We start from the raw sequence: 143,684 nt of genomic DNA, 5'->3' as shown, positions 1-143,684 counted from the left end.
TGCTGCATGCCCGGGCTGTGATCAGTCCCCTATCGATATCACATCAAGATTATGTCCAGAGAGTCACTTGAGAGCTATCTGTTAGCAAATGGCAAAGCCCCTGGCATCCCTGCCGTTTAATCATTTAGGGTGAGCTGCAGGATGAGGGCTTACCAGAGCTGTGACATCCATCTTAATAAAGTCCTTCTCCATCTCTCCTCAAGCTCAGGTCGGGGAGCCAGCAGCTCCACCCAAACCTGCAGGTCCCCAGTCACCTCAGCCTCCCACTCGCAGGTGGGCAGAGATGCAGAGGTGGAGAAAGCAATTAATCCAGACACACAAAGCCTGGTGCTCTGAGAGTTCCAGATGCACGTGGAGCTGCTGGCTGAGACAGTTGTCCTGCGGCTCGGGCGGGAATGAAGTCAGAGTCGCCGAGAGGGTCCATCCTCACTTGAGGGTCCCTGCCATGGCATGGCCTGCCCTTCTTTCAGGCTAGACTCAGGAGGGCTCTTTTGCTAAAGTTAGAACAGGAGAAGCAACAGCCACATCTGATAGGTGGTTATTCCATGGTAGGCATGAGGCTGAGGTCTAAAATGATCTCATGTAATCCTCCCCCAGATCCTGAGAGAGAAGCATCCATATCCTTGTTGTATAGACAAGGACACTGGGTCTCTGAAAAGTAAAGTAATTTGTGCAGCTAAGAGGTGATAGAATGGGGGCTCGGCCCTGGAACCCCAAATTCCTGCCCTTCACCAGCTGGTGAGCTTAAGTATTTTGCCTGTTTAGTAAGAAACTCAGAATGGATTGTCTCTAGGAGCTTCTCCTTTCTCTCTCTCCCTCTCCCGCTCCCTTCTTTCTTTCTTTCCCTTCCTCCTTCATTCATTCATTTTTGCTCAAAGGCTGCTTACTGAACCAGGCACTTGTCTAGGAGCTGAGAGCAAATATGAACTGTGCACCTTCCTGAGGAGCGTTCAGAAGCCCAGTGGCTGGCCTCCCAGGAGGAAGTGAGCCAGAGGCTCCTCCATCCCCACCCTGAAAGCCTCTATTTAGGGATTTCCTCTTTTGATGTAGGCCAAGAAAACTGGAGCCCACACCCCTCGGCAGAGCCATGGGCGCCAGCCACTGTTGCCTCTTCCTCATGGAATTCTACACATCAAGCAAATTGCTGCTTCCACTGTGTGGGTCAGAGCACCACCCCAGGCATGTGCATGGCTGATAATGGGAGGCCGTGAAGTGGGTGCCATCTTCCCCAGCAGGGTGGTGAGCCTCAGGGTCGCGTGCCTGGGGCAGGAATGGAAAAGGCCAGGCAGGGATGCCTAGACCACTTCCTCCTCCCTACCGCCGCTGCTCCACCCCCATCCTCTTTCTGAATATGTGGCTTAAGTCCAAATGACAGACTTGACGTTGGAGGGTAGCAAGCCTTGGGGGCCGCTGTATTTACTTGTAGGCAGCGGCTGGCATGTCTGTCTACTGAAACCAGCAATTTCATTGTTTCGAGAGCAAACATGTGCTGAGAAAACACACCTCCGATGGCCTCTTTCTCACGCTTCCTGCTGCCAGTTCCCCAGGCTCTTATGGCTGGCTGAGTCTTTTCTCTCCCTACACACACCAGGACAATCACCTTACATGGGCCACATACTCACCAAAAGAGGCGTCTTCAGTGTCAGGTACAAGAAGGTCCAGTGGACTCACCCCGCAAGGCAGGCAGAAGGACAGTCCTTGACCGTAATCACCCAGGTGCAGACGGTGGGTGCTTCTCCATTGCACCCAGCACAGTGCCCTGTCCTGGGAAAGGACTCCAGGAGATGCTTGTCCAACTAATGCATGAAAGATGGAGTGGATGGTTTCTCCACAGTGCCGAGGCCGTCCCTGGCCCATCCCTTCTCTTGCTACCTGCAAGGCCGTATTCTTATCTCCAAAATGGAGATAAAGGAGTACCTACCGGCCGGGTACAGTGGCTCATGACTGTAATCCCAGCACTTTGGGAGGCCTACGTGGGCAGATCACCTGAGGTCGGGAGTTCGAGACCAGCCTGACCAACATGGAGAAACCTAGTCTCTACTAAAAATACGAAGAATTAGTCAGGTGTGGTGGTACATGCCTGTAATCCCAGCTACTTGGGAGGTGGGGGCAGGAGAATCGCTTGAACCCGGGAGGCGGAGGTTGCCGTGAGGTAAGATTGAGCCATTGCACTCCAACCTGGGCAACAAGAGCAAAACTCCACCTCAAAAAAAAAAAAAAAAAAAAAAAAGGAGTACCAATCGCACAGTTTTTCCTGCAGATTAATTGAAATAATATATGATCAAGTAGCTTGCTCAAGGTAGGTAGTCACTCAGTGCACACCCTTGGGCCTCATCAACAACTTGTGGTATGTCTATACAGTGAACTTCTTTTGTTTTTTGAGATGGAGTTTCACTCTTGTTGCCCAGGCTGGAGTGCAAAGGCACGATCTCCACTCACTGCAACCTCTGCCTCCCAGGTTCAAGCAATTCTCCTGCCTCAGCCTCCTGAGTAGTTGGGTTTAGGCAGTCCAAACCCAACTTTTTTTTTTTTTCATTTTGGTTTGTTGCTTTTATTTTTAAAACATTTCTCTTTTGCTTCACACACAGAATCAGGAGAGCAGTCACCTCCCCAAGTCGGCAGGGCTTAGACAAACTGGATGAATTCTGCCACATTGTATCTTAGCGTGTGGTTGCTGTAGCCACACACTAAGTCAACAAGATGGCCCTTTTACTCACATTCAGCTCCAACACAGCAGGTGGCAAGACAGGGATATGAAGGTGCCTGCCACCATGCCTGGCTATTTTTTTTTTTTTTAGTAGAGATGAGGTTTCACCAAATTGGCCAGGCTGGTCTCGAACTTCTGACCTCAGGTGATCCATCCACCTCAGCCTCCTAAAGTGCTGGGATTACAGGTGTGAGCCACCGTGCCTGGCCCATACAGTGAACCTCTACTCAGCACCAAAATGCAACTACGGATGCACAAAACTGCCTGGATATGCCTTCAATGCAGATGACTAAGTGAAAGACTGGAATCAAAGGGCTTCCCAGTGTATATGACATGATGGCAATGGCCAAACTGTAGGGCAAGAAAACAGATCAGTGGTGGCCAGGGGCTGGGGGTGGGAGGAGGAGAGGTTGACCACAGAGGGTGCAAGGAAACCCTGTGGGGTATTGGAGCTGTTCTGTGTCTTCCCTGTATGTATGTGTGAAAACCCTCAGAGCCATTCACTTTGAGAAAGGGTGAGTTTTACTGTATTGAAATTCTATTTTAATTAAATGAAATTTAAAAAAATCTATGGACCCGAAACAATGAAAAATCCAAAAGAGTCTCTTTGGCTTTTGGAAGACGTCTGTGGTTGGCTGTGTCCTGATTTCTCTTATCCTTTTTGGCTCAGAAGGCCATGGGCAGTGTTGGCATTTCTTGCTGATAGGGAGACAGAGTCCAGGACATGGCTTGGCTCAGGTGAATACTTCTCCGGGGGAACATAGCCAAAGTGGAAAATTCACACCTGGAGACCTGAGGGTTGGCTAATGAGGGTCCGATTGTTCATGTCTGGGAAATAACTAATGGTAGCAGGATCATTGGGTTAAAAAAGCCTGCGTTTGTTAGGGGAGGGGGGTGGTGTGCAGCAGAGGACGCGGAGCTAATGTGGAGTGTGTGCTGGGGAGGGTGGTGAGTTCCTGGCCTGATAGATGGCTTCCGTCAAGTGGCAAACCCAAGGGCATAAAATTGCCTCCTGCAATAGGTCAGTTTTGGCTCTAGCAGGCGGCTAAGGTCCTGTTAGTGCCTCCATCATTAAGCAATATAGACACAGGTAATTTGCTTCACTCTTCAAATGCAAAGTTAAATGACTCATCATTATCTTATTAATGAAATCAGGGGCTGAAAATGAAGCACGACTGGCATTTCTCCACACCAGCACTTTCTGGAGGGGTCAGATGTTCATGGCCCCTGCGGTTCACTTCCTCCACACTTTCTCTGCCATTTGAAGAGTTCCTGTGTTTTCTCTCTGTCTCCCTGGGCCTCTGGGCAGGCAGTGGCATTCGGAGACTGGAGGCAGAAGCTCTGTGACTGCTGAGCCAGTGTGGCTCCTTCTGAGTCCTGGCCAGCAGGTGACTGCCTCAGCACCTGGGCTGGGCTTTGGAAAGCAGCCCTTTTTGACTCATAGGACTACTTGGATTTGGAGGCATGACATTTAGGTTTGGCTAAAGAGAATGCAGGAAGTAGAAAAGTTCCCTTTTAAAGTTTCTTTTCTTGTTAAAGAATAAGTGTGCTAATAACTTCGTTAAGCCCTATCCTAGATAGCTGTTAAACATGCCATGCTTACAGGCATATAGTACATTCTATGTCCTTGTACTTTAACCAAGATACCTGTGCCGGACGTGCTTATAGGCCTGTCTGAGCTCTCCACTGCTTTTACCTGTTTAGAAAAGTTTTAAGTTTTAGCCAATAGGGTTTTAGTTTAGACTGTGAGGTCTGACTCCAGTCAATGGAGACCAGACACAGCAATAAGAGCAACCCCAAATGTGTAAGAGATAAATTTGTCTGTTTTCCTTTGTTCATCGTACTCTTGTAGTATGACGGCTACCGAGCATACCCTTCCTGCAGTCCAGGAAGTAAATATTGCGTTGCTGAAAGATCCTTTGTCTCAGTGCTAATTTTTCTTTGCAGCACTGAGCATCTATTTCCAACAGAGAAGAGGGGCCACGTGTTGTGAGTGCCCTTTGCATGCTACACCCTGCTGCTCACTTCACGTGTGTCACGTGACCATCACGTGGACCATCTCATGGCAACCTTCCAAAACTGGCTCTAGTCCTCTCTTGACTCGATAGCTGTGCCTGTTAGGGCTTGGAAAAGGGGTGTGTTCAGTTGCAAGTAACAACATACAGCTAGAATGGACCTAAATCATCTCTTTCCTCATGCAAGAATCTGGAGGCGAGTGCTCTGGGGTGGCTCCAGCAGCATGGTGGTGCCAGGGTTCTGGTGGGCCTCTGGCAGTTTTGTCAGTCTTCCCTTTGTATTAAAAGATGGTGGCAGCAGCCTCAAGCTTCTGTCTCCACCCATCCATGTGCACAGAGAGCTGGGGGCAGCAAGTCTGACTCCTCACCTCTCTTCTCTCTCTTCTCTTACTCCCTCCCTCACTCTTTTTTTTTTTGTTTGTTTTAGAGTCTTGCTCTGTTGCCAGGCTGAAGTGCAGTGGCGTGATCTCAGCTCACTGTGACCTCCACCACCCTGGTTCAAGCGATTCTCCTGCCTCAGCCTCCCGAGTAGCTGGGATTACAGGCACATGCTACAACACCCAGCTAATTTTTAGTAGCACCGGGGTTTTGCCATGTTGGTCTTGATCTCCTTGTCATTTGCCCACTTTGGCTTCCCAAAGTTCTGGGATTACAGGTGTGAGCCACTGCACCTGGCTCCCTCACTCTTTTAAATCAGACCAGACAATACATTTCTGTAGACTTCCAACAGATTCCTTAGGTCTCATGGACCAGACTGGCCATACATCATTCCCAGCTATAAGGGGTCAGAGATGTGAGTCCCAGTCAAGTGGCAAACCCAAGGCATGAGACTTCCTCCTGCAATAGGTCAGCTTCTTTCTTTTCTTTTCTTTTTTTGAGACAGAATCTCGCTCTGTTACAGAGGCTGGGAGTACAGTGCTACAATCTCAGCTCACTGCAACCTCCGCCTCCCAGGTTCAAGCGAATCTCCTGCCTCAACCACTTGAATATCTGGGTTTCCAGGTGCCCACCACTACACCTGGCTAATTTTTGTATTAGTAGTAAAGATTGTGTTTTGCCATGTTGGCCAGGCTGGTCTTGAACTTCTGACCTCAAGTGATTCGCCCACCTCGGCCTCTCAAAGTGCTGGGATTACAGGCATGAGCCACCATGCCCAGCCAAAAGATCAGTTTCAGTTACAGCAGGAACTCGCAAGCAGGAGGGTGGTGGTGAGGAAGATCATAAGTGCTACAAAGAGTTTCAGTGCTTTGCCGGAGACCAGAAAACTAAGGGGTTGCTGACTTAGGATCTGTGTTTGCCCCCAGGACCTCTTCTCTGAACCCAGAGCCAAACTGCAGAGTTCTCCTCCAGAAAATGGGGACTGTGTGAAGAGTAAGAATCAGTGTCAAAGGCCAAAAGATACTGGGGGAGAAGGTCATGCTTGTATTTTTTGAAAAAGATGTCAGCATTCTTAGAAGCCAGTGTTCCCAATGAGCCTAACCTCGCAGAAGCCCCCAAGAAACATTAACATCTTCCTTATTTACTATGATCAGGGAATAAGGTGTTCTGGGTGAGAGACTATTTTCTGTATTAGAGGCTTTCTCCTTTCAGTGGGAACATACCTTGGGTTAACCACTTTTGAATGAGATCTTTCTATACCATGTTCTATGTCCTTCTTCTCTGTGTTAAGCTTCTGGTGTCTATCTGTCTATCTATCTATCTACCTACCTACCTACCTACCTACCTATCTACTATTTTTGAGACAGAATCTCACTCTCTGTTACCCAGGCCGGAATGCAGAGGCATGATCTCAGCTCACCACAACCTTCATCTCCCGGACGCAAGCAATCCTTCCACCTCAACCTCTCGAGTAGCTGGAACTGCCACCATGCCTGGCTAATGTTTTTGTAGAGATGGGGTTTCACTTTGGTGCCCAGGCTGGTCTCAAACTCCTGGGCTCAAACGATCTGCCCTCCTCAGCCTCCGAAAGTGCTGGGATTACAGGCCTGAGCCACTATGCCCAAGCTGCTGGCCTTTTAAATGGAGCCCATCTTCTTCCTCCTATTCTCTTCATTCCATTGGTTTGAAAGATTAAAAACAAACAAAATAAAAGAACACAAAACTAGTGGCTGGACATCATGCCTCGTGTCTGTAATCTCTGTGCTTCGGGAGGTCAAGGCAGGAGCATCCCTTGAGCCCAGGAGTCCAAGGCTTCAGGGAGCTATAATTGCACCACTGCACTCCAGTGTGGGCAACAGAGTGAGACCCTGTCTCTTAAAAAAAAACAACAAAAAACAGAAGCCAAAACATGTGAAACCTGAAACACTGCATTTTCATACTACACCAGGAACCCTGGACTGAGGGCCCTAATATCTTTTCTCTCCTCTCTAACGTAAGGAAGTTCCTAAGGATATAATCCTGTGGGCCTTCCCTCAACATCCAGAGGGTACTTCCTCTTCTATTTTTAGGTTCTGGCCTCCCTAATGGATGACGTTGCTGAAGGCCAGGTGATGTCCCCCTTATATCTGATGGAGGTTCACTGGGAACCCTAGAGCCAGCCTGCCAGCAGGCTCTGACTGCAGGTAGCACCCATTTGTCAATAGCTGGGTGCTCTTTGACTTCTGATTCCTGTTGCAGGCTCTCCTTGCTTGGTCAGCCTGACGGTTGACCATCAGCTCTGGCACTATGGGACCCACACCGGCCGGGCTAGCCTCCCATTGGCTGGACATCCTGGGAGTATGAGCATCAATTCCTCCTTGGTGTTACAACAGCAATGTGTCCTCTTGCAGAATGCCCCTTCCCTAGAAGACCCTAGATCCTTTGCTTTTCTGGTTCATGTTTCCTTTCACTCCTTCTTTCTTTCTTCTTGCTTTTGTTGAGCTTGCTTTGGTTTCTATAAGCCATGCCTGATTTGGAAGGTAAAAAGCAAGAAACAAAGCTTGTGAAACCAGAAACATTAATTTTTCACACTGTGTTACATCAGAAGGCTCAGGACTGAGGCCTGAAGGCCTTTTCTCATGTTTTTTTAGGGGATGGAGTCATTGGGCTCTCCTTAACATTCATTTCCTTTCCTATTTCCAGGGTCTGCCTTTGGGTCAGATGCAATTGCTGAGGTCCACACCGTCAGACTCATGGGGCTGTCGCTGGGCACGTGTGGCTCTAAAGGCTCAGCCGTCTCTGAGGCAGGGGTGTTTCTGAGCTTTAAGCAGTTTTGAGGAAGAAGAGGGAAGCAGATGGGACTGGTGAGAAAGTCAGAAAAGAAAGAGAAGGGAAGAGAACAAACATTTACTTAGTACCTGCTCTGCCAGGCCAGATCCTTGGCACACCTCTGAGGAAAGCATTTTTGTCCCATTTACAGGTGATAAAACAGAAGCAAAGAGAGTAAGTAATTGTCCACAGGTTGCACAGCTGGCCAGGGGTGGAGCTGGAGGATTTGAAACCACCTTCATTAACTCCAACACCCTGGCATCCATGTGGGCAACATGGCCCAATGGTCTGGGCCAGAACCAGGCAGGAGAATAGCGTTGGGTTCTCACTGTGCCTTAGCCCTCTGCTAAGCCAAGTCCAGCCTCAGTTTCCCCACATTTTCAGAACTGGCCTGAGGTCCTCCCTGAGGTTTCTAGCTGTAACTCTGGTTGGAAAGGGGTTCCTCCCTGATACACGAGAAGACCACCTGGGGATGTGGCTTCTTACTGGGAACCAGGTGCCTGGAATATTTTGGTTAGTACTACTGGCCTTGGGAATCAGGGATGGGTATGTATACAGGAGGGCTGCCTGTATGTGTAGAGAGGCACTGGCCAGAGCCCCAGGGAGTGTGGCCACTCAGGGGCCTTGCAACAGCTCATTGCTGAAGGCCCGGTGATGCCCCCATATCTGATGGAGGTCATTGGGAACCCAAGAGCCTGCCAGCAGCCTGTGACCTCTGGGACCCTCCTGATACCACCCATTTCTCCATGGCTGGGTGCTCTTTGACTTCTGATTCTTGTTGCGGGGTTGTCTTGCTTGGCGAGCCAGGTGGTTGGCCATCAGCTCCGGCATTGTGGGACCCACAGCAGCTGGGCTAGCCTCCCATCCACTGAACATCACAGGAGTACTGAGCTTCGACCCCTCCTCAGTCTTGCAACAGGTGTCCTGTATGTTTAGGACATGAAACCTTTGACTATTCCCTGCATGAAAGATTCTTCCTCTTCTCCCCTGAACGCCCCCCTATCCTTCCTCCCTGCCTCCTCTCCCCAAGAAAAGTGCGGGCTGGGCCGGGGGTGGTGGCTTATGCATGTAATCCCAGCACTTTGGGAGGCTGAGGCAGGTGGATCACGAGGTCAGGAGATCGAGACCATCCTGGATAACACGGTGAAACTGCATCTTTACTAAAAATACAAAGAATTAGCCAGGCATGGTGGCATGTGCCTATAGTCCCAGTTACTTGGGAGGCTGAAGCAGGAAAATCGCTTAAACCTGGAAGGCGGAGGCTGCAGTGAGCCAAGATGGCGCCACTGCACTTCAGCCTGAGGAACAGAGTGAGACTCCATCTCAAAAAAAAAAAAAAAAAAAAAAAAAAAGTGTGGGCTGCTTAGGGAGTGGAAGGAAGGCGTGGCTTTGTCAAACAGTCTGGCCATATTCTACCTGGTGTACCCCAGGCCTCTAAGAAGAACAGCTGGGGCTAAAACCAGCTTCTCATCCTTCTCTTTCCTCTCCCCATCTGAAAGGGAAAAGAGTGGGGACCCTAGAAGTCCCAGGGGATTCCAGTTCTTCTTAGGATGATGAGCCAACAAGTCATACAACAGCAATGGTCACATGACTCATCTCAGCCTCAGGTTTCTGTCCCACTGTGCCACCTGTGAGTCATCCCTGTGAAGCCTCCAGCTCTCCATTGAGAAGGCTTCCGGCTGCCAGCAACTCCCTCACTGAGTCATCTCATCTCACCCTGCAAGTGAGGTTTTTTTCATGACATCCTGCTTTCCACACAGACTCTCGGAGGGCCCGGAGAGCGAGCTGAGTTGGGCTGGTGCAGTTATTTTGGGTGGCTTGAGGGAGAGGGCTGAAGAGAATAATAAGAACAATAGATCACGCACAGTGGGCACCGCTCATGCGCCAGATACTGGGATCTGCATGGATAACCTCGTTTAATTTTTTTTTTTTATGAGGGAGAGTCTATTGTTTAGATCATTTTACAGATGAGGTTGCTGAGGCTGGGGGAGGCTGCGTAACCCGCCCGAGCCCCCACAGTTAGCCAGGGTGGATATGGGGTTTGAGCCTCCTTCTGGGAACCATTGGATGGCTTTTTCCACAATACCAGTTGTCTTTTAAAAACATTTTCCAACACTCAAAGCAAAAGCTCTCTGTTTTCAGGATGGAACAGTTCCCGGGGCCCTGGCACTTCCATTGGCAGCAGCAGAAGAACCAAAATAGGACATACCAAATGGATCGAATTTTGCCGGAACCTCAGTCTGCAAGGTTTTAGGGCACACCCTGGGGGAAAATCAGACCTGGTCCTGGGGGGGCTTTGCTCTCCCTCCTTGCCCTTTCTACCTTCACCCCATTTAACAAGCTGTGCCATGTTAGGGTTTGGCTCCACAGTGCCAGTTTTAAAAAGGCGTCTCACTCATAGCTATTCAGATTTCAGAAATAAATGCTCTGCACCACTGATCAAAACGCCTGGAGTCAACAGAGCCAGTGACATCTTAAGAAATGCACCCGGTACTTAAGGCTTTCATCTTAATTATACATGTTCGAATCATAGACAGATTTTCTCCTTCTGGTCCTGAATATCAGAGCTGCCAAATCCAATTGAATCATCTTCTTTTAAATGCATTTTGCAGTATGCGTTTTGCCGTTTTCCCAATTTCCATTGTAAACGAGCACCAGAATTGTGCTGAGGGCCCTTTTCTTACAGGCTGCATTATTCAACCAGCAAATGAAGAAAGGAAAGTGCTGATTGCAAAAGAATTAAAAAATGGTCCTGGGAAGCCTCTGGGTTTGACTAGGGCTGGGTGCAGCCAGGCCCAGGAAAGATCTCTGTTGGAGGTTTTGGATCCTTCTAACCCAGGCAGGGACAGAAAGAGGAAGGTGTTTCTTCTAGGAGGGCATGGCCACTCTGAATGAACTGGCTCTGAGGCTGGCTTCCACGGCTGGACAGGAAGGAGAGCCATGGACGTCTGCAGGCCCGTTGCCATTGTATCACCACTGTCATCAGCATTCGAGCCACACACTTTAAATTCTGCATCGTCCTGGTACTCACAGGAGCCACATGGAGAGGCCCCATCCAAGCATGGGGCCCCTCTGACTGCAAGACCCTGGGTGACAGTGCATTGGTCACATGATCAGGAAGCTGGCCTGGACAACAAGTGGTGGAGCATGGATACTTCAGGAGGGGTGTGTGTGTGTGTGTGTGTGTGACTCTTTCTCCCTGGCACCTTGGCAGTTGGCATTTCTTTGCATACACAAGATTACCTGGGTTACTCCCACTGGCTCAGTGCCCAGGAGATTCAGTCTTCTGGTGTGTGGAGGTGCAGTTATCTCTAGGCAACACACACACACACACACACACACACACACACACACACCCTCCCTGCCCCAGTATGGAAACTCAGAAAGGCCCCTCCCTCCCGAGCTCTGCCCAGGCCCTGGGCTCAGAGCTGCCTGATGCTCTCTGGCATTTGCACTGTGTGGGGATGAGTAGATAAAGGTGCTAATAGGAGTGCTAATTAATTGCAGCAAGCTTTATAGCGTTGCTGTTTGAATGCTGAAAGGAAAAGGCATTTATGGTTTTCTCCCTTCCACTGCTCTTCCATAGTTATTTCACTTGCTGCAGAGAATATGCAGATCACTAGTAATTATTGAATCTGACCATCATTAGCCTCTGAGCTCCAAGGAGTGTGCACAGCACATTCTTGGCTCCTGCCTCAGTCATAGAGTTCAGGGATGGATAAGAGGCAGAGGAGGGATGATGACCCGCTTTCTCAGGGCATCAGGTAAGACTTGATGTTCCCACTCTGACCTCTTGCCTTTTATTAGAAAGATCTTGCTCCTGCTTTTGTGCACATAGCTGTATATAAGACTTCCAGGGTTGGCCAGGTGTGGTGGCTCATGCCTGTAATCCCAGTACTTTGGGAGGCCGAGGTGGGTGGATCACTTGAGGCCAGGAGTTCGAGACCAGCCTGGTCAACATGGTGAAACCCCATCTCTAGTAAAAATACAAAAATTAGCTGGGTGTAGTGGCACATGCCTGTAATCCCAGCTACTAGGGAGGCTGAGGCAGGAAAATTGCTTGAACTTGGGAGGCAGTGGGCCCAGTGAGCTGAGATGGCACCATTGCACTCCAGCCTGGGATACAGAGCAAGAAACTGTCTCAAAAAAAAAAAAAAAAAAAAAAAAGACTTTCAGGGTGACTTTGTATATATATTGGAGGTGGGAAATCACCTATGAAAATGTCTATTAGATCTGCTTACGTATCTAAAGGCTTATTCTAGAGAGACTCGAGTTCTGTTTCAGGTGAGTTAATGACTGAAGGGCCTAGGGTCCAGGTGAAGAAAATCCAGGTACGCTCTTGGGGAGGAGAGAACAGGGTCAAAGCTGAGCATAGGTTGCCTTCAGATTCAGTCAGGGCTTTGCAGAAAGCAGCTGGCACATTCAAAGGCTTGACAGAAACATTTACTAAGAGGATGATTAAGAAGTCTAGGTAGGTGTAGTGACCATGTCCTAGCTTCTGCACACTTGGTGCTGTCATATCAGCCCTGTGCCCATAGGCTGCACATGTCTGAGCAACTGGATGATGCCTGAATCCCTTTTTTTTTTGAGATGGAGTCTCACTCTGCTGCCTAGGATGGAGTGCAGTGGTGTGATCTTGGCTCACTGCAGCCTCCACTTCCCAGGTTTAAGCAATTCTCCTGCTTCAGCCTCCTGAGTAGCTGGTACTACAAGTGTCCGCCACCATGTCCAATGAATTTTTCTGTATTTTTTGTAGAGACGGGGTTTCACCATGTTGGCCAGAATTATCTTGATCTCCTGACCTCGTGCTCCACTGGCCTCGGCCTCCCAAAGTGCAGGGGTTACAGGTGTGAGCCTGGCTGATGCCCAATCATCTTGCTTCAGGCTTCTGCCATCCTCTTTCCCTCCTGCACCCACTTCTTCTGGAGGAATCTTCTTGGGAGTTGATGTAGGTGAACCCATCAAATACAAACCAACCCATCCAGTGTCTGTGCCCTCAGCTCCCTCCCTTGCTGGATTCTTACACTCTGGCCACCATCTGCCTGCACAAAACACCCCAGGACCAGGTACCAGACACCTAGGAACGGCTCTGATGCCTCAGAGTCCACTGAAATTACTCACACTCCCCAATCCCGCACCTGCTCACTGTGCCTTACTCCTTCCATTCCCAAGAACCACAGTGAACACTCTTGCCCATGGTTCTTGCCTTCCTCTGTCTCAAAACCAAGCCCTTGCCTCTCCGTGTGGCCCCTGTGAGTACCATACACAGTCTTTTCAATGGCCGTTGTCTGCTGATCTGTTGACCTTGCAACACCTAAATAGTAAAACCCATTAGACAGCAGGGCTGAGGGAAACGAGGAGAAATGAGACATCCAGGGAGTAGCTGTTGTGCTGAATCCCTGTTAATACCAATGGGGATGGCACCAGGTTCAGGAGGCCAAAGAAGAGGCCCCGAGCCAGCAGATGAGACATGGGGCTTCACTGGGGGCTTACATGCAGGGGAGGGTTCAGTGGTGGTGAGCCAAACAGCTCAGGATGAATCACACAGCTCAGTGGCTGTGGACTGGGTCAGAGAACCGCCAGGGCTTACAAAAGCATGCAGCTTATGTGGCATTTTCACTTAGCACCCTCCCCCTCACCATCTCCACCTGGACACCATCATTCAACCCAAACCATGAGCTTCGATCCCCTGTATGGCCTGTGCTCCACAGACTGGCTGGGGGTTCAGATGTCTTCATAGTAAGGAGTGACTCTCAGGGTTGGGCCCTCCTGGATTCCTTAGCTCAGAACTCTGAGCATGCAATCAGGTGTGCCTGCCATACAGGGTCGTTCTCGAGGTGTGCTCAAGTTATTGCCATCGATGCATCTACTAAACAGTAGCCAGGAAGCCACTGTGTCCCTTAGGATTGCCTTGGCAAGAGGAGGGAGCCGGGTTAAAAGAGGCTGCCATAGATCTTAGCCTTGGAGCGGGGTGCCCAGCAGATGTGCCCAGAAGGAGAAGAGCAGAGACACTGAAGGGGCTTCGGTTTGAAGCCCTTTAGGGAGAGAGTCAGGGATACCGTCTCTAGCATTTCTCTCTTCCTGCCTCCTGTCACCAGTTGGGGCTGCCCGTTGGCTGGATCCAACCAGACACTGCAAGACAGTTCCTGGAGGCCCAGCAGAGTGGTGAGTGGAGGGATGACGTGCTGGGGAATAGAGAGGAAGAAATGGAACCAGGCCCGGGTGCAGTGGCTCACACCTGTAATCCCAGCACTTTGGGAGACCGAGGAGGGTGGATCACAAGTTCAGGAGTTTGAGACCAGCCTGGCCAATATGGTGAAACCCTGTCTCTACTAAAAATATAAAAATTAGCCAGGCCTGGTGGCGCCTATAATCCCAGCTATTCAGGAGGCTGAGGCGGAAGAATCGCTTGTACTGGGGAGGCAGAGGTTGCAGTGAGCCGAGATCACGCCACTGCACTCCAGCCTGTGCTACAGAGGGAGACTGTCTAAAAAAGAAAGAAAATATAGAACCATTGAGAGGACCTTTCTTGGTGAATGGACAGGTGTTTTAGAAATGGGTGGGGTGGCCCAGAAGACTCCAAGCCCTAAGGAACCTCCACCTTGGTGCCTGGGGAAGATCTACACAGGATAGGTGGGTCTCAGAGTGGGACAGACTGGCATCTCTCAAACCTGTGCTGTGGATACAGATCCCCCCAGGAGTCTCACTAAAATTCAGATTCTGACTCAGGGGCTTGCAGGGCATGAGATACAGCATTTCTTACAAGCTCCCAGGTGAAGCCGGGGCAGCCGGTCCATGGACCACACACTGAGTAGCCAGCCAGCCTAGGCTGGCCTGGGTCTCTCTTCCCCTCTGCCTACGGGGACTGAGCTTGTCACGCTGTCCCAGTCATTCGTTTCTCTTTGACCTATCCTCCCCGGCCCTTTTCCATCTGTTCATTGTTCCTGAGTGTCTTTCAAATTTATTTTTCTCCTTCCACCTCAGGTGAGGGTAGATAAAAGCGTTTCTTACCATTCATCTGGCCAGAAATCTACTTCCCTAAGATAGCCTGACATGGGATAACTTAAAACTTACAAAAACAGACAACAACAGCAAAAGGAAGTTTAATTGGTGGCAATTAACACAGACAAATTGGTTTGCCATGGCACCAATTATCAGTTCTCCCTTTTCACCCTGAATGTGCAGTTCATGTCTCTCTTTGCCAAAGAAAGACCCGGGAAGGATTTTTGAGAAGCTGGTGGTCCCCATTCAGCTTGGGTGGGCTCTGTGCTGCCTTTGCAGTCGGGGGCTGGGGTGCAGAAGGACAGGGTGGAAGAGGGAGCTGCCATCTTATGGAGCCTCTGCTTTATGCCAGGCTCTGTACTAAGGTCAGAATTTGTCACTAGTCTCACCATCAGCCTGTAATGGCACTAGTAGCCCACTTTTATGGAGGAGGAATTGAGGCTCAGCTGGGTGTCATGGCAAAGCTGGATTTCGTTTTGTGTCTGATTCTGAAACCAGTGTTCATTGTTCACTACCCTGTGTGGTTTCCACACAGGACCAAGGGCTGGGTGAGTAAGACATTCCCACTGGGCACTAGATTTGGGAGGGGATTTTTTTAAAAACTAGGTAATCAATATGTATAATATTAAAATCAAAATTCAAAGCTCCTCAATCCACAACAAAAAAAATAATGCAAATTTTAAATGAAGACAGGGTCCCATAGGGCTGGGACTAGAGTGGGAGGCGGGAGGCCAAGGGCAGGGCTGGGTCTGGTCTTTATTTAACATTTGGATATTTTGTTCATCATGGATTTTTTTTCCCCCTAAAGCCCATTCTGCATGGGTGGGAAAACTGAGTTTACCCTGTAAATGGGGGGAAAGATGTTTTCCTTGCAGGTGTGCAAAGAACTGGCCTGGCAGAGCAGGGACTAAGTGAGCATTTGTTGCTTCCTTTCCTTTCCCTGACTTCCTGTCTCTTCCCATCTGGGTTATTCTTTTTCCTCAAAGCTGCTTAAAAATGAGTTCCTGGCTGGGTGTGGTGGCTCATGCCTGTAATCCCACCACTTTGGGAGACTGAGACGGGCAGAACACCTGAGGTCGGGAGTTTGAGACCAGCCTGACCAACATGGAGAAACCCCATCACTACTAAAAATACAAGATTATCTGGATGTGGTATCCTGTACCCATAATCCCAGCTACTTGGGAGGCTGAGGCAGGAGAATTGCTTGAACCGAAGAGGTGGAGGTTTCGGTGAGCCGAGATCGTGCCACTGCACTCCAGCCTAGGCAACAGGAGCAAAACTCTGTCTCAAAAAAAAAAAAAAAAAAAAAAAAAAAACAACAACAAACAAAAAAACCTTAAGTCCCACCTGGACCTCTGGGGAGGCACTGCTTTAGCAGGGATTCCCTGGGAGTCTGACAGTGAGGAGCTTGGGAAGTTCATTTGCTGAGGAGTCAGACCTGGCAAATATGCCGAGTTTTGGGAGGCATCCCCTTAACTTCAGAGGCCAGTGCTTCACTGGCCTTGCCCTAGTTTACTCAGCTCTTCTTCAAAAGCATAGGGAAATCTTTACCCTATCCCCCTCTCACCTGCTGGCTTCCCTGGTTGAACTGCAGGGAAATGGCAGGGTGTGGGCGGGGGGTGGTCCACACTGTCATTAGAAGCTGCGGGGGTGGGGGAGGGGGCCCAGGACCCCTTGTAGTTGCCTAATGGTTTCCCATTTTGAGATCCAGTATTGCTTCCTCTGCAAATGGAGAAGCTGGAAAGCTCGGTGCCTTTCACACCTTTGAATGGTGTAATTTCTTCCAGATGTGGAGGTTGGGGTGGGGGATGCTCCCGTTGGCCCTGCTTTCCAGCTTCGTTCATAACTTAGTGGTGGGCAGGGGGCAGGGTCTGGATTTCCTGTGCTCAAGGCACTGGGTGAGAGGAAAACCCCATGGATGCTTGGCCCTCCTGGGGTCACCTGGCCTGGCTCCTTCTCCCATCCTCCCAGGTGTGCCTTTGGGAAGGGTCTCCCCCACCCACCGTGCAACCACCCCACCTGTGGCTTGGAGCAGTCCCTCACTGGACAGAACTCTGCTCCTGCTGAGTGAAAAGGAAGAAGCACTTGGCTCTCCCTCTAGGATGCATGAAGATTAATTAGGTGAGTCTGTAAAGAATTTGGAATTGAGAAGTGAGACCCATGTCTTTCTCCAGGGGCAAGATATTTCAATGGGGTGGAGAGAATTCCCTGACCTTGGCCGAGGTTCCTGGGGCTCAGCCCTGGGAGGAGACTGTCCCTCTGTCCCTACCTTGCTCTCCTCAGTCTCCCAAACCCAGGGTGATCCTTTCCCTCTGCCTCCTTTCCCAGCAAATCAATTTGGGCAGGGAAAGGAACAAGGCTATTACAGTTAACACCACTCCGCCCGAGAGTCGCTGGGTCTTCGCTATTCATCATTCCTAATTAATTAAAAAGTAATTACTTATGGATCTGACTTTCATTATTTACACCCCCCGGGCTGTGAGGATATTACTTTCCTCAGTCCCTCTGGTTCCCTAAGCTGCTCTGGTGCCAGCAATTGCAGCGGGAAGTGTGATGAGCTCCAATCACATGCAGAATCATCCCACTGAGGGGATTCAAGTCCCCGTCAGAGGCTGTGCAGGCCTGGGGGATTTGTAGCCCCTGCTGACGGCCCAGTGAGGAGGTGGAGATACCCTGGCCTGCTCCACGTGGCAGGTTAACCCGATGGAGATTGGAACCGCCTCCAAACTGTGCTGCTCATTGTGTGGCCATCAACCAGCAGCATCCAAAACATCTGGCTGCTTATTAGAAATGCAGATGCTCGATCTCCAGCCCAGATCTGCTGAATCAGAATCTGCATTTTAACAGCCTCCCCATGGCCCTGGCAGCACATTCGAGTGTGAGAAGCGCTACCCTCGTGGACAGAAGCAAAGCCAACTGATCACGGCTGCACCAACTCTCCCCGGTTCTGCATACAGCTGTGTAGGTTGTGTACTGCTCAGCCCCTGGGCCCCCACTATTCACTCTTCAGGGGCTTCCTAGCCTGCTCCCCCACCATTTAGTCCTCTTCAATGCCTTTCCTGCCTCTGACAGTTACTTGTTCAGGGTTTATTTGCTTTCTCCTGTCTGAGATTGCCTAATCTGGTCAATGAATCCAGGTTAATTACCCATGGGTGTGGGGCTGATATGTTTCCCTCCTCCTGCTCTATAACAAAGTAGGGACACAGTTACAATAAAGTTGCAATACATGTTTCCCTCTTCCTGTAGGGTAACAAAGCTGCAAATTCCTTGACTAATCTGGTCAAGGAATCCAGGCTAATTACCCATGGGTGTGGGGCTGATATGTTTCCCTGCTCATGTCCTGTAACAAAGTTGCAACATAAAAGGGTACTGGATACCCGAGGCTATGTCTAAGGCTCATGAACTGTGTGCATTTGGAGAAGTGATTTCTCTGGGCTTTCTTTCTTTTTTTTTTTTGAGACAGAGTTTCGCTCTTGTTACTTACCCAGGCTGGAGTGCAATGGCGCGATCTTGGCTCACCGCAACCTCCGCCTCCTGGGTTCAGGCAATTCTCCTGCCTCAGCCTCCCGAGTAGCCGGGATTACAAGCGTGCGCCACCACGCCCAGCTAATTTTTTTGTATTTTTAGTAGAGACGGGGTTTCACCATGTTGACCGGGATGGTCTCGATCTCTTGACCTCGTGATCCACCCTCCTCGGCCTCCCAAAGTGCTGGGATTACAGGCTTGAGCCACCGCGCCCGGCCCTCTCTGGGCTTTCTTTCCTCAGTGGGAGATGGGGATGCTCCCAGTCTTAGATTAGCTGTAAAGAATGACTGGGCACAGGGTAGACACGGTTAGTTCAGTGGTTATCATCATCAATGCCCAGCCTGAGGCTTAGCTCCAAAGTCTCTGAGAGCTGATTGGGGTACATCTGGATCTGACACACGCTGTCTAGGGAAGGTCTATTGTTTTTCTGCATTTGTGGCCAGGGTCTTCTGGATAGAGATGGGGGCCTTGGAGACCTCTCTAGGCAGGTCTAGAGTGCCATGCATTTCTCTAACAGAGAAAGAGGATTGAGGCTTGCTGAGTAATGGACTTGGGGTTTAAGATGCAGTCAGACATTCCATCTGGTTCCCCTGTCTCTGCTCCTTGGGGTGCTGAGAGGATGAAAGGTGGAGTATGCTATGAGTCTTGGCAGCCAACCTCCCTTGAGCAGGGACAGTGAACGTTTTCAGAAGGATGGTCCGAACATTGTGAGACTCATGTGGTGACACTGGCCTCACCAAGGAGGTGGCATTCACAGCCACCCAGTCATCTCTTCCCAGCTCCAGTGGATTTGTGTTTAACAGTGCATTAGAGATGAGCATAACAGGAGCTGGGGAGGGCATGGGATGGACTGGGCTTGGAGAGGAGGATGGGGGCAGGCCAGCAGGATGATAGAGGGAAGAGGGGGAAAGGAAAGACAGTCACATCTGCAGGTGAGTCTCACAGTTTGTTTGTTTATTGATTGATTGAGACAGTATTACTCTGTCACCCAGGCTGGAGTGCAGTGGCACCATTTTAGCTCACTGCAACCTCTGCCTCCCAGGTTCAAGCAATTCTCCTGCCTCAACCCCCCCGAGTAGCTGGGATTACAGGCATGCACCATCACGCCCAGCTAATTTTTGTATTTTTAGTAGAGACAGGGTTTTACCATGTTGGCTAGGCCAATCTTGAACTCCTGACCTCAGGTGATCCACCCACCTCGGCCTCCCAAGATACTGGGATTACAGGGAGGAGCCACTGCACCTGGCTGAGTCTCACAGTTTAGACCACGGACCCTGGGATGGAGCTTGGTATGCTGAGGAGGAAATCAACCTCAAAAATGCTGAGTCTGCAAACCTTGTATGGGAAGATGTGACTTCAGCCTTCCCCTTCCCCACCTGCTGCTCTCCATCTCTGATAACATTTCTCAGCCATCACTGGCATGGGCAGGTCACACCTGTGGTCACCACAGCAGCTGCTCTCCACCCACGCAGTTCTGAGGCTGGGGCCCCATCTTTCTTCCCCACAGCTTTCTAATACCTCCGTTTCTTCTGATCACACAGGACAGACGAACTATGACGGTGACTGGCATGTTGTTTTCACTGCATGGAAACATCACGCTGTCTGGGTTTGGTTTTTTTGTATTTTCTACTCCCCTTTCCTGGGGAGTCCTTCTGCCTGTTTGTTTCAGGGAACTTGCAGGGCTGAAGGTAGAAGCTGTAGAGCGCAACTCACTCCTCCTGACTCTGGGAAAGGCTCGGTTCATGGAGGACGTGGTTCAGGGTGGCTGAGTGGGAAGAGAGGGGGCTGAGGCTTTGCAGGAACAGAGATAAAAGTGGAGGAAGAAGAGATTCTCCCAGAATAGGAAGGGGATGGCCCCATGCCCGAGTTCTGCAGCTGGCTCCCCTGAGATGCTCAGGGGGTGGGGGGCGTGGAGAGTGGGTGGAGGGCAGGTACCAGGGTTCCCCCTCAACAGAGTCTAAGCCTTAACCTAGTACAGATGCTAGAAAGCTGCTGATGTCCAGGACCACTATAGACCACAAAAGGGCTCCCTAAGAGTTTCACTTTGCAGGGATGTCTCTGTCCTTCAGTGTGACCCTGGGAAGGGAGCCCCAATATTAAACAGGATTGTTTCTTGCCATCCCCATGGGATGGGGCTTGGAGTCAGATTGAATTTGACTTAAGGAAAATAAAGTCATGCACCATTTCTTGCACCCTTGAGATGCTGATTACAAATTTATTCATGGCATAGCCCCGGAGGGAGGGGAGGAAATGACTTCGTTCAATGAATGGCTTTTCATTTCCAGGCCTCTTCACTTCTTCCTTCAACATCTCCACCTTGCCCAGCCAGTGGATATGGTAAAGGGAGGTAACAAAAGTGGTGGCAGCTTCTGGCCTTGGTTGAAAGTGTTTGCATTTGGCTGTCTGTGTTGACACGTACATAGACGTGGAGGAGCTCACCCGTCACCACGAGGCACCTTCTCTAACAGTCATGCTGAGGGTGCCTGTTCTGGGCGAGAGACCTGTACACTGCTCCACGTGCTCACAGATGCATCTTCTCAGGTGCCTTCTACCAGACCTCCCATAATTCAGGAGGCAGTGAACACGGACTGGGAAAACCCAAGGGGCGGGGTCTTGTGAGGCACTTACTGACAGGCTGATGTCAGCCACACAGGATCCAGCATTTAGTGCCTGTGCTTCCCAAGTTACACGAGCGTCCTGTTCTCCACGTGAGCCCAGGAAACCCAATCTGTTACAGATTGCCTAGTGCAGAGATTGTTGAGAGCCCCTGAGGAGTAGTTCTACCTTCTAGATCAGGCCGTCCCAGCCAGTTATCACAGCTTGCCCTCTGTTCTGCTCCTTTTTTATTTTTTTTTTTGAGATGGAGTCTCGCTCTGTCATCCAGGCTGAAGTGCAGTGGTGCTATCTCAGCCAACTGCAACCTCCACCTCCTAGGTTCAAGTGATTCTCCTGCTTCAGCCTCCCAAGTAGCTGGGACTACAGGTGCGCACCACCACGCCTGGCTAATTTTTTGTATTTTTAGTAGAGACAGGGTTTCACTGTGTTAGCCAGATGGTCTTGATCTCCTGACCTTGTGATCCACCCGACTTGCCTTCCAAAATGCTGGGATTACAGGCGTGAGCTGCCGTGCCTGGCCTGCTCTGCTGCTTTGACCACCTTCTGACTTTCTGACCAGCTTCCCAGCTTCTGTCCACTGCCTCCCCAGGCAGTTCTGCCTTAAGTGCAGCAGGCGCCTGGTGTGTTGCTGGAGCTGGCTGGTACCGGTACACCAGTGCTGATGGCTGAATGGTACCGGTACACCAGTGCTGATGGCTGAATTTCAGGAATTCCTTGAGCTTGGTAGCTTCAAATTGGCTATGGTGATTGTATTGACACCATGGAAATTGGCAAATTCTGTAAACCAGAACGCTTCCTCTCCCACCTCCCGACTCCCAGAGAGCCAGTTGTCAGATATTTGGCAGCACACTCCCGGGTGTCTCCCTTTAGCTCCCTACTGAGTGGACTCCCCATGGACTTCCCGAAGGCCTGGGCAGGCAGAGGGAATCACAATCCAGAAAAGAAAACAAAGGTGTCCTGCCTACTCCCGGAATCCATGGGGTTCCCTCCTTCCTCCCTCATCTCAGCCCCAACTTTGGCTTTGATTCGACCTTATGCTCCCTGCTCCAGGAGAGTCTCAGGCAGGCCTCCGTCCTCGAGTCCAGGCCTCCAGTCCTCTGAAGTGCTCTGGGGAGAGGAAGCTTTTATACTTGAAAGCAGCCATTATTTTAAAGGGTTTCCATGGATATGCAGAGCATCTGTTCTCATATAAAACTTGCTGCCTTCTTATTTTCATTTTAATGCTGGAAGTAAGTGCCAACTTGGCAGAAACCAGGGGGGCCCATGAAGAGGGTAAGCCCCTACACAAGAGGTCAGTCTGCCCTCATTGAGAGACTCAGATTTGTGTATCTAAACACACACACACACACACACACACTAGCAACTGCAAGAAGCTCTAAAAACAAGGCTTTCTTGTCTATAAGTGTGTGTGCCTGTGAGTGTGCATATCCAGTGACAATGCTGAATTTCACCTGAGCCCCTGTTCCTGGAGAAGAGCCAAGGTTACTGGAATCCCCTCAGCCTTTGTCTGGAAACTAGCTCGGTGCAAAGACCATCCTTCTTCCCATGACTTAGATGAGACTCAGGGATGCCTCCCATGTTTACCTGTGTGTATGGCAAGGCCGGACATAGGCCTTCCAGATTCTCCATCTTGGCCTCCTAAGTGATGAGCAGAATACTGGTCCCTATTGGTCACTGGGAACCAGGTGTCTTTTAGCCAAACTTTGCTTCTGCTCCTCTCCTTCCTCCTGACTCCTGCGCTTTGGCCTGCCCTCAGCACAAAGCCCTTCCTGAGAAGAGGCTGGACTCAGGTGGAAACAGTCTCCCTGTCTCCTATCCACTCAGGCCACCTTTACATCCACTTCCCCACACCAGTTCTTTCTAGCATTGTTTTAATTTTTCTATTAAAAAAAACCCTCTTTTTTTAGATGGTATGCAAATCCTTACCCCTGGCTGTTCAGAGAGCTACTCCTATGGAGTATGCCTATGTGCGCGCACCAGAAACCTGCCTCGGGACACTGGTAGCTCTCTTGGTCAGAGCGCTTTCCCTGTTTTAGTGTCCTCTAGACTCTCATCCCTTTGCAGTAATAATCCTTTTGGATAAAGCCTTTCCTTACAAAGTCTAGATTTATTTATTTATTTATTTTTGTTTTGAGATGGAGTCTCACTCTGTCACCCAGGCTGGAGTGCAGCAGCGCGATCTCAGCTCACTGCAACTTCCACCTCCCAGGTTCAAGCAATTGTCCTACCTCAGTCTCCCGAGTAGCTGGGATTAGAGGTACTCGCCACCACGGCTGGCTCATTTTTGCTTTTTTAGTAGAGACAGCGTTTCATCATGTTGGCCAGGCTGGTCTTGAACTCCTGACCTCCAGTGTTCCACCCACCTCAGCCTCCCAAAGTACTGAGTTTACAGGCGTGAGTCACTGCGCCCAGCCAAAGTCTGGATTTGTTTTCACTCAACCCCAACCTCCACTAGAGTATCAGGTGCATGCTTGAAAAGAATGGGCCAGTCTGGCAATAAGTCTAGTCTGGCTGGGGGACAAAACTTTGGCAAAAGGAAACACAGGACCCATCAGAAGAGCCAAGGATGGGGAAGCAGGCGATGATCTTGTACGTTAGGAGGAAAGGGAGATCTGAGAATGAGGTACTGTCTTCAGGTGCAGAGAGGGCTAAGACATTCTCAGTCCTCTCTGGAAGCTTATTAAGGCCGTGAGAACCCCATGCTCACAATCATATGGTGCCTGGCTCTGGTGGGAGGAGAACTTTTCCTCTACCCACTTAGGCTTGTGTGGTGGGGGCCTGTGAATAAACAGATTAACAGAAGAAAAGACAGGCTCATGTAACATGCACATGGGAGTACTCTATAAGGAGCAGCTCTCTGAACAGCCAGGGGTAAGGATTTATATACCAGCTTAACGGGTGGGAGAGATGGGATGGCCTGAAGGTAGGATTGGGCTTCAGTGGGAAAGTGTAAAAGGCTTGGGCCATGCACAGTGGCTCACACCTGTAATCTCAGCACTTTGGGAGGCCGAGGCAGGTGGATCATGAGGTCAGGAGTTTGAGACCAGTCTGGCTAACATAGTGAAAACCCATTACTATTAAAAATACAAAAAATTAGCTGGGTGTGGTGATGTGCATCTGTAATCCCAGCTACTCGGGAGGCTGAGGCAGGAGAATTGCTTGAACCCAGGAGGTGGAGGTTGCAGTGAGCCAAGATCGCACCATTGCACTCCAGCCGGGTGACAGCATGAGACTCTGTCTAAAAAACGGAAACAAACAAACAAAAAGCTTATGTTGTGGATGGAACGTTTGTGTCCCCACTAGATTCATGCATTGGAGCCTCAACCCCCAGTGTGATGAGATTGGATATAGGGCAATTGGGGGTTCATTAGGGCAAGATGAAATCATGAGGATGGGCCCTCAGAGGGGATTAGAACCCTTGTAAGAGACACCAGAGAGCCTGTCATCTCTCCCTCTGTGCCATGTGAGGACACAGTATGGAGGCGGCTGCCTGTAAGCCAGGAAGGGGGATCTCGCCAGAACCCAAACCTGCTGATGCCCTGCTCACACACTTCCAGCCTCCAGAACTGGGAGAAATAAACGTCTGTCATTTCAGCCACCTGGTCTGTAGCATTCTGTTTTGGCATCCTGAGCTGATGGGGACAGCTCGTTTATACAGTTTTCGTGGAATGTCACAGTGTTAAAGGTCAGCTGCCTCCGTGTCTGAGACTCCCTCAGCAGGGGCAATGGCAGCTTGCTTCTAGAGAATCTCTGTTTTTGTCAGATAAGGGAAGTTCGGGAAAGGTCCCTTTCTGCAACTGCCACATCTCAACTATCTTCAGTTTAAAGGAGTCTTTCTGTGGTCCTGGTAGGCTGCTGGCCCCTCTCTCTCTGTTGTGCTTTTAGTCTTGTTACAACGTGGAGACCACTAGGCCCAGAGGCACACAGGGCCAGGGAGGCTGAGGAATCAGAGAAACCTGCTGGGGGTGGGCATGACTTGGGCTCCGCCCTTAGGAATGGGGAAGGCTCCTCTCATTGGTGCGGCATCTCTCCGAAGCCCTCACACGCTTCGTCTCCGTTCTCACAACCTGTCCTTTTGACATAGGCAGGCAGCAGCCATCCCACCAACTGGCAAGGAAGCCTCCACCCTGTAAGGCTGGATGATTGTAGCATGGACATCTGCACGACTCCTGGGAGAGTTGGGAGGAGAACCAGCTCACCCGCCATCTCTTCCAGGGTTATTTCCACCAGGATTTGGATAAGCAGAGGGAAGAGGAGTCTTCTAGGATTGGAGGCTGGGGATGAGGGTGAGCCTGTGAGGTGGCAGGGAGAAAGGACGCCACCCCAAGAGAGCAGTGCATGGGCAGGCTGGGGGGAGGTCATGAGAAGTTTACAGGTCAGGAAGAGGAGTTTGGTTTGGATGGCATGGGGAGCTGTGGCAGGGGTGTGAGTCAGGAGTGAGATGTTAAAGAGCTGCAGTGGGCTGGGTGTGGTAGCTCACACTTGTAATTCCAGCAGCACTTTGGGAGGCTGAGGTGGGTAGATCACGAGGTCAGGAGTTTGAGACCAGCCTGACCAACATGGTGAAACCTCATCTCTACTAAAAATACAAGAATTAGCTGGGCGTGGTGTTGCATCTGTTGTCCTAGCTACTCAGGAGGCTGAGGCAGGAGAATTGCTTGAACCTGGGAGGCGGAGATTGTAGTGAGCCCAGATCACGCCACTGCACTCCAGCCTGGGTGACAGAGCGAGACTCCATCTCAAAAACAACAACATCAAAAGCTGCAGTGTTCTGGGATGTAATATACCCTGAGACTCTGAGATGCAGAGACTCATCATACACTGACTGCTAGTGATTGCATACCCAGCACAACCGGGGTGTCTCAGCCCAGGGACATGAGACTCTGAAGCCTCAGCCTGCCAACCTCTTTGCCAACGTCTCCTCCCCCAGCCTTCCAAGCAGGAGAGACATCCCGCATAGTGGGTTACATATGTGTGTGGTTTTTAACTGGCCAGCATCCATTCTCCTTACTGCGATAATGGCATCCTGGTTTTCACATGCAGGGTCCACCCGCCCCTCTCAGGCCTGTGGTTCTGCTGAAGCTGCTTCCGCCCCACGCTGGGGTGGAGCCCATGGCCTAGGCTGAGCCAGTGAGAGGCTTCTACCCTCTGGGATTGGCTCAGGGACGGACACATGACCTGAGATGGACCAATCAGAGCCAACAAGTTTTCATTCTGGGCCTTTGAGTTGAGCTCTGGGGCCCACACACTTTCTCCATCTGTATTTGGGACTGAGGTTTGTGAGCTGGGGATTCTTATAGAAACAGAAAATGATGCCAGTTGAGAGAGGCAGAGCCAGGAGAGGAAGTGGAGCTGGGTCTTGAGCCCAGCTCTACTCAACACCAGTCCCACTGATCCTTGAAGGTTCAAGTATGTTGGCTTAAAAACTCCCTTTTTTGATTGTGTCACCTTGAGTAGGGTTTTTCCACATTCAAGCAGAGGAGAACCAACCACCACACTGGGTCAGCTCCTGGGTCCTCCTGGTTGTGCAGAATCTGGGGAGTAGGTGGATACAAAGTAAAACTAAGCACCCCTCCACACCCTAACAAAGCAAAACAAAAGCCAAACAAAGAAGAGAGTCAGGGGAACTAAACGGATGCACCACGGAATGTGAAACCAGAGGTAGGCGGCAGGAGAAATGAGGAGTGTGGAAATGAGAGGCACGTTTCAGGAGTTTGGCTGCAGGTGATGAACAGAATCACCTTTGATGTTCTTTGAAAGGTTCCAATAGAGATTTTAATTGAATTTCATTCATTCTGAGCTAACAAAGTGGCATTTACTTGTAACATTTCTCAAAGCATAGATGCACAGACTTTTTGCCAGGCTATAATAAGAACAACGGCTACCATTTATTGAGCACATACTGTGTGCCGGGCACCATGCTAAGTCCTTTATGTGTTTTATCTTCTTATAACAATCCTAGCAGGTGGGTACTATCATTACCCTACTTTCATATGCAAGGGTCTCAAAGTTGAGAGGATAAGTAATTTGCTAAGGTCAGACAGCTGGGAAGGGGATGGGGACGGAACATCCACCCCCAGAGGCTGAGTTATTTAATGTGATGCCTGGATGAAGGATGCCACATGTGGAAATGTCCTTTCATTTTTTTTTGAAATTTTGATTCAGGGTCTCGCTCTGACACACAGGCTGGTGTGTAGTGGCACAATCATGGCTCACTGCCACCTTCATTTCTCAGGCTTCAGCAATCTTCCCACCTCAGCATTGCAAGTAGCTGGGAACATAGCTGTGGGACCATACTTGGCTAATTAAAAAGAAACTTATTTTGGTAGAGACATGATCTCCCTATATTGCCCAGATTGGTTTCAAACTCCTGGCCTCAAGTGATCCACCTGCCTTGGTCTCTCAAAGTGTTGGGATTACAGTTGTGAGCCACCATGCCTGGCTGAGATGTGCCTTTTTACCTTACTGTAGCTCCTGGCCACCTGGGCATGGCCTGGGTGCTTATCAGAAATGCAGTCATAGGCACCACCCCAAACCTATTGAACAAGAACCTGCATTTTAACCACACCCACTGCATTTCTACACACCTAAGTGTGAGAAGTATTCCTGCAGCCAGCCCCCCATTGCCCATTTCTACACTTCCCTGCAGTCCTGACCCTCATATGAAATTTACCCCTGAGGCTGGACAGACTGCTCTTATGTCTGCAGGAGGAACTTACGGAATTCAAATCTGAGGCTCATCTAAGACCCTTATTATACCCAGAAAATGTCTTTTTGCTGGTGAGAGAGAGGACAACCACCCCATCCATCAGTAGGAAGATTCAGGCTCAGCTCATTTTAAGGGACTCTTCCTATTTTAACTGAGACAGCCAGTGACAACATTCTCCAAGCCATACTCCCTTTCACATTCTACCAGTTGGCATGCTTTCTGTTACTACATATGGAAAACTTGACTCAAAGTGTCTTAAAAAATTAAAGGGATTAATTGGTGTATGTGCAAGTCCAGAGGCAGGGTATACTTCAGGTAAGAGTTGATTCAGCAGCTCAGTGGTTTCTCAGGGAACTGTATATTTCCCTTCCATTTCCATCCTGTGCCTTCCATGGCATGGTGTTCTTCTTAGACTGCCTGGCTCCTCACCACTTGTGGGGATCCATGCTTTTTTTTTTAAATGGAATCTCCCTCTGTTACCTAAGCTAGAGTGCAGTGGTACGATCTCGGCTCTCTGCAACCTCTACCTCCTGAGTTCAAGCAATTCTCCTGCCTCAGCCTTCTGAGTAGCTGATATTATAGGCGTTTACCACCACACCTGGCTAAATTTTGTATTTTTAGTAGAGACAGTGTTTCACCATGTTGACAGGCTGGTCTTGAACTCCTGACCTCAGGTAAATGACCCACCTTGGCCTCTCAAAGTGCTGGGATTGCAGGTGTGAGCCACCACGCCCAGCCAATCCATGCTCTTTCAATTCAGGTAATATGGGATCCTGCCATCTGATTCCACCCAACCCACCGCCACTGAAGCTTCCAGCCTCTGAATTGCCCTGACATTTCCTCCACACTCTTCCACTCAGTTCTACTTCTGTGGTTTGTCTATGCTATTCCTCTCTGTTTCTCTCTCTCTCTCTCCCCCCACCGTCTCTCTCTATATATATCTCATTTTACGATTGTAAATGTGATGCTCTTTCATTGTAGAAACTTACAAATCTACAGAAAGTTTAAAGAAGAAAGTGAAAAAACTTCCTAACCCCATCACCTCAAGATATTCACTGTGGATGTGCTGGTGGACTCCTGATTGACATACCGGCTTCTCCATGCCTGGGAGCACAGGTACAGACCTGCAATGTACTGTCCTTTGATTTGCTGAGGAGGGAGGGAGCGTGGGGCAAGTGTTCGAGGAGCCCCTTGGCTGAGGTGGGAGCTGCTGCTATTTGGCGTGGGTGCCAGGATGAGGCTCTGCTGGGCTTCACACCCCTTCCTCTGGGCACTCTCCAGAGGAGAAAGTCTTTCCTTCCTGTGCAAAGTGGCTTCTGAGTGGGAGATCAAACTTTAGAGAGGACTGAAAAAGCAATTAACTTCACTCAAAGTGAAGGATATTGTTTTGTGCCACTAGATGATTTTCTTTCCCCCAGAAAAATTACACCCTCAAAATCAACATTTGATTTAGTCTTTGTTCGTTTTAAGAATGATGTGAGGATATGCCCAGACAACATGGGACTTTATAAAAAATATGACGCAGTTGAAATGATTTTAAGGCTGGATGTAATTTTACATTTGCTTTCTGGAAAGCCTGTACCAATTTACACCCTACCAGCGGTGTACAAAGAAGGCCTCGTTCTTTATAACCGTAGCAGCATTGAGAATTATAATTTAGAAAACATTCATTTGATGGTAAACATATTGCTTTCTTATGTGTTTCTTTGCTCACAGTGAAGCTATTAATAAATATTCTTCCCTGTGGTTCTTAGTCTCTTTCATTTTCTGCCTTGTTTTTCCGAAAAGATTTCTAATTCTGTCCATTTTTTCCTCATTGCTTTGTATGAGTTCTTTACATATTGTGGTTGATGTCCCTTGATTTTATACAGAGGTCCTTGGTTCTCACATTCCTACAGTCTGAGTTTCTGAAGTTGTAATGTTGCAACACAAAAATACGCATTCTTGGGCAGGATACAGTGGCTTACACCTATCATCCCAGCACTTTGTGAGGCTGAGGTGGGTGGGGGGCCAGAAGTTTGACAGCAGCCTGGCCAACATGGGGAAACCCTATTTCTACTAAAAATACAAAAATTAGTGGGGTGTGGTCATAGCTCACATCACAGCTATGATGTGAGGCTGTGCCCAGACAACATGGGACTTTATAAAAAAATATAAAGTGCAAGCCTGTGCTTGGGAGGCTGAGGCAGGAGAATTGCTTGAACCTGGGAGGCGGAGGTTGCAGTGAGCCACTGCACTCCAGCCTGGGTGACAGAGAGAGACTCCATCTTTAAAAACAAAAACAAAAACATTCATTCTTGGGCTGATCTCTCATAAACTCTGTCCATCTTCCTGCATCCCTTCAGCTTAACTCCAGCAGATTCCCCCACCCTTTATTTTCATATCTGTGGGTCTGCCTGCTCCTGTTAGCCACATGTTGCAAACGCTCTGGAGGATGATGCAATACAATTCCAAATTTTGCAAAAGATGCAGAATTTCCTGAGGTTGATCAAAGTGATTATGGAGAATCACTTGCATCATGTGCAAAGCTCCTGGCCAATGAGGCTATGGCAGAGCTCTCAGCCCGTGAACGATTACCAAGAGAAAATCTACAAGGCTGATGAAAGGACAGGCACTTCAAATGAGAGAGATTTGAAGTTTAGAGGATTAAGACAGGCCATTGGGAAAATTGATGACGCCTTCCAATAGTTTTTTTTTTTTTTTTTTTGCAAGAATGTCTTTTTGTGATTGTGCTGTGAAAGTCCAACATGAAATCAAGGCTGTTGGATCACATGGGCTCTCAGACCATCTCATCAGAAAAGGTATGTTCTCCCCAAATCAACATCTTGTTTTTTAATTTGAAGAATTAAAAAGAGTTGCATTAATAGCCTACTTTGTCAAATGTAAGTTAAAACAGACTGTGTTATAATTTGTCTTTTACTTCTAAATATAAAGTCACAATCAAACATTGATTTATTTCATCTTGGCTCACTGCAATCTCTGCCTCCTGGGTTCCAGCGATTCTCCTGCCTCAGCCTCCTAAGTAGCTGGGACAACAGGCACCTGCCGCCACACCTGGCTAATTTTTTATATTTTTAATAGAGACAGGTTTTCACCATGTTGATTTCCTGACCTCGTGATCCTTGGCTTCTCAAAGCACGAGGGTTATAGGCATAAGCCACTGTGCCTGGCCCTTTCCATCTTTTTAAGTGGATTCACTTTGTGGTCTTTCTTTTCCCCTCAATCCCAATTTTTCTTGATGAATGAGGACCTTCCATGTTTTAATTTGGATTTTTGTAACAAGGATGTGTGCCTCCCTCAGTTCCCAGTCTGAGGCACTACGGGGTCTACTGGCCCATGCCTAAAGGTGTTCCCTCCGTTGATCCTCCTTGCGTCTGGGGATCCTCTTAGAGTACGCAGGGAACCCGGGACGTGAAGAATCTCTCCTGGAAGCCAGACAATTTGTGGTGCAAAGGCTCTGAGGCCTGGCTGTGTAAGCTCCTATTAATACTGCAGCTGGACCCTGCTTGACCAGGCTCTGCAGCAAAAGCCAGTCACGGCTCCTGCTCAAACACAGAACAGCCATTGCCAGGCTTGTCGCCCCTGAATGCTTCTGCGCTGAACAGCTCCTGGATGGAGGGTGTCAAAGGGTGTCCATGCTGCAGCTCTGGGCTGACCACATGCAAGGGTGGGCTCACGGGTCCTAAACTTGGATGAGGACTTCTTTCCCTGGTTCTCTCCTTAGGACTGTGTTCCTCTCTCTCCTTAACCCTAGACCTTTAGGTCTAGAAAGAAGCTATTTCTTTTTCTCTGACATAATTTTAGCATTGTGTATTTAAAAACCTCTTCCCACTCCTCTGCCAAGGTGGGCTGCCCTAGATTCCTATACATATCCTTCCATGGGTGCTAGCTTTAGTGTCTTAAGGAAATGGGACTAAAACTTTTGAAGCTTAATCTTTAGCAGGTGTTACATTTTCAATTGGCGTATAATGCTTTGTGATGCTGAATCGTTTAATAGTTCTGCAGTTAAATCCATTCGTCTTGTTTCTTCATCATATTTCATTGCTTTTAAGCTTTGAGAGTCTTTTCAAAACTTATTTACGCTTTGATTTTTTTTTCCTTTAGTTTTAAATGAATCCGGACTGTATTTCTGTAAGCAGGGTGTGGTGCACAGAGCCAGTGAGTCATAGCCACGTAGCATCCTGTAGAACAGCCGTGTCATCTTGCTGGTACACCAATGAGCCTCTGTTCCGGTGCTCTTTTATTCTTGGTGGGTCGGCTGGGGCTCAGCTCATCCAGCCCAACCCCTGCTGAGCCTGAGTCCTGGCTGGGGCTGGAATCAGATCCTGCTCCACGAGTCTCTCATCTTCTTTGGATCAGCAGGCTACCAGACTCCGTTCTTTTCATGGGGCTGGCTCAAATCTGAGGGGGCAAGGCCAGTCCTGCGAGCTCACATTGAGCCTTTGTTTCCTTAGCATCTGTTCCTGTCCCATTGGAAGGAGCAGATTACCTGGGCAGCGTGAAGCCAGGAGTAGGGAGGTTCTCTCTGCCTGCCTTGGAGGCCAGGCCAAGGGCCACAGGGAGTGAAGGACTGAGACCAAAATTCTGTCTCCCGCACTAGTCAATTTCACCAGCATCTGCTTGGATAAGCTGCCCTTTCCCTATAAATTATGAATCTAGAAAAGCGAGAGGAAAGGATATGCCTCCAATGATCCTCAAACCCTCGTATAACAGGAAGAGAGGGCATAAGTGTATGAAACAGGACAGACAGGGGACACTAAGGCCTGAGATGGCTCAGCTGCTGGAGCTCTGGACCTTGCGGGCAATTCTCCATCTGAACAAGAGCACAGTCAGCAGATCCGAGGCCCTGCCCCTGGTCCTTCGGGCATGTAACAGGTTTACCCAGGTCACTACTTAGCCAGGTGTGGATGTATGTGGGTGTATGCATGCGTACACACGTGTGTGTGCATGTACACATAATTATGTCTGCATGTGAGTAGTGAGATTGTACCTTGCAGGTAATCATAAGAATAGTAATATCAGCCAACTGATCTTTCTGCACCCTCCCTGAGTTCTAAGCGCTGTGTGAGCCAGAACGTCAGGAGGCGTGGTGGGGGAGGCAGAGCATTGATTACTTTCCACAAAGAGGCCATTGTTCCAACCTTTTCCTTCTTGTTGATCAGCTGCTCCTCTCCTCTTCTCTTGGTTATTTAATAAAGATGGGGCAGGCAAGAGAGGATGATGTAAAATCCAATTAACTCAGCCTTCAAAAGGCATGATCTCCATGTGCTGCCAACTCCCACCTCTGTAACAGTCAGGCCTGGCTGCCTTACTGGCTTCCCAGAGGCCGGTGCTGGGGAGCAGGGCTGCTGTGAGCATCCAGACCCCAGACAGAGCATCAGAGGTGAAGGTCGCTTCCTCCCCCTCAAGGCAGGGGTAGGGGTGGAAAGAATGGGGAGTACATTGCAGTTTGTGGGCCCCAGCTGCCTGCTGCCCAGGGCTCCCCTTCTCAGCTCCTCTGTTTTAACCAATTTCTGCTCCCTAAAAGTCACCACATGTTTCTCCCAGCCTGAGAGCCTGTTCTGAGGTTTGCAGAGACAGTCCCAGGCCCTGTGCTGGCAGCCAAAACCCATCTTGGGCAGAGGTGGGAGAGGGGGCTTTGCTGCAGGCACATGTTTCTGTTCTCCAGCAGAGACAGGGGATGCAGAGACTCGGCGTGTGCAGATCGGGGGGAGTGGAGAGGGAGCCTGAGGGACTATGAGCAGGATCAATGCAGATGGTGTCAGTCGAATGCAATTTTGGTGACAGACGCTGATTTTGATAAAGCACAATGTGAGCTGTGCATGGCACATGAGTGCTTCTGATGTTTCCCGATGGCTCCCACACCCTCTGTGCTGTCTCTCCTCCCTCTTCCACCGTGGTTTCCTCTGCAAACTACCATCTCCAGTGACTTCAGCACTAGCCCCTCCTGGTCCTCCTCGCACCCACAGCTTATGATTCCCACATCTCCCCCAACCTCCCCGAGCTTTAGGTCCTCCCCTGTTCGCCTCTCCAGGCTCCTTCATTGTCATCAGAAATGTTCTACCTTTGCGATCTCACTGTGAGCCCCTCCCTCACTGCAAGTTCCTTCCTCCACCTCCAGTGATCGTAAAACAAGCCCACAGATTCTGTGGCACTCTTGCCGTGGGGAAGATACATCTGTTCACCCCCTTTCAAGCTGGTGGACTTGTGTCTGCTTCTTCTCCCAATAGATCAGGGTGGAAGTAACATGGTAGGGTTTCTGAGGCTAGGTCAGAAAAGCCAAATGACATCTGCCTGGGTTTGTTGGGACCAGGAGGGGCTAGTGCTGAAGTCACTGGAGATGGTAGTTTGCAGAGGAAACCACGGTGGAAGAGAACTAGTGAGAAGAGCTTTGGCTATGCACCTCCTGAGCAGCATCAGTGGAGACCTGGGTTGTTGAGTCATTCATTCATTCATTCCACAAATATTTAGTCCCTAGCATAAGCCAGGTGCAGTCCCAGAAGCTAGAACCAAGTAGTACCTTGGAAAGTCAAATGACAAAATAAGACAAAAGAAAAGTCACCAAAGTAGTGAAGGCTCCTCTCCTTTTACAAAAAAAGAGATGCCAGAGGGGAGTTGCAGTTGGGTGCAAAGAGCAGCTACGACAATTTAAGGGGTACAATGTCCTTATTACAGCACAGGTATTACCAGCCATGCCACCCATTTTTTCCCCCTCAACAGATGTTTGAAAAGCAGAATCAGGGTTTGGGGTAAAATGCAGCCTTGTGGATGAGTGCAAAGATACAAAGTCTAGCACATGCATTTTTTTCCCGTCTTCTCATTGTATTAGTTACCTCATGCTACATAACAAACTGTCCTAAAATGTAGTGGCTTAAAACAATCAATGTTTATTGTCTCCCAGTTTATTCTGTGAGTTGGGAATCTGGGAGCAGCTCAGCTGGATAGTTGTAGTTCAGGGTCTTCTCAGAGGCTGCAGCCAAGATGCTGGTTGGGGCTGTAGTCATCCGAAGGCTTGACTGGGGATGGAGCAACCACATCCAAAATGAGGCACTTAAATGATGGTCGGTAGGAGGCCGGTTTCTTGCTTCTCTCCATGTAGTCCTCTCCACAGAGCTGCTCATGACACAGAAGGTGGCTTCCCCCTATCTGTTGTATCTTGCATAACCTCACCTAAGAAGTAACATGCCATCACTTTTGCTATATTCTCTTGGTCACAGAGACCAATCCTGGCACAGCATGGGAGGGCACTACACAGGGAGGTGAATAGCAGGAGGTAGGGTTGCTGGGGTCATTCTAGAGGCTGGCTGCCACACTCACCTAGTCCTACTTCAAATCTCCTCTGATATTGTATCTGTGGCCTATTCATGTAATAAATATTAATGGAGCACTTGCTATGTGCTGGGCACTGTTTCACCCTCTGAGGATTCATCAGCGACTGAAAAAGAGCCAAACTGCTGCCTTCACACAGAGCATATCCTCCTTGGTTTTGGGCCTGTGCCTATCTACAAGACTGAATAAATGGCTGGTTGCATGGAGGCAGATGACTGGGCCCAATCTCTGAAGGTGTGCCCTAACTTTATGTGTATGTGTAGTCTTTCAAGAGAGTATAATCTCTTTCCTGTTTTGCAGCGACCACTCTGTAATGCCACGACCATGCTCAGATGTGCTGCTATAGCTGAAATCATTTCTGCAGCAACCTCTCAGAAATACCTTGAAGAAGAAGCCTGGATGGTTCCTTTGAACATTCTCAAAGGTAAGAAAGCTGTTTCTTTGAGCTCAGATTTGTTTTGGGGGTGGTGGTGGTCAGTCAATCACCATTTGGAAACTGCTCCAGCTCAAACAATTTCAAAGCTGTAGTGCCAGAACCACCCTCACCTCCACCTTTGCCTTGGCCCCCCTAGCCCTACACCCACAGCTGAGGTTATGGCTTTCTGCTATAAAACGTTTCTCACGAACTCACTCTAAAGGGAGTTTCAAAAGGCGAATTTCAAAATAAGGTGTTTTGAGTAATGGCTACATTTCAGGAATAAAAGTACAGCCTCCTGGAGGAACAATTTGGGTTTGAACTCCTCTGATGGAGAAGTTCTCAAATGTTCTTTCCAAAAAGTTTGTTACTTTCTACTTAGATCATATGATTCCTGCCACTGCAGTTGACAAGAGCCCATCTCTGGTCTTTATTTCCTTCCTTCCTTCCTTCCTTCCTTCCTTCCTTCCTTCCTTCCTTCCTTCCTTCCTTCCTCCCTCCCTCCTTCCCTCCTTTCTTTTGTTCTGTTTTCTTTCTCTCTTTCTTTTGCTTATCTTCCCTCTCCCTTTTCTTCCTCCCCCTTCTGCATCCTTCTTCCCTCCTCCTCCTCTTCCTGTTCCTCTTGTTCATCTTCTTCTCTCTCTCTCTTTCTCTCCATCTTTCTCTCTCTCTTTCTCTCCTTCTATCTTTCTCTCTGTCTCTCTCTCTCTCTTTCTTTTTTGTCTTGTATCTGGTTATCATAGGTTTGGTTTGGAGGGCACATTTTCCTGGTGAAGTTGCAGTGGGTAACGTCTGGCCATTCCTCTTGTCATCACCACCTTTTAGTCCCCTCCTCCTCTTCCATCCTGACCTGCCAGCTGGATGCTCAGGGCTCCTTGGGGGCCGGCAGTCCCGTCCTGTGTCTCTGCATTGCAGTTGTCCTCAAGGGCCCCCGTGCCACTTTCTTTTGGGGAGGAAGCAGATGGAAACAGGCAAACTTGCTCAACTCTGTCTCTGGCACTTTGCCAACATCCTCCTCCACCTTTTCTCTGTCGTGTCACCTAAGGATGTCCTCATCGGTTGGTCAATTATCACGCCATTTGTCTGTGTTCAGTCTGCCCTCTCTTTCTGCCAGTGGGAATCATTTGGCTACATAAACACTGTCAGCCGTGATCGTTTGCAAGATCCTTTCCATCAAGTGCACTTTATCTATTTATTTACTTATTATTTTTTTTTAAAAGGGAAATAAACTGGAAGGTATCAGAGCAGGTTGTGTTTCTTCTGTCTAGAGAATTTCAGATTTGATTTTAAAAGTTCTGACAGCTGGTAAGCTGAGGCTACTTTTAAGTGAGGGCTAATATCCCCTGGGATTCAGGGTTGGCATCTGAAGAAGGGGATTGCCCCTTCCCCGTGCTGTGGTTCTTGTGTCACATGCAAAGCCGAGCTCAGCTGAGCAGGCTGGAGTGGCGTTGAAACAAATCCAATACTTCACCATCTGGCCCTGATTGTAAACATGTGTATACAAAGTGAGTGTCACTTCAGCTAATTCGCCAGACCCAGGCTGTTTTTGTGGTGGCTGCAGCTGTCCCTGGGTGGGGGGCAGAACGGTGGCCCCAGAAGACAGCGGGTACAGGTGGCCAGCCTGTTTGCCAGCAGGACTTGTGGCCGGCAGTGGGAGGCGAGGCCGCAAAGCTTCCGTCCACTGGCCTGGGCATTGCACGTCCACATTTCCTTAGAGCTGGTGGCGGCCTCATGCCCAGCTGCGTTATCATCATCTCTTCGAGAGTTAATACCTTTCCTTTCAGACTGTAAATATCTCAAAGACAGGTGGTGTTACTCACCTGCTTCACCACGTCTGGACACTTGCACTTGAGGGGTTATCTTTGAGCTAGCAGCGACTTATTCCAGTAGACCTAACAGCCTTTCTATTCTCTCTGTTTTATTTAAATTTTTTTTTTCTTGAGATAGAGGCTTGCTCTGTCACCCAGGCTGGAGGGCAATGGTGCAAGCTTGGCTCACTACAACTGCTGCCTCCCATGTTCAAGTGATTCTCCTGCCTCCTCAGCCTCCCAAGTAGCTGGGACTACAGCTGTGCACCACCACACCTGGCTAATTTTTGTATTTTAGTAGAGACAGGGTTTCACCATGTTGGCCAGGCTTGTCTCAAACTCCTGACCTCAGGTGATCTACCTGCCTTGACTTCCCAAAGTGCTGGGATTACAGGCATGAGCCACCACGCTCCCTCGCCCACTTTTTGATGAGATTGTTTTTTTCTTGTAAATGTGTTTAAAGTTCCCTGTAGATTCTGGATATTAGACCTTTGTCAGATGGGCGGATTGCACTAATTTTCTCCCATTCTGAAGGTTGCTGGTTTACTCTGAGGATAGTTTCTTTTGCTGTGCAGAAGCTCTTTAGTTTAATGAGATCCCATTTGCCAGTTTTGGCATTTGTTGCCATCGCTTTTTGGTGTTTTAGTCATGAAGTCCTTGCCCATGCCTATGTCCTGAATGGTACTGCTTAGGTTTTCTTCCAGAGTTTTTATGGTTTCGGGTTTTATATTTAAGTCTTCAATCCATCTTGAGTTAATTTTTGTATAAGGTGTAAGGAAGGGGTCCAGTGTCTGTTTTCTGCATATGGCTAGCCAGTTTACCCAGCACTATTTATTAAATAGGGAACCCTTTCCTCATTGCTTGCTTTTGTCAGGTTTGTCAAAGATCTGATGTTTGTAGATGTGTGATGTTGTTTCTGAGGTCTCTGTTCTGTTCCATTGGTCTACACATCTGTTTTGGTACCAGTACCATGCTGTTTTGGTTACTGTAGTACATGTATCCCAGAACTTTAAGAAAAAAAAAAAAAAAGGACTTGCTGCAAGGAGAAAGGTGCTTCCAGGCAGGACCAAGAGGCCAAGTCTGCAGCCTGGGTCAGTTGACACCTCCCAGCCTGCCCCCCACCAGGCATTCAGAAGATTGGAGCTTCCTCCATCCTGCTCCCCACCCTCTACCCCTAGTCTGCTCAAATGAACAAGTGACACTTCCCTCAACTCCCCTCTCCCTTGCTCCTCAAAAACACAAGAGATTCAATTTTCAACACACTTGAAGAAAATGTACTTTTCCAAACAGCCGCAGGAACCTGCAAAGAGGGAGTGAATCATCTTTCATGGTGTCTTCTGTGCAGGGAGCACAGCAGTAGGGATGGGAGAGAAGACATTGGCAGGGCTGAGAGCAGCCCCCAAGACAGCCTCCTGGGCACTAGGGCTGGGGGACTGCACTGCTGGTGCTCGGGAGTTGGGGGGTGAGGGGACCACAGGGAGTCTGTGCTTTCTTTCCTCAGAGCCTGGTATCTGGAGGTTGTGGGCAGGACCTGACTGCCGCCAGGCAGTCCCACAGTGGGGCTCTGCCAGGTTCAAGTCCCCTGATGATACAGTGCTGTAGGAAGGCCACCAAAATGGGACTGCTTGGGGATAAGCCCTTCCTCTTTCCTCTAAGCCTCAAACAGCAGGCAGGAGGTGAAGGTGGCAGAGAAAGGGCCCAGGGAGACAGAGCTGTGATTCCCAGGAAAAAGGGGTAGGTGTGGGGATCTGACATCCCAACATCCCAAACCTAAAGAATCAAAATGAGACAATTCCACTGCGTGACGCCCTCCTTGTGACAGACGCCTAATTAAAACTGGACGGAAACAGGCAAGAAAACCACTTAATCTAGACTCTATTTGCCTTGCTAATTTAGGTGCCTGTGAATGTGTGTGCGTGTGTGTTTTCCTGTTGGGTGAGTGTTTATAAAATCTTAATTAGGTTGTGCGTATTGGAACAGAGATGGAAATAAGTCTTTTTTTTTTTTTCCTGTAATGGTCTCTTTCCCGGGGGACATTAAAGCTCCATACACAATATTCTTTGAGTAGAGAAAGTAGTAATGGCCTTTGACGATGGGTTTCAGGGAGGAGGGAGAAGAGGCTCTCTGATTCAATCACAGATGGATGGCTGATCGCTTACATTTAAAAAAAAAATCAGAACCTCAAATTGGACTCAAAGCAGCTATTTATAACCTGTCAGAAGCTGGTGTTTGAATATTAAGCTCATTGAATACATTTTTAACAACCTCTAATGTGGGGGTTCAGCAGGGGCAGAAGGGACTCACTGTGCTGAGTGCATAGCAGGCATTCAAGTGTTCCCTGAAATGAACGGAAGGGAGCCCATGAGGATGGAGTCAGGGAAATCTCACACTATCCTCTTCTCTCCCTTCCCTGTCTCTGCCAGCCTGGCCTGAGTCCTGCTCCCAGAACTAAGCTCTGATGCCATTCTTCTCCGTGCATTTGAGGGGAGCGTGCTCAGGGAAGGCTGAAAGGGACAAGATTGCAGGAGAGAGGATGATGGACCAGGAGGCTTGGCTTAAATGACAACCTTGGGGCAATTCAGACTGTCACTCCTCAGAGGTGGCCCCCTGGACAGCTGCAAGGGTCTAGTTCAGCAATGGCTCACATTCAGGGACGGTGCTAGAATGTGATCAGTTGGGATGCAATCACCTCAGAGACACGTCTTCAACCTGATCTTACTCGGGGATAAGGGGCTATGCTGTTTGTTTCTTGGATGACCTTTCTGGAATCTCTCTGTAGACTTCCAGCACCTGCAGCTTGTGCTAAAGGCTGAGATCTCCTGAAACAGTGGGAGATGGGTACACAGTCCTCGTGATGGAGGTGGTGATGACTGCCAGCCATTCCCTTTCAGGGACTGCATCAAGGCATTCCTGGAGGAGGGAGCACTTCTCACACTTTCCACAGCACGCACACCCCCTACATCCTGTTAAAATGCAGATTCCGGCCTTTGCGGTGGCTTATATCTGTAATCCCAGCACTTTGGGAGGCTGAGGCAGGCGCATCACTGGAGGTCAGGAGGTCAAGACCAGCCTGGCCAACATGGCAAAACCCTGTCTCTACTAAAAATACATACATTAGCAGTCATGGTGGTGTACTTCTGTAGTCCCAGTTATTCGGGAGGCTAAGGCAGGAGAATCGCTTGAACCCAGGAGGCGGAGGTTGCAATAAGCTGATATTATGTCACTGCACTCCAACCTGGGTGACAGAGTGAGACTCCCTCTCAAATAAATAAATAAATAAATAAATAAATAAATAAATAAATAAAATTGCTGGTGCGGTGGCTCATGCCTGTAATCCCAGCACTTTGGGAGGCCCAGGTGGGTGGATCACAAGGTCAAGAGATCAAGACCATCCTGGCTAACATGGTAAAACCCTTTCTCTACTAAAACTACAAAATTAGCTGGGCGTGGTGGTATGTGCCTGCAATCCCAGCTATTCAGGAGACTGAAGCGGGAGAATTACTTGGACCCAAGAGGTAGAGGTTGCAGTGAGCCAAGATCACACAGCTGTACTCCAGCCTGGAGACAGAGTGAGACTTCATCTCAAAAAATAAGTAAATAAATAAGCAAACAAATAAAGATTCTGATTTGATAGGTCTGGGATGGGGTGTGAGATTCTGCACATCTAACCAGTTCCCAGGTGAGGCTGAGGCTCCTGGTCCAGGGACCGTTCTTTGAGTAGCTAGTGTAGAGACCATTGCAGTGACTCTGGAATGGGAACTCTCAGCAGCCTCACCCAGAGGGCTGGTGAAGACCCAGATGGCTGGGCCCCACCCCTAGGGTTTCCAACCTAGTAGGTGTCAGGTAGAGACTGAGAATTTGTCTCTCTAATATTTTTGAGGATGGTTGGTCTCTAGGAGTGCAGGGCCTACCAGGGGAATGAGGTAGGGAGAGGAACAGGAGACAATGAACAGGGAATACCCCGTCCTGTGGGGATCAGAGGAAGACAAACTGAAATTGGGCTTTGAAGAGTCAGCCAAATGCAGGTAAGCAGAGAGGAAGGGTGCATTCCAGGTGGGGGAACTTTGGGTGCAAGGCTGCAGAAATATAAGAAAAATAGAGAAATTTTCAGCATTGAACCACCTTTTCCCTCCAAGCCCTTCTCTCCTCTTCAGGATCACTAAGGGGAAGGGCCATCTACCCTCTGCTGGGACCAGGAGCAGTTCTGCACATTCCCAGAGTACCTGGGAATATCAAGTATTTTAAATATCATGGATGCCTCAGTCTCTTCCTTCCTAGAGATTTTGAATTAATTGGTTTTAGGTGGGGCCCACACATTTGTGTTTTAGGTTCTTTTTTTTTTTCCCCCCCTTCAAACAAAACTCCTTCCAAAATCAGGGCTGAGAACCACTGGCCTAAACCCAAGTATACTGCCATGCGCCAGCTGCCGGTTAGTTGGGGAGTAAGGCAGAGAATTGTCCCTCCCTTATTCTTTGCATCCTTATCATGCCCCCTGCCCCAAAAGCAGTTAGCTGAGCATCTGCTAAACACCTGCCCTGTTCTGCCCAGTGTGGGGTGACCTACTTCTTTGCCTGTGGCTTCTCTTGCACACGGGGACTCTGGGGATGGAGGGGCAGATGGAAATGTCAGTGTCTGTGTTGATGCTGCATTTGGGAGTCACCCAAGCGCTTGTTTCCCTGTCAGATTCCGGATGCGGCGTTTAGAGAGTAAACCATTGCTGCCAGGCACTTGCTAGGGAGAGCAGAGCACCCGGCAGCATCCTGAGACATCATGGGTTCTGGCTGCCAAGCGCTGGCAGCTCGGGGCTCAGGGCAGAAGGAGGCCCATGCTCGGACTGCTTCTGCTTAAATGTGGACTCTGGGTGGATAGCAGCAGCCTGAGGAATTCTTACTTCCTGCCGGAACTCCTGCACCTCCACGCTGGCTTTCCCAGCTACCAGAGAGCACATGGGGGACACCTGTCCACATCCAAGCTTGTCTGGGACACTGACCAGAGTGCTATGATGCTGAGGGCTGCCTGCAGGTGTCCCCGCTCAGTAGGCATTGTTGTGAGGGGATACAGGGCAAGACAGCCAGCCCTGGAGAGCTCATCTCAAATGGTTCCAGTGTGGGACCAGACTCCTGGAAGCAGGCTGAGGCACAGGACATGACACTCTCCTTCTGCCGCTTCCTTTCAAGGAAAAATAGAGAGGCTGGATTCCATCCTTTCTGTGGGCCCAGTGAGGGGGTTTAGGCGGGACGTTGCCCAGCCTTCTGATTCAGAAAGTCTTGGCTGGCCAACATGGTGAAACCCTGTCTCTACTAAAAATACAAAAATGAGCTGGGCATGGTGGCACGTGCCTGTAGTCCCAGCTATTCAGGAGGCTGAGGCAGGAGAATTGCTTGAACCCAGGAGGTGGAGGTTGCCGTGAGCTGAGATCATGCCACTGCACTCCAGCCTGGCTACAGAGTAAGTCTCCTTATAATGTGGCACATATCCACCACGGAATACTATGCAGGTATAAAAAAGGATGAGTTCATGTCTTTTGCAGGGACATGGATGAAGCTGGAAACCAGCATTCTCAGCAAACTAACACAGGAACAGGAAACCAATCACCACATGTTCTCACTTGTAAGTGAGAGTTGAATGATAATTTCAGTTCTTTTGGCTATATATCCAGAAGTGGAATTGCTGGATCATATGGCTAATTTTTTTTTAGTTTTTTTGAAGAAATTCCATTCTGTTTTTAATGGTGGCTGCCAAATAAATAAATAAATAAAAAATCAAAAGCGAAAACAAAAACCAGAAAGTCTGAGATGCCCATCTCTGCCCCTGGGTGCCTTGGAGGTATCTTCTGGGGCTAGCAGACCAAAGGCAGGAGCAGGAGGAGCTGAGCCTGCGAGATGCAGCTGCCCTGGGCATAAAGCCGGGCACAGCCTTCCTCTTGGGAAGTGTCTCTGCTCATCACACGTCCCCAGCCACTGCCCTGTGTCACTCATGTTTATTAACCTTTCTACATGCAGCAAAGAACATCGTGTCTCCCCACACAGCTCTCAAGAATTTCAATTATTTCGTGTTTGACCTCCCCTCCCCGCCGCCTTCCCACTTTTCAGTGGGATCGGCTATGAACATCTCCTGGGTTAAGGTTAGATTTCTGGAAGAACTGCTGGTCTCATCTTGATGAGAGTTTGAGAGCAGCGTGTGGATGTGGATGCACCTGGCTCAGGGCAGCTCTGGCCTCTCCTCCCCAGCCTTCCATTTCTCCCACTGATGAGGAGAAAGTGAGGTTTCCCCACCATGCTCCCTATAATGCTGCGGCCAGTTCCAGAGCTGCCAGCTCCGGCCTCCCATTGGGATCACTGCTCCCCAGAGGTCTGGTCCTGGAAGATCTGGGGCATTTTTCTAGCCCATGGCCACTTCTCTCCCTGCTTAGAGAGGCAGGATGCGGGGGAGGTGAACAGGAAAGGGGCTGCCCAGGGTACACTGGAGGACGCACTGATTGGAAAGCAGGGAGGGCTCTTCTCCCAGCAAAAGGTGCTGCTCAGGTTCAGTGTCTTCTCATCTTCTCCTTCCCTCTAGTTGGTCCCCAGAGGGCATGCAGGTGTGAGTGTGTGAACAGGGAGTCATCTCTCTGGCTGGGCTTGAGAGGGCAGGTGGGTTTGTGGCCACAGAAAGCATTCGCAATCTGTCCCTGCAGGACTCTGCTGCTGGGCTGCAGGGAAGGAAACCACAGGTGCTGGAGCAGGAGGGGCTCCAGCCTCAGGCATAGGGGACTGTCTTGAACATCTCTTCCAGCCCCAAAAGCTAGGGCTTCTAAGGCTCCCAGAATAAGGAACAAGGGAGAGGACCTCCCAGTCCTCACCTTTGAACGCTTAAACATCCATTGCTTTCCCTTCAGTGCAGAATGAAGGAACAACAGTGCTGGTGTGAACCTACGGAACCCCGGAGCAGGCTCCAGCTAACTCAGTCCCCACACCTGCCTTTATCTCAGCCACGCCCAGCACCCTCCTCCTCCCCAGCCTGCTCACACAGGCAGGGTGCCTCCAGCCTTGATCTATTTCAAGGTGCAGCTCAAATGCCTTCATTCGGTGTTGCCTTCAGGTCTTTGGCTGCCTCTGCTGCCCCTTCCCCTAAGTAGGAAGTGCTCTTTCTCCTTTGAATTCTTGGGACGGTTTCTCTACACTTTGTCAGGGTGCACATCAATTTCTCCTTTTTATCCTAGTTTCCTACCTGCATATCTTATATCATCTCTGAGTTGGCAAGCTTCTTAACGACAGGAGTCATAGCTCATCTGCCTTTATGGCCACACTGCACCCAGCCCTGCAAATGCTGATTGAATGAACAGAAACTCAACCTCATGACATTCTGGGCATTGGTGTCCTCGTGAGGTCGTTCATCTCTGCTTTGCTGTTGAAGTCGGGGGCATCTCCTGGTATAGGGAAAGTGGAGGAGAGAGACTCATTCTTCTGAGCTGTCAATTTACAGCTGTTTCCTGGGCACTCACAATGTGTGGTGTTAGGTGCTAAGGGGCCACCTCCCAGCCTGTCCTTCATGGATGAACAACTCCCCAATCTAAGCTGATCCCCCATCCAGTCCGGCCACAGCCAGTGATGGCAATCCTACTGTGAAGGCTTCTTGGTTCTCTTGTTACCTCTCCCAACCATAACTATTGAGTTCCTTAGACCTGCCCTTCTTCTTTGCTTTGCATGCCTTTAATAAAAATAATTTCTTCCACTCTTAGTCACTCAATTCTGTCTGTCCTCTGCACATTGTTTCATACATGAGTGTCTGTTGTACTTGTGAACTTTAGAGGTTAAGGCCATACACCCCTCGCAAGCAACCATTTGAGATTTACCCAGTAAAACACTCTGCTGCTTCCCCCAAGTTGTCCCATGTCCGTTGGTTTATTTGCTTTATAGTATCATTCTTGTTTTAGATATTGTATTAGTATTGATAAAAGACTAAGCTGCTATGATACAATTGTTTAAGCAATAACACGGTGGTTTAAATAACAAAGGGTCTTTCTCTCTTACCCAATACTTGAGGGGTGAGTGGTTTGGATTGCTGGGGCCTCTCTGCCCTTCATGGACATGGCAGAGCAGTTTTCTCTGCTCCGTTGTTCTGCCTTCCCCTAGGCACTGTTGTCATAGATACGGCTGAAGCTAGGTTGAAGTAGGTTCAACCCAACAGAAAGGAAAAAGAAAGCTTGGAGAAGGCCCTTGCTGAGGCGTTACTTCTCAGTGAGGCCTATCTTGGCCATTATGAGAGCCAGGTTTCTGCAGTGACAAGACTGTGTAACAAACAGTCCCAGCAACCCCACCTTATAGGGTGTGGTAGGCAGAATCCTAAAAATGTTTCCAAGATTCCCAACCCTTTGTTACTCAGTTGAACACTAATGTCTGAGCACCCACCAAACCAAACCACTCATCCCTTAAAGCATTGGGTAAGAGAGAAATATACTTTGTTATTTAAACCACTGCATTATTGCTTAAGCAATTGCTTAAAGTCCTGGCTGTGGAGGAACTTTGCAGATGTAATTAAGGTTGCTAATCAGCTGACCTTAAGATAGATTATCTTGGTGATATGGTTTGGCTGTGTCCCCAGCCAAATGTCATCTTTAATGCTAGCTCCCATAGTCCCCATGTGTTGTGGGAGGGACCTGGTGGGAGGTACTTGAATCCTGGAGGTGGATTTTTTACATGCTGTTCTCATGAGAGTGAATAAGTCTCACGAGATCTGATGGTTTTATAAAGGACAGTTCCCCTGCACATGCTCTCTTGCCTGCCGCCATGTAAGACATGCCTTTGCTCCTCCTTCACCTTCTGCCATGATTGTGAGGCCTCCCCAGCCATGTGGAACTGTCAGTCCATTAAACCTCTTTCCTTTACAAATTGTTCAGTTTCAGGTATGCTTTTAAAATAGTGTGAGAATGGACTAATATACTTGGGTTATCTAGGTGGATGTTGCATAGTCAAACAAGCCCTTAATACTATCAAAAGGTAAAGTAGAAGAAACGAGAGATTCCAAGTATGAGAAGGCTTCAATGTGCCATTGCTGCCTCTGAGATGTCAGAACCAAGGAGAAAGTCCTCTTGATGCTGAGAGCAGCTCCCAGCCAACAGCCAGTTAAAAAAAAAAAAAAAAAAAAAAGGAACTCTTAGCTCTGCATACACAAGGAACTGAATTTAGCCAATGACCTGAATGAGCTTGGACAAAAATTCTTCCCATAGCCTCCCAATAAACTCAACCTCATGCCCAACCAGCAGACACCTTGGTTTTGTCCTTCTGAAGCCTGGAACCAAACTGGACTTCTGATTCACGGAGCTGTTGGGATCATAGATTTGTGTTGTTTTAAGTGGCTAGGTTTATGGTAATTTGTTGCAGGATCAATAGAAAACCAGTACAGAAGTCTTCCATCATATTTTATGTCATGTTAGTGGTTGACAAGTTGGTTGCAATTGGGCTGAGCAGGCTGGGTGGGGCTGAGCCAGGCTGACTGCAGCCTTCATGCACCTGGGTGTGCTCTTCACATGGCAATGACAGAGGGCAAACCAAGGCTCACAAGTGCACGTGAAGCCCCTGATGCATTGCAGCAGCTGACATCCCATTGGCCCAAATAAGTCACATGGCGAAGCCCGGCATCATGGGGCGGGAAAGGTATTGCACAAGAGCCAGGATAACAGCTGCTGTTAGCAGGAGGGTGTGAAAAACTGGGGAGAACGATGAACTCTATCCATACTCCCTCCTGGAAATTCAAGCCAGGTATGGTTCCTCATGCCTGTGCCTGTGGTCACAGCTACCCAGGAGGCTAAGGTGGGAGGGTTGCTTGAGCCCAGGAGTATGAGGCTGCAGTGAGCTGTAATCATGCCACTGCGCTCCAGCCTGAGCAACAGAGAAAGATCTCATTTCTTAAAAATAACAACAACAACAAAAGGCTGGGCATGGTGGCTCATGTCTCTAATCCTAGCAGTTTGGGAGGCGGAAGTGGGCAGATCACCTGAGATCAGGAGTTCGAGACCAGCCTGACCAACATAGAGAGATCCCATCTCCACTAAAAATACAAAATTAGCCAGGCATGGTGGCACATGCCCATAATGCCAGCTACTTGGGAGGCTGAGGCAGGAGAATTGCTTGAACCCAGGAGGCAGAGGTTGCAGTGAGCCAAGTTTGTGCCATTGCACTCCAGCCTTGGGGATACAGTGAGACTGTCTCAAAAAACAAAAAACATTCAGTGTGCTTCCTCATTCTGCTCTGTTTTATCATAAGATTCCCACCTTCTAACATATAATTCACCTACTTCTTATGCTTGTGTGTTCATCATAGAACATAGTAAGCCCCATGAAGGTGGGAAGTATTGTCTGTTTTGTTGTCTAATGTATCCTAAGCACTTAGATCAGGCTTGGAACATAAAGTCAATACATATTTGTTGAATGAATGAATGAATGAATGATCCTAGCCGTGGCACCACCACCAAAGTCCTCATCATGGTCTGTGGTTTATTTTGTGTAGAAAAAGCAGCGCCTACCCCCTATACTCTAGTGAGGTGAACACACTGCAAAACAAACTCAATTCCCAGCCCTGGTTCGGAATTTCTGATGGTCTCAGGGGGTTGTAGGAAATTCTAAAAAACAACCCTCTGAAAAATCCACTGTGATAGCAACGTTTTCCTCCCTCTGGCTGGGACTGGAGGGGCCCCTGTCTATAAATTCAAACAATAGGGCATGCCAAGTCCCTAAAGCCGTCACTCCTGGAGCTAAAATAATAATCTCTTGTTTCTGGCAGGATTTTCTGGATACCACTTAGTTTCTCTTGGGCATGAAAGGACAGGCAGTCCCTGCCAAATGTAACCACCATACCGAAAAGCTGGCCAAGGTTCTTAGCACCTTTCTTTCCGAGTCAGCTAATTGGTGGATTCAACTGGTGTTTTGTGCCAGGCATGGGCTTCTGTTAACCCTTTCAGTCCTCAGAAGTGTAGATGTTGTTTCCCCTTGTATAGATGGGAAATGGACTCACTTTTCCAAAGCTGAGAAGACAGAAGTGGTGGCGTAGAGCTTCAAGGTCAGTCCTGTGACTCCAAGGCCAGTGCTCTTTATACCACTTCATTTGGCTGGAAGATTCTAGAATTTCTAAAAACTGAAATTGACCAGGGGGTGGCCAGAACAGTTCTGGGCCCTGGGGGCTGGTGGTGACGTGTGCACATCTGTGTGATCTTCCATAACCCATGATCTGGTTTTTTGTACACCCTCACCTTGTGTGCTCTGAACTTTCCAGGACTCCAGGCTCTGAATATAAAGGCAGTGCTAAGGCCCTGAAAGTGGGGATGGGGGTGGGGTGTGAACAAGAGCACAGGTGAGGGGCAGAGGCTGGCTTGATAACACGACACTATGGATGTGGACCCATCATCATCATCATCATCTCCACCTGTGATATTGTCATATCATCTACGTTGGGTTTTGCCCATTGTTCCTGGCTCATGACTCCTATAGCCCTTGTTAAACTGTTGGGGGGCTTTAGGCCTCAGAAGCAGGCCTCGAAAACCAGAATCTCTCTCTCTGAACTTCTCCTGCCCTCCTTTTACCTGGCCGAGGCAGGACTCCAGTCTTCCCCAGCTTTTTGTCTTAGAGCCGGCAGTAAAGAAATTCTCTGACCTTCCTCGTCTGATTAGAAGTCATATGAGAAGGGGTCCTGCCCCAAACCCTGGATGAAGGATTGCTGCACAGAGAGGCCAAGAAGAATCCGAACAGACAGGCCTCGCTGGGTTTCCCGACTCAGTCTATCAGTTATGAGATCACACCCTTTTGTTGAGTCACATTTCTATACGGTTGTCCATTCTGCCTATCCAGTGAGGTCTCCACAGAGGGCCCGAGAGGACAGAGTCTGGGGAGCTTCTGGATATCTGAGCATGTGGAGGTTTCAGGAAGGTGTCTATCCAAGGAGGGCATGGAGGCTCCTTGCTCCTCCTCTTATACCTCAACCCGTGCATCCCTCACCTCTATCCTTTGTCTATCCTTTAAAATATATTGGTAAATGTAGTGTTCCCTGAGTTCTGTGAGCTGTTTTAGCAGATTAATTGAACCTTAGAAGAGGGCTGTGGGAACCCAAGTTACAGCCAGAAGGTCAGAGGCCCGGGTGGGACAACCCAGGCTTGTGGTGGGCATTGGAAATGTGAGGGGGGGCACTCTTGTGGGACTGAGCCCCCAAGCTGGGATCTGACGCTATTTCCAGGTAGATGGTGTTGGGATCGAATTGGGATGGGAGGACACCTGATGTTCCCTGCAGAATTGGGATGGGAGGACACCTGATGTTCCCTGCAGAATTGGGATGGGAGGACACCTGATGTTCCCTGCAGAATTGGGATGGGAGGACACCTGATGTTCCCTGCAGAATTGGGATGGGAGGACACCTGATGTTCCCTGCAGAATTGGGATGGGAGGACACCTGATGTTCCCTGCAGAATTGGGATGGGAGGACACCTGATGTTCCCTGCAGAATTGGGATGTGAGGACACCTGATGTTCCCTGCAGAATTGGGATGGGAGGACACCTGATGTTCCCTGCAGAATTGGGATGGGAGGACACCTGATGTTCCCTGCAGAATTGGTCACTTGCTTGATGTGTGGGGGAAAAACTCACATGTTTGATCACAGATGTCTTCTGTGTTGTTGTGATAGGAGAAGAGAAGAAAAGCAGCTTGAGTTTTTTCCATGCAGACCATCATGACACTATTACTAATAATATTTATTGAGCATTTGCTGCACACCAGGCATCCACGGAAAAACCCATAGTGTAGAGAGTAGGATGAGGTGCATTTTGCAGAAAAGGAAACTGAGGCACAGTTCAGGATCCTGCTTAAGGATAGCCATTCAGTCAGTGTCAGAGCTGGGCTAGGGCTCAGCTGGCAGATGCCAGAGCCCTGAATCATCATCTCTATGCTATACAATATCTGGAGAAAGCAGATATTATGCTTTCATTGAAAATGCTACATTTATTGAGTGCTCCAGACTCACCCATTCAGAGTTAGAGAAGGGAACAGGAGGGCAGGGTGCCAGAGGAGTCAGGATCAGAGAGGCCTTGACCTCTCCAGGATGGGGGCTGGGGGGAGTGATACCAGCGGTTGTATTAAAATGCAAATTTCTGCCTTGCTTGCTGGTTTATCATCTGACTCGTTATACAATTTGCCAGTTATAGAAGAAAAATTACCATAATATGGCCCTAGGGAATGGTTGTAAAAAGGAGACCAAACGTTACTTATCGGCCGTTCCACTACAATTATCTTCCGCGTTTGTTCTTTTTCTCCCTAGAAAAATGAAACCATCAGTGCCAGCGACAGGGTGCTGACCAGGCGGAGGGAGCATGCAGGGGCACAGAGGTTGCGTGTTTGCTTAGCTTCCTCCCTTCTGGGCTCTCTCCACCCCGCCCCCAGGCCTTCCGCTGCCTCTTCTTGGAGTAGCTCCCTCTGCTGAGCAGGCTGGATGGAGATTTTCCAAGCAGGAAGAGGCATAGAGCCTCGGCAGATTAAGTTCAGCTGTCTCCTTCAGCGTAACGGCCCAGGGCTGGGCGGGATCCTCTCTGCTGGGGGCTTGAGGTGGAGGTGGGACAATTCAGGAGGCCTCAGTGAGCATCGTTCCGCAGTCTCTGCAGGTGCTGGTCAGGTTCTCGACGCTCAGGCTGCAGGTAGCTGGGCTTCTGCAAGGTTCTCTGTGGGGCACACCCCTGGATCCCCCCTGCCCTGGCAACAATTCATGCTCTGGAGATACCTTTCCAATGGGTATTGTCCCGCCTTCCCCTGCTCCCAGGCTTCTTGTGGGCAGAGGCTGAGTCTTCTTCAGCTTGATTCTCTGTCCAGTGCTTGGAACATCATAAGCAGGAAATAAACATTGAATGAATGAATGAAAGTGTCAGTCTGCAAGCATGTGCCTGTGTAGTTTCAGGTTATTCTAAAGTTGTCCTTCCCATGGGCTGCCTTCTTTTGGCTCCAGCCAAATCTTCTCCAAGCCCCACAGCCTCTGGTGGTTTCTCAGGCTTCTCTACCCAGCATATTAAAACAGTCAGGGGAGCAGGTAAGGATGCTCTCTCAGCTGCCCTTGCATACCATTCAGCTGTTTACAGTTTTTACAAACCGCTAGCTTCCCTATCATTCCCGTGCACTCCACCACGGACTGGGAACTTCCTTTGTCTTCATTCCTGGAGTTACCTGCTCCACAATTATTGATGCCACCGTATGAAGGGTAAACTTTCTGTGCTCCCTGGGTTAAATTTACAAAGGACAAATTCTAAGCAATGCACCAGGCACTCTGCAACATGTCTAGCAGGGAGCCCTCCAGCATCCAGTGTCCTGGACTCTCTGCCAAGAGAGTGAGGCATGGATTATTTATTTTCACACTTTTTTTTTTGAGACAGAGTCTTGCTGTATCACCCAGGCTGGAGTTCAGTGGTGTGATCTCAGCTCACTGCAACCTCCGCCTCCCAGGTTCAAGTGATTCTCCTGCCTCAGTTTCCTGAGTAGATGGGATTACAGGCACCTGCCACCATGCCTGGCTAATTTTTCTATTTTTAGTAGAGATGGGGTTTTGCCATGTCGGCCAGGTTGGTCTCAAACTCCTGAGCTCAGGTGATCCACCCACCACCTCAGTCTCCCAAAGTGCTGGGATTACAGGCATGAGCCACCGTGCCCAGTCGCATGCTGGCATCTGGGGGTTAGATGGCTCAGAACACACATTTCTAGTTTGATTTCTGACTGTCCACCCCCATTAGTGGCTAAAAACATTGGCATTCACATTCTTGGTGGCAAGCCAATCTAGAAGCCTCATAAAGAAGGCAGCGCATTGTACCCTTAAGCCTTTTGTCTGAGGGAACAGGCATCTCCCCATGGCCAGAGGTTTTTTCCAAGAGGAAGATGAGAGTGTGGAGTAAGAGGATACAAGCCGTCCAGCGACCGTTTCACAGGCGCCTGGAGCCAGGGTCAGCAAGCAGCCCACCAGCCAAAGCCGGCCTGCCATCTTGTTTTTATAACTTGCAGAATAATTTGTTCAAAAACCTTTTCAAATGGTTGAAAAGCAATCAAAAGAATATTCTATGACATGTGAAAATGATATCAAATTCATATTTCAGTGTCCATAAATAAAGTTTTATTGGAACACAGCCATGCTCATTCATGTACATATTGTTGAGGGCTGCTTTGGCACTGCCGCAGCACAGCTGAGAAGCTGTGACAAAGACAGTGGGCCTGTAGAGCCTGCACCATTTGCCATCTGGCCCTTTACAGAAAACGTTTGCTGACCCCTGCTTTGGAGACAAAATCGTCCCTCTGCCCTCACCCCGTCTCCCGATGTGTCACCTGAACAAGCTGCACATCATGGGAAATTTTCTTGCCTTGTTGGTAGATTTCCTCCTACCTAAACTTATGCTTTTCAAAATGAAGAGAAAGAGAGATATTGAAGGATGAAGCTGGGAGCCAGTAATTCTTGGAATATCATATTTCTTGTGACCTGGTCGAAGTCATCCTAATTTCTCTCTGGGCCTCATCGTTCTCCCCCTGAAAAATAGGGCTGCTGGGAGTGAGGGGGGAGCCAGATGCACAGCCTTGTCAGTGTTCATCTTGGAGTCAGACCTCTGAGGACTGCCCTTCCTGGAAGTGCTTCGTCTGTGCCTGCCTTGGTGTCCTTGTCCTAGTCAGATATGTCCTGATTTTTGTTTCTGATAACAGATATCGTAACAACATGCATGTGTTTTTAAATATCAAATTAAAAGACATTTATGGGAGGGTGTGGAGACTCATGCCTATAATCCCAGCACTTTGGGAGACCAAGGCATGTGGATCACTAGGTCAGGAGTTCAAGACCAGCCTGGCCGACATGGTGAAACCCCATCTCTACTAAAAATATAAAAAATTAGGCAGGCATGGTGATGGGCACCTGTAATTCCAGCTACTTGGGAGGCTGAGGCAGGAGAATCACTTGAACCCGGGAGGCGGAGGTTGCAGTGAGCCGAGGTTTCACCACTGCACTCCACTCTGGGCTACAGAGCAAGACTCAATCTCAAAAAAAAAAAAAATATTTAGCACTTACTGTGGGCAAACGCTGCACTATACACTAAGCAGATGCAGGGAAATCAATAACACGAGGGCCCTGTGCTCAGAGAGCTTTAACATGCGATGCTATTATGTGCATCCCCGTCACAGGACGAAGACTCAGACGGCTGAACACCCATTGCGGTGTGCCCACCACTTTGCATTCACGATTCTCACACCCACCCCCTGCAGGAAGACAAAATTAGTTCCCTTTACAGAAGGGGTAACCAAGGCTCAGTACCCAAGCTTCCCTCATCTAGTGCTTGGTCTTTAGATCTGTTGGGTCCAAAGCCCAAGTCTGTCTCACTGCAGATAGAGAGCGCAGCTTCTGCCTCAGAAAAAGAAAGATGGCGCTGCTGTTGCTCCCTGGCCTCAGCTCAGCGGAGGAGAAAAAAGGAGGGGGAGCTGGTTTATTTTGGGGAAATCTCCCCATTAATTCTTCGGGCCCACTCATGGAAGAATTTCTCTATGCTCTTTGTTCCCAGGGAGCTCTGCTTCACTTTCAGATGAGCAGATGAGACCGAAGAAGCACCAGGGAAGGTACTTATTTCATTTCGCCTTGAATTACTCTCTGGCACGTCTGGCTTCCTTGTTGGATTATAAAATCATTGGCTGCAGGGATTATCTCTCAGTCACCCTTAGATCTCCAAAACATGCTGGGCGCGGTGGCTCACCCCTGTAATCCCAGCACTTTGGGAGGCTGAGGCGGGCAGATCATCTGAGGTCAGGAGTTTGAGAGCAGCCTGGCCAACACGGATAAACTCTACTAAAGATACAAAAATTAGCTGGGCGTGGTGGCCCATGCCTGTAATCCCAGCTACTGGGGAGGCTGAGGCAGGAGAATCCCTTGAACCCGGGAGGAAGAGGTTGTAGTCGGCTGAGATTGCACCACTGCACTCCAGTCTGGGTGACAGAGCAAGACTCCCTTCTCAAAAAAAAAAAAAAAAAAAACCTCCCAAACAGACAAATAGTAACTACCTACTGTATGCCAGGCCTTATGCTGGCTGTGAGACACAGTGCTTTGTGTATGATAAGTGTTCACAGAATGCTTATTATGTAAATGAATTTCTACTGATTGAGTTCACACCAATGCCAGGCTTTTTCTAGGAGCTTCCAGGAGATACTAGAGTCCTTAAAAAAGAGGGGGGACACAGATATTCAGAGAATCTGCATTTCTCCCTCCACCTATTCCATCCTGCATCTCTGTCCCGAAAGGGATGTTCTCTCCGTCACTGGGTGGGCCAGCAGCTTCATTCTCAGAGTTGCTGCTCTTCCAAAGGCCAGTTCTGAAAAGCCATGAAGGAGGTGAGGTTTCTCCTCCCATCTCTTTCTCCTGATCCTTTAGCCTGTCCTGGAATCTCTCTTTCACTGTAACCTCATTCCCATTTTCAGTTCTCATGGACTCTTATTTTTAAGAGTCAAAAATCAAATGATCCCAAACAAGAAAGACTTCAGGTATTACCAGGAGAGGATCCCCCATTTCCCTTCATGCAATCAGGAAACCCTGCTCTTCGGGCCTGGCAGTAGAGGGGGCATGCTACGTCCAGAGAGAAATAGGGCTTCCTTCCCCTCCAGCCTCTGACAGCCTCCTTCCATGCTGGGTCTGTTATGAAAGTCTCCAGGCTGGCTATCCCTCTTGAACCCTCTAGGTCATGCATGGGCACTTGGAGGCTGAACATTTTGTCAAAGCAGTACTCAGTGTTGGGGAAATCCAAATGGCTGCTAGAGCCAGGCGACCCAGCTTACGAGCAATGGCTCTCTGGAGTGGCTCTCTGAAGCTCTAGGGCCCTCTTCCATCCTCCTCCCAACATGGTCCAGGTGGTGACATCATGTTGACATCTGCCACCAGGAGTCCAAACCCGGACAACTGTCCTCCTCCAGGGAAGGCCCAAGAGGAGAAGGCCAGAGGCTCAGCTCCGTGTTCCAGTGTCCAGTCTGAGGCCACACAGCCTCCGTAGACAATTGACAATGGGTGGCCTTGGCCTTCCATTGTGGGGAGGTGGGGTGGGCTTCATACATGTGGCTCCACCAGGGCAGCATCTCAGAACACTCTCAAGTCAACGAAATATCCATCCATGAGGTGACCCCAAGTGCAAAGTGGTCATTTTGTAACTATGGCTTGTCTCAAAAGTCTGGGGCAGTGGATAGAGTCCCAAAGAGAACCCATCTCCTTAATGTTCAAAGACCGTCCCCTGCCACCTCTGTCCCCAAAAGGTCTCTGTCTCCTCCTCTTTTCAGCTCACAAAATTGTCACAGTGCAGCTTGCTCCCGAAACACTGTGTTACTACTTTGCAGGCAGACTCTGCTTGCTGAACCTGAGACAGGGTCTACGGTTCCCACGGTTACTTCTCCAAATTTCTTAAGAATGTCAAGAGAGTGTGTGAAATCGTGAGCATCAAATTTCCACAGCTGCACCCACACCCTGTGTTCCCATCCCTTCTGGGTTCCATCCACTGATTTTTCTTGACCTTAGTGGTGTAGACTGAGTCACCCCACACTAGTCTTTGGGATTCATGGCAGTCTGCACTTGTGGATCTGGAAGGGTCTAAATGCATGTTACAAGCAGGCAAGAAAGACCAAGAAAGAGAAAAGGACGCTGGGGCCCTCATTCTCTGCACTCCTGACACCTGGGTCCCACCCATTCTCTGTGGTGGGGGTGAGGGGTGTCCTGTGCCCGGTCAGATGCTGTCTTCTAGAGTGACATCCCTGGCCTCTACCCACCAGATGCCAGCAGCATCCATCCCCGAGTTGTGACAACCGAAAATGTGTCTGGACGTTGTTCCCCAAATGTCGTCTGGGGGACAAGATCACCCCTGGTTGAGAACTGATGAAAAGAAGAACAAAAATGCTTAGAGGGTCTCATTTATTTAAAACTTATGACTGTGCCATGGAAGCTTCCTGCTAGCCCCCAGACCTCAACCTTGGGCTGTTCCATTCTACATAGGTCTGTTGGCCCTGCCCACCTACACCCTACACACACACACACACACACACACACACACACCTCCCCTTCCCAGGCAGGCTTCACGGCCCCATGTCACCAAACTCCCAAAGGACATCTCTCTTGGCACAAGCTCCGGAAAGTGAGGTGGGGAATGCTGATTAGGGAATCAACAGGGTGAAGGGCGAGGGGGCCTGTTGTGAGGGGGGTGAGCAGGCTGGCCAGGGGCTATGATGGGCAAAACAGTCATATGTCCTCGTTCTGAGAGAGGCGGGGTGACTGAGTAGGAGGCAGGAGGCGGCTGCACTTGTTAGAAGTTAACATTGAAGCCGCAGCTTTATCTCCTTCAACCCTCTGACGAATCGACTATTTGATTAACTGTGAATCTCTTTGCCTTTTAAATGTTTGACTTTATAAGTGGCTGCTCTGGGTTAATGCATGTTGTCGTCTTTCTTTCCTTCCTGGGCTGGCTCTCTCCCAGCCAGCGGTGTGGACAGCCAGAACCTTGCCCCCTGAAGGGCCCAAACACAAGTGGAAAAGGCAGGGCAGCCCTTCCAGGCTGTTCTGTTGGGTGAGAAAAGGCTCATCATATCATGTTAATTGAAAAGAGAAGGACTCAAAAGTGTATATAGTATAATCCTAACTGTGGTTTATAATGCAGACACATAGATATTCACACACACACACGCGCGCGCGCGCACTCATACGCAAAAAGTCTCAAGGAGTGGCTGTGTGCGGTGGTTCACGCCTGTAATCCTAGCACTTTGGGAGGCTGAGGCAGGTGGATCACAAGGTCAAGAGAGCGAGACCATCCTGGCCAACATGGTGAAACCGTGTCTCTACTAAAAGTACAAAAAATTAGCTGGGCATGGTTGTGCACGCCTGTAGTCCCAGCTACTTGGGAGGCTGAGGCAGAAGAATTGCTTGAACCCAGGAGATGGAAGTTGCAGTGAGCAGTTGCACCACTGCACTCACGCCTGGTGATAGAGCAAGATTCTGTCTCAAAAAAAAAAAAAAAAAAGTCTCAAGGAGAATGCACCAGAATGTTAAGAGACTGATTTTAGTATTGTGCCTTACACTACTCCACATGCTTCAGGTATGCTACAATCACTGTGTATTACTTTTATAACTTGAAAATAACCATATTAAATGTTCTGTGTGTGTGTGTGTGTGTGTGTGTGTGTGTGTGTGTGAGAGAGAGAGAGAGAGAGAGAGAGAGAGAGAGAGAGAGAGAGAGAGAGAGAGACAGGGTCTCCCTTTGTGGCCCAGGCTGGAGTGCAGTGGTTCAGTCATCACCCGCTGCATCCTCAACCTCCTGGGCTCAACAGTCCTCCCACCTCAGCCTTCCGAAGTGCTGGGATTACAGGCATGAGCCACCATGCCCTACCTAAATGCTCTTTATTTTGCATTGTTGTTATTGTTATTATTTAGTGCCTGCAGAGGCTAAGAGGAATACTCATGTGTTTTCTGGAAGGGAATAATGGCACTAAGATGGCTGACCCTGGGATGGGGTGGGGCAAAGGCAAGTCATGTTGTCTGCAATCAAATGTTACAGGTCCATATTCCTGTGAACCTCCCCCCCAGAAATGAGAAGGTGAGTGTCTTGGGTGATGTCTGATGTGTGTCTATAGCCTCTGTTTATCTTTATAGCTTGGTGCTCAGGGGCTGGAATAAAGTCAGCCCCCTGCAAAGCTGTGATCACTCCACCAGGGTCTCTGCTACTCCTGTAGCCAGCTGCTGGGAAGAGGAGCCCCCCACCCCGACCCATGACAGACAAATAGCACAAGATCAAGGTGGGGTAACGGCCCAATTTCACTGTTGAGAATGCAGCCCTGATGGTAAACACTCCACGGTTGATTTGCAAGTCAGATTCCTCAGGGCACCTCTGAGTCCTTCCACTTCTAAAGTGAGAACCCTACTTCCTGCCAGGAGTGTTGGAAGAAGGTCACTGCTAGGTCATCTTGGAGGGGCCAGTGAAGAGAGAGTTGGGCACTGGTCCACCCAAGTCCTTTGTGGTTGGCATTGGGCCCACCTGTAGGGGGAATAAGGTCAGAACGTTGTTCCCCGACTGAGGTGCAGCATATTAGGGAGTCAGATGTGGGGTGGGGTGGGCTCCCACCTCCCACCCTGCTTCCCCCCTAGGCCGAGGGCCCCCACTGGAAACTATTAATATCAAGAGATACCAGAATAGAGTCAGCGTCTTCATAGCCTGCTAGGCCACTAACATTAGATCTGTGTAATTTGGGGTCCTCCTTAGGCCTTGGGTAGCCTCTTCTGGGGTCTCTGAGAACCTTCCAGAGCAGCAGGTTGCCCTCAAGGGATGGTTCCTAGGGCCTCACCATCCTGCTAGTTCTGAAGCTTATGTGGTGGTGAGCAGGCTATAGGAGGTGCCCAGGGGCAGGTGGGGAGGTCAGGAGGAGGCCCAGCCAGGGGCTCTGTGCCCTCCGTTCTGTACCCACTAATGAATATTCTTCCTGCCCACATGTTTTCAAATTCTACATAGATTAAAAAATATATATATATTTAAATACCCATCCAGAATATATATATGATGTATATATGTATATATAATATATATTATATATATGTATAATATTGTGTGTGGGGTGTGTGTGTGTGTGTGTGTATATATATATATATGTATATATATATAAAATACCCATCCAGAATATGTCTCAATTCAAATTAACAAACATTTCTGGAAAAGCCACCACAATTATAAACACGCTAAGCACGGGGCAGGAATATAGGGGAGGTCTGAGATGGCGGAAAACAAAGGTCTCTGGCCTCTAGGAGCTGCCAGTCTTCAGGCTTAAGGAGCTACAGAAGTGTCCACATGAAGAGGGAGCAAGTCATCTGGAAAAATCCGGGAGGGCTTCCTGATGGAAGTGTCATTTTGAAGCACAAGTAAGGTTTCTTTCCATAAGTCCTGGAGCAAGCAAAAGTGGTTGCATTCCATGCACAATCCCAGCAGCATGGGAGCTGAGCCTGCCTGTTCACCTGCAGCAGTGGAAGGGGAGCGCTCAGAGGATTCTCTAGGGCTGGTCCCAATTCCTCCCAGCAGGCTTGGGGCCCAACAACCAGTGTCCCTCACACCGATATCCCTTTAGCAGCATTCCCATTTCACTCCCCTCCTGGCAATCGGTCACTGACCCCAAGCTCACCAGCCTTACCTAGTCAGGCGTTCTGTGTATAGCCAAATCCACTAATTTGGAAATTGTGATGATTCTGTCTGAGTGAGGACGATGCTTCGCTTTGCATTAAAAATCTAGTTTATGAGCAAATTATTTCATTAAATAAAATTTCAAGGCCAGCTGCTTGTCCTGCTCCAGCAAGCCCCTGATTCAGGCAAGGGCACTCCAGAGGGAGGACAGTGACAGACAAGAGGGAAGGTGCTGAGCTGGGCATCTTCTTGCAGTTGGCCTGCCCTGGGGAAGCCGGGACCTTGTGGCACAAACCTTGCCTCATCTGGAAAGTATCAGTGGGTCCCAGAAGCGTGATCCCCGCCTGGGCTTCCTGGGAGTGTGTGTGTTGCCAGGCTTGGTCCAGCCATGCCTCTCTGACCCCCTCCCATGCTTATATGTGGGCATGAGAAAGGCCCAGTCTGTGTGTCTGTGTGCCTGTCCATCCTCACTTGCAGACAAGAGCTTTAGAGCCGACACCTGCTTTCAGTCCACTACTTACTAGCTGGGTAACCTTCGGCAGGAAATTTTCCTTTTCACCGATTTCTAATTCTGAGCATCTACTAACTTCCACTGGGCTTCTCCAATGTGAAGTATTGGTTATCTCCACTTTGCAGATGAGAAAACTGAGGTAGGGAGAAAGAGGGGAGAGAGAGAGAGAGAGAGAGAGATGCTTTTCCTAAGATCACACAGCTGGTAAGGCACCCCAGGACCCCTTATCTTACAAGGGTGCTTCCATAGTCTAGTGAGTAGCAGAGGTGAAGCTCCCGAATCTAGCACACAGTGAGTACTGGATAAATGGTCATTATGATTGATATTCTATTGTCTCTGCTCCCTGTCCGACCCCAGCAGAGCATCCGTTGAGGGCGGAAGCTCAGGGTCACTTGTCTGAGCAGGTAAGCTGAGCAGGTAAGGCTGGAGCCCAAGGCCCAGGGCAGTGGAAAGGAAGGTTTCCTCCTTCCTGGCAATGCTCTGATTGGAGCCCATTTACATCTTAAAACCCAACTTAGAAAACCACAATCCATCAGCCAGTGATGGTGTAAATTGCTTTGCTAAATATATTTCTGGGTACATGGTAAGTAAAAATATCATGAATTTAATAAGCCTTGGAATTCACATTTTTCCAATCCTAATTAAGTTTGTCCTTTGCTTTGGATGTGCTCCTCTCTCCAGTAAGATTGGGAAGGCAAGGCGTCTGTACAGGCGGCTGGGTCCGGCTGGGTGCTTTACATTTGCTGACGTGCTGCATCCTTTCAGGGGCTCTCTGCAGCTGGGGTCACCATACTCATTTCACTGAGGCTGGTCTGAGTCTCACGGAGGTTCTCTGCTCTCTCTAGGGTCATGGCCAAGAGCCAGGATTTAAACCCAGTTCTGGCTGCTTCCTTCTACAGTCTCCAACCCCCACCCTGGGTCAGTGAAATGGCCCTTCTGGCCCCAGGATCTGGGCACAGCTTCGCTGACCCCCTGGGGGTAACCAGTGCCATCGGTCCCCTTTAGAGCTGTGTGCACGCCACATTTTCACTCATGAATTTCCACCTCCCCAGGGATGAACCACGAACACACAAACACCCGCTGTGGGTGTTACGCCCTGTGATGAAGCCCCGTGGGTGCTCTTGGCAGGGGTGGCATCTCTGCCCAGAATGGCCACCACAGGAGTGTCTTCACCATTGTGGTGGCCAATTTTCTGTCAACTCAGCTGGGCCACGTGCCCAAATAGTTGGTCAAGCATTACCCCGGATGTTGCTGTGTAGGTGTTTTTTGGATGAGATGACAGTGACAGTGGTGGGCTCTCAGTAAAGGACGTGGCCCTCCATGGTGTGGTGGGCCTCACCCCATCAGTGGAAGGTCTGCCTAGAACCAAGCCTGCCTTCCCCCGAGAAGGAGGGAATTCTGCCCGCAATGGCCTTCGGACTCAGTGCAGCTCTTCCTTGGTTTCCATCCGGCCGGCCCACCCTGCAGATTTTGCACCTGCTGCCCTCTGCAATCAAGTGAGCCAATCCCTTGAACTAGATCACTCTCCCTTCCTAGATATGCACATCCCATTGGCTCTGTTTCCCTTGAGAACCCCAATCGCATGCAGCCATGTCGCAGGCCCGTGCCAGGCCTTCTGCCAGCATGGAGTCCTTTTGAGCTCTGGGAAGTGGGAGCTTGTCGTCAGTCTTTTACGAATGAGGAACAGGAGCTCAGAGCGTGTGAGTGGCTTGCCTTCCATCCTGGCCGAGGGGCTGACAGCTTAGAGTGAATCAGAGCAGAGTTTGAATTCCCAGTCCCGACGTGTGACCACTGCGGTGGGCCTCTGTTTCCTCCATCACAGAGTGGGGGAAAACACTTCCCCACGGGGCTGTTCCGAAGGTTTAACTGGGCAAAGTCTGCAAAGTACTTGGCAAGTACAAGCTGTTAGGAGCGGGGACAGAGCCAGACTTTTTTTTTTTTTTTAGATGGAGTCTTGCTCTGTCACCAGGCTGGAGTGCAGTGGTGCTATCTTGGCTCACTGCAATCTACACCTCCTAGGTTCAAGTGATTCCCCTGCCTCAGCCTCCTGAATAGCTGGGACAATAGGTGTTCACTACCACCCCTGGCTTATTTTTTGTATTTTAGTAGAGAAGAGGTTTCACCGAGTTGGCCAGGATGGTCTTGATCTCCTGACCTCATGATCCACTCGGCTTCCCAAAGTGCTAGGATTACAGGCGTGAACCACCGCGCCTGGCTGCAGAGTCATATTTTAACAGGTACACCAGCTGCTAGAGCCATCTAGCTGGGTTCATGGCCTCCAAGGGTCCCCATCTGAGTGCCAAAGGATTTTCTGGCCTCTGACCTTGTGTTCCAGGCCAGGATGGGCTCCTCCAGCGGCCCCAGGGCTGGTGCCCGGGCCCCTTTCTTGTTTCTTGGGAGGCCCCAACCCAGAGCAGCTGGGTGGCACGGCAGGCCCCGTCTGCAGGAGGGTGGCCTTCCATCCTCTGTTACTGAGTCTGCAGTGGCGCCGCTGTGTAACTGCCCACAGAACATTAGTTGCTCATTACAGGGTTGTGTTCCATAGCTCCATGTATTCCCCAGATGGGGGGGATTCCGGAGTGCTGCATGCCGGCCCCCGAGGGAAGGAGCGAGGCAGGAAGCCTCAGCAGACCCTTCCTTTGTGGGCTGCTGCACAGATGTTCTGAGTCACCTTAGGCAGGTTCCCAGAGCATTGGGTAAGACTCACCCACCTCATCCTCCCCCAAACTCCCCTTCTATTAGATTGGGTGGGGTGCAGGAATCCAGACCAGGGCTCAAAGACGGCCCTGCTCGCATTCCAGCAGCTGAGGACCCTGTGCTAACTGCTTTTCCTCTGGGATCCAGTCTTCAGGATCTGACCTATCTCTGCTGAAATCCCTCCAGCTTTCCATTGCTTGTAGGACAAACCTCACATCTTCAGCACAGCCTCCAAGCTACGCACAAGCTGTCACCTGCCCGGGACTCTGCCCCTCTCTCCTCCTGCTCCAGGCTCCATCTCTTCCTCCCTTCCTCCCTTCCTCCAGCAACCCAGGTGCCTCCAGCTACAGACCTTCACCCTGCCTGGTCTTTCCCATGAGGTGCCATCAGCCCCATAACAGGAAGAGGTTAGTGTCTCTGTCACACACTCTTGCTGTCCCCCTCTGCATCCCAGCACTGACAGCAAGGCTGCAGGTACCTGTCCCAGAAGGAGCAGGAAAGGGCTCAGTGCACCCCACCTTACATTTGGAGACCTGCCCTCCTACCTCCACCCTACAGGGCTCAAGGAGATGCTTCAGCACTAGCCAAGGGTGTGAGCTGCAGAACCAGCTCCTGGCACTTCCTGTGTGATCTTGAGCAAGCCATATCACCTCCCTTTGCCTCAGTTTACTCATCTCTAAAATGAAGATGTTGGGCTGGGTGCAGTGGCTCACATCTGTAACCCCAGCGCTTTGGGAGGCCGAGGTGGGCAGAGACGGCCATGGCTGTTCAAGTTTTGGGGCGGGGTTGGGGGTCCTGCTCTTTGTGCCTTGAGCTTAGGAGTTTGAGACCAGGCTAGACAACATGGTGAAACCATGTCTTGACCTTAAAAAAAAAAATACAAAAATTAGCCGGGCGTGGTGGCAGGCACCTGTAGTCCCAGCTATTTGGGAGGCTGAGGCAGGAGATCACTTGAACCTGGGAGGCAGAGGTTGCAGTGAGCTGAGACCGCACCACTACACTCCAGCCTGGGTGACAGAGTGAGACCCTGTCTCGAAATAAAATAAATTGAAGATATCAATAGTACTGGCATCATGGGTTTTGGTGAGGATTAAACAAGTCAGTGAGTGAGCCTGGAAAATGGATACTGAACCCATTATTATTATTATTATATTGTCTCCCTTGCCCCAAGTCAACCAAAGGCTGGAGGAAGCTGGCCTTGCTGAAGTGTGGTTTCTGAAGGAAGGCTGTTCTCTCCTTTCCTATGGGAGAGGGAAGGGGGGACTTTCTCTCCCACATTATGACAGCTCCGCCATAGGTCAGCAGCGTAGCCCACAGACTGCCTAGCCATGCAGGCTGAGGATTACCAGGGCAGCTGGGTCCAGGGAAGGGTGGCTGGGATGTCGCCTGCTCTCCTACCTCATGGGCAGAGCTGTGCACCCCTGCCTTGCATGGAGTGAACCTCACGGAAGGAGCTGAGACGCAGTCACCATGCAGGTGCCCCACCCAGGAAGGTCCCTGGCTGGGTGAGGGTCTGGAAGCAGTGGGGGCAGGGATGAAGTTGGCAGGAGCTGGACCTCCCAGATCAAGGAATGGTGCTGTGGGGGCCACTGCAGGGTCCATGTGACACCCATCCTCACAGTGGGGCCAGGGATGGACATTCAGACTTAGAGGCCACCAGCTAGAGCCTCCTGAGGTCTCTCCAGCCACTCATGACTGGGGGAGCCAGACAGGCAGGGAGGCAGTGGCTGGAGAGTACAAACAGGAGGACCCCCACCCCACCTCAAAACCCCAAACAGGCCTGCTGAGGAAGATGATGGGGAGGGAGGAGTGGAGCTTTGAATTCTGCAAAGGCAGAAGTCTTAAAAGAAACCAGACCAAATGCGGTGGGGTGAACTGGCATTAATAGCTGGGCACAGCTGAAATGTGTATAATTTGGCCAGATGTCTTTAAGGGAATAGGCAGGGGAGGTTTGCAGGAATGGAGTTAGGTGGAGTTACAAGGACACATAAGACCACTTCCTATTTGCACTCTAACAAGCCAGAACTCCTCAGTGTATGGGTTCAGTGGATTTATTTGTCTAATATCTGTCTTCCTATGCGAGCTCATCTGGGCTCTCCCTGGTGGAGATGCTGGGATCGCATTGGGCACACAATAGTCCTTTCATAAATGTGAGGAGGAATTAGGGAGTGAGGTTTGGTCTTCTAACCGTGGAGCCCAGGCAAGAGGAATTCTTTGCAATTGCCAGTCACCCTGAGTGCGATTCTCTGCCTCCCACCTCCCGTAGCTACACCTGGCCCTGTGTTTCATTCCTGGTTCCAGGTTGGAGTGGAGGGTGAGGAGGGTGAGAGGTGAAAGAGGACCCTGGCGTGTGTTTCTGACACTCAAAGCATCTGCTCCTCGTCTTCTTTTTTATGTATTTATTTAGAGACAGGGTCTCCCTCTGTTGCCCAGGCTGGAGTGCATGCAGTGGTGTGATCTCTGCTCACTGCAGCCCAGCTCCCAAGTTCAAGCAATTCTCATGTCTCAGCCTCCCAAGTAGATGGGATTACAGGTGTGTGTCACCATGCCTGGCTAAGTTTTGTATTTTTAGAAGAGAGAAGGTTTTGCCATGTTGATCAGGCTGGTCTTGAATTCCTGACCTCAAGTGATCCACCCACCTCAGCTTCCCTAAGTGCTGGGATTACAGGCATGAGCCACCACACCCGGCCTCCTGGTGTTCTTTAAACAGGAGGAATGAGCATGCCATTTACAATGGCGAGAGAGAGAGAGAGAGAGAGAGAGAGAGAGAGAGAGAGAGAGAGAGAGAGAGAGAGAGAGAGAGAGAGAGAGAGAGAGAGAGAGAGATATGGAGCCGCCTCTATCTTTCAGCCCAATGGGAGCTGCATTGCAATGGGGATGGAGGGGGATCGCTGGCTGTACTGGAGAAAGGGCACTGGCCCCAGCCCCATGCAGACCCAGGGCCCTTCGAGGAGCCAGCTCTGGATAGAACATGCCGTATGTGTGTCTGGGGTGGGGGACAGACCACATGACACTTCCCCCCACTTCTTCTACTGTCATTGTCCTGCCAAGCCTGGACAGCAAAGAGGGGACTCTCTGCATCTCATGAGCCCAGAGGCCCACAGATAGCTTGTTTGGGAGTCCAGGGTCTGAGGCTACAGTTGGCAGAGAGCCCTGTCCCTGGTAGCTTCAAACCCCCGTTCCTGGCAACTGGAGATCCTGAAGGAGACACCCCGGTGGCTTCATCGCTGACCTCCCCAGATCATTTTTTCAAACACATAGAACCTTGCTCTCCCCTCCTTAACAGCTTCCACAGCTGCCAGCCCTGAGGGCTTTTCCTCTTTTAAATCGAATTCCTCTCTGGGTTTAATACTCACATGGGTGCGTGTGCTCGGGAGCCCACAAGGCTGAAGCGAACCGCGCCTTCTCAATTTCCCCAATTCATCCCTTTCTTGCCATGATGGCTTCCAGTCACTTGGTGGGGTTATTGCAATCACCTGGACGGGTTACTGTTCAATTTGTTTCCCGTAGAGGAAAACCCTCCTACCCTCTCCTCCAGAGAGCACTCTCCTCACTAACTGTCCCACAGCTGCCCTAGTGGGCACGGCTAAGCTCGGGAGCAGGCGTGGCCCAGGGAAAACCCATCTCCACTCCCCATAGAACTTGAGATTGTACTGAAAGTAAAATCTTTGTGTCCCCCCGCCCCATGGAGGAGCATAAAGAACAGTGGACCAGCCTCACTTTCCCTGCCTCCTGTTTTCTTGCCAATCTGGCAGCCTCAGGACAGGTGCGCCCCGGTACCACCTGGGGACATAGGCGCTGGTCCTCTGAGTCCAGAGCCGTTTCTCCCTCCCGAAGCCGGCTTCGTGCTCCAGAGAAGCCGGAGCCACTGAAGCTGGGACTGAGGCATGTGATCATACTAGAGGTATTTTTAGCTTTCTCATTAACCGAGTGCTTTCAAATTAGCCTTCTATTAACCTCAAAGGAAAATGAAAGTGTTTTTTTTTCCTCTTTCCAGAGTAAGTCTCTCCTGCAGAATATCAAGGTTTCCATGATTAACGTTTTATGCGCCTCGAAGCTCTAATAAAGTTGGATTCGCTCATATCTAACTTGATGGAATAATTGGCTCATGATCTTTGCAATGGTGAGAGGGAAGCTGCCAAGCATGGGACGTGGTCTTTCCCTTCTCATCTCCCAGTGTTTTGCTTCTGTCTCCCACTCCCCTCCACACTCTCATTTTGGAAGAGTCCTAGGGTGGTCTTCTCTGGAAAGCATCGCCCGTTCTGAGTGAGTGATTCCAGACTGACACTCAGCCACCACCCCTCTGGGAAGCCGGGAGACCAGGGTCACAGAGGATGCCTCTTGACTTTGGCAATGTCCCTTAAAGTGGGCTTATTTCTCTGCATCCAGGGTTCAGGCTGGAGAGGGTAATAACAGCCTTGCAATTTCCGAGCCATGCCAGGTAGTGAGTCTGACAAGGCGAATCCAATTTCCAGTCCCCACTGGAGAGGCAGGTGTGATGTGTCCAGCCAGGGTCACCTGTGAGCAGTGTCTTTGTCACAGGAACAGCAAAGATGGGCTTTTTGGCGTGGCAGGAGTAGACCAGACCCTCAGAGGAGACTAGCTGTCCTAGACACAGTGAGCCAATGACACTCTCAGTTCCCCAGATCACTGGAGGAAATGGGAGGGTTGCTTCCGAAGGACTCAAGTCACAGTTTAGATCCTTTGCTGATTGGTCTCGCCTGTCTCTGGGCCCCAGGGTGACTCCTCTCTGCTCTCCCCTTTCTCCCTCTTTTCTCGAGTCCTCGCCAGTGATTGCCTATATCACCCCTACTTTTTAAAAATCATCCCTCTCTCCCTTCATTTGTGGGTCTGTGCTTTCTAGAGTTATAGCAAAGAAGGGCTCTGGGCTCTTAGCTGGAGGCCTCTTAGGGAGACAATTTGCTTCTCATCAGCATTTTGCTCCTAGTAAGCAGCTCTGATGAAGAAGTTTCTGTTTTGTGTGTGGGTGTGCTGCTTGGTCCCGAAGAGCTCCATCTCACAAGTGGGAAAGCAGGGGCCGTGGGGAGGGAGGTTTCTTCTCTAGGGATTCCCGCTCAACCTCCCTTGCCATCCTAGCAGTGTCTGCCCTTCCCAAGTGGCTCACTTACTCTGCTCTAGACGTGGCCAGGTTCCTGGAGGCCTAAGAAAAGGCATCAGGCCTTGGATTTAAATGATTAAAGCGAAGATCCCAGAGCCCGGCATGCATGATGACCTATTAAGGTCTACACTCCTGCACCACATACCAAGTGGCCTCCTGCCCATCTCCACCCGAAGGGCCCTGCCACTCCAAAACTGACATGTCGGAAAGCAAACTCAGGCCAGGCACAGTGGCTCACACCTGTAATCCCAGCACTTTGGGAGGCCGAGGTGGATGGATCACCTGGGGTCAGGAGTTCAAGACCAGCCTGACCAACATGGCAAAACCCTGTCTCTACTAAAAATACAAATAATTAGCTGGGCGTGGTGGTTCTTGCCTGTAGTCCCAACTGCTTGGGAGGCTGAGACAGAAGAATTGCTTGAAGCCGGGAGGTGGAGGTTGCAGTGAGCCAAGATTGTGCCACTGCACTCCAGCCTGGGTGACAGAGCGAGACTCCGTCTCAAAAAGAAGAAGAAGAAAGCAAACTCATCATTTCCTCATCAGACTCCTTCCTCCTTCTGTGTTTCTTACCCAGCTCATAGTGTCACTCTCGACCCTGGCCCCAAGTCAAATCTGGGGTCATCCTAGATCCCTCCACATGCCTCTGAGTCGTGTCAACACCCCTCAGACAGCCCCTCTTGTCCTCTGTCCCCACTATTCTAGCAGTAACTCCAGACCTCGCTCCCTCTTCTCAGAGCATTGCAGTAGTCCCTCAATTTGTCTTTCTGCTGAAAATCCCTTTTCTGCAGCAGAGCTCTTGTTCTGCAATGTGCTACTAGTTAGGCTTCCCTCTTGCTAATACCTTTCAGTGGCTCCCAGTTACCTTTGGCCAAAGCCCACAGCCCTGGACAACTAGGAAATTCCCTGAGAGAGGGACCCACTGGTTTCTCCTGCCTTCTCCCCAGTTGCTCTCCCTCCCTACAAGCCTGTATCCATCCACACCTAATCAGCTGTACTTCCCTGCACATCTCTTGCCGTTTCACACTTTGTATACAATGCTGCCTCTGACCGGAAGGCTCTTTCCTCCTGGTCCATCCAGTGAACTCCTATTCATCCTGCAAAACTTCTTTAAATGTATCCCTCTCTGGGATGCTATTGCAGCTAAGAGTTCTCCACAATGCCTAACAGAATCCCTGCATCTCATTTCCCCAAGATCTCACAGGTGTCTACACGAAGGCTCTATACAAGTGTTAGCTCAGGAGATATGTTCCCTGGATCTTTTGTATTCTGAGATGCAGTTACAAAGGTGGATCATTTTTCCAGGCTCTGCAGACATAGCGAGAGTTGTAGCTGCCTGAAGTCAGATTGGTGTCTTCATTCTTCTTTCTCCTCAGTGTTCTTCCCTCCTCTCTTCTATTCTGTTTATTGCAACTTTTCTTTGAGGAGAGTGAAGCCCTCACTAGGGTGCTCCTCTTGGAGGCTGAGTTTGCTTTTCTAAACCAGAGCTTCCCACGGTCCTTTCCCCTCTGCTGCTCCGTATTCCTTGACCTCATCCCCTTCCTTCTCCTCCCCAGTGTCAGAGGCATTGTCTTCTCATCTGCATGGCCTGCAGACTCTTGTGCTCAGGACAAGGAGCATCAACCTGTAACCACAGAACTACCATCACGGTCCACATCATTACTGCCTGGCTGCTCGCAGCCCTGGGTCCCTCCAGCACTCATTAGTACCTGCACCAGAGCTGGATGGAGAAGGAAGAGGGATGGGATTCATTGGAGTCCTCATTAGGGGGAATTCAGGCCAAAGGTTTGGAGAAGAGAAGACTGGGTCCTACTGGGCATGGTAAGGTGGGTGTATTTCCTTTTTCTTGTCTGCCCATTGTCCCTTGTCATGGCCCCCCACATCCTGCCAGCTGTTCTGTATCATTAGCCTGCTTGGGAAAGGCAGCAGCACAGGTGAAGCTCATTTTGAAAAAGGCTCGTTCATTAAAATCTAGTCTTAAAGTCAGATGGGGGGTAATTAGTGTATTTCAAAAGAATTCTTATGCTTCAAAAGGCTTCGTGGCAGGGAGCCCGTCAGCAGCCGCTCCCTGGAATATTGACATCAGCGGGACAGCCAGGCCACATTGCACCCACTGCGTTTGCCAGGTCTCACCAGCTTATTTTCCTTCCTGTGAGTTAAAGAATTGTCTTTTTGTTTTAATTAACTTTTTTATTATCATCCCTTTTCTTTGAGGTAGGGGAGGAACTGGAAGGCTGGGTTGATTTTCCTTATTTCACAGATATAGAAAACTGAGATTACAATTGCCCAGTCAGAAACACAGAGAAGCAGGATCCAAGGAGGGGCAGAGGTGCTCATTCCACCCAAGAGCTGTCAACCTTTTCTTCCTTAGTGAGAGAATCCCTGCTATATTTAGGGCATTTGTAAAGTACCATGGTGCTGGGGGGAGTGTAGCGCTGAGGATGACCAGATGTCACTCTCATTGCCATCCTGGTTTTGGCCGGCTTCTTTACTGCACCCTGTTTTATCAGCAAGGTCTTTATGACCTGTACCTTGTGCCGACCTCCTGTTTCATCCTATGATTTAGAATGCCATAACTGGCCAGGCACAGTGGCTCACACCTGTAATCCCAGCACTTTGGAAGGCCGAGGTGGGCAGATTGCCTGAGGTCAGGAGTTTGAGACCACCCTGGCCAACATGATGAAACCCTGTCTCTACTAAACATACAAAAATTAGCCGGGTGTGGTGGCATGTGTCTGTAATCCCAGCTACTCAGGAGGCTGAGGCAGGTGAATTGCTTGAGCCCAGGAGACGGAGGTTGCAGTGAGCCAAGATCATGCCACTGCACTCCAGCCTGGCCTGGCTGACAGAGCAAGACTCTGTCTCAAAAAAAAAAAAAAAAAAGAATGCCTTACCCATCTGGGAACACAGCCCAGTAGGTCTCAGCCTCATTTTACCCAGCCCGTATTCAAGATGGAGTTGTTCTGGTTCAAACACCTCTGACTCCTGAAAAGGGAGATAAGAGACTCTCCTGAGGCCACAGCACTTAGCTGGAAGCACTGAGGGACCCCAACCCTCATGTCAGCGTGTCCATATGCCACAGAGATGAAGCCCACTGCCCTTTTGTGATCAGCTCTCCCCTCGTGGCCATGCCCACTGATTCAGGCTGCTCCCTTCTCTCCCCCTTGGCTGGGGTCCTCTTTTGCTCCCACTACTTCTCAGCCAGCACCCTTCCCTTAGCAGGTGAATCCCCACTGTGTCTTCTGTCTTATGTAGGCACGTTTGACACGCATCACTTGGCGCTCCTGAGGCCCGCTGAGCCTATGTGGCTTGGTGTGGGTTTTGGCCTATGCCAGATCTCACTGCTCATTCCTGTTCTCATCCCCACAGCGTGTCTTTGGGCACCTCTCTTTGCATTTTTGGAACTTGCTATTTGCCTACCATAAAATAAATGAGTTGGATTGATCTCTAAGACCTTTCCCAGCTTTTAATCCCCAAGACGGCCAAGGTGGAATGAGCTCAGATAGAGAAAGTTGCCAGCACCTAAGAGTCTCCAGCCAGGACTCTGACCTGCCAAGCTGCCCCCTGGCTCCCACATCCGTGCTGGCAGAAGGCAGGCAGGTATGCAGGTGGGGATTTCTTCTGACTCTAACACCTTCCTTGGGTCCCTGCCTGGTGACCCCTCTCATGGGAGCTCAAGGGGAGAGGAGAAGTGGGTGTGCCAGCTGGTTCTCCTATTCACCTCCCATTACCCAAGTCCTCCAGGGCAGGAAAGCCAAGGAAGGGGTGCGTTTAAAACTTAAGGATCTTCCTGAGCTCTTTAGCTGGCAAATGGTGTTAACAGTCCTCCCAGGGCCCTGGAGAGAGAGAGAGATGTAAAGGCCGCATTCATTAGCAAAAGCCACCTTAGCGGAGGTGGCCGCACGGCTGTGGCTCTGAGCAGGTTCCTGATTTCCTGGTCTTCCTGGACCGACTTCTTAACACATTTCAGCATCGATAGTTGCGGGCTTCACTTGCCATGTGGGCTCTGATGAAGTAGCGTGTGGTTTTTAATCTATTCATTCTTATCACATTAGCCAGGCGTTCCATCTCTTGCTCTGCCGCCGCCTCTTCTCTTCAGCCTCTGGTTATCTCAGCTTCCAGGGGTGGGTGGATGGGACTCCTCCCACCAAGGGCAGTGATGCACCCATTGGGAATTGATCCTGGTGACCCCGTTGTGGGACATTAGTAGCAGCAGCGACCCAAGTTCTCAGAGCCCTGGATGCCGGCCAGAGGCCTGTTTTGTAGAAAATGACTGATCTTAGTTTGGAGATTCCTTGGGTAGTAGCTGAGTGGGATACAAGTTCCATTCCCAACCCCAGGTTCTGTTGTTCTGCCCCATCCCCCTATGATTCCGCCTAGAGGCTCCTTTCGAAGGTGACTGATGCTTTCCCTAATCCTGAAAAATTCCTAGAGGAGATGCTGCTGTATCCCTTAGAAATGCTTTTTCATCAGGTCTCAGGACTCCTCAAAGAGAAGATTTGTTTTTTCTTTATAAAATCATACAGCTGGAAGAACCCCCGGGGATTATCTGCTGTAACCCCTCCTCTTACAGATGAAAAACCTGAGGCTCAGAAAGGTGAGGCCCAAATTTGCAGTTTTCTCAGAGGCTAGGGCTTCGGAGTCCCAGGCCGCACCACTGTTTGACTCCTGATTAGCTCCAGGCAGCTCCAGGCCTGGCTGGAAGCACCAGGAGGGGTGGATAGCACCCTCCCTCCCTGTTGCATGTTCTAGGCCTCTGATAAGACCAACTCTTTTGTAATTGTTAGCACTGTCGGGGCTCTAAGAATTCTCTGAGCTTTCATCTAAGAATTTTCCTTTCCAGACTTGACCTTTAAGGATTCATCCTAAGAAATTCTTCCATGGGGATCCTGGGCGAGGCTTGAGTACGTGCAAGCGAAGGGCCTGGGCTTTGCTGAACGCCTGGTGATCTGTGCTTGCGCTGTGTGAGACAGCTGACCTTGGGGTGGGAGTGAAACCACCACTCTGTGGCATGGGCTCACAGAAGACCTCTTGGGAAGGACAGGGACAGAGGAGAGTTTGGCAGGGGATTGGAAGGTTGCTCTCCCAGGGGACTCCCCACTGGTATCATACCTCAGTCCTGGGGCAGAGGTGTTCCTGGACCAAATTGAGTGTTTGGGCTGCTATTTCTCATGGCCCAATAACGAAATGCAGATGACCTGGGGAGGAAGAGAGTTTTCATTTCTGCAACTGGCAACAGGGAAAAGGCCTGGAAATTATTGCCAGACCAACTCAAAATTACAAAGTTTTCCAGAGCTTAAATACCTTCTAAGCTATATGTCTATGTATAAGTGCATTCATCTAAAGAGATAAACTTATGTCTTAAGCCACTGCTGGGTACGGTGGCTCATGACTGTAATCCCAGCCCTTTGGGAGGCCAAGGCAGGTAGATCACCTGAGATCAGAAGTTTGAGACCAGCCTGGCCAACAAGGTGAAACCCCGTCTCTACTAAAAATACAAAAATTAGCCAGGCATGGTGGGCACCTGTAATCTCAGCTACTTAGCAGCTGAGGCAGGAGAATTGCTTGAACCTGGGAGGTGGAAGTTTCAGTGAGCCAAGATCACACCATTGTACTCCAGCCTGGGTGACAAGGGTGAAACTCCGTTTCAAAAAAAAAAAAAAAAAGACATAAGTGATTAACTTCTTTTAATCTATAACTAAGGCCTGAGTCCTGAAGACCTTCCTCTGAGCCTCAGTAAATTTACTTAATCTAAGTGGTTCCAGGTGCTGGGGTGATTACCCTTATCTTGTCTCATGCTAAATCAGAGGTTTGAAGCGTTTCTTCAGACTCCCAATAAAACTTGTTTAATCCTAAGTGGGTCCTGTTAAGAATTCCTTTGTGATTTTGTCGTGTTTTAAGGCTGAGGAAAGGCCTAGGCAAAACTCTTGGGCTTTTGTTACATTCCAGCCTTTGTATAAGGGCACTGGCTTTTAATATTTAACTTAACCACTCAGTCAGTACTGAAATAGATGTTATGGCAGTGGGACCTGCCTGCCACAGGGAGACTAGAGGGGAAAGGAAGAGTGGACGTCATACAAGGCCCCCTGCCTGGAGCTGGGGATTCAATGGGATGCTTCCTGCACTCGCCAGAACTGTCTTTGGACCAAAGGGACCTGGGCATGTAGCAGGACACACTCCCTAGTTCTGGAAGTAGGCGTGGCCATGTCTACTCTATAAGCCAATGTGGGTCACTGCATCCCCTTCTCCTGTCTCAGACAACGTGTCTCATAGCCTAGGAACTGAAGTCACTGTAATGAGCAGAGCATCCATGAGTAAGATAATAATGGTATTTATTTAGCTTTTGAGATTTCTCATGGTCTGTTTCCGCAGCACAGGTTGGCCTATCCTGAGGAGCACAGGACAGGATCCAACTCTACTCGGCGCTCACTGGTGCATCGTAGTCCAGATGGAGACCCCTTGCTGTAGATTAGGGTCTTGGCTGCCACTCAGGCGTCCATGCTGGGGGTGATGCTCACAGTTTTCCAAAAACAAATGCGAAGATGCAGTGGGTTCAACTACTACCTCCAGGCTGAGATGCAAAACAGCCACCCAGATGTAGATCGCCAGGTTTACTCTTGTATCTGGCTTTAGGCTTAGCTAAAAAAGAAAGTAATTAGTCTTTCTTGATTTCTTTCAAGTCAATGACAAAAAAAAAAAAAAAAAAAAATCTAGTAACTCTCTGGAACTGGAGAGGCAAAAAAATAAGCTGCATTGTTTACCCCTTCCATGCACTATGACTAATGATAACAACAAAGAACTCGACTGACTTAGAAATTCTTTGTGATCCTTTAATATCACAGAAAAATAAGCCTGAGACAAGGATGGGGAGGCTGCAGGCACCCATGTGCACAAGAGCATAGCTGAACACCTATTGTGTACTCAAGAGCTCTGGCGTCTTAGCAATAGCAAAGACGATATGCAGACTCACTCGAAGCCAGCTTGATGGACGTTGCAGGAGGAGTGGGGGATGACAGGTCACTATCTGGTCACCCAGACTGCACCTGCTGTTTCTTGCAAAGTGGAAATGTGATACTAATTGAAAGCAGAGGCACAACTTGAAATTTCTTTTTCATTTGCAAGACCCTAGATTCAGGGTGGAGTTGATACCTGTCTGTAAATACCCATGAATCTGGGGCTCAAAGGTCACCTGTCTGAGAGTCCGATGCTGCCGTGGAAGGAAATATGGAGTTGAGTGTGAAAATACTTGTTCTTAGAATTGTTCGGTAGACTTAGGGATGGTCAGTGGCGAGGAGAATAGCAAGATTTATGAATGAACAGAGGGCTGAGGAGAACTGAGTGTTCGAGAGAGAAGGAAAGCTGGGCACAGTGGCTCACGCCTGTAATCCCTGCACTTTGGGAAGCCAAGGCAGGTGAATCATTTGAGGTCAGGAGTTTGAGACCAGCCTGGCCAAGATGGTAAAACTCCATCTCTACTAAAAATACAAATATTAGCCAGGCTGGTGGCAGATGCCTGTAATCCCAGTTACTCTGGAGGCTGAGGAAGGAGAATCACTTGAACCCGGGAGGTGGAGGTTGCAGTGAGCCAAGATTACGCCACTGCACTCCAGCCTGGGTGCCAAAGCGAGACTCCATCTCAGAAAAAAAAAAAAAAAGGAAACTCTTGGAGTTACAGAAATACCCAACAGATAGATAGGGATGGGAGTGGTAACAGAAAATGCTTAAAAACAAAATGAGATTATGAAGCAGGACGTGTTGATGGTGGCTGCAGGGCATCAGGGATATGAAGACCCAAGGGGGTGATGGCTGGAGGCAGGTCAGCTAAAGTAGGCATGAGATGAGGGAGCGGACCCCTTGCGGGGTGAACTCCAGGCTGAGCACAGACTGCTGGAGAGGCAGCAGAGGCTGCATCAGGAAGGAGAGGATGTCTCCTACCCAGACAAAAGGGATGCCCTTCAGGGGCTGGAGCCAGAGAGGAGCCCAAGCAGGTGATGTGAGATGACAGGACAGAACAGAGGAGCACCAGGAGAGGACTATCTCATACTCAGGCACAGCATCTCTAAAGAGGTGGCTCCCCCTCAGGGATGACAATAAAGTGTGTCTGCAGTGATGGTGGGGGGCGTGGTGGAGGGAGACTGCTCAGGAGGCATCTATGTGACCCACACAGTAGGCACTAAATAAGTGCCCGTGGAAATTGATGAATACATTGCAGTAGACACAGTCGTACCAGTTTTGCGCTAGGAGCTGTAGTGTAACGGCAGCTATTCAGGAGAGTTATGGCTGTGATGGGCTGCTGAGTGGCTTGGGAGAGCCAGGGCTCTTAGGTTTGGGGCTTGGGAGTTGCAGTGAAGAGGAAGTGAAGGAAACCAGCGGTGACCTTTGTGGCCATCCCTGGACATGAAAATGAGCAGCAAGAAAGGAGGGGGGAAAGGAGAAGCCTTTTAACAAAGACACGCTTTAGGGTTGCACCAAATGGTGGGCTGACTCCCCAGAAAACACCTCTTTATGCAAATGCAGAATAAAGGCAAATTCTGGTAAATATTGACCCTGTACTCTCTGAAATTCAGGTCACTTCTCGCCACCGCTGTGCTAGTAATCTCAGACCAGCAATGTAGACAGGTCAGTTTGTGTGACTTTGCCATGTCTTGATAGTGTTGCTAATATTAACTGAGCATTTAACATGCACCAGACACTGCATAAGTGCTCTATAGGAGTTAACTCTTCTAATCCTACGTGTCAGTAATAATCACCTATTTTTTTACAGGTAGTCAACTGAGGCACAGAGAGGCCACGAGCTAACCCATGTAGACCCAGGAACTAAGTGCAGGCAGGTGGTACCAAGGTTTGTTCTCTTAGTCCCTTCTCTGTCGCTGCCTCTTTAAGTGCATGCATGTGGGCAGGTGGCTCCGATTCCATGGAGGGAAAGGTCACTGGACCCTTTGGTCTTTGATGCTGCATTTGCCTCCTTTTCTGGCCACGGAAGGCATGAGAGTAAGGGCTGTGGAATCGCATTTGCTGGGGTTTGGATCCCAGCTCTGCTTCTTAGGATTTGCGCAACCTCAGTTATCTCATCTGTACGATTTGTGAGGATTAGAGGATGTGCATACACAGAGTGTTTTGTATGTCATGTGATGTGTAGTGGGTCTTCTGAGAAGCCTTCACTCAGTCAACACTTGTCATTCTTGTCCTAAGAAATGTCCTCTGATGGAATTAACCAGTTCCTGAAGTGTGAGCATCTGCCTCCTCTTACCTTGGTTTTGGATCCTGACAGCCTCCTTAGAGCCGATTCTTGGTTATGCCTATTATCAGTGGCTGCGATAGATGTCTCCTTGTTTATCCAGTAACTGACCTTGAATGGCTACCATGGTTCTGACTCTTGAGTCACTGGCTGAATCAATTTGGTGTCTGCCTTTCAGACAGAGGAGGGCCCTGAACGATGGCTGGGAGAGAAAGGAGCTCCATGCAGCAGGGCGAGTCCAAGCAGCTTTGGTTGTGCTGGGGCATCAATTACAAAGTGGGGAGGCTGGAGAGGGTGACAGTTTCAAGGAAGCCCTTGTGGTACACCATAAGGAGCCAGCTTGATCATGCATAAATGGAAACCTTTGAGCGCGTCACAAAGGAAGGCAACCTGGGTATAGCAGGGAGCTCACTGCAGTACTGGTGTGGAGAATGGGTTGGAGGCAAGCAAGACTGGCAGCCAGGATGCCTGTTAGGAAGCTGCTGCTATTGTCTCAGCATCAGCCGTAGGAGGGGCCCTATGGGATCTGGCCTCATTTGACCTCTTGGGCTCACCTCCTGCCTCCCCGCCTCCTGCTCTCTCTGCTCCTGCCTTGCTTTCCCCTTGTCATTCCTGAAACTCAACAAGCATGCTCCTGCTGCAGACATCTGCCCTTGCTGCTGCTCTACTGGACACACTTCTCTCAGGTGTGTGCCTGCCCTTCAGGTGTCTGATCAAATACTGTCTTACTGGGAAGAGTATCTTAAGCACTCTGCAAGAAATAGCTCCTTGGCTCCCTTATTTTCTAGCCTCTGATCCTGCTCTATTATTTTCTTTAGTTTCTATTTTTATTTTTAGAGACACAGAGTCTCACTCTGTTGCCCAGGCTGGAGTGCAGTGGTGCAATCCCAGCTCACCTGCAGCCTTGAGCTCTTGGGCTCAAGGGATCTTCCTCCCTCAGCCTCCGGAGTAGCTAAGACTATAGGCATGAGGCACTATGCCTGTCTTCAGTTTCTCTGTTATTTTCTTTCTTAGCACTTATCATTGTATGATACTCTGTTTATCCACTTGTTTATTATTGGTCTCACAGCACTATAATATAAGCAATTCCAAGTAGGGCCAGTGGCTATTTTGTTCACTGCTGTCTTCCTAGAAGTAGACCCTCAGTTAGCATTGAATGAGTGAATGAATCCAAGTGATAACTTAATATGGGAGTGGCTCAACTTAATCTGCAATGAGCAGGGAGGCATTTCAGGGCAGGATTCAGTAAGCCTATCTACCCTCACTGGCACACATTTGAGTTTTAGTTCTAAGCACTAAATGCAAGTCTCCTTCATGGGTGTGGGGGACTGATTCATTAGATATAAGTCTCCCAGAGTCTTGTGCAGGTAGTTTGTAGAGACAGGCTTGCACAGATAGTTTCGGAGCAACTGGACTCCTGTGCAGACAGACCAAGGACTCTTTGTCAGTTTGTGCGTGGTTCCCGCCTGTGATGACATTGTTCTTGAGTGGTAAGTAATTGGAGCCTCAGGGCTACCTCTCATTTTGTGGATAAGCATGGCTGTAACGCTTTCGGTAAAGTGCTCACGATAAGAAACAGAACATTGCAATATGCTAGCACAAACCAAAAAGTCAATAACTGCTTGACATTCTGAGAAGCAGATTTTCACTGGTAGATCCAACACCTTGGAAGGTCTTTTCCCAGTGGACACTAAAGTAGTTCAGCAATGGTTGCCTTTTATGGAAGGTATACTTAAAATGAATGAAAAGCCCTGGAAGCTTTTGTCCAGTTTTGGGGGCAATGTGATCAGGTTTGCATGAATTTCATCATAGGAGAGGTGAATGCAAACAGCATTAATACAATAGCATAAGAAGGCAACACTGAAAGTTATGACATCACAGGTTTCCTTTCTCATCTGGATACTAGATGATTCGAAGGAACTTATTCCTTGGAAACCCTGTAAATTGGAGGACTTCCTTGAAAAGTGGTCTTACGCCAGGAACCATACAATGTACGGTTTACATGAAACTGTAGGAAATTGAAGCAGCCCTCAGAAATTCTGAAGATGCCATGTTCAGGGTCAGTCTGGGTGAGTTACAAGTATCTGGAGAACTATTACCCATGGGGATAAATTTGGGGAATTTCTTGTTGCTAGTAAGACTTTTTCCCCAACTGGAATTTCAAGTGGTTAATGGTAGAGACTTCAAGTGCACTGTATATGGATCCTAAGGGAGCAGGGCAGGAAACAGAATTCTCGAGAGTTTTCTGTTACCAACAGTATGATAGGTATCTTCAATACTTTAAAATTTTCACTTTCTTAACAACCCTACACAATAGATACTATTATCTGTTTTACAGTTGAGAAAATTATGCCTTAGAGAGGTTAAAAAAAAATTCCCAAGACCACACAGCTAAAAAATGGCAAGACTGGTTTCCCCACCCGCCGTCATATGCAATATGACTTCTGAGCACCCACATGCGTATCTATTATCCAATTATTATTGAACTCTTAGGCTTCTGTATGAGTGTGACCTATATATATACGTGGTTTGAGGAGGTAGTTTAAGGAGAATTTTGGGGGGTGGGTATGACAATAATACTGATTAGATGCTCAAGCTCTAACATTTCTTTCCTTGGAGAAGGAAACAAAAGTCGTTTCTAAGATTGAAGGAAAGGTTAAGTCAAGTTAGCACTGTGCTGTTTTCCTCTTACATATTCTATGTTCCTCAGTGATCACTGACAACTGTAACCCAGAGGTACTGATGACTTTGGACTCTGACAGCTAATGGTATGAGGCCAGATTAAGTTTCCTCTATGCAATCAAGCTTCTCCTCCTAAGGTCATATGCCCTAATGTGAATAGTCTTCAGCAATACAAACTGAGTGACTATCTCAGTTTACTATAAAACAAAACAAAAACACAAGGTGGGAGCTACTGACTTCTGGTAATAGAATAGTAATTTGGTCACAGTAAGTCTTCCACAGATGACAGTTATAAACTCTGAGCAAAACACAAAAGAGCACAGAGGAGCAGCCAAAAGTAGGCAGAAACTAGAGGTGAGTCTGCCCTTGTGAGACTGCATGAATGATATCTGTGAGTTTGAAGTGTTTTGCCTGGAACTCCCAAATCTGTGCATAAATTGAGGTGGTAGAAAGCTACAGCTGTACTGGCTTGAGGTGTCAGAGGATGGCACTCAGGGATGGAAGAAAGCCAGAAAATTAAGGAGGAAATACTTGAAGGAAGTGTGCCTCAAAGGAGGAGAGCTCCAAAATACATATGAGATTCACCCAAATTCTTGGCACATCAAAGATATGTATATTGAGAAGAGACTCTACAATTTTTTGGGTGAATTTGATAATGTATTGGTCTAATGATAATGATAATGACCCAGGAAAAAAGAGCAGCAACTGGAAGTGGGAGAAACTGGTGGAGATTTTAGTTGCTACTGGTCAAGGGGTAGATGATTTTTTAGGACTGAGATAGTCAATTGACTTGCATGATTGAATAAATTGATAGAGAAACAAAACAGACTTCAGAGTCTTTATAATCCATTTAAAAAAAATGTTTAGTGTCCAATCAGAAATCACTAGACACATAAAGAAATAGGAAAGTGTTGCTTCTACCAAGAAAAAAATAACCATCACTAGAAATCAACCCCAGGATAATCCAGATATTGCAATTAGTAGATAAGAAATTTAAAGCAGCTATTATAAATATGCTCAAAGACTTAAAATATATACATATGGAAAATATATACAAAATGAGAAATCACAGTAAAGAAATAGAAATTACTCTAGAGAGCCAAATGGAAATTCTAGAGTAATGTTGTTCATACAACTTTTGCAGCAATGGAAATATTCTATATCAGGACTGCCTATCATAATAGTCACTAGCCACATGTGGCTCTTGAGCACCAGAAATCTAGCTGCTGTGAATGATCCACAAATTAGTTTGAATTTCAAAAGGCACACAGTGATTATATTATTCGGCAGTGCAGTTCTACACTTAAAATGTATATAACTGAAATAAAAGAATTCCTTGAATCATTCAGTAGTAGTTTGGAAATTGAAGAAGAAAGAGTCAGTGACCTTGAAAATAGATCAATATAAAGTATCCAGTGAAAAAAATACAGAGAAAGAAAGTAACAGAAATGAACAGAGCCTCATAAATATGTGGAAATAGTAAGCTAAAATATGTGTATTAAAGTACTAGAAGGAGAGGGGACAGAAAGGCAGAAAAATATTTGTAGAAATAGTGACTGAAAATACCCAAAATCTAGTGATGAATTTATAGATCCAAAAAGCTCAATGAATTCCAAGTAGAATAAACACAAAGTAGACCACACCTAAGCCCCTCATAATCAAATAACCAAAATCCAAAGACAAAGGAATAACTCTCAAAAATAGAGAAAAACACCACCACATTCTATTACAAGTTACTAATAATGCCTGATATTTCATCAGAGACAAAGGAGGATAAACACAGGAGAGCAATAACTTTAAAGGTACTGAAAAAAGAACCTACTATGCTGAAAGGAAAAGAACCTACTACCCAGAATTCTATACCCAGCTAAATTATTCCTCAAAAAATAAAGACAAAATAATTAATCTGTGCAGGCTGCCATAACAAAATATTGTAGACTGGGCAACTTAAATAATAGAAATTTATTTTCTCACAATTCTAGAGGGTGGAAGTCTGAGATGAGGGTGCTAGCATAGTGGGGTTCTGGTGATGACTCTTCTCTTGGGTTGTAAGTAGCCATCTTCTTATTTTGTCCTCACATGGCCTTGTCTAGGTTTGTACTCATGGAGAGAAAGCATGAACTCTCTTCTTCTTTTAAAGCCACCAATCCTATCAGATTAGGACCCTACTCTTACTACCTCATTTAACCTCCTATATCTCAGCCCTATCTCAAAATGCAATCACATTGGGAATTTAGGTTTCAACATAAGAAGTTTGAGGGAACACAATTCAGTTCATAGCAGAATTTACTTTTATTTTTATTTTTATTTTTTTTAGTTGTAGTCTCACTCTGTTGCTCAGGCTGAAGTGCAATGGCATAATCTTGGCTCACTGGAACCTCCACTTCCCAGATTCAAGTGGTCCTCCTGCCTCAGCCTCCTGAGTAGCTGGGACTACAGGCATGCATCACCATGCCTGGCTAATTTTTGTATTTTTAGTAGACAGTGGCTGCATTATGTTGGCCAGGCTGGTAAACTCCTGACCTCAGCTGATCTGCCTGCCTCAGCCTCCCAAAGTGCTGGGATTACAGCCATGAGCCACTGCTCCTAACCTCATAGCAGGAATAAATTTATCAAAAGATCTGTAAGATTTGTATACATAAAACTTCAAAATACTTAGGATCTTAGAGGTGGTAAATCATTTTCAAAATTTAAAAAATACTGCAAAATACTATTGAGAGAAATGACAGGTTCTGTAATAATTTCCATAATGTATTTTTGTATTTCTATAATTATGTAATAAATGGAGATATATACCTTGAATTATATATTCAAGAATTAGATAACTCAATATTATTAAGATATAAATTCTCTCCTAATTATATTTCAATTCGATCCCAATAAAAACTCCTTCAAAATTTTATAAAATAGAAATTAGAATATAAAATAAAACACATTTCTAAAATTCTGGTGACCAGTAGCAACTAAAATCTACCCCTTGACCAGTAGCAACTAAATTCTAAAATTCTACCCCTTAACCAGTAGCAACTAAAATCTCCACCAGTTTCTCCCACTTCCAGTTGCCGCTCTTTTTTCCTGGGTCATTATCATTATCATTAGACCAATATCATTATCAAATTCACCCAAAAAATTGTAGAGTCTCTTCTCAAGGAAGGAAAAACAGAAGACCTAGAATAACCAACCAGTCTTGAAAAAGAAGATTAAAGCTAGACAACTTATACTTCCTAAACTTAAGAAGTCACTGTAAAGTAATCAAAACAGCGTAAGAGTAGACAAACTGATCAATAAAAAAGAATAGTGAGGCCAGAAAGAGATTTACATGATCAATTGATTTTTGACAGTGGCACTAAAACATTTACATGAATAAAGAGAGATCTTTTTAACAGACTCTGTTAGAACAACTTGGTGTCTACATGGGAGAATAAAAGAGAACTTCAATCTTTATCTCATACAACGTACACAAATTAATATGAGTGATAGACTCATATTAACGTAAAAACTAACATTTAAAAGCTTTTAGAAAAAAAGAGAATGTCTTTGTAATCTAGAGTAAGAAAAGCTTTTTTGTTTTTTTATTTTTTTTCCTTTCAGGACACAGAAAATAATTGTAAGAGAAAAAATTTGAAAGATTCTTAAAAACTTCTAGTCAAAAGAGACTTAATAAAATAAAATAGTAAGCCACAAACTGGGAGAAAACATTCACAAAATATGTATCTGATAAAGGACTTGTATTTAGAATACATAATCAACATCTACAATTCAATAATGAAAAGAAAATCAACTTGCTAGAAAATAGTCAAAGGATTTTAAGAGACACCAAAGAGTATTTATGAATAGACAATAAGCACATATAAAAGAGCTCAACATTATATTCATTATCAAGTACATGCAAATTAAAAGCCATAATAAGATATACTACATAGCAACACCTAATAGAATGGCTAAAGAGGAGTCTGTCAACCAAAAATGTTGACAAGGATGTGAAGCAATAGAAGTCTTGTGTGGTTTGTGGGAGTTCAAGAAAGCTTTGGCAATTTATCATATAGTTAATCATGTACCTATCTTTTGACCCAGTAAATCTACTTCTAGGTGTTTATGCAAGAGCAAGGAAGACATACGTCCTGAAAGTCTTATATACAATTATTCATTGCAATCCTATTAATAATATCCCACATTAAGAAGAAGGCAAATGTCCCTCAATGGAAGAGTAGATAGAAAAGTATGGAATAAACAGACAAGGGAAAACTGCTGAGCAACAAAACAGGGACTAGTGGTGCATGCAACAACATGGAATAATCTTCCTGTAGTTGCACAGATAGGATTAATCCAGACATAAAACTGTATATACTATATAGTTTTATTTATATACATTTCTAGAACCAGTAAAACAAATCTATGGTGAAAAAATTAGAGCAGAGGTTGCCTGGCAAAGGTGGGGGGTATTGACAGGGAAGAGACACTATAGATTATTCTAATAAGATGAAAATGTCTATATTAGGCCATTTTTGCATTGCCATAAAGAAATGCTTGAGGCTGGATAATTTATAAAGAAAAGAAGTTTAATTGGCTCACAGCGTCTGTACATGAAGCATTGCCCTGGCAACTGCTTCTGGTGAGGGCTTCAGGAAGTTTACAATCATGATGGAAGGGGAAAGTGGAGCTGGCGTATCACATGGTCAAAGAGTAAGAGAGAGCAAGGGGAAAGGAAGGTGCTACATGCTTTTAAAAAACCAGATCTCTTGCAAACTCAGAGTGAGAACTCCCTTATCACCAAAGGGATGGTGCTAAGCCATTCATGAAGGATCCACCACCATGATCCAATCACCTCCCAACAGGCCCCACCTGCAACATTGGGAATCACATTTCAAAATGAGATTTGGAGAGGACAAACACCCAAATCATATCATTCTGCCTTTGATCCTCCAAATCTCATGTTATTCTCACATTTCAAAATAGAATCATGCCTTTGCAAGAATCCTTCAGTATCTTAATTCATTCCAGCATTGACTCAACAGTCCCAAGTCAAAAGTCTAAAGTCCAAAGTCTCATCTTTTCACCTGTGAACCTGGGAGATCAAAAAGAAGTTGTTTACTCCCAAGATACAGTGGTGGTACAGGCATTGGGTATACGTTTCCATTCCAAAAGGGATAAATCTGCCAAAAGAAAGGGGCAATAGGCCCCATACACATCTGAAAACCAGCAGGGCAATCATTAAATCTCAAAGCTCTACAATAATTATTGACTCTCTGTCCCACATTCAGAGCAAAGGGTGGGCTCCCAAGGCCTTGGACATCTCTACCCCTGGGGCTTTGCAGGGTGCAGTTCCCATGACTGCTGTCATGGGTTGGAGTTGAGCTCCTCTGGCTTTTTCAAGCTGAGGATGCAAGCTGCCAGTGGCTCTATCATTCTGGGATCTAAAAGATAGTGGCCCCCTTCCCACAGCTTCATCAGGCAGTGAACTGTGTGGGAGTTCCAACCCCACATTTCCCCTTTGCATTTCCCTAGCACAGTTTCTCTGTGGGTGCTCTGCTCCTGTGGCAGTCTTCTGCTGGGCACCCAGGCTTTTCCATACATGCTCTGAAATCTAAGTGGAAGCCACCAAGCCTTCTTTATGCTTGCATTCTCAGCCCATGCAGGCTTAACAACATGTGGAACCCACCAAGGCTTATGGCTTGCACCCTCTAGAGTGGAGGCCAGAGCCGTACCTGGGCCCCTTTGAGCTGAGGCTGGAGCAGCTGTGATGCAGGGAGGAGTGTCCTTAGGCTGAGCAGTTCACTGGGGCCCCAGGCCTTGTTGCATTGTTTCCTCCTAGACCCCTGGGCCTGTGATGGCAGGGGCTGCCTAGAGGATCTCTGAAATGCCTTTGGGGCCTTTTCCTCATTGTCTTGGATATTAGCACTTGGTTCCCTTTTACTCATGCAAATCTCTCTAGCAAATGGTTGCTCTGTGTTCTCTCCTGAAAAAGCTTTTTGTTTTCCTCTATCACATGGCCAGGCTGCAAATTTTCCAATCTTTTACACTCTGCTTCCCTTTTAGATGAAAGTTCCAACTTTAAGTAATTCCTTTGTCCTGAATCTGGTGATTGGTTGTTATAAGCAGCCATGCCACTTCTTGAATACTTTGCTGCTTAGAAATTTCTTCCACTGGATAACTTAAATCATCACTCTTAACTTCAGCCTTCCACAGCTCCCTATGACCTGGATACAATGCAGCCCAACTCTTTGCTAGGGTGTAACACAACTTACTCCAGTTCCCAATATTTTCCTCATTTCCCCAAGACTTTGTCAGCCTGGCCTTTGCCATCCATATTCCCATCAGTATTTTGGTCATAGCCACTTAACAAGTCTCTAAGAAGTAACAAGCTTTCCCTCATCTTTCTGTCTTCTTCTGGGCCTTCCAAACTCTTCCAACCTTGCCTGTTACCCAGTTCCAAAGCTGTGTCCACATTTTCAGGTGATAGCAACACTCTACTCCTAGGCACCAATTTCCTGTATTAGGCTATTTTTGCATTGCTATAAAGAAGTATCTGAGGCTGAGTAACTTATAAAGCAAGAAGTTTGATTGACTCATGTTTCTGCAGGCTGCATATGAAGCATTACACCAGCATCTGCTTCTTGCAAGGACTTCAGGAAGTTTTCAATTATAGTGGAAGGTGAAGGTGCAGCCAATGTACCACATGGTGAGAACAGGAATGAGAGAGAATGACACGGGGAGGTACCACACACTCTTAAACAACCAGATCTCTTGTGAACTCAGAGTAAAAGCTCACTTATCACCAAGGGGTGGTGCTAAGTCATTCATGGGGGGATCCACCCTATAAGCCAATACCTACCACAAGGCCCCACCCCCAACATTGGAAATCACATTTCAACATGAGATTTGGAGGGAACAAACACCCAAACCCCCTCAATGTCCTATATTATAATGGGGGGTTGGATTACATGGCCATATCCATTTGTCAAAATTGTAGAGGGAAGATGTGTACATTTCGATGTATATAAATCTTACCTAAAAAACTGCAAAATAAAACCCAAGAATCTAGTAGAGAGGTGTCGAGTAGGAGGAATACACGAAACCAGAATGACAAAACGTTGTTGATAATTGTTGAAGCTTCGCGATGGGTTCGGGGCGGTTCCTCACACTCTTCTGTTTATTTGTACATATTTGTCCTTTCTTATAATAACACAGTGAAATAAAAAAAATGCGGGGGATTTCACATACTTTGGCTCCAGGCCTTGCTGGAAATGATCAGAGAAATGTCCTCCGAGTGAAGCCCAAAGCTGCCATCATTGGTGTCTTCTGACCCTTCTGGCCATTGTAGACTGTGATATCCGGAGGCATCTTGCCAAGAATTGTCTGAAAATGCCTCACGTGTGAGGAGTCAAGATGCACTGGTGTTAGGGATGTGAGATTCTTTGACAATTTTCCAGGCTTCTTCTGACAGAGTTTTGAACCGATACTTCCTCAAGGTGACTCACCTTCAGCAGAGCTGGATTCTTTTCTTCCTCACCTCTGTCAGGAGCAGGGGTGGGAGCTGGTCGCCCGGACTGGGCTGCAGAGCTGAGGTGCCCAGCACTTCCTCTGCTCTGTGATTCTTACTCTCTAGAGCTGAGAGGAATCAGTTGTGTTAGAAGCAGCTTCCCTCAATTCTGGGGGTATGCCCTTTCCTTGCTCAGGACCTATTCTTGTATCATTTGTTATCCGTGGCAATTCTGGTTCATTCAAGATCCACTGTTGGAAAATTTTCTTTCCCCACCCTCAAGAGCAGAGCAGCCCCCAAACAAGTCATCTGAGGAATTCCTCAGTTCCTGCAGAAGGGAAAGAGACAGCGCCGCAATGCCTCCCCCAGCCTACGGCCTCTGCTTGTGAATTTCAAAGCTATGTACAGAGACTGGGGGTGTGGACCTTTCAGGGAAAAAAAACCCTTTCAGGGGAGAAAAAAAACCAAGCATCACACGTAAACATCAATACTAGGAGAGATGTAGGATGTTGGTGAGAAATATTTTCTATATGATCCCCCCACGTTATCTAATTATCAAGTCTTAAGTGATGCTGGGAGCTGCGAGTGGTCATCTCACTCTTCCAGGGGTTGGTCCTTCTTCTCCAACCCCCACTCCTGCCCCCACCAAATCCCGCACCTGTCAGGGGCTCAGTGGCATCCTTGCTTACACACCTTCAGCTGAGTTTGCATCAGGATGAGATGCAGGCATTTCAACACGTACATGTGCCATCTCCCAGGGAAGGTGCTTGGTTTTTGTCCATTTGGAAAACACAAAATTTTAAAAATTATTCAAAACTTTATATGTACAAATCAATAATTGGAAACTCACACTGCTAACCCCACTCAACTCTTCTCCCATGCCCTCTCCCACAAATAACCACTGAAAAAAACTAGCACATGGTTAGTACCTGGGCTGTTTTCTTCTTGTGTACCTTCTGGATCAGAGTGGGGAAATAGATAAACCATAGAAAAGAAGTTGGTCAATATAAACTCTTTAGTACAGCTCCCTTCCTGCACCCCCAGCTGTGATTTTCATCCGAAGGTGTGTCCCCAGGGAGGTGGCAGAGGCAGCTGTACTCAACGGCTTCTCTGTCGTGCTGGTGAGTGAATTAATCCTGCCTGCCACTTGCAAGTGGATTCTTATCCGCATTATCAGAAAAGATAGTGGGAGGAAGCCGGCAAGGGTGAGCAGGCCACTGAGCAGATGGTCCTTTATTGTGGCAAACTGCTCCCTTAATTTCTGTGACAGAGTAATACAGAGTCCCAGGCTGCGACCTTTTCTCACGCCATTATGGAAGTCAGATTTGGCTCCGTCAGGAGGCATCATTGGAAGGCTTCATCACACACTCCACACATAAGGTGACCCCGCAAAGTGCTGGATGAAAATGGATGGGCAGATCCCATGCCTCTCCAAGCTGCACACACACCAGAAGAGCCCAGACAGGCAGCAGTGTGTGCTGGTATGTGGGCCTGTGGCTACCCCAGCCCACACTGCCCTAGACGGGTGGTGGAGAGGGCCAAGCGTGCAGGGATGCAGAGGTGGAGGGCCGAGCACTGGGGTGGGCTGGGCTGGGCAGGTGGGAACAGGAGGACAGAACACATTTGATGTCAGACCCTCTGGAAATGCCCTTCATGCCGGACCCTCTGGAAACGTACTTGATGTTGGACCCTCTGAATACGCTGTTGGGGCGCCCAAATCACCCCACCCTGCAGCAAGGTACATCCTGACCTCCTGCTGGTTAGAGCTTAGAGGAGCTCAGGCTATCCTTGGACCTGGCAGCTGTCTAGGACGTTGAAAGTCCTCTGGGAAAGAGGCCCAGGACTGTCAGGGAAATTGTCTGAAGCCACAGAGCCAGCCAGTGGCTAAACTGTCCTGGAACCTAGGTATTGTGTCCCCTCCTCCCATGTTTGTGCTAAATCCTGGGTGCTAAGAAGATTGGCAAGAAGAGGAGAGAGAAGGGAAGAAGACAGGTAACTTTGGAGGCAAACATTCCCTCTGCTTCCAGTGGCTGTCAGTCCTGAATTGAACAGTCCCAGGAGGCCAAGGCCTGCAGGGGGCACTGTTGGTTCTGTTGATGCCCTGATGCTGCTCAGCTGGGCCTGGGGAGAGGCGATCTGCGTGAAGATCCAAAAGCACCAGGAACCGGCTTCGAGGCAATCCAGCCTGGCCTAACTTGGAGAGACCCCTGTTCTAACTGCAGCTCTGTCACTAAGTGGCCCCGGTGGCCTTGGGCAAGGAGTAGTTTCTTTGCCGTCATCATCGGCATCATCACCATCAGCCATTCTGCAGCAGTCATTGTGGAAGGCGCCATGCCGAGCATTTTATATGGTCTGAGTCACCGAGTCCTCACAGCAACCTATGATGTGGGCGCTATTACCACCCCACTGCACAGATAAGAAAATTAGGGAACGAAGGCATTGTACCCTCTGGAGTGCCTCAGCTCCAACACTGGAGGACTCTGTGCTGTTGCTTCATTGATTCGGTTTCATCCAACCAGAATCGAGGGTACACCCAGGTAGTTGGAGCAAATTACTGCACTGCGCCACTGCATGCATATACGAGCCTGGAGACTTCTGGCCATTTGGGGGAGTTTCTGGATCTTTCTGGAAAATTCGTGCACTTTCCTCCCTTCCTTTTCCTCTAGAAGCAGGAGTAAGGGGAGTTGGGGCATGGCAGCCAAGGTTGCAACATGGGAAAAAGTGGTTCGGTCTGGCAGTTCCAATTCTGCACCTGCTGAGGTTCCTCCCGTGGCCCGCCTTTCCTCCTGTTTTCAGGAAATGTGACATTGGATTCTCTGACAGCCTTGCCATCTTCTCTATAAGTGGGGGCTCTCCAGGAAGGCAATTAGACACTTTCCTACGGTCTGAAAATAACCAGCACTCAGACACTTTCCCATAAAGGGGAAGACGTGTGACAGTGGCTAAGGAAGTTCTTCTCATTTTCCATCCCCATGGATGCCAGCCAGAACATCTACTCCAGGAAGCATCTGAGGTGGAGCTGCCCACCCCAGAGTTTCTCTAGCACCCTCCAACTAGGGGGTGACCCAGGTGTCTGGCTGGATACTTGCTGCTGGCAGAGTTGTGTTGTCGTTGCTAAAGACATCTTGATGGAAACAGCCTGATCTGCTCAGGAGGAATTACAGATTAATGGAGAAGAGGTGATGGCGATAGGTTTACACATACTCACACATCCAGAGAGTGAAATGGCTAACCCCACACAGGAATCGGGCTCAGGTTGAATTCATTACTTACCAAAAAGATGCCCAATAAAGATGGAGATCAGAGTGGGGTGGGACGATTCCAGAAAGTGCCTTAGAAGTGAGGTTTTTGGTTTTTCGGGTTTTCTTTCTTTTTGTTTTTGTTTCTTTGAGACAACATCTTGTGCTATCATGGCTCACTGCAATATCACTTGCAGTATCACTTGAGGGGCTCAAGTGATCCTCCTACCTCAGCCTCCCAAAGTGCTTTGATTACAGGTGTCTGGCCAAGAAGTTAGCTCTGAGGCAGAATTCCCATTTTTTTTTTTTTTTTTTTTTGAGATGGAGTTTCGATCTTGTTACCCAGGCTGGAGTGCAATGGCGCGATCTTGGCTCACCGCAACCTCCGTCTCCTGGGTTCAGGCAATTCTCCTGCCTCAGCCTACTGAGTAGCTGGGATTACAAGCACGTGCCACCATGCCCAACTAATTTTTTGTATTTTTAGTAGAGACGGGGTTTCACCATGTTGACCAGGATGGTCTTGATCTGTTGACCTCGTGATCCACCCGCCTCGGCCTCCCAAAGTGCTGAGATTACAGACTTGAGCCACTGCACCCAGCCAAGAACTCCCATCTTTTAAAGGCCGCTCCCACCCCACCACCAGCCCACCTGGACTGAGGCCTTCATTGTACCCGGACCTGTGCTAAGGTGCAGGGAAAACTGCTTGCTGAATCAGTCATGTATTTATTCATGCCACAACCGAAAGTTGAAAGTCTACTTGTGCCAAACACACAGTGCCTGCAGTGATGCAGGGAGTTTCTTGGAAGAGGGATTTTGTCCATCAGGGCTCTGAGTCAGAAAGCACGTGGAATACTCGCCGACAGTTAAGGACGTTGACCTTCTCCATTCTCCTTGTTTGAAGAATGGCCCAGGGGTTTCATCCAAGGCCGTTTTGAAGCTCCAAGTTCAAAATGTAAAATGGTGGCCACTACGCATTCTTACGTTCACTGAAGCTTGGGTAGCTCCTGTCTGCTCATTGAAGAAACACGAAGACCCTACTGTGTGCTCTGCATTGTGCTGCATGACTTGGAGAGGGGAAGGAAAGATGGAGAGAAACAGTAGGTGGCCATTCTTGCCACCAAGGCGCCCTCGGGCTCATGATGCCTCTGCTGAGATCTCACCCGCCTGACCTGAGCACACCTGTGGATACTCCACTGTCCACAGTGCCTGTGTAGCTGGTAAACACTGCCTGGGCTTCAGTATGAGGTGTGTGTGTGTGTGTGTGTGTGTGTGTGCCTCTGTGTGTATGTGTAAGCATTGTTGAGGGAATATGCATAATAGGGTGTGTGTGAATGTGCCTGTGTTGAGAATGAGTGTGAGTGTTCCTGTGTTTGTCTCTGTGTCATGTGTGTGAATGTGAGTCTGTGTATTGCTGAGTGGGTGTGCAAATGAGTATGTCTGTGTGAGTGTGGGTGGGTCTGTGTGTGTTTATAGGTCTGTATGAGTGTGCCAGTATGTGTACTGGTGTGTGAGTGGGTCTGTGTGGTGTGCAAATGAGTGCACCTGTGTTTGTGCATTGGTATCAGTGAGTGGTCTGTGTGGGTTGGTGTGTGTGTCTGCATGTGTCTGTGTATCTGTATCTTGCATGAGTGTGTGAATGTGTGTGGGCATATATGTGTCTGAGTTTTTGTGGTGTGTCTGAGTTTTTGTGGTATGTGTGACTGTGTATGTGTGAATGAGTTTGTGTGTCAGTGTATGTTGTGTGTAAATGAGTGTGCATGTATGTTTATATGTGTCTTTGTGGTGTGATTTTGTGTGTGGGGTGGGGTCTGTGCATGAATGAATCTGTGTGAAATATGTGCATGAATGTGTGCCTGTGTGTCTGCGTATGTGTGTATGTGATTGTGTGTGTGAGGGTGTGTGTGACTGTGTGTGCGTGTTAGGGTGTGTGAATATGAGTGTGTGACGGCATGAGCATGTGGGAATGTGAATGTGAAGGTGTATATGAGTGTGAAGGTATATGTAAATATGTGAGGATGTGTGAGGGGTGTGTGTGAGAATGTATGAGAGTATGTGAATGTGTGTGTGTGACAATATGTAAATGTGTGTGTGAGCATGTAAATGTGTGAGCGTGAGTATGGGGGTGTCTGCGTTTTTGTGTGAGGGTGTGTGAGAGGGTGTGAATATGTGTGAGGGGTGTGTATATAAATGTGAGCATGAGTATGTGTGAGTGGGGGGTGTCTGCATTGTGTGTGTGTGTGAGCATGAGTATGTGAGTGGGTCTGCATTGTGTGTGTATGTGTGTGTGAGGGTGTGTGACTGTGTGTATGAGTTTAGGGGTTGTCTGCATTTGTGTGTGTGTGTATGAGGGTGTGTGAATGTTCATGAAGGTGTGTGTAATATGTGAGTATATGTGTGCGTGGGGGTGTCTGCATTTGACTGTATGTGTGAAGGCGTGAATGTTTGTGAAGGTGTGTGTAAATGGGAGTACATGTGAGTGTGGGGGTGCCTGTGTTTGTGTGTGCGTGTGTGTGAATGTGTACGTGTGAGTGTGGGGGTGTCTGCATTTGACTGAGGGTGTGGATGTGTGACTGTGAGGGTTTGTGTGTGTAAATGTGTGGACGAGTGTAGGGTGTGTGCATGGAGGGGACTTCCGTGGGAAGGTGCAGGTCGGGCTGGGGAAGGTTGATGGACGGGAGGGTATGAACCCCATGGGGGTGACAGGAGCCTGGGTGGAGAGGAGTTGTGGAGGGCGTGGGGCAGGGATGTGCTGACCCACTGTGGAGACGAGCCCCAGTGGGACGTGGGAGCCTGAGGGAGCCGGCAGGGGGCCTTGGGGGTCGAGAGGCCGAGAGAGGGTCCCGTCCCGACCTCTGCCCTGGGCAGCCCCAAGCACCAGCTAGTGTCTGAACCGGGGGTCACGTCCACACGGGCAGAGCAAGGCGGGTGGATGGTGGAGGGCGGGGAACGCACGGTCAGGCACATCCCCAAAGGGACATCCTCAGGGGCCCGGGCGCATGGGGCCCTCCCAGGCGGCGGAGGGGGCGGCCCCCTGAGGAGGGTGGGTGGCTTTGGGAGCATGGGAGGGCAAGGGTCTTGTCTTTGTCCCCGCGCAGGGGCCACATCGTGGGCCCAGGACGCGGGAGGAGCCTCCTGGCCTGGCCGTTTAGTGTTGGCACCTGCAGATTATCCCCGACCCCGTGGGTTTGTCCTGTGCTGTCTCTAAAATCCCATAAGCCCCGGTGATTCACCGCGTGCCGCCGCCCCTCGGCCGACCGTGTTTGCAGCAGCCCCTCCCGGACCCCCCAGCGCGTCTCTGGCTGATCCAGTGTCATAATCCTGGGTTCTGGCATGGGAGCCGTTGCTATGGGGATCTCACCCACCGATTAAAAACTTTGTCGGTGGGTTCGGTGGAGGATGAATGTGAGGAACGGGAGGGGGGTGCATGGCGGGGGCAGCTCACTGCTCCGGGGCTGGATCCAGAGGATCCTCTGATCCTCTCGTGGGGGAGAGGTTTGGAAGCTGGCGCGGAGGAAGTCAGAAAGTGGATGTGTGAGTTTCCTGAGGCTGCTTTTAAAAAGTACCACACATTGGTGGCTCAAAACAACACAAATGTATTTCTCCACAATTCGGGAGGCCAGAAGTCGAAATTCAAGTTGTCAGCACAGTTATCTTATAAGGGAGGATCCCTTCCCAGGCTTCTCTTCCGGGCTTCTCTTCCCCGCTTCACAGTCCTTGGTGCAGTTTGGCTCCCAGACGCCCCTCCCTCCAGCTCCTGCCTGTCTGTGGCCTTCTCCTCTGTATCTCTGTGTCTGCCTCTGTCTGTGGCCTTCCCCTCTGTATCTCTGTGTCTGTTTCTTTTCTGTCCCATATGAGAACACTCTTCAGTGGATTTAGGGCCTTCCCTAAGTCAAGGATGACTCAAGATTGCTTTTTCTTTTTTTTTGAGATGGAGTCTTGCTCTGTCATCAGGCTGGAGGACAGCACAGCTCACTGCAATCCTGACTCCCTAGTTCAGGCAATTCTCCTGCCTCAGCCTCCTGAGTAGCTGGGATTACAGGCACACATCACCATGCCCAGCTAATTTTTGTATTTTTAGTAGAGATGGGGTTTCACCATGTTGGCTAGGATGGTCTTGATCTCCTGGCCTTGTGATCTGCCCGCTTCGGCCTCCCAAAGTGCTGGGATTACAGTGTAAGCCACTATGCTCAGCCCTTTTTTTGGGCGGGGGAGGGGAGAGGTGGAGATAGGGTCTGGCTTTGTCGCCCAGGCTGGAGTGCAGTGGTGTGATCTCGGCTCACTGCAGCCTCTGCCTCCTGGGTTCAAGCAATCCTCCCACCTCAGCCTCCCGAGAAGCTGGGACCACAGGCACATACCACCACGGCTAATTGTATTCTTTGTAGAGATGGGGTTTCACCATGTTGCCCAGGCTTATCTTGAACTCATAGACTCAATCCGCCCGCCTCAGCCTCCCAAAGTGCTGAGATTACAGGCCTGAGACATCACACCCAGGCCTCATCTCAAGGTCTCAATTACCTCTGCAAAAGCCCTTTCCCCAAATAAGGTCAATAGGGTCCCCTTTACAGATTCCAGGAATTTGAGACTTGGACATACCTTTGTGGATGTCACTGTCCAACCCATTCCAGTGGGAAACTCATAGTCGCTTTGCTGCCTTGCGTCCAACATGCCAGCCCGTGAGCATCAGGATCAGGGTGGATTCTGCTAGAAATTTGCCTTTGCATGAGCAGAGCACCCCATCTGTCGCTCTGGAGGTCATGCCTTGGAGTGAATGGTTCAACACACTTCTCTGCAACCAGGCTGGCTGAATTAGGGCCTCGGCTCTGCCACTGACTAGCTGTGAGATTTGGGGAAGGAATGGAAACCTCTGTGTGCCTCAGTTTCCTAAGCTGCAAAATGAATGATAATCATTCCTTCCTGTAACCTTCAAAGCCCTTCGCACAGTGCTTGGCACTCAGGATTGATTGCATAAATGTTGTATTTCTGCTAACCAGGCCCTGGCTCCCAGCCCACTCCTGTGGAGAGAAGCTCTTTACTCTGTCCTCCACAGGGAACCCTACAGAAAGCTTCCCACCTGCAGTAGCTTTGTGCCCCAGCATGCTTCAAATGGGTGTCAGGTGGGTGGAGACCTTGACCCCCTCAGCCCCTGGGAGCCTGAAGCTCTGGGTCCACCTCCATTGCGGGCAGCTTCTCTTGTTTACCTGGGTGTGCCATCCCAGCCTTCTCATTTCATCATTTCACCATGTTCGCAGAGGAAAACCCCTTGTTTCTGGCAACATGAGAAAATGAAGGACAAGCCAGTGAGTTTTGCCTTGAAGTTCACCTTTTTTTCAAGCTGCAAGGATGATCTTTTGCTCCGATTGCTGGCTTTCTTCCATTTTTAGCATAGAGTGTGTTCTGCCTTCGATACAGAATAGTGACGATGGGCAAGCCACCACTTCATTGCTTGCTTGTGTTTCAACGTCCTTAGGTGGCGAAGCAGAAAGTTGGAATCCTTATGTCAGCTCCAGATGACTGGAAATGTTCCTGATCTGTGAAACCTCAAAGTCTGGGAACCGCTGCCTTGGAATTTATGAAACATTTTCAGACACATAATCTTACTCATTTCCCATCTGACAGGTAATGACAGATAATGAGGTTCCAGGATATTTTTTGACTTGGCTGAGGCCACGTGGCTAGGAAATAGCGAAGGCAGGGTTTCCCATTGAAAGCCGTGCCTACTTACCAGGAGGAATGACTGAGCCTCTTTTTTCTAGCACAGGAATCTCACAAGTCCCCTACTCCAGAGCAGCCATCAGTCTAAAATGGGTCTGTCTTCTCCTCCTGTAGGAGTTCAGTGTGTGCTGTTCTCAAAGAACCCCCTCTCCAGCACCCCTTAGGTGCTGTGGATACCTCTGAAACAGGACCTCAGACTCACGTTGGACTGTTGATTCCAATCATAGGGTCAGCCTCTTTGACAGCATTACAGGAAGGCTTCGAGGTGTCTCCTTGTGACCATGTTGTGAATGAACCATCCCCGGCATCTCACCTTGCAGGTGAGGAGGCTGCATCCTGACCATGGTAAATCCTAGCTGCCTCTGTGGGTTTGGAGGTCTGGTTCATTCTGTTCATGTGGGATGGTGGGATTCAGCAAAAATGTGAGAGTTGGGCTGTGAGATCTTGAAGGTCAGCTCATCAGGAACTCATTTTGTGCATACATATTGGCACCTGCTATGCAGTAAGCAGCATTTTAGGCACTTGGGATACATCAGTGAATAAAATGGATGAATATCCCTGCCCTCCTAGAGCTGACATTCTAGGAAAGAAGGAAGGTGAATAATCAGCAGTAGACCAATAATTAAGGAAATTAAATCATAGGTTGGTAGATGGTAAGTGCTATAGAAAAGAGGAAAAGTGGTGGGGAAGCTGGGAGTGTCAGGAGAGGGTAAAGTGGGTCACAGCTTACAATGGACTGGCCAGAGAGTCTGTGAGTTTCTGTTTCTCACCAAAGCATCCAACAGATTCTTTAAGATAAGACATAGCAAGTAGCACCCCATACCCCCAGCCCGGTGCAGTCAGTGGTTCTTTGCTCTGATGGAGGAATCTGCCTGACTCTGTAGCTACATTGGCAGCTTCAGCTGGTCCCATTAAGAGCTTGTAAGCCAGATGGTCTATTTGAGGTGTCCCAAATTGTGGCAGAGAGGCTGTGTCAACCTGTCGCTGGGTACAGGCTGTCCCCGGGGAGGCGGTGTGACCTTCAGCATCAGCAGCCAACACTCCCAGCAACTGGAGAATGGCTGTGTTGGCCCTGAGAGGGCATCTGGGCAGCACACCACAGCAGCCAAAACAGGGAAGAAGAGCCGTGGAGTGTGGTACTGCACACGAAGTCCTTAGCAAATTGCTCGGCCCGTGAGGATGCTCACCAGCATGATGGGCGGTTTTCTGAAAGGAAGTGCTCCCTCCTCCACGAAACATTTCCTTGACTGGACTTCCAGGACCGCACAGACTCCTGTTTCCCTCCCACCTCCCTGGCCACTGTTGCTGACTCCTCTAAATGCAGAGGTGCCTCAGGACTCAGTCCTTGGAGTGCTTGTCCCCGCCAGCTGTACACACACTCATCCATTCTCGTGCCTTTAAATACCATTTATAAGCTGAAGACACTTAAATTTTTATCTCTTCCTTGAACCTTGCATTGAACTCCAGACTCATATATCTAAACTGCCTACTAGATATCTCCACTTACGTGTCTAATAGCCTGTGGAGGCTGTAAAATTGCTCCACTCATACCTCCTGTTAAGGGGACCATGGTGACCGACACCTCACTGCTGCCCCACTGGGCCTGCCCCTGTGGCATGCTGATGCCACACATGATGTGGGCTTCTCCCAGCCAACAGCTGAGCAGGTGGGATGGGGTTAGAGGGGGCGATGCCAGGGCAGGCCCACACTTGTGGGATGTTGGATACCCCACAGGAGGCTTTGGCTCAAGGACTTCCCATCAGCTTGAATGAATGCTCTGGGAGCTGTGCTGCAGTTGGAAGCTATTTCTCCCAGGCCTCCTTCCATCCCCCTCTTCTTTCATGGGGGCCAGGCCTGCATGGCAGTCTGCCAGCTTCTACTTCCTCCCCTTTGTCCTTCACAGCCTTTCCCCCCAGTAAGTATCCAGTCCTGTCTTGGCATCCGCCTCTTGGGACATCCAAACCAACACAGTGGCATCTCAAATTTCACATACCCAACACTGAATTAACCAGCAACTCCTTCCCCTAGAAATGCCAGCCTCTCCCCTAGCCTTCCTCAGTCTCATGAGTGGCAGTGCTATCTTTTCATCACTCAGATCATCCACAAACCTCCTCTCTCATCCCTTACCTGGCCCAGCAGCAGATCCTGTTGGTGCTCAGTTCAGAGACCATCCAGTGTCTGACTGTATCCCACCCTCCGCTGCTCCAGCCCAGGCTCCCATCTGCTCCTACCTGTATCGTAGAAGGAGGTCCTCCTGCTAGCTCTCTTCTCTCCTCCTTGCCCTGCCCTTCTCACAAGCTGTTCTCAGCAAGCAGCCCAATGGCCCCTTCAGAATGTCAGAATTCCCACTGCCCTGCCTTTGGGCTCCTGTGTCACTAGGTGTAAAAGCCAAAATCCACCTGGTGGCCCACAAGGCTCCTCCCAACTCCTCCCTGTCCTCTCCTCCTCCTCCCACTAAGCCATGTCTCCTTTCCTGCTCTTGCTCAGTACCTTGGAACTTGCTGTTCCTGCTCTCAAGAGCCTCCCACCCTTACCCGCCTGCCCATCCCCCAGTTGGCTCCTCTCCCCAAGGCTGTGCGCAGCCACTGCCTTCTCAGGCTTTCCCTGACCAGCCCAACCTGGCATGCCTCGCTTCCCTTCCTAGGCAAACTCTGAGATGTATTTTGCTCTTGGACTTTGTTGGTCTGATTCCTGCCATGAGCACGGACTCTCCGTGGAGGCAGAATGCTGGTCGCTGTTTCTATCCTCATGACTGCACTTGCCCAGGGCACAGCAGGTGCTCAAAAAATTTTGTTAAATGAATGGAGAGGGAAGTCTCCAAAAAAAACCTGACTTATAAAAATATTTGACAAATATTGGCCTTATAAAATTTTGTTAGTTTTTATTTCATAAAATTCAGGAACTTGTGGAGCAGAAACAAAAATAGCTGGTGATCCCACTGTTTTGATGCCGCTTATTGATATTTGAATAGAGGTAAAAATAAATATGATATGATGACAGAAAATCCCATCAGGTCTCAAAAGGCATGGAATGAAAAGCGAGAACCTTCTACTAGGACCTCCCACACCACCCAAGAGTGCCATTTTCTCAGGGGCTAAGAAGGGGCCCCTCCAATGGGGCAGGTGTGGCCAGGAGCAGCTGGGAGTCAGCTGTGGGTGGTGATGGGATTCTATGACATTGACATCCTATGGTTTCATTTGTCTGCTTAGAACCCCTTAGGTAAGTGGGCCCCAACCTTTTTGGCACCAGTGACTAGTTTCATGGAAGACAATTTTTCCATGGGTGGGATGGGGTGGGGTGGTCTCAGGATGAAACTGTTCCATCTCAGATCATCAGGCATTAGATTCTTACCAAGAGTGCCCAACCTAGAACCCTTGCATTGCACGGTTCATAATAGGGATTGTGTTCCTATGATAATCTTTTTTTTTGAGACAGAGTCTTGCTCTGTCTGTCACCCAGGCTGTAGTGCAGTGGTGCAATCTCGGCTCAATCTAATCTCCACCTCCCAGGTTCAAGCAATTCTCGTGCCTCAGCTTCCCAAGTAGCTTGGATTACAGGCACCTACCACTATGCCCAGCTAATTTTTGTATTTATAGGAGAGACAGGGTTTCACCATGTTGGCCTGGCTGGTCTTGAACTCCTGACCTCAAGTGATCCACCTGCCTCGGCCTCCCAAAGTGCTGGGATTACAGGTCTGAGCCACTGTGCCCAGCCTCCTATGAGAATCTAATGCCGTTGCTGAGCTAACAGGAGACAGAGCTTAGGTGGTAACGCTCACTCACCCACCACTTACCTCCTGTTATATGGCCGGGTTCCTAACAGGCCACGGACTGGAACCCTGGCCTTAGGGGATCCTGGTGGACTTAGGAAAAAATGCACCCTCTTTCCAGTCATTCTAAGGCACTGAAGGGTCTGATTCTTGCACACTCTCTCTACATACCAGCCTGGCGGTCTTTCCTGCCTCTGGACCCTGGCATGCTGTCTTCTCCACCTGGAAAGCCTTCTTTCTCCCCACCACTTGGCCAACTCCACTCCTCCTTCCAGCCTCAGCTTCATGAGCAGTTCTCACATTTTTGGGAGTATTGGAGTTACCTAGAAAGGCTGGTACCCAGAGTTTCCGATTCAATAGTTCTGGGCAGCCTGGAAATGTAGATTTCTAATAAGTTCCTAATGCTGCTGCTTCTGTGGCTGAGAGAACTCCACTTTGAGAGCCACTGGGTTACATGATGCTTCTTTAAGATGCAGGCTCCAGATTCCTCCCCCACCCCTTTCTAAATTCAATCCTCCTGTATCACCCTGTGCTTTTCCTTTATCCCAGTTATCACAATTTTTAATTACATGTTTATTTTTGTCTAATGACTATCTTCTAATCTAGACTAGGCCAGAGTGAACATTTTAATTTCACTCCTCTATTCTTTTTGTGTTAAACCAATAACCAAGACCAATAAACAGAGATAGTATCTCAGAAGGGAGGAAACTAACATTTACTGAACATGAGTAAATATCTTGCACTATCATTGATACTTCCAGAAGAATGATAGCCAAAAGTAGCCAGAGATTATCGAGTACCTACTATGTGCCAGGCAATGTACTTGGGCAGGATCTTTACCAGCTTTCTTCATTTCTGTATCCCCTGTGCCTGGCCAATAGCGATGCTTAATAAGTGAATTAATGAATGAAAAGAAATAATCCTCCTGCATAGAACGTCTCCTCTCCTGGATGACGAAGAGCCATTCTACTCTAGGACTTGTTTTGTAGGTCCATCTTCTATCTGGGGCAGGAGGTTGGGATCCTTCAAGATGTTGTTGAGCGTGGCTCCACCTCCACAGGAAGATTGACAAGGCCCCTGGGAACACTGAGCTCTCCCGGCCTCGTGCAGAGATAGAAAGCCGAGCAAGACAGACACCTTCCCCTCCGCTGCCTGTTATATAAAATAAGAAGAAAGAAAGAATGGGGGGAAATTCATAGGCTGGTCTAATTCCGTTAAATACAAAGCAGAAAATAACAAGAAGATCAAAGGAAGGCCAAAAGGAAGGAGACAGAAAAATAAAAGGAGGGGGACGGAGAGCCTGGAAGGGAGGAAGTAGAGAAAGAAAAAGAAGCGGGGGAGGATGTCCACTGAAAATTGGCTGTCCTCTTTCTAGGTGCCTGTGGGCTACCTGCCAAATCAATTGATTACATCTGTAGGCAGAGTTGCCTTTTTATTTCACACCAATTTTCACGGGCAGCGTAAGATAAAAATGGAAGAGATGAAGTGAATGGGAAAAGATGATTGAATGTTGATGTAAAAAGGGAAGGTGCGAGGAAGGGGGGTGCTGGACATGCAGTTACAAGAGCTTGCTGCAGAGGGGATTTTGAATCATGTGCCCCCCACCCCTTTATTCTTTTCTTTCCTTTATATGCTCTTTGAAAACCTGTCTCCTATTCCCGGTGACCCGTTTGCCACAACCCACCTTGGCAAAAGCCATGGATACACCCCCAGGCCTCCAGGAAGCAGTGTGGCCCCAGAGAGCTTGGCAAGGAATGTATGTAGGCGGCAAAGGGCAGCTGATCACTCACTGCATGGCCTTAACTCAGTCTCTCCTACTCCCGAAGCCTCAGTTTCCCCACCTGGGGTGTGGTGATAATCATCCACTTGGCTGTGATACTGGGGAGTGCTAACAGGTGAGAAGTCTGAGATGTGCTTTGCAAAAATCAGGAACTATATGCAGGCTCCATAATCCCAGCAAACAAAAATCAAATCCTGCAAATGCAAAGCAATGGCCCGCTGTGGGAGGGTATGTCCCATAGTGGGCTGTCCTGGTCCACACTGGTGGGCTGTTGGAGGCTCAGTTCACTGCTATCTCCCTGGAAGAGTCCTCCATGTACCTGGGCATCCGAGCTGTGTCTTCATAGGCCAGTGGCTGGCTATGAGGGTCTGTTTCCTAGGAAGCCTTTGGTTTAGGCCTACCATCAGGGGATTGGGGAACAGGTTCCTGCTAAAAATCCCTTCTGCAAAGAGCTTGCCTCCCAGGTCCTGATACTGTTCCCCACAATGACATGGGCAGAGGGGGATCTGGGGAATTGCCTCTCCCAGCTTCCCAGGTACCATCCCAAAGCCACCAGAAACACGACCCTCTCTGCTGATACAAGCAGGGTTGAAGGGAGAAAGGGTTGGCTTGCTGGCTCATGTGTCATTTCAATGAGCGGGTGTTTGACATTCTTTCCATGCTGGATCAGATCAACCTAATCCGAGGTCTTCATCTGTGTTGCAAAAAGGGCAAAGCAGGATGCCACTGACCACACAGGCACCTGCTTCTTTCTCCTGGCAGGTCTGGGCTACCAGCATGGCAGGTGGTGCCCAAAGGCAGACTATGCTTCCTTGGGGGAGAGAGCCAACAGATGCCTCTGCTGCCCATCATGGGGCTGTAACTGCTCTGGACGGGGAGCTGAGCATCCCTGGGGGTTCTTTAGAATGATCATGACACAGAGGAGAGAAATGAGGCCCAGTGAGGGACGTGATTCATCCCAGGACTCAGAGTAGGCAGAAGCAGAGGCAGAGGCAGAGGGGCGGCTGGGATTTGGCCATGTATTGGCTGTCTTTTATCCAGGTGCTTTCCATGTCTGCCAGCATCTGTGAGGATGTTTGTGCGCACATGCTTTTGTGCATGCTCGTGCATGCATGTGTGTGCAGGGAGGAGCAGAGGATATGTACAGGGCACCCTTTGGAAGCAAGCCACATGGAGAGGCCTGGATTTCCCAGCTGAGGGCTCTTGCAACAGGAGGCAGAAGTGATAAGTGCATTTGCCTTGTAAACTCAGGGCATGCCCTGCCTGGGTAAAGCATATCAGGAATTGTGTCACATACCAGATGACTCCTGCTCGTATTTCCTCTTTATGGCCACCTGTGCTGGGCACTCCTGGGCCCCCTATGAGATCCCCATGCACAGAGTCCATCATACCTGCTGGGCTGGCCAGCTCCCAGGCCCCCATCTGCCCTCCCTGAGGAACATGGGGCCTAGGAGGGATCTGCTTCATCTTCCTGTCTGTCCCGACACCCACATGGTTCCTCACTCGGTGCTCTGCAAATGGGAGGTGCCCAGCGAGAAGGGCCCACAGGAGAAGCCAGGCTACTATGTCAGGAGGCCTTTTCTTGCACATGTGGAGAAGACAGCTAGAATGGGTGCCACCCCCAAATATCACCTGCCACATGTCATCAGACTTTCTTTATCACCATCAAAGTCCCTGGGGTGAGAAGAGGGTGGGGGGCACCCTCCTTTCATCTGACACCTTGAAGCAGAGATTTGTTCCTACCAAAAAGAGAACTGGACACAGATGTGAAAGGAAGTTGGGGCCCCCAGGTCTACTCCCATGGATGAGCAAGTGTTTCCCAAATGTGGCATTCCCTGTGGGTGGCCTGCCCTTCCTTCCTTGACCCACCCAGAGGATACCCCAGCTGTGGTGGACAGTTCATGCACACACAAAGGCTCTGCACCCCAGCAACCACTGCTCTTTGCTTTTAGGGGTTCTTTGGTCATGGAAGGGGCTTAGCCCTGCAGGGCAGGCTGGAAGTGCTGGGAGTGAGTGAACTCCCTAAGTGGGGCTCTCAGCTCTGAGGGACAGGGGCTCCTAGAGAAATGGCCTGGCTTCCTGATGAGTTCTACAGCCCCTCAGAATCCTGGAGGGGTTAGGTCCCCATTACAGACAAGGGAACCCTGCTCCTTGGCACATCTGTAATTGGCTTTCCTCTTCCTCTTCTTACTTCTCCCCTTCCTCACAGTGCTTCCTGTGACCACCTCCCAGATAAACCCCATCCTTGTTGGGGGGCCTGTTTTTAGGCAAACCCCAACTAAGGCAGGAAGCTCCCCACACTATAGTGGAGGGAGCCAGGATGCCAAGCACTGGGTGCCCCAGCTCTCTGGCTCACCAGCCACGAGGTGCCAGGCACGTCCCTTGACTTCTCCAAGCCTGTTTCCATGTTTGTAACATGAGGGTTAATGCGCCACCATTCTGAGTCTGCCTCTTAAATGCTGTAGGAATTAAATTCATTCAGGATTGCCACCGGTCAGAAGCACAGGCTATATGCTATAGATCTGGATTACAAGATTAAAGATCAATACAGCATTGTACAGCAGCAAGTGTTAAATTGGGTGACAAATGCTAAACAGAGCTTGGAGTGAGACAAAGGAAGGATATAGTCGAAGAAGGTTTCCTGGAAGAGGTAAGGATTGAGTTGGCCTTAAAGGAGGGGTGGGTCCAGGTAGGTTGGGGCCCAAGGCTCGAGGGGAGAGCTTGGGAAGAGGCCTCTGGAGGCAGCCTGCAAGGGTGTGGGAGCTCCTCTACCTATCAGGGAATCTTTTCAATCCTGGCCAATGGCAGTGGGCCATGTATTGTGCCACATGGGAGGTGTTGGGGCTGTAGTAATGTTTCTGTTTTCATGACTGTCTATAATTTTCTATGAAAAAGGGGTAGTGGGAGTGTATGGATAGTTTAAAGAGACACTGTCCACCTTTTACCTTCTCAACTCATCGCGTATTATCCCTTTTCTGTCCCTTTCCACCCCATTCCCATTTTACCCTCCCATCTCATCCCATTGTGTGCCTTTCCTTCCCTTTCCTCTCCTCCCACCCTGTCCCATGTCACTCTGTCCCTTCCCTTCTGTCTCCTCCCCTAGCACCCATTCCATCTTGTTCTGCCTCATCCCATCCCATCCCATCCCATCCCATCCCATCCCATCCCATCCCATCCCATCCCATCCCATTTCATCCCATTCCCATCCCATTTCATCCCATCCCATCCCATTTCATCCCATTCCCATCCCATTTCATCCCATCCCATCCCATCCCATCCCATCCCATCCCATCCCATCCCATCCCATCCCATCCCATCCCATCCCATTCCATTCCATTTCATTCCATCCCATCCCATCCCATCTCTCCTGTGTGAGAAGGGGTTCTTGGCACATGAGGAGTCTGGAAAGATCTTTCCCCTTTATTTGGCCAGGGTGAGGGGAGCTGCAGCTGAGACTGTGGCCATTAAGAACCACCTCCGAGGTTGTGGACCTGAAGTGACAAATGGTCTGAGGGGCTCTGACTGAGGAAGCAGCTTAGACACTATTATTTCTAGAAGGAATAGATCTTTGCCTCTGTGGCCTGAGCAGGGAATCTCTGGGAAAGCTGCTCTGCTTTGCCTGGTGAGCTGCAGGCCAGCCCCCACAGTGCAGCCACCATCCACAGGGAACTAGGACTCTTGCCTGTTTTGAGCTGAACTCGTTCCATCTCTTTTGACTTTGACTTCCTGGTCACGGTGAGAGGCACCTCATAGTGTGGCTGAGAGCACAGATTTTGGAGCCGAGCAACTGGGCTAAACCCCCAGCTCTGCCACCCACCTGCACTGGAACCTCAGAATGTCTCTGAAGCACTCCCTGCCTCAGTTTCCCCCACTTGCAAAGTGAGTATAACAGTGTATCTCTTTGGGTTGTTGTGGGGATTAGATGTGCTACCATACGCAGTGCATTTAGAAGAGTACTTGAAACACAGTGAGCTCTGTCATTGTTAGCTGCTGTCTTATCATCATCATCAATCATCAATCACTTATCCTTATAGGAAACGGAGGACCTGGCATTCCCACATCTTCCCTCTCTCTGTACCTCTTCTCTCCTCCCTCCTTCCCCCTTCCCCTCTGTATTCGTTCTCTCAGAGGAGGCTGAGGCTGGGAGGTCTGATATTGCTGGTTAATGGCTTATAGATCGTTGACGCGTCAGGCCTGATGGAAGCGTCTGTTAGGGTTGGCATTGGGAGCTCGAGTCAAATGGCCCGAGACAGATTCATGGCTGTCTTCCAGGCCATGCCAGGAAAACACTCCCAAAAGGATACAAGGCTCTCACAAGTGTGGAAAACTTAGAGCGATGGAGGGGGCCTTCCTGGGAGGCTGCAACCCTCTGACTATGCTGCAGGGCCCCAGAGCCCCATCTACAATGTGGGGAACCTTCCAGAAGTCAGAGTGGAAGTGTGAGTATAAACAAAGTGTGAGCAAAGGACAGATGTCCAGATTCGCTCAGAAACAAGTTCAGGAAGACCTGACTAATGAGCACTAATTTAGAAAGAGACCAGATTGACCTGGTAACAAATTGTGAATTATGGAATTTTTTTTTTGAGACAGTTTTGCTCTTGTTGCCCAGACCCAGGCTGGGGTGCAGTGGTGTGATCTCAGCTCACTGCAACCTCTGCCTCCTGGGTTCAAGCAATTCTCCTGCCTCAGCCTCCCAAGTAGCTGGGATTACAGACATGTGCCACCACTCCCAGCAAATGTTGTGTTTTTAGGAGAGATGAGGTTTCACCATGTTGGTCAGCCTGTTCTTGAACTCCTGACCTCAGGTGATTCGCCCACCTCCACCTCCCAAACTCCTGACCTCAGGTGATCTGCCTGCCTCTGCCTCCCAAAGTGCTGGAATTATAGGTGTGAGCCACTGTGTGCAGTCGAATTATGAAATTTTAAAGCACAGTTTTACCATTCTCAAGTAAATAGACCTAAATAGAGCCCTACAGAAAGCACCGTGTGTGTGTGTGTGTGTGTGTGTGTGTGTGTGTATGGGAGAGAAAGAATCTTGTCCTGAAGGAATTCACAAATGGGGTGATATACAATTGTATTACTTGGCACTTAGTAAAATGAAATTACCAAAATGGCAAACCACAGGTTCTTGGGGACCCACTAGAACAAACAGATGAATGATGTATAATTACCCATTTGTGTGTTTGTATGCAAGGGGGAGCTCTGCAGGGCTGGCGTGGGGCTTCCTCTTTCCTGTAGGTTAAACACGTCTCTTTCACTCTGGTTTACACCTTGCCTGCTGCATGGCCCAACTCTCCCATTCCCTAACTTGCGCAGGTACATTTCTAGCCCTCCAAAATGGAAACCTGGTTTGTTCTTCAGTGAACAAAGGGGCTCTTGCTGGATATGTTTGTGGCCCTGGAGTTGAAATCCATCTTCTTGACCTTGGAGGCCAGTTTTTCCCAACTCAGGGAAAATTGCTAAGAGCTCAGCGGTAGGTTCAGTGTCTTTTTGGAGTTTTCAAAGTTAGGATACTCCTCTCTCTCGGACTCTTTAAGAACCTTCCAGCATCCACCTCCAAGGGGGAGGTCTGGCATTTCCATCTCCTTGGCTGGCAAATTGTAAATTTGGATACGAGCAGAAAATATAGTGACATCAAGGTTATGTGGTCCACAGCTGACAAGATGGATAGCCCTCAGCTAGGCAGCATTTCCCAGCTTCTTCTTGGCTTGCACTCTCTCCACCTCTCTTTCTTTTAACCTTTTTTTAAAGAAAACATTTTTAGAGACTTTAATAACTGGAAGGATGCTGTAAGGCGGGCAGGGAAATCGATCATTTTTATTCGGTTGTGCGCGATAAAATGTAAGTTTGGGCAATAAATCTTCTTACCTTGAGGGGAAAGAACAGTGCGCCTGGCTGTTAATGTGACTCTCTTTTTGGAAATTTTAATGAAGGAATCCCCCTCCCCACTGCAGAGTAATTCATAGCCGTGGACAGGGTGGGATTGGGGCGGGAATTCACCCTTTCCTCCAATCCAGGCAACTGCTGGTTCCGTCTCTCTCCATATCTGCATGTATTCGCCATCTATTATTTCCAATCAGTGTCTCACCAAAACACATATAAAGCTCCCACTGTGTGCAAGACACCATGCCTAGCACCAAGGAGGGCGGATGCTGAGGAATATTTCAGAGTCCTGAGATATTCAGGGTAAGTTGTCCACAAGAGGGCTCCTTGTCAGGCCCTGCCTGTGAGCACCCCAGACGCTTCTCCACTAGTCTTGGCCACAGCTATATCCCCCCTACCAGAACGTGGCAAGAGATGAGGCACGTGGCTCATGTTGGCTATAGGACTCCATTTTGGGTATCAGATATGTTGACAGCACTCTGGGTTTTTGTTCCTGGTACCCTAGAAAGGAAAGGCAGGGCTGCAGTCTCAGCCAGCTCTGGCTTCCATAACAGAATGGCATAGATGTTTATCTCTCACAATTCTGGAAGCTGGAAGTCCGAGATCAAGGTACCAGCTGATGTGGTTCCTGGTGAGGCCTCCCTTGCTGGCTTGCAGACTGCCACCTTCTTGCTGTGTCCTCCCATGGCAAGGAGGGAGTGAGAGAAAGTGAGAGTGCACTGTGCTCTCTAGTCTTTTTCTTTCTCTTATAAGACCATTAATCCCATCATAGAGGATTAATGGCCCTACCCTGTGACTTCGTCTAGCCCTAATCTCCTCCCAAAGTCCCCATATCTAAATACCATCATCCCATTGGGGTGATAGGGCTTCAGTGTCTAAATTTTGGGGGACACACATCAGTCCGTAACAGACCTGTGCTGTGGAGGTCATTTCCTCTTTCTTCTTCTTGTGGGGGGTTGAGTGGGGTGGAGTTGGAAAGTGTGATGTATGGTGTGGGGAGAGGACAGGAAGTGACCTCTGCTGCCAAGTGGAGGAATGCCAACCCACCTGTTCCTGCCACATCAAGTCTGTGGGCCAGAGTGCAGGAGGGTTCAGGCCGCTGGTACCTCCTTCATCCTTACCCTAGCATTCCTTTGTCAGGTCCTAATCCTAAACCTCCATCAGCTCCCTGCTTACTGGACCCCTCCCACAGCCACACCCCTCTCCTGCTATGGCTCACCAGTGATATGGACATTGCCATCAATAAGCTGCCTTAAACATCGTGGTGCACACGCTGCTCTGCAAACAAAGACAGGGCATCCAATTATTCCCAAAACAACTTGTTTCTGTTTGCTTATCTGAGGTGGACTGTTTGCCCCTGACATCCCTTATTGATCAATTTGAACTTTTCTCCTTCAAGTCCAACATGATTTAAAATTTGGGGCTAGGAAAAGTCACCTGGGCAGTGGGCCCCCCTGGGACCAGGCCCTGTGCACCCATAATCTATTTAATGCTCTATGTGGTTGGTATCATGATTTCTATCTAAAAGGCAAAAAAAATTGGGGCTGGGGGAAGGTGAGTATTTATCTTTTTTTTTTTCTTTTTGAGACGGGGTTTCGCTTTTGTTCCCAGGCTGGAGTGCAATGGTGCGATCTCGGCTCACTGCAACCTCCACCTCCTGGGTTCAGGCAATTCTCTTGCCTCAGCCTCCTGAGTAGCTGGGATTACAGGCATACGCCACCGTGCCCAGCTAATTTTTTGTATTTTTAGTAGAGACGGGGTTTCACCATGTTGACCAGGATGGTCTCGATCTCTTGACCTCGTGATCCACCCACCTCAGCCTCCCAAAGGGCTGGGATTATAGGTGTGAGCCACCGTGCCTGGCCCGGCGAGTATTAATCCAAATCTCCCAACTTATAAGTGGTGGTTTGTATGTCCCAAAGACTGGCCCCTTTCTAATACGTTGAGTTGCTTCCTGGTTAGGCACCCAGTCTTTGGCTGTCACCCAAATTCAGAACTGCAATCAGACAACAAACGCCAGAGAATACAAAGGACTGATTGTGACTCTGTGTGGGGAACAAGGGCACCAAGCTGCGCCGACAATTTGATGGTGGGTCAGCATGACATCTTGGAAGTAATAGCAGCTGATTATATTCTTCAAATCGACACGTGTTCTTAAAGATTGTTGAATCGGATGTGAGTCAGGAGCATTAGGCAAAAGTGTGACACATTTATATTTGATGAATGTGGAAAATTTCTCCCGTGGAAAGAAAGTGAGTATTCATACTTGAGGTCTCGGTGCATACGTTGTAGTACATTTATACCAGGTGATATTATACACTATTGAAAACAACTAGAGCAATGCTGGAGGACTTAGAGACCGTTCCTCAAGGTGCTGAGTGAGGAAAACAAAATACAAGAAACTGAATATCATTCAGCAAAACAAATAGTGACAAAAGGCTGGCTATACATGTGTAAGTGTATGTATGTGTATAAGTGAATGCATGTGGGTATATATAAAAGGTTGCATACATACACGTATACTACATGTAGTGTGTGTATATATTTATAAAGGATATGATCATGAGGAAAAATGTGGATAGACCCCTACTAGGATATTAGCATGAACTTCTAGTGGTTATGGGTGGAGGACAGAGGAGAGGTATCAAGGAAAGTCAAACTAACAAGAAAAAAGAAAACTAAGAGTCTGCACACATACACACAAGTCAGGTAATGACATTTATGCATTGATAAAAAGGTATAGGTATTCATATAAATGAATTCAATGAAAAGTGAAGTTATTTTCCTACAGCAACGGTGCACTTATCCCAGAGATCTGCATGAAGGCATGACAGTGAACAGGTCTCCACAGACCCAGAAGGTACAGTATGGAGTCTGGGGACAGCTATTAGAAGCCACATCACAGGCTCCCCAGCTCCCTGCAATGGGAAGGGTTTGTTAATTCCTTGACTTTACTGCTGGCACAGGAAGAGGGGTACCTGTATGATTTGGGGGTCTTCCCCAGCTGCTGCCTCAGAGGCCCCACCTGGCTCATGGGTAAATGAAACTCTTTTCTACTTCTGCTCATATTAGGGTAACCATCACACTGATCATTTCAGGCCAGGCACAGTGGCTTGAGCCTGTAATCCCAGCACTTTGGGAGGCCGAGGTGGGTGGATCACAAGCTCAAGAGATCGAGACCATCCTGGTCAACACGGTGAAACCCCATCTCTACTAAAAAATATACAAAAAATTAGCTGGGCATGGTGGTGCATGCCTGTAATCCCAGCTACTCAGGAGGCTGAGGCAGGAGAATTGCCTGAACCCAGGAGGCGGAGGTTGCCGTGAGCCGAGATTGCGCCATTGCACTTCAGCCTAGGTAACAAGCGTGAAACTCCGTCTCAAAAAAACAAAAAAAAAAAACCACACAAAAAACAACAAAACACTGATCATTTCAACAGGGACCGCTTTGAGAGTGAAGGGCAGAACTGAATAATCCAGGTGCAAACCAGGACTGTCCCTAGCATACCTGGACGTAGGGTCACCCTAGCTATAGCTCTAAATGGGGGTCTACATTATACATTTCACCATCTTCTCCATGCAAATGTGAGTACTAATTGATCCAGAACCCTGTAATTGTAACTGGAGCCCATCAGGACTGAAATTACTCTTAATTATCATCCCACCCCAGGAGGGAGGGGCCTTTTCCCTCCAGGTTACAGAGACACATGGTGAAACCAAGGGGGATGGATGTGTGGCTTCCACGGGGCCCTTCTTAACCACAAATTCAATGCTCTGGGCTGAGCAGGGCTGGGATTCCTGCACATGCTCTGTGTGGTTGGCCTGACCTATAAGAGACTGAATAATGACCAGGCAAGCTGCTAGAGCACTTTGTAGCTGACGTGTTCGGCATCACCAGCTTGGATTCCTAAATGGGTACATGCTGATTAATCTACAGATTAGGTTGATGAACCCTCAACTTAGCTGTCTCAAAGATTTGTATTTCTCCTCAGTGCCCTTCTCCCCGAGCACCCCAAGAAGCCTTAGTTAATTCAAGGGATCTACAAAGAGGCTGGTGTTTGGACCAGGACAGAGAGAAAGATAGGAGAGGGGGGAAAGATTATTTTTTCCCAAACTATTAATAACTGCTAATCTCAAATGCCATAATTTAGGGCTAGGCAGCATTTTTCATGGCTAGCAGGGGAAGGCTATTTTAAATGGCCTTAAGAATACAACTAAAATGAAGGTAGCAGACTGCAGAGGTAGAGATGAAAGAAAGACCCTGATGGTACTGTCTGAGCCACCAGCACCCTCTTCCCTGTGCTAGGTCTTCAGTAGTACCTGAAGGCTACTCCCCAAAGTTAGTAGAATAACAGCCCCTGGACCGGTGTGGTGGCGCACACCTGTAGTCCCAGCACTTTGGGAGATTGAGGCGGGCAGATCATGAGGTCAAAAGATCAAGACTATCCTAGCCAATGTGGTGAAACCCCATCTCTACAAAAAATACAAAGATTAGCTGGGCGTGGTGGCGCCTGCCTGTAATCCCAGCTACTTGGGAGGCTGAGGCAGGAGAATCACTTGAACCCAGGAGGTGGAAGGTTGCAGTGAGCCAAGATTGTGCCACTGCACTCCAGCCTGGCAATAGAGCAAGACTCCATCTCAAAAAAAAAAAAAAAACAAAGGAAAGACTAATGGTCCCCAGGTCCCCAAAGACATCCACATCCTCACCTCTAGAATCTGTCAATATGCTAGCTTACATGACAAAAGGGGTGTTGCATAGATATGATTAAGACTTTTGAGATGGGGGATTGCCTCAGATTATCTGAGTAGGCTCAATGTTATCACAAGGGGAAGCAGACGGTTAGCGTCAGGGAGGGAATGTGGCAATGGAAGTCAGGGTCAGAGTTACTGTAAGCCCCCTTCTCACAGTATTCTCAGAAGCTAAAAGACAAGGAATGAATTCTTCCCTACATCTTCCAGAAGGAATGCAGCCCTGCTGCCATCTTGGTTTTAGCCAAGGGGTAAATCAATTTCTGGATTTCTGGCCTCCGGAGCTGTAAAATAATACATTGATGTTGTTTTAACCCACTCACTTTGTGGTAATTTGTTATAGCAGCAATTAGAAAACCAATACTCTCAGGTTTCTGGTGGTTTGAAGCAAATTACCTTGAGTTAGACTTGATTTTCTATCATTGTAACCCAAAGAATCCTGCACTGGTAACTAGCTTGAGGAGGACTGACATCCCTTTCTGCAACAGCCCCACTACGATACTCTCCCAACTTGCCCTTCACCTCAGAAGCCCTACAGCTGGAGACTGAGAGCCCTACAGCTGGAGACTGAGAGCCCTACAGCTGGAGACTGAGAGCCCTACAGCTGGAGACTGAGAGCCCTACAGCTAGAGACTGAGAGGCGCATGGGGGCAGATTCATCAACTTGCTCCTGCAAATGAAAAATCCATTCAGGCTCAGATAGATCCAGTGACTTGCCCCAGCAGTTGAAGGGTTTTCTACCCAGCATGCGTTCTAGATCTGGAGTCCATGGACTGGCTGCTGTGGTCCAGTGGACTGTGAAGTCCTAGGAAAGAGCACAGGACTTTGAAGAAGAATGCGTGTCGACGCCTTTCTTTCTTTAGCCCTTTGCCTGGTCCGGAACCACATCTCCCTGGGGCTGCTTTTGCAGCTGAGAAACCTGGAAGTCTATCCCACCCTGACCTTGGCTCTGCCTAGTGCTCCATGCCCATCTGACCCATCTCTTTCCATGACACCTTTCAAAGGCCCCCTTCATGGCCTACCCCACGGAGCACATTTCTCAGTGGAGCTGCCTGGAGTTACCACTGAGATAGGTCTCTTGGGATGGCGAAATGCAGACACCATCCTGCCTCCCAGATCTGATTGTTTTGACAGCTTCGCCAAATTACAAAGCAAAGGCCCGATTTGGTGATGAGAAAAGCAATATTGTGGCAGGGACAGCTCTTTTCTTTGAAAATCAGCAGCAAGTGAATTTGCATCCATTTAGTAGTAAATACATCTGGCTGGCCCCTTCTCCAGCAACTGCGAGGGATTTAGATGTGCTTCCGTTCGTTTTATTATTTTATGATGGAAAGAGGTGGGAGAGGGAAGAGGGAGGGGAGAGTAAAAGAGAGAGGAGATTGAGAGGGATTTCTTGCGGAGGAAAAATTGAGATGGGAAGTTTCTCATTTTTTTTGCAAAGTTTCTTAGACTGTGGCTGGGGTGGGCGAATCACTGAATCAGAGTGGGCAAATCATTCTTAGGAAAAAAAATAGCACTCTTTCTGTTCTATGCGTTATGATTTAGAAGACTCTGAAGAACCCTTGTCATGACGCACTCTCTAAAACCCTCTTTAAAATTCAGCTGGAAAGGCCCAGGGAAAAGATATACAGGCCTTTATAGAGAGCAGAAGAGCCAGAGACATTCACCAGGACGGTGCCAGAGGGAATGCTCCATGCAAATGTGTTTAAAGTCCCAGGTCAGTAGCTGCTGGGAAGAATACTTTATCCTTTTTAAGAATAAAGTGGACACCGTCTCTTCTTGATGGGCGAGAAGCCAGCGCCAAATGTTTTATGTTCTCTGCATAAGAGCACCCTCCATGACCCTCTCCTCTTGTTTGCTTCTGTAGCCAGGAGGAAAGAGGAAGCTGGGTACACAGACATGGGGGCAAGTTGCCTGGGTAGTGGGTGTTCAAGGGGGTCGTTGTGTGTGTGATTTCCCAAGTAAGAACCATATCAGAAATAGAGTAGCCAGCAAGAGCCAAGACTAAACATCCCTAGCATGGCCTGCAAGGACTCCTGGATGTGATTCCCAGGTTTCTTTCTGGTGCTTTCTATCACTGCTTAGTCAGAGAGTGTTTTAGTTTGCAAGGTACAGAAACCCACTCAAGCAGACTCTAGGAAAATGCAGTTGACTGGAAATGGGCAGGGTCACCTCTGCTTCCCCATTGCTGGACGCCCTTAACTGCTTACTCCTGCTACATTTGCTCATGGGCTCAGCCTTCCTCTTCTTCTACCGCAGCGGAAGAGAACGCTACATAGACAGTTGTTCCAGGGAAACTCATTTTATCCATAGAAGAAACTAACATTCATTGATCACTTACGATGTGACATAGAGAGGCAAAGGGCTTGTTCAATAGGGACAGGAAGAGGGGGTGGCAGGTGAGGAGCCACCTTATATTTTACATCCTAGGTGACTCACTTGTCTCGCCCTATCCTAGCCCAGCCATCCAAGGACACCCAAGGCCACACAACTCGAAAGGGACTGAGCCAGGAATTTAACCCAGGGAGTCTGGCTATGAACTCTACCATGCTGTGTCTCTAATAATCACAGATAATGTACTCATTAAAATCATATAAATGATAGCAATATGCTTATTAAGCACCTACATGTGCCTGGCACCGTGCTACTTTCACTGACATTCGTCCCTTCTGGTAATCCTTACAACAACCCTATAAAGCAAAGATGATGATGATATTTGTTTTACAGGTGAGGAAAGCAAGGCACTGAATGGTTGAATAATGTATTGGTTTGCTCTCTGCTAATAAATACATTCCTAAGACTGAGTAATTTATAAAGGAAAGAAGTTTAATTGACTCACAGTTCAGCATGCCTCGGGAGGCCTCAGGAAACTTACAATCATGGCAGAGGGGGAAGCAAACACATCCTTCTTCACATGATGGCAGCACAGAGAAGTCCAGAGCAAAGCAAGGGGAAAGCCTCTTATAAAACCATCAGATCGGCTGGGTTTGGTGGCTCACACCTGTAATCCCAGTACTTTGGGAGGCCAAGGCAGGCGGATCATGAGGTCAAGAGATCGAGGCCATGGTGAAACTGTGTCTCTACTAAAAAATACAAAAATTAGCTGGGCATGGTGGCATGTACCTGTGGTCCTAGCTACTCAGGAGGCTGTGGCAGGAGCATTGCTTGAACCTGGGAGGCAGAGGTTGCAGTGAGCCAAGATCACACCACTGCACTCCAGCCTGGTACCTGGTGACAGAGTGAGACTCTGTCTCAAAAACAAAAACCATCGGATCTTGTGAGAACTCACTATCACAAGAACAGCATGGAGGTAACGGCCCCCATGTTTCAATTACTTCCCACTGGATCCCTCCCATGACACATGGGGATTATGGGAACTACAATTCAAGATGAGATTTGGGTGGGCACACAGCCAAACTATATCAAGTAATTTACCCAAAGTTGGACAGCCAATAAGTAGAAGAAAGGGCCTTTAATTCCATGCCCAGCTGACTCCAGGCCTGTATTCTTAGCCTCTAAAGTACCTGCCTTCCTAAACAGCCAGGTGAGAGCCTCCTAGATTTCACAACTCAACATTTCTAAGCCTTGTTCTGCACTGCACACTGTCCTGGGCAGTGGGGATTCCTCATCCATGTCCTCAGAGAATTCAGAATCTAGTGGGATGACAGACATGCAAATAGATAATTACACAGCAGGGAGAAGTGCTAGAGGGAATGCCAGCATTCCAAGGACTTCAGGAAGGTGAGTCTGTGATGCTGGACGCTACTGTCTCTGCTCTGGGTTTGCAGGCATCTCACCTGTGAGTAGCATTTAGTGCTCAGGCTCTCTCCCTTTTCATATATGGCACAGTTGTTGCTATGAATGGAAATGGCTGCCTTGCTCAGTTACTTAAAGGCATCAGGAACTGTGGGTGCGGGAGCAGGCACTGGCAGAACTACAGCCACACACCACAGCTTCCCCTGCTCAAGAGATAGCCAGGAAGGCAAAGTGTCATCCTCAGCAGCCAGCCAGCTGTGCAGCCCCCACCGCACTCACTTGGTGGCTGCTCCAGGCTTGTTTACTGTTGCTTTTATTGAATCTGACTAGTCTGGAAATAATTGCACTAATATTATTGACATTAATAGTACACCAGGATGTATTTATAACTCTCAGTTAAAATCCAATCTCATCATCACTTTTGCATGGGGTGGAAGTTGCAAGCAGAGCTGCTGCTGCATAAAAGGAGTTCCCAGCATGGAAGTGGGAGAAGTCTGGCCCAGGTACCACCCCTGTCTGGGAGGGACAGGGTTTAGAATCAGGGGATCTGTGCCCCAGACTGCAGACCCTTGAGTGTCTCAAGTTAAAAGCTGCCTGTCTGTGGCTCCCACAGCCAGCAGGTGGGGCACTCTTTTGAAGCTAAGAGAAGAAAGGTTTGATGAGGGTTCAGAAAGGAAAGGTGGGCTTTTACAGAGATCTTCCCAAACTGATGACGTGGGGGATGATGGGTCTCCAGCCCCTTCCCCCGTTCCTTTTCTCTTCTCTCTTGCTGCTCCAGGGAGTTACCCACCCCTACCCTCTGCACTGGCTCACTCTGCCCATGTCCACACGTGGATAGGACTGCTGTATGGGGCAGTCCTGACCCCTCCTGTCTCCTTGTCTGTCGCTGGGAGTCTTAGATGGAAAGAGGGAGTATGCCCTGGATCTTATTTGCTGGATGTCCAATACGGCATGACTTGCAAACTGAGATGTGTGCATGCTTTATTTCAAGGGTGCAAGTACTCCTTGATTCTCAAAATTTAGACTTTTTATAACCCACTAGATTTATTTTACTAGTCACTTGGGACTTAAATACAAAAAGGCTTCCTGTTACTTTTTTATTCAAAAGAGTGCAATGTATATATACTGCTTAAAGAGCAATAATAAAACACCCACGTATTCACCAGTCAGCTTGAGAAATAGAGCATTACCAGCACCTGAGAAGGCCTCTGTGTATTTATTCCCTTTCACCTTCCTCTTTCTCTCCACCAGAGGTAACTTCTACTTTGAGCTTCATGTTAAGCATTTCCTTCTCTCTCTCTCTTTTAAAAAAAAGTTTTACAAGGTACATAGATATTTCTAAACAGTATAGGCTGCCTCAGAGCTATTGTGGGTTTTGTTCCAGATTACCACAGTAAAGTGAATATCACATTACAATGAATCACACAAGATTTTTCATTTCCCATTGCATATAAGCTCTGTCTACAGGATACTGGAATCTATTGAATGTGCAATAATAGCATTATGTCTAAAAACAATGTACATAATTTAAAAATTCTTTCTTGCTAACAAATGTTAACAATCATCTGATTATTAGCAAGTCAGTCATTTTGCTGGCAGAAGGTCTTGTTTTGATGTTGATGGCTGCTCACTCATCAGGGTGACTGTTTCTAAGGATTAGGGTGGCTGTAGCAATGGCTTTTTTTTTTTTTTTAAAGACAGAGTATCACTCTGTCACCCAGGCTGGAGTGCAGAGGCACAATCATAGTTCACTACAGCCTTGAACTCCCAGGCTTAAGTGATCCTCCCACCTGAGTCTGTAAATATCTGAGACTATAGGCACATGCCACTGTGCTCAGCTAACTTAAAAAAAATTTTTTTTTTGTACAGGTGGGGTCTTGCTATGTTTCCCAGGCTGGTCTTAAACTCCTGGGCTCAAGCACTCCTCCCATATTGGCCACTCAACGCACTGGGATGACAGGTGCGAGCCATGGTGCCCAGCAGCAATTTTAAAAAATATGACAGCAAGTAAGCATGCTGCCTCAAATGACTCTTCCTTTCATGAAAGATGTCCTTACAGCATGTGATGCTGTTTGATAGCTTTTTAGCGACAGCGGAACTCCTTTTAAAACTGCAGTCAGTTCTCTCAAACTCTGCCTCTGCTTTATCAATTAAGTTTAAGCAATGTTTTAAATTCTTTGTCGTTATTTCAACAAAATTCACAGCATCTTCACCGGGAGTAGATCCCATCTCAAGAAACCATTTACTTTGCTCATCTGTAAGAAGCATCTCCTCATCTGTTCAAGTTTTATCACGAGATGGCAGCAACTCAGTCACATCTTCAGGCTCCACTTCTAATTCTAGCTCTCTTGCTATTTCTACTGCATCTGCTGTTACTTTCTCCACTGAGATCTTAGATGCCGCAGCATCAGGTTGGATTCAAGTTCTTCCAAGCTCCTGTTAATGTTGATATTTTGACCTCCTACCATGAATCTCAAATGTTCAAATGGCATCTAGGATGGTGGATCCTTTCCAGAAAGTTTTCAATTCACTTTGCCAGTCACTACTTATGGTAGCTATAACTTTATGAATTGTATTTCTTTTTTGAGACATCTCACTCTATTGCCCAGGCTGGAGTGCAGTGACACGATCTCAGCTCACTGCAACCTCCACACCCCAGGTTCAAGCAATTCTCCTGCCTCAGCCTCCTGAGTAGCTGGGACTACAGGCACCTGCTACCTTGCCTGGCTAATTTTTTTCTGTATTTTTAGTAGAGGCAGGATTTCAACATCTTGGCCAGGCTGGTCTTAAACTCCTGACCTCATGATCTGCCCACCTCAGCCTCCCAAAGTGCTGGGATTACATATGTGAGCCTCTGCACCCAGCTGAAATGTGTTTCTTAAATAGTAAGACTTGAACATCAAAATTACTTTTAGTTCCATGGGCTACAGAATGGATGTTGTGTTAGCAGGCATGAAGACAGCATTAATTTTGTGCATGTTCATCAGAGCTCTTGGGTGACCAGGTGCATTGTCAATGAGCAGTAATATTTTGAAAGAATCTTTTTTTCCTGAGCAGTAGGTCTCAACAGTATGCTTAAAATATTTAGTAAAGCATGCTGTAAGCAGAGGTGCTGTCATCCAGGCTTTCTTGTCTCATTTATAGAACAAAGGCAGAGTAGATTCTGCATAATGCTTATGAACCCTTAGGTCTTCAGAATGGTCATTGAGCATTAGTTTCAACTTAAAGTTACCAGCTGCTTAGCCTCTAAAAAGAGAGTCAGCATGCCCTTTGATGCTTTGAAGCCAGGAATTGACTTCTCTTCTCCAGCTAGGAAAGGCCTAGATGGCATCTTCTTCTAATAGAAGATTCCTCTACATTGAAAATCTGTTGTTTAGTGGAGCTGCCCTCATCAATTATGAAGCTAGACCTTTTGGGAAACTTACTGCATCTTCTCCATCAGCACTTTCTGCTTCACCTTGCACTTTTAGGTTACGAAGACAGCTTCTTTCCTTAAACCTCATGAACCAACCTCTGCTAGCTTCAAACTTTTCTTCTGCAGTTTCCTGACCTCTTTGAGCCATTATAGAATTGAAGAGGGCTAGGGCTTTGCTCTGGATTAGGCTTTGGCTTAAGGGAATGTTGTGACTGATTTGATAATCTATCCAGACCACTCAAGCTTTCTCCATACCAGTAATAAGTCTGTTTTTTTCTTTTTTTTCAACTTTTACTATAGACTCAGAGGTTAAATGTACAGGTTTTGTTACATTGTTATATTGCATGATGCTAAGGTTTGGGGTACAACTGACCCACCACCCAGGTAGTGAGCATAGTACTTGAGAGGGAGTTTTTCAGCCTTTACCCCCATCCCTCTCTCCTCCCTCTTGGAGTCCATGATGTCCACTTGTTCCATCTTTATGTTCCTGCATAAGCAATATTCAGCTAGCTCCCACTTATAGATGAGAACATATAGTATTTGATTTTGATTTTCTCTTTTGTTCACTTATGATGATAGCCTACAGCTGTATTCATGTTGCTGCAAAGGACATGACTTCCTGTTCTTCTTTTTTTTGACCTCATGGTATTCCATGGAATGTATGAACCACATTTTCCTTATCCAACGCACCGTTGATGGACACCTAGGTTGATTCCATGCTACTGTGAATCATGCTACATTTAGCTTTCTTTCCATTACATTAGTATGTTCACTGGAGTAGCCCTTTTAATTTCCTTCAAGAATTTTCCCTTTGCATTCATAACTGTGTGACTCAAGACACCTGGTTTTTGACCTCAGTTTTCAACATGCCTTCCTCACTAAGCTTAATCATTTCTAGCTTTTGACTTAAAATGGGAGATGTGCAGCTCTTCCTTTCACTTGGACACTTAGATTATTAACTGGCTTAACACTTAGGGTTACTAATTGACCTAATTTCTGTCTTTTTTTTTGAGATGGAGTCTTGCTCTGTTGCCTAGGCTGGAGTGCAATGGCATAATCTCAGCTCACTGCAACCTCCACCTCCTGGGTTCAAGTGATCCTCCTGCCTTAGCCTCCTCCCAAGTAGCTGGGATTACAGGAGTGGGCCACCATGCCCAGCTAATTTTTGTGTTTTTAGTAGAAATGGAGTTTTCACATGTTGGCCAGGCTGGTCCTGAACTCCAGACCTCAGGTGATCCACCTGTTTTGGCCTCCCAAAGTGTTGGGATAACATGTTTGAGCCACCGATCCTGGGTCAATTGACCTAATTTCAATATTTTTGTGTCTCAGGGAATAGGGAACCCGAGGAGAAGGAGAGAGATGAGGGACCAGCCACTCAGTGGAGGAGGCAGAATACATACAACATTCATTGATGAAGTTTGCCATCTTATACGGGCACAGTTTGTGGTGCCGCAAAACAATTACAATGGTGACATTAAAGATTATTGATCACAGATCACTATAACAGATATAATGATGAAAAAGTTTGAAATATTATGAGAATTATCAGAATATAACACCAAGACAACGTGGGCGCATGCTGTTGGAAAAACGACGCTGATAGACTCGTTTGACATCGGGTTGCCAGAAACCTTTGTTATAAAAAATGCCACATTTGTGAAGCACAGTAAAGTGGAGAACACTGAAATGAGGTGTGCCTGCACATTATTTAGCTCTGCCTGAGTTTTGAACTTTATATAATGGAGTCATACTGTATATTTTCTTCTGTGCCTTGCTTCTTTTGCTCAATAATATATTTGTTGGATTCATCTATTTTTAATGTGAGTGGTTGTAGTTCATTCATTCTCACTTCTAAATAATATTTCAATGTGTGAATATACTGCAATTTATTTGCCCAGTCTACTGCTGGTAGAAATTTGGGTTTGGGCTATTATGAATGTTGCTGTGAATATGGATTTATGAAACTCCAGGTTTCTACTCCAAATGTAGCCCTCAGAACAGTGGCTTTGAAATCAAATGCAGATTTTTCAGGGTCCTATCCCAGATCTACTGAATTAGAATTTGCATACTAGCAAAATTGTATGCACATTAGAGTTTGATAAGCACCGCTCTATGTACCTAGGTTTACACTGAGAAGTAGAATTGCTGAATCCTAAGGTGACCATATATTAAATCTTACAACGAACAGGCAAAACTCTTTACCAAAATGATTACGCCAGTTCCCACTTGTGGGAAGTAGAAAATTTCCTTTTTAAAGCTTCCTTTCTTGTTAAATAATAAGAGCGCTAATAACTTTAAGTTCTATCCTATGTAGCTGTTAGACATGCCATGCTTACAAGCATGTAGTATATTCTATGTTCTTGTACTTTAACCAAAATATCTGTGCTGGACGTGCTCACAGGCATGTCCCAGCTCTTCGTTGCTTTTACCTATTTAGAAAAGTTTTAAGTTATTAGCCAATCAGGTTTTAGTTTAAATTGTGAGGTCTTGCTCCAGCCAGTGGAAATCAGACACAGCAGTAAGGACAACCTCAAATGCATAAGGGATAAATTTGTGTGTTTTCCTTTGTTAATTGTACTCTTGTGGCACAATGGCTAGTAAGGGTACCCTTCCTGCAGTCCAGGAAGTAAAACTTGCATTGCTAAAAGATCCTTTGTCTCAGTCTAATTTTTCTTTGTGGCACCCAGCATCTATTTCCAACACCACTCTACCCCAATGGAGGATGAGAGTTTCTGTTGGCTCTCATTTCACCATCTCTTGATATTGAGAAACTTTTACTGTTCACCAGTCTGTTAAGTATGAGATGGTATCTCTGTAGGAGTTTCCTTTTCATTTTCCTTATTACAAACATGTCCCAAAGGATGCCATTGTGGTCTAAGCGGGCCACACTTGGAGTATCAGCTGGGAGCCACAGCTTTTCACATGGTTAAGGGCCATTTTGCTTTCTCTCCTACCAAATGCCTATTTATGTTTTTGCTCATTTTTCTACTGGGTGTATTTCTAGTGGATTCATAAGACATATCTTTTTTCTTTTTTTGAGACAGGGTCTTGCTATGTCACACAGGCTACAGTGGCAATGATGTGATCACAGATCACTGTAGCCTTGACATCCTGAGGTTAAGCAATCCTCCCTCCTCAGCCTCCTGAGTAGCTGGGACTACAGGCATGTGCCACCAAGCCCAGTTAATTTTTCTGTTTTTTGTAAAACAGGGTCTGACTATGTTGCCCAGACTGGTCTTGAACTACTGGACTCAAGCAATCCTCCCAACTTAGCCTCCTGAAGTGCTGGGATTACAGGCATGAGCCACCCCACCCAGCTCATAAAATATTTTGTTTATGACTTTTACATCTTTGTTCATGTGGCAGAAACCGCACAATGTGCTTATCCCACCATTTCCCTTTCTTGGACATAAAGAAGAGCAAATCTCCCAGCCTCCTTTGCAGTTAGATTGGGATCATGCAGCTGAGTTCCTACTAAGGGAATCATCATTGGATTAGTTTGCCAGGGTTTCCCTAACAAAACACCACAGACAGAGTAGCTTAAACAATAGGAGTTTATTTTCTCACAGTTCCAGAAGCTGGAAGTCCAGGATCACAGGATCAGCAGGTTTGGTTTCTTCTGAGGCTCCTCTCATTGGCTCTCAGATGGTCTTTCCTCTATGCATACACAGCTGTGTCCTGATCTCGTCTTATAAGGACACCTGCCATATTGGATTAGCTCTCACCCCTATGAACTTATTTTAATTACCACTTTTCTATGTCCAGGAAAAGGAAATAGTGCCATAAGCACATTGTGCAGTTTCTGACACATGAACAAACATGTAAAAGACATAAACAGAAAATCTTTAATGGGCTGGGTGGGGTAGCTCATGCCTATAATCCCAGAACTTTAGGAGACTGAGGTGGAAAGATTGCTTGAACCCAGTAGTTCGGACCAGTCTGGGAAACATAGTGAGACCCTGTTAAAAGTAGTAATTAAATAATTTAAAACATAGTGAGACTATACTTCCAAATTCAGTCACATTCTGAGGTACCGGAGTTAGGACTTCAATATGTGAATTTTGGAGGACACAAGTCAATCCTTAACAATTTTAAGATCCATGCAGAGAAGTGTAGTCACTGAGATGGATGAATTGAAACTCACTATGAATTGAATTGAATTGAATGAATCTCACTATGGTGGCCTGGCACAATGGCTCACGCCTGTAATCCCAGCACTTTGGGAGTCCAAGGTGGGTGGAACACCAGAGTCTGGCCAACATGGCAAAACCATGTCTCTACTAAAAATACAAAGAAAGAAAAAAAATTAGCTGAGTGTGGTGGTGCACACTTGTAGTACCATCTACGTGGGAGGCTGAGGCACAAGAATCACTTGAGCCTGGGAGGCAGAGGTTGCAGTGAGCTGAGATCACACCATTGCACTCCAGCCAGGGCAACAGAGTGAGACTCTGTCTTAAAAAAACAAACAATTAAAAAAAATTAAAAAAATAAAAATCTTTCACTATGATTGTGAATTTTTCTGTTTCTTCTTGTAGTATTGTGAATTTTTACTTCAGATATTTTGTGTTGTGATTTCAGTGCATGAAAGTTTAGTATTACTTTTTTTTGATTAAACATTTTATGATTATATAGAAAGTCTCAATGTTTTTAATAATACTTTTAGTCTAAAAGTCCATTTTATCTTATATCAATATAGCTTCACCGGAATTCTTTTGTTTAATATTTTTTGTTATAGCTTCCTTTTTTAAAATTTAAGTTTTATATTTGACCTTCAAACTTCATGTTTTTTGTCTTCTCTAAGCCACATTTGCTACATTAAAGAAAATAGTCTGATCATCTTGAGCTTTTAATTCAAAAATCGAATTCATTTTTATTATGAATACTGCATATAGGTTGAATCTCCCTTACCTAAAATACTTGGAACCAGAAGTGATTTTGGAATATTTGCATATACATCATGAGATATGTTGGGGGATGGAACCTAGTTCCAGACATGAAATTCGTTTGTTTTTTATACATCTTATACACATAGGATGAATGTAATTTTTTACAACATTTTAAATGATTTTGTGCATGAAACAAAGTTTTGACTGCAACCCATTACATGAGGTCAGGTGTAGAATTTGTGGCATCATATCAAGGTTCAAAAAGTTTTGGATTTTGGAACATTGCAGATTTTGAATTTTCAGATTACAGATGCCCAACCTGCATTTAGATTAATTTCTACCACCTTTAATGTAGTTTTCATCTGGATTTTTTGTATTTCCCTTTCTTTTAGAATGACATTTTAGTTTCTTTTTTTAAAAAAATTATGATTTGTATTTTTCCCATCTGTTTTGGGATGATTTACTCTATGCCTACCTTACTTTGGAGTTATTCTTGCTGTTTTGTATGCATACTTGGTTTAATAAGTCTTGAAGTTAACCAATACCTTTCCATTTCTTTTCACTCACATAAGGCTATTCTGACCTCATCTCCAAAGTTACTTGCTATAATCTTTTCTAACTACTGCTGTAGTTTCACCACCCTAATTTCAGAATTTCCTGCCATCAGCATGCCAGTTGCTTGAGATTTGGAAGGCATGAAGGAGTTGGCAGTAAGCCTTCCTCTGGCATGCCGGTAGACTCCTCAGCAGTGATGGCAGCTTCCAAGAGCAGACTTCCATGCACAGACTTCACAGTCCACTCTGCCTCCAGCTCTGGGGCTTCCCCTGCAGCTTCTTACTTCTGATTTCTGAGTTTATCACCTGCAGCATCTGAGTCCCACTCCTCCAGTGCTTCCAACGATTTTTCAAGCACCTCATTTCCTATGTTAATTCTTTTTTTTTTTCCTTAAAATATTTATACTTCTTTTTGTTTTGCTGACAGACTCCGGCTGATTACACAGAATATTGAATGCTTGGTTGGCAGTAATTTTATTTCAGGATATTGAAGCTAAATTACTCTATGGTCTTCTGGCTTCCAGTCTTGCTGTGGAAAAGTGAGCCACCAGCCTAATGACTGTTTCTTGGGAAGTTTTCTGTCTTCTCACTCTTGATGCTTTTAGGATAATTTCTTTCGCTTTGGCATTTCTTACATTTTTTTCAAGCTAATTGAGGCATAATTGATATACAGTAAAATGTACTCCTTGTACGTATACAGTTCTATTAATTTTGATAAACCAATAGAGTTGTTTAACCACCAGCATCAAAACAGATCATCGCCTCACCCTAAAAGGTTTCCTCAAGCTCTTTGGTAATCAATTCCTTCCCCACATTTCTTGCTTCTGTGACCACTGATCTGTCTCCTGTTTCTACATTTTTGCCTTCTGCATAATATCACATAAGTAAGACCATGTGGCATGTAGCTTTTTGATTCTGACTTATTTTACTTAACGTGGTGCTTTTAAGAGTCCGAATTGCTGCATGTGTCATTGTTTTCATTTTGTTTTGTTTTAATTGATGCATAGTATTCTAGTATTCCTTTGGATAGGTGAATCATAATTTGTTTATTCACCAATTGATAGACATTTTGGTTGTTTCCAGTTTGGGACAATTATGAATAAGTCATTATGAACATTCATGTAAAGGTTTTGCTTGGATACATGAATTTATTTCTCTTGGGTAAATGTGTATGAGGGAGATTTCCTGGTTATCTGGTGTGTTTGTTCCTGAAAGCTGCCATAACAAATGACCATAAACTTACTTGGTGCCTCAGATGACTAAAATGTATTCTCTCACAGTTCTAGGGAGCCAGATGTTCAAAATCAGGGCATCAGCTTGGCTAAAGTACTTCAGAGGCTCTAGGAGAATCTGTTCCATGACTCTCTCCCAGATGTGGGTGGCTATGGTCAAACTTGGATGTTCCTTGGCTGGTAGCTGCAATAACTTTAATCTCTGCCTCTGTCTCCACGTGGCCTTCTCCCTGTGCATCTCTCTCCACCTCCCTCTGCCTCACCACCCCCCTTTTTTTCTTGAGACAGGGTCTCACTCTGTTGCTGAGGCTGGAATGTAGTGGTAAAATCATGGCTCACTGCAGCGTTGACCTCCTGGGCTCAAGTGATCCTCCTGCCTTAGCCTCCTGAGTAGTTGGGACCACAGGTATGGTCCACTCTGCTGGGCTAATTTTTGTACTTTTTGTAGAGATGGGGCCCTATCATGTTGCCCAGACTGGTCTCAAACTCCTGGGCTCAAGTGATCTGCCCACCTTGTCCTCCCAAAGTGCTGGGATTACAGGCATGAGACACCACACCCAGGCTCTCTACCTCTCTCTTATGACGATACAAGTGATTGCATTTAGGGCCCACTGGGATAATCCAGAATTAACTCAAGGTCCTTAACTTAATCATATCTCTTGCCATATAAGGTCATATTCACAGGTTCTGGGGAATAGCATGTAGACATATTATTTTACAGGGCCATTTTCAACATACCACAGAGTCAGAATATGTTTAACTTTATAAGAAAATGCCAAACTGTTTTCCAAAGTGGCTGCACCATTTTTCATTCCCACTAGCAGTATATAAGAATTGCAGTGGCTCCACATCCCTGCCAGCATTTGGCATTGTCAAAGTTTTATTTTTTAGTCACTCCAATAGGTATGCATGAATAACTAATTGGCTTTTAATTTGCATTTCTCTAGTAATTAATGATTTTTGAGCATATTTTTATGTGCTTATTTGTTATATGTATAGATGTATTAGTCCATTTACATACTGCTGATAAAGACATACCTGAGACTGGGAAGAAAAAGAGGGTTGATAGTTCCACGTGGCTGGGGAAGCCTCACAATCATGGTGGAGGGCAAGGAGGAGCAAGTCATGTCTTACATGGATGGAAGCAGGCGAAGAGAGAGCTTGTTCAGGGAGACTCCCCCTTTTAAAACATTAGCTCTCATAAGGCTTATTCACTAGTGCAAGAAAGACCTGCCCCCATGACTCAGTTACCTTCCACCAGGTCCCTCCCACAACACAAGAGAATTCAATTTGAGATTTGGGTGAGGACACAGGCAAACTGTATCAGTATATCTTTTTTCATGAAGTATATGTTCAAATCTTTTAACAAGTTGAAAACATTTTTAAAATTAGGTTGTTTTCTTATAAAACAATCTAATTTTTGAGAGATCACAATATATTCTGGTTACAGTCTTTTATCAGATACATATATTTCAAATATTTTCTCTTCCTATATGGCTTGTTCCTTTCATGTTTTAAACATGTCTTTCAAAAAAAAAACCAGAATTTTGAAATTTTGATGAAATCTAATTTGTCAATTTTTCTTTGTGGCTTGTGCTTTTTGTTTTCTTTCCCGAATAAAATCAAGTTCATATTTTATCCTATGTGTTCTTCTAGAAGTTTATAGTTTTAGAGCTTACATTGTCTATGGTCCCTTTCAAATTAATTTTTTGTATATTGTGTGAGGTATGTGTCAAAGATTTTTCTTTTTGCACATAGATGTCCAATTATTCTGGAACTATTTAGTGAAAGAGAATCCATACTACATTGAATTACCTAGGAACTTTTGTTGAAAATCACTTAACCATATTTTTATGGCCCTGTTTCTGGATATGTTTTCTTTATTACCATACTGTCTTTATTAATGTAGCTGTATAGTATGTTTTGAAATCAAATAATATAAGCCTCCAAATTTGTTCTTTTCAGAATTGTTTTGGTGATTTTAGTTCCTTTACTTTTCTAAACAAATTTAAAAAATAAGCTAGCTGATTTTTATAAAGAAGTCTGCTGAGTTTTTATTTTGATTGGGGCAAATTTATAGATTGATTTTGGGTAAATTTACATCTTGACACATATGATATATCACTATTTATTTAGATCTTTGATTCTCCCATCTGTGCTCTGTATTTTTCAACATATAGATCTTATACATGTATTTTATTGGTTTTGGTAATATTGTAAGTGGTACTTTTAAAAACTTTCAAAATTTCAATAATTTTTTTTTTTTGGTGAGACAGGGTCACCCTCTGTCACCCAGGCTGGACTAACCTTGCATTCCCAGGATAAACTCCTAATTTAGTCATGATGTGCTGTGATTTCATATACTGCCAAATTCATTTTGTAAAGATTTTGTTAAGGATTTTTTGCGTGTGTTTTTTCATTGAGGATGTTGGTCTATGTTTATAGTTTTATGTTTATTATTATTATTTTTGTAACATGTTTGGTTTTCATATCAGTGTGATACTGGTCTCATCTTAAGTTGGCAGGTGTTTACTTCCCTTCTGTTTTCTGGAAGTGTTAATGTAGTGTTTACATTATCTCATTAACTGTTTGAAAAACTTGCCACATAGTGCATAAAGTCATCTGGGCATACAGTTTTGATCATGGGAAGGTTTTTGACTACATATAGTATGTAGTTCTTAACTATGAATTTAATCTCTTTAATATATGTAGGACTATTCAACTTATCTATTACTTTTTGAATAAGCTTGATAGTTTCTATCTTTGAAGAAATGTGTTCATTTAATCTAAATGTATTGGCATACAGTTGTCTATAATATTTTGTCTTGATCTGTTCAGTATTTGTAGGATCTGGAGTGATAGCTCTCTTCTTTTTTCCCATCATTGGTAATTTCTGTCTTTTCCTTTTGATTTCTTATCAGTCTGACTAGAGGTTTATCAATTTGATTGACCTTTACAGAAAGCCAGCATTTCATTTTGTTAATTTTTATCTATTTTTTTCTTTCAATTTTATTGGTCTCTGCTCTTATCTTTATTATTTCTTTCCTTGTGCTTTGGATTTAAATAGCTCTCCCTTTTATAGTTTTTTAAAAGTCAAAATGTAGATAATTGATCAGAGACACGTCTTTTTTTTCTAATACAGGTATATAATGCTATAAATTTCCCCCAAACACTATTAGCTGCATCACACAAATTCTAATATGTTGCTTTTATTTTTATTTAGTTCAAAAATATTTTAAAATTTCCCTTGCGTCTTCCTCTTCAACTCACTAGAAGTGTGCTATTTAATGCAAATATTTCTTGAGCCTTCAGATACTTGTCTTTTACTGATTTCTATTTTAATTTAGGTATGGTTAGAAAACATACTTTGCAGAACTTTGGTTTTGTAAAATGTGTTTTGGTCAGGCGGTGGCTCACGCCTGTAATCCCAGCATTCGGGAGGCCAAGGCGGGTGGATCATGAGGTCAAGAGATCAAGACCATCCTGGCCAATATGGTGAAACCCTGTCTACTAAAAACACAAAAAATTATCTGGGTGTGGTGGCGTGCACCTGTAGTCCCAGCTACTTGGGTGGCTGAGGCAGGAGAATTGCTTGAACCCAGGAGGCGGAGGTTGCAATGAGCCAAGATTGCGCCACTGCACTCCAGCCTGGCGACAGAGTGAGACCCCGTCTCAAAAAAAAAATGTGTTTTGTGGCCAGAATATGGTCTGCTCTATGGAACATTCCACATGCACTTGAAAAGAATGTGACTTGGGCTGTTGATTGTTCTATAAAATGTCAGAGTAAGTTGGCTGATAATGTGGTTCTATGTCCTGATTTTCTGTTTACTCATTCAATCAGTTAAGAGAGGAATGTTGACATTCTAACTATATTTGTGGATGTATTTACTTATTTTCAGCTCTGACAGTAATTGCTTTATGTGTTGTAAAACACTGCTGTTAGGTGCATATACCTTTAAGATTATTACATCTTGGTGAATCGATTCTTAATCATTATGCAATGCCCCTCTTTATCTTTGGTAATAGTTTCTGATCTGAAGTCTAACTTTACTACTTTTAATGTATCTACTCTAGTTATGTCTTTGCATGGTTTGCAAAGTGTATCCTTTTCTATCATTTTACTTTTAGCCAATTATGTCTTCATATTTAAATTCTGTTTCTTGGATATAGCACATAGTTGGGTCTTGCTTTTCTATGCAGTCTGACAATCTTTGCATTTTAATTAGGGCATTTTAGTTATTTAAATTTAATATTATAATGGATATGGTTTCATTTAATTTTCCCATACTGCTAAATATTTTCTATTTAGTCTCATCTCTTTTTTTCTCTTTTTCTGCCTGATTTATAACTAATATTTATTATTCAATTTTATCTCCATTTTTGGCTTATTGTACTTTAAAAAAAAAAAGTCTGAGCCAGGTGTGGTGGCTCATGCCTGTAATCCTAGTGTTTTTGGAGACTGAGGGAGGAGGATCACTTAAAACCAGGAGCTTGAAACTAGTCTATACAACATAGTGAGACCCCATATCCACAAAAAATGAAAATAAATAAATAATAAAAAGTATCAGCGGTTGCCCCAGAGTTTTTGACATGCATGTTTAATATATCAGTCTACCTTCAAATCATGTTATATTAAATTACTATATAAGAAGTGTATATTATACTTTCAATTTTTCCTCCCATGCTTGTGCTATCAATGACACACATTTTATTTTACACATTATAAACCCCAAAATATTGTTACTATGTTTTGCTTAATAAGACAACTATTTTAGATTGACTAAAAATGAGAATATTTTTATATTTACCTTTATCATTTTACAATTTTTATTATGTACTTATTTAGAGACAGGGTCACACTCTGTTACTGAGGCTGGAGTGCAGTTGTACAGTTACAGCTCCCTGCAGCCTTGAATTCCTGGGCTCAAGCAATCCTGCTGCCTCAGCCTCCCTAGTAGCTGGGATTACAGGATTTTTGAAGTTTTAATTGTTTTGTATAAATTTTCTGTTTTGTATCATATTCTCTTTGTCTCAAGAACTTCCTTTAACAGTACAGACCTGTTAGTAATAAATTCATCTGGCCTTTGTCTGTAAAAGTCTTCCTTTTTTCTTGATTTTTAAAAATTGTTTTCACTGCTACTGCAATTATATATACATTAGGCCGTTTTACATGTGCTTTAGCTCACATGTACTCAGATCCAGTTCTCTCCCCTTTCCTTTTTTCCGGTTTGTGTACTTTCTATTGACATATTTTACTGTGCTGAGTGTACTAATGAGCCTGTCAAAGAATATTGTTATCTCTGATACTGTCTTTTATTGTTGCTTCTTGCATTCCCAGCTGACTCTTTCTTACAGTTGATTTCTCTGAGCTGAAATTCTACATCCATTCATGCATGTTGGCCACCTTTTTACTATCCTTTAGCATTTTAACCATAGTTATTTTAAAGTACCTGTCTGATAGTTCTAACGTCTAGGTCATATCTGAGTCTTATTTTCTTTGGTTGTTTTATCTCTTAAATAATTTGTGTTTTCTTGCCTTTTTTGCATGTCTCATGATTTTTGATTGCATGTCAAACATCACACTAAAACAGGCTCACAAAAGATAGACAATATTCATGCCTGGGAGTGAGCATGCTTCTTGTTTTGGGTCATTAGGTACAAGGGTGAGTCATGCTACCTACAAGTTGAGCTGGGTTTGGGTTTTATTGTTGCTATGGTTACCATCAAGGAGCCACAGGCTTCCAGGTTTTCTGTCAGTGTGCTGCTGTTGCCTGTATTTTGGGTTAATGCTGCGGTGCTGGAGGGTTTTCACAGTGTGAGTGGTCCACCCTCAACTCACCCAGTCTTTTAATGCCATGTCTCCACGCTTTGTCACTCCACAGCAGTAGACTGATGCTTCTTGGTACTCCCTGACAAGCTGGTGGACGGGGCAGGAAGGTTCTCTGTTGGCTTGTCCAGCTTCAGCCTTAGGGAGGCTCTGTGTACCTGAGTTTTGGGGGTAAAGCCTTTTCAGCACTAGTGCCCCATTTGTTCTCTTCCTTCAGTAGTCAAACTGCTTTGGTGGGTCTTGGACAGGAGTTTCCTGCTCCTCCCTCAGTGGTACGAGACATCTACTTGATATCAACATGGACTCTTGAGCCCAAGCCAGTTACCTGCTCATCACCCAGCACTGGAGAGTTTGTGTTACATCTTTTCCTTAACCTCATTGTGTCTTTGCCTGGGTGCAAGAGGCTTTGCTGTCCATCACCAAGTGATTTATGGCCATTGCTTTGTAGAAGAGAAGGGTCTGAACAGGGTGTTGCAGCTGCTCTCTCCACCCCTACAGCCACGGACCACTACCTTTGAACCTAGTGGGCAAAAGGGTTTGCACTTCCTCCTGTAGTGGTTTAAGGCTTTTGCTTCGTATGAGAGAAAGATCTAGGGAAATGGCAGTTTTCCGTCTCCTTTGCAGTGGCAGCTGGTCTTCCGCTGGTCTTCTGCTGGTCTGTGCTGCAAATGGTAGCTCTCTCAGGTGTCCTGCCTGCCCCAAATCTTTCTCGGGAGCAGCTGTCAGAGGCTCCTGGGAAATAGCCTGTGAGTAAACAGGAACTCCTGTTTTAGCAGATGCTCCCATCAATTTCTGACTGAGACACTAGCTCACACTTGTCCTTCAGTGGTTCTTTAAAATTGTAGCTGATTCTCCTTACCACTTGGGCTACAGTACCTCTCCTCCCTTGCTCTGCCATAAGGGAGGTCATTCACACGTGTCTTCTCTCCTCAGAGGGGCTTGTTCCCTTTTGGATTCCCAGCTACTTAGTTACCTTGTGACCTCAGCTCTCGGATGGGTTCAGGAAGTTATTATTCTGTAATTTATCCAGCTTTTTCTTGTTAGGAGGAGAGCAACCTTTTTTTTGGCAACTTTCTACAAACTATGAAAAAGTTAGAAGTACAGAAGTGCCAAACAGTTTTTCAAGGCACCAATCCTCCCATCCAGGAATAGCATCAGATACCGGCAGAGCTTCCTGGATATAAAAATGTGTGTCTTACAAAAATATTTTGAAAGTTCTCAGCTATTATCTTTTTGAATACTATCTTTTTCTCATTTTTTTCTATCATCTCCTTCTGGAATTTTGATTAAACATATGCTAGACCTTCTCATTCTCTTTTTCCTTTTTTTTTTTTTTTTAAAATTCTGTGTTCCTGGAGTCCTAACAGGATAATTTCTGGGGTCCTGTGTCTTTGGGTCACTATATTTCTTAGAATTTTATAAGTATTCTGTAAGGCATGTGGAAGGAGAGTTTCCCAGAGGGGATTTGCATTGGTTTCTTCTGCCATGGTCTACCAGACTAGGACAACTTATTTAATTTTCCTCTTGATGTTTTTTGGACTACAGGCAGCTCAAAGGATGACCATAGACCCTTGTGAAGATTGGCTCATGGTTACAACGTCTCAAATGAGTTTATTTTCCTCTGTCCCTCCAATGCCAAGGTTGAACAAGTCAAGCAAGTTTCCCCTCCTCCTTCTTCTACATGGTAGGTGAATTGCATGCTCACACTTACCTGATGAGCACTCTTTGTGGTCCTAGATTTTTGTGGCATTCTATTAGTTTGAGGATTTTTATTCTGTTTCCCTATTTTAGACAACCATCAACACAGAAGTCTGAGGTTTGGGCACCCTGGCTCACATCTGTAATCCTAGCACTTTGAGAGGCTGAAGAGGGGTAGACTGCTTGAGCCCAGGAGCTCATGACCAGCCTGGGCAACATAGTGAAACCCCTCTACAAAAAATACAAAATTACAGGCATGGTAATTTTATATTATAGGTGTTTACCAGCACTTTGGGAGGCCAAGGTGGATGGATCGCTTGAGCCCAGAAGTTCAAGATCAGCCTGCACAACATGGCAAAACATGGCAAAACCTCATCTCTACAAAAACTATAAAAATGCACCTATAGTCCCAGCTACTTGGGAGGCTGAGGTGGAAGGATCACTTGGGCCTGAGGGTGGAGGCTGCAATGAGTGATAATCATACCACTGCACTCCAGCCTGGACAATAGAGTGAGGAAGGAAGGAAGGAAGGAGGGAGGGAGGGAGGGAGGGAGGGATTGAGGGAAAGAGGGAAGGGAGGGAAGGAGGAAGGGGAGGGAAGGGAGGGGGAGAGAAAGAGAGAGGGAGGGAGGAAGGAAGGAAAGGAAGGAAGGAGGGAGGGAAAGAAAGAAAAAAGAAAAAGGGAGAGAGGGAAGGAGGGAGGAAGGAAGGAAGGAAGGAAAAAGTGCGGGGAGAGAAAGAGAAAGAAAGAAGGGGGAGGGAGGGAGGGAATAAAGCCCAAGTTCTCCATGTCTCAGTAGACATTCTCAGGGTAGCAGTTGGCTTTGCTTCATTTTGTTCCACTTTGGGGCTCTATGGAGCCCTTCCTTGTGTGCCACATGTGCATTTTAAAAGCAGCATTTAAAAAAATTTCCCCCAATAAATTTAGTTGTTTCAAAAGGAATGTCAAAGTATGTAACTCACCATACTGCTGGAATGGAAGCCTGTGCATTCATGTTTCACGGGGTGTGGCGTGGTGTCTTGGTGTCCCACATCCTTCATCTCCCTCATCCCAGTCCTGAGCATAGGAGCACAGTCGAAGAGAAGCAGCTTGATGGGAGGGGTCCACTCTCATCTGTTGTGAAAGAGGTGGGGGTGGGGCAGGACTGTTTATGGGTAGAGGGTGTTTCAATCACCAACATTTAATGTTTGCATATTACATGAGACTTTTGACGCAGCATGGAGGAAGGTGGAGAGCGTCAGGGGCTATTGAAGACATCTAAAGCCAGCGATGACAAGCTTGGGACCCAGGATGGAATAACCATTGATTCACTGAGCATCTACTAAGCATCAGATACTCTTCTGGCTCCTGAGGATATACTGGGGTTTTGAGACACACAGTGGGGGCTAATGGGAGCCTCCATGTCTGTAGCCCCTGAATTGATAATTCATTTTGTGAATATAGTAAGACTGATTCTGTGTTTAATGTGTGCCAAACTTCTGTGAGGCCCTTCCAAGCTTGCCTGATAGCTGGGGATGCTGAAGGCTGCTGGAGATGGGCACACCACCTAGGACCACACAATAACTGCAGAGTGCAGACAGCCTAGACGAGTCTTTTCAGTATCAGAAGGAGGGGCACACCCTGGGAGAGGGGGCAATCCAAGTAATTTTCTCTGACAAATAGCACATTACTGGCCTGGACCATTTTCTTACGGGCGGGATGGACTTGCTGCCAGGCGTCTTAAAGGTGCTGTTTAGCCTTTGACAATCCGGTGATGCCAACATCAGTAACAACGGTGCCCAAAACCTAAAACAAAGCAGCTGCTTTGTTTGATTGAAGAGGTTTGAATATAGTAACAAATCCTGATCATTTGCCAAGCCCTAAAGTTTTGTTTTCCCCATAAATGTTTCATTTTAGAATGGTTTTAGGTTTACAGAATTATCCCAAGGATCGTACAGAGAGTTCCCTTGTTCTTCACACTGCTTCCTCTATTATTTCCCTATCATTAACACCTTCAATGAGTATGGTACATTTGTCACAATTAGTGAACCAATATTAATACATTATTATTAACCAAAGTCTATACTTTATTCTGATTTCCAGATTATTTTTTTCCCGTGTTCCAGGATCCCATCCAGAAATCCACATTGCACTTGGTCGTCACGTCTCCCTGGGGTCCTCCTGCCTGTGACTTGGGATTTTTGGGGGCTTTCGATGACCGTGACAGTTTTGGGGCATGCTGGTCAGTTATTTTGTAGAACGTTCCTCAGTTGAGGTTTGTCTGATGTCTTTCCTATAATTAGACTGGGTGATATGTATCGGAAAGGAAGACCACAGAGGTAAAGTGACCTTCTCTTCCAAAACATATCACCCAATCTAATCATAGGATCATAATCTTCTCATCACATCCTCTCAAGGGTGCATACAGGTGACCATGCTGGGTTTCTCCCCTGGAAAACTTCTCTTCTTTCTCCCTTTCCATGCTATACTCTCAGAAGAAGGTCACTATGCCGAGCCCATACTTAAGGAGTGGAGTGCTATTTGGTATCCTTTAAGGGCAGAGTAAGCACATTAATGATTTCCAATTCTTCAGCATGTGAGATTTCTCTCGTCTCCACTTTATACCCTTCAGACAGACCAGCCTCAGAGATAACTGTCCCTTGTCTCTCTGCCCTCTCCCACCTCCTAGTTACCCTTAGCACAACTGTTCTTGTTCCCTGGGGCTGCTGCTGGGCCCAGACAAGCACTGGTTGACTCAACCCCATTGTCACTGTCACTTCTGTGATGACAGCCATGACATGCCCTCAGATGTTCAGGGAGCCAGATTCTTATCATCCAATTAACAGGGGGCAGTGAGGGTGCTGGATGAGCTAAGTGGACAGGTCGGGAAACAAGGCAACATTCTACCGCTGAAGTGAAGTGCCACGGTGTTGAAATAATGGGCAGGTTGAGGTTTGTGGTCAATTCCCTTCCCTGGATGGGGTGTCTAATGAACCGGAGGCCCTTTTGTTTGCCCAACATCCTGACGGGTTGCAAACATGGGCATAGAAGCTGGAGCAGAGTTGAATTGTAGGAGTTGAGGCAAATGACATTTCCAGAACAGAGACCACTGGGACAGCAGCTGAGTGGAGAGAGGGGCCTGACAGATGGGATTTGGGGAACAGAAATGTCCAGCGTGGATGTTTTAGTTCTTGTGGGGTCTTTGACACAACTCCATTCTCACCTCTCTAGAGAAGTCCAGACTGATGATAAAAGTTGTCTGGGGAGCAGGAAAGATGAAAACGTGCCAGGTTCTGGGTCTGGGTGGAGGTACAGGGATGGACAGCACATATGAACACTGGCAGCAGAGAACACATCAGTGGCTGCCATTTGGGCTATGGGATTGATAATCACCCCAATAGCTGCAGAGACTTCTGCTTTTCTACCCACTGTGACAATGATCTTCCCAGGATTCTAAGTCAACCTGGTGAGGTAAGTGGGGGAGACAGTGCAGATGAGGAGATCGAGGCACAGAGAAGCTACTGCCTGCCCAAAATCACTGGTCATTGTTGTGTGGACACCCCATTCACTGCCCCTTTCCTTCTTCTACACCACAACCATCTATCCCCCTTTTCATGGCCCCTCTGAAAGATCCCAATTGCTTATTGCTCAGGGAACAGCAACTTTCAAGTTGGAAAATTCTGTTCAAGTCCAGGGCTCTAAAGAACATGCCCAACAAGCCAATCCACTTAAAATGCAAATTCCACTGACACTAATAAGCACTCTATATACACATGCATTTACACATGCAAATGAGCAGCATGGAACCCAGGACTTCTCTCCATCGCACTCTGCACAAGATAACTATGTTCAAGACACTTCATCAAAGTGGAGCTGAGAGGCCGCTGCCCCTCCTCAGTCTCTGTCCTTCCGAGGTACACCTGGCCCTGCAGAAGCCACAGCACTGCCCACGTTCAAGGCTCCCTATGAAGCTTTGTGGTGTGGTGTGAGTCAGGCCACCTCTCTGAGCCTTAGCTGCTTGTCCTGCTGATTTTTCCCAACCTGTCTGCTGAAACCTTGCTCTGTTGGGATTCACTCAAGATGGCTGGCAGAATATTAAGGGAAATATAGGGAAATTATAGATTATAGTCTCAAACCTTTTGGAAGGCCGAAAGGTTTCAATGAGACCAGCTGAAAGCAGCCAGTTCTTACTTTAGAGCACTGTCATAGGGTAGATTAGGATAATAAAAGCTTCCCACTTAAGTCTGTTTACCCCACATTCCTGTCTGTACTCTGCTAACCCATGTAAACTTTGTGCTGGATAGCCCTGGGCAGGGGTCGGGGGTAGGGGTGGAAGGAAATTACCTGCTAATGGTGTTTATTCTGGGCTCCAGAACCAAGACCTTTGATCATTCATAAAACCACTCTTAACCATGTTGATTATCCACAAGCATGTTGACTTAGAACCTCTGGTATTAAGTCTGTACTGAATAAATGCAAGGAGGAACTGGGAGTCATGGTTGGTTAGCTGTAATCACACTCTGAAAGCAGCTGCAGACCATCCCTAGTCCGCTCAAATCACTGTACTGGGTGTGAGTGTATTTCATTCATCTGTCGCTAAGTCAGGGTCTGCAGGACAGACCCCCACAGGTGGTGATGAACATCTCAGTTGGTGACCCCCAACGTGATCAAGGTCTCATCTCTGAACCTTCAAGGTCCAGCTGGGACTTCCAGGAAGTCCTTAGTCATGATTGCAGCCCACACCTGAACTCAGAACACCTGCTCTCATTCAGTCATCTTGGACTCACTGTTGAGCACTGAACCCACCATTGCCAAAACAGACCCTTCCCTGGAAAACCTTTACGTTCCTACCACCATCATGCTTTCCCTTCAAAGGGCTTGGGATTCCCGACAGGCAGAAAATACTTGCCTTTGGTATCTGCAGCCAGGGATGGAGGTGAACAAAATCGATTCTCATAGGAAGATGAGAAATGCTGATGATACTCAGGTGGCCCAGATATTCATCTGGCAGCATCAGAACATGGCCTTGTCCAACAATTTAAAGTTTCAGTAACACCTGTCTCCGTTCTCTCACAGTCAAGACTTTTGTGGGGTCCTTTTGAATGAAAATCTTTCTAAATTACTCACACATTTAGCTGCCTTCCTAAGAGATGCTTAGCTCCAAGGTGCTCCTGATAAACATCATTTGTCAGAGGTCTATGTGACAACGTGGATGTTCTTGGGACCAGCAGGGACTACAGCTCTCTCAGCCCCTACTCTCAACGATCCCATTTATTTTTTTGTAACCGTCCCTAGACCTTTTGGCAAGGGGGGATGAGGAAAGCAATACAATAATTACTACTATTTCATTTGTGAAAAAATAAGTGTATGTATAAAAATGGCCAATTATACACACCAATATTTGTAGAAGTTATCTCTTGATGATGGTTCACAAGCTTTTTTTTTTATATACCAATAAATATTTTTTCTTAAGTGGGAGAATCACCTGAGCCCGGGGGGCTGAGGCTGCAGTGAGCTATGATCACGCCACTGCACTTCAACCTTGGCGACAGAGCGAGACCCTGTCTTGAAAATAAATATTTTTCTACCACATGCATTTGAATGTTGGCATGGTATTTCATTATAGGGATGTACCATAAGTTACAGAACTTGTTTCCCATTCAGTTGCTTTTACTTCTCTGCTATAAATAATGTCTGATAGATCTCCTTGTACACACATCTCTGTACAGATTTAGAAGAATTTCTAGATGGGCAACTGCTGGATCAAAGTGCATGCATATGGGAAGTGTTTCATGCCCGATTTCAAATCACCTCTAGCGCTCTTGTACTGTCACTTCCACGGGGGCATTTGAGGCTCCAACCTCTAAAAGCTAATGTCTCACCTTTCCTGCCTCATTGCGAGTCTGGTTGGAGGGCGTGTCCCTGGCCCTGTGGCACCGTTTCTCTCTCTCCGTTCACTACCAGCAGTTCTATGTGCACAGCTGACTCCCAATAAATATTTGTGGCTTATTGAATGAAAGCTCCATCTCCCCAGCCCCAGCCCACCTCCTGGCACTCCCGGTGCGAGCCTGTCCTCCCCCTCCAACAGAGGCAGATAATAGATGACTCTGAGCCCGCCTCAGCCTCGGCCTCCGTGTGGTGATGAGGGGCAGGATAAATGTGAAGCGAGTAGCAATATTTCCTGAAAACAGGAAAAGGCAGAATCTATCACTCCACGCCAGAGTCCCTGTAGCCTGTGAAGGCGCGGTTGGTGAGAGAGGGCTGAACAGGAGCATGGGGTCCAGGCTGGGGGCTGGGGCCAGGCAGCAGGATCAGGATGCCAAGGGGCAGGCTCAGTCCCCGTCTCTGACCAGGAAGGAGACTTTCAGCCACCCGAGGTAAAGCTAAAAATGAGAAGTTTCTGCTCAGTTTCTGGCTCACCACACTCAGAGGCAGGTGTGTGTGGGGCGGACATGGGAGACAAAAGGAGGGGAGGCAGACAGCGCTGCTAGATGAACAGAATACCCAGGACAAATTCACACTCACCTCTGAGGCTTGCTCCGGTATTTTACCTAACGCCTCCCTCCTCCCTTACCCACTACCCATCACCCTTTTATCCTCAGCCCCTGCCACCCTCCGGGGCCCCAGGTGAGGTTGGGAGGCTGGCTGGATTCTGGCTGCTGCTAATCTCCAACTCATCACAGCTGGAGATGGCTTGCCTCTCTGTGGGGCCATTCCTGCAGCAGGAAGACTGGGCTTCTTTCTACCCAGGCTGCAGTGACCAGCGCGATGCACAACTTGGACTCTGGCAGCAAGGTTTCCAAGGCTTTGGGGAGGGGGCACCTCCAGTCCCTTCTGACTGCTACAGGTCCTGAGCTGGTCTTTGTAGGAGACTGATTGCGTTAATGTCCTTGTGAATGGCTTCCCTGTAAGCAGGCCCTTTTTTTGTAACTGTCCCTAGACCTTTTGGCAAGGGGGGATGAGGAAAGCAATACAATAATTACTACTATTTCATTTGTGAAAAAATAAGTGTATGTATAAAAATGGCCAATTATACACACCAATATTTGTAGAAGTTATCTCTTGATGATGGTTCACAAGCTTTCCAAGAGCTTTCTTTGGTTCAGAGTAGTAACCTTGACTCAAGCAGAACTTGAAAAAGTGATTGTGTTTCCACCACACACCTGTGCTTCCACCACGAGACCATGCCTAGGCTAGCTGGCTGGAGAGATGCGAGAGGCACCTGAAGGGGAGCCAAGGCATCAAAGCCCAGGTCCTGGACCAGCCCGCCACCGGCCAGCTCACTAGCTGATGACCAATGCCTTTGTAATCCCAACTGAGATCAGTCGAACCCAGCCCCGTTGACTTATAGACGCATGATAAATAATAAATGCTTGTTGTTTTAAGCCACTGAAACTTCGGATGTTTGGCATACAGCAATAGCTAACTGATACATCTCCCTACTTATCCGTTAAAAGCCATTCTAGAGATCAGCCCGAAAGTAGCCAGCCTGGGCCCTAGAAGCTGTGTAACTGGGGTTGGGGGTTGGGGGGGGTCACATGATGTCTCTGATGCCCAACTTTTCATTTACAAAATGAGCCTGGAGTTTTCCTATGAAGACCCAGGAAAGCAAATGCAGGGATTGAGAGTTGCTAGAATCCTTTTCAATTCTACCTATCCCCCATGTTTTAGATTTGATTGGTTTTCATTAAATTGCTCATGATAACAATAACAAGCCGAGTACAGAAAAACATTCCACTCCACGACACCACTGCCTCCTACCAGTTCCCCTGCTTGTCCCCACCATGATTTCATTCCCTAGAGGCCAGCATCATTAACAATTTGCTGTGGAACCTGCCAGATAGTTTTCAATGCACACATATACAAATGTAGGTATATTTATTTTACAAAAATAAAATATTGTTCAGAGACCTTCCTCTATTATTTAAAGGACCTCTGATAAGTCTATCTCGTTCTTCTTAATAGCTATATAGTATTCCAGGGTGTGGGCGTGCTTTTTTTTTTTTTTTTTTGAGATGGGGTCTTGCTCTGTCATCCAGGCTGGTGTGCAGTAGCATGATCACAGTTCACTGAAACCTCAAGCTCCTGGGTTCAGGCAATCCTTCTACCTGAGCTTTCCAAATAGCTGAGCCTACAAGTGTGCACCACCACACCTGGCTGATTTTTAAAAATGTTTGATAGAGAAAGGGTCTTACTATGTTGCCCAGGCTGATCTCAAACTCCTGAGCTTAAAGTGATCATCCTGCCTTGGCCTCTCAAAGTGCTGGGATTACAGGTGTCAGCCACCACGCCTGGCTTAGGTGGGCTGTAATTTAACTATATTCCCCATAGACATTTAGATTGGCTTGAATTGTGTTAGTATAACTGAAAGGAACTTCTCTATAACATCTTTGTGCACATATGGTGATACTGACATGTCTGAGGGGGACATGCCTAGTAGTGGAACTGCCTGGTTAAGGTTCATGCCCACTTTTCATGTTTAATGCAAATTGCCCTCTGAAGAGAGTGGACAGCCTGAGAATCTCTCTCTCCCCACTCCCTCACCAACCCTGGCTGACATCAATCTTGTAAACTTTTTGCTAATCTGATGGGGAAAGAATAATACCTTGTCTGAGATTATTTTTTATTACAAACAAGATAGAAATAATTTCAGATATTTATTGGCAATATGCACGTATTTTTTGGTGAACTGCCTGCTGGTACAATTTGACTATTTTCTCTGTCGGCTTGTGATTGCTTTCTTATTGAATATGGCTTTACATATTATGCCTATAAACTCTTTGTCACATCTATCCCAAACTTTCCTAAATTCATCATGGGTCTACCTCTTCGACAACCCTATTAAAAACCCAAAACTATGGATCTTAATTCATTCTCCAGACATTTACTGTCTCTTTATTTATTTTTATTTATTTATTTGAGATAGAGTCTCGCTATGTTCCCCAGGCCAATGACACGATCTTGGCTCACTGCAACCCCCACCTCCCGGTTTCAAGCACTTCTCCTGCCTCAGCCTCCTGAGTAGCTGAGATTACAGGAGCCCACCACCATGCCCGGCTAATTTTTGTATTTTTAGTAGAGATGAGGTGTCACCATGTTGGCCAGGCTGATCTTGAACTCCTGACCTCAGGTGATCTGCCCGCCTCAGCCTCCCAAAGTGCTGGAATTACAAGTATGAGCCACTGCACCCAGCATGTCTCTTTGTTGAAACCCTGCAGTTGGACGGTGGAACCCTTGGGACTGTGCGGAGATGGCAGGCATGGGGAACTCACTCTCCCAGCTCATTTGCACCCCTACCAGCAGCCCTAGAGGACTTGAAGTTCTTTCTGAAATCAGCTTTTAGGGTTGGGGGTTACAGCAAATGCTTTTCATAACCTCTGTCCACCTGTACCTGTAGCCTCAACTTCCTGGGTTCAAGCAGTCTTCCCGCCTGTACCTGTCTGTGCTGGCAGCCTTCTACCTCAAGCACCTGGCGTGCTCTGATTTTTTGCTTCCGATTGTTCCCCACTGCCTTAAGAGCTTGCACAGCCTGTGCACAGGGCACCCTACAGTGCCGGGAATTCAATACCGGGAATTTAATAACCCTCCGCCAAGGCAGGACAAGTCTGGGGATAAAGGCTTCAGCTCCCCCATCCTTTGGAGGGGGGCAATCTCAAAGCATGTTCTCCATGATTCCTGAGTGGGTCCCCAGCTTCTTCAGATTCCTCCTTCTCCCAGATTCCTGAGTGGGTCCCCAGCGTCTTCAGATTCCTCCTTCTCCCAGATTCCTGAGTGGGTCCCCAGCTTCTTCAGATTCCTCCTTCTCCCAGATTCCTGAGTGGGCCCCCAGCTTCTTCAGATTCCTTCTTCTCCCAGATTCCTGAGTGGGTCCCCAGCGTCTTCAGATTCCTCCTTCTCCCAGATTCCTGAGTGGGTCCCCAGCCTTTTCAGATTCTTCTCCCAGATTCCTGAGTGGGCCTCCAGCTTCTTCAGATTCCTTCTCCCAGATTCCTGAGTGGGCCCCCAGCTTCTTGGTACT

General features: G+C 47.4%; 3 long non-coding RNA genes across 5 annotated transcripts; 2 read left to right on the top strand and 1 right to left on the bottom strand.

Annotated features, from left to right (window-relative positions):
- Positions 1 to 28,742: 28,742 nt before the first annotated feature.
- Positions 28,743 to 134,211, top strand: LOC144582883 (uncharacterized). 2 transcript variants are annotated; one of them, XR_013536408.1, is made up of 4 exons: positions 28,743 to 28,876; positions 35,390 to 35,513; positions 133,534 to 133,672; positions 133,963 to 134,211. It is a non-coding gene; the product is annotated as an uncharacterized LOC144582883 (long non-coding RNA). The 2 variants fall into 2 exon arrangements; XR_013536409.1 differs by lacking the exon at positions 28,743 to 28,876 and adding an exon at positions 30,449 to 30,561.
- LOC144582882 (uncharacterized) lies at positions 91,128 to 93,722 on the bottom strand. Its single transcript, XR_013536407.1, has 2 exons — positions 93,584 to 93,722; positions 91,128 to 91,489 (listed from the first exon to the last, which is right to left on the bottom strand). It is a non-coding gene; the product is annotated as an uncharacterized LOC144582882 (long non-coding RNA).
- LOC118153868 (uncharacterized) lies at positions 93,817 to 104,145 on the top strand. Of its 2 annotated transcripts, none has more exons than XR_004743530.3 (4): positions 93,817 to 93,956; positions 95,893 to 96,041; positions 96,365 to 96,482; positions 100,896 to 104,145. It is a non-coding gene; the product is annotated as an uncharacterized LOC118153868 (long non-coding RNA). The 2 variants fall into 2 exon arrangements; XR_013536406.1 differs by lacking the exon at positions 100,896 to 104,145 and adding an exon at positions 97,132 to 99,418.
- Positions 134,212 to 143,684: the final 9,473 nt, after the last annotated feature.

The sequence above is a fragment of the Callithrix jacchus genome, chromosome 5 (assembly GCF_049354715.1).
Source record: "Callithrix jacchus isolate 240 chromosome 5, calJac240_pri, whole genome shotgun sequence".
Lineage (NCBI taxonomy): Eukaryota > Metazoa > Chordata > Mammalia > Primates > Cebidae > Callithrix > Callithrix jacchus.
The sequence above is the reverse complement of the archived record's forward strand: the minus strand, read 5'-3'. Positions and strand labels throughout refer to the sequence as shown.